This window comes from Macaca nemestrina, chromosome 19 (assembly GCF_043159975.1).
Source record: "Macaca nemestrina isolate mMacNem1 chromosome 19, mMacNem.hap1, whole genome shotgun sequence".
Lineage (NCBI taxonomy): Eukaryota > Metazoa > Chordata > Mammalia > Primates > Cercopithecidae > Macaca > Macaca nemestrina.
In genome coordinates this window covers 75,809,632-75,952,195 of record NC_092143.1, presented here as the reverse complement: position 1 = coordinate 75,952,195, position 142,564 = coordinate 75,809,632, and the positions used below count along the sequence as shown (strand labels likewise).

The window sequence follows — 142,564 nt, the reverse complement described above, 5'->3', positions numbered from 1 at the left end:
TTAGATCCAGTCCATAATTTCACATTGCAATTATTTCTTACGTTTCCTTAATTTTCTCCAATCTGAAAGTTCCTTATTCTCCCCATGTCTTTCATAGTCTGGATACTTTTTGGACAGTACTGGTAAGTTACATTTTAGACTGTCTCAATTTAGTTTGTCTGATACTTTCTCATATTACATTGAAATTATGCATTTTTTGGCAAGAAGACCACAGATGCAATGTGCCTTTCTCTTAATTTATCTTAACATTTTTGTGTATGCTCTCCAGATTTCTATGTATATATATATTTATTTTTATCATGCTTCTTTCGTTAAATGGCATAAAACAAAACACCTTTCAATAACAATATCCTTGCATAGTATGATTTTTATTTCTGCATAATATACCATTATTTGGAACTTGCCATAATTTATTTAAGCCTTTGTTTTAACTATTTTTATATGCTGAATGCTTTGTGTGTATAAAGCATACTACTATTATTAACTCTTTGTGCATATCTCTGTGAACAGTATATATCCTCGAGATAGATCTTAAGAAGTAGACTTAGTAGGTCAATATAGATTAAAAATTATAAGGCTTTGTTATCCACAGCCAAGTTGCCTTTAAAAGGTTATTATTTGTACTTCTTTCAGCTGTGTCATACTTTTTTTAAACATTTACACTAATGTGTATTCATACTAACATCTGTGAATACTATGGGAGACCAGAATATACCTTGTTAACATACAGAAGTTTGTTGAGCAGAAATCAAGAAGAGGCAGATAAGGAAAGCTCCCTGCCCTCCCTCTATTTGTTTAAAAGCAGAGCATAGATTTACAAAGACAAAAGGTATCCTGCTGCCCTTTCCTGCTGTTCTGCCAGGGAGAGCAAAGTTAACTACCGACAACTTTAGCCTCTTAGCCTGGTGATGGCACCAGAGGAATCTACATTAACAAGCTTTACTAACCAGACTTTATCTGCCAGTTATTTGCCTTCGCCCACACTGCTACCTCTAAAGATGCAAAGTTCTTTCCTTTTGACCTGTTACTTCGCTAAAAATGTATAGGTCTTTGTTGAAGATGCTACATAAGTTGGAATTCACAGCCACCTCTTTGAAAACTACTCATTTTCTGGGTGTCTCCCACGTCTATGTGAAATACGTATGTTAACAAACTTATGTTTTTCTCTTGTTAATCTTTGTGTACAGGGGTCTTTTCCAAGTAAGAACCTATGGAGGTCGAAGAAAAATTGCTCTTCCCCCACAATACATTTACATGTATTGTGCTTTTAACATTTTACATTATAGGAGGTATTAAAAACATCAGTTGTTAATGATAAAATGGAAGAGTCTAGGAATAATTTAATCCTTTTCTTTAAAGATAGAAATCTTCCATCTCCACCCTATCACTTTATCTGTCCCTAACTGACTAAAACTTTGTGAAAGTTAGTTAAACATGGTGGAATAGCTCTTTCAGTTGTTTCCTGGAGATATATCCAGTATATGTATATCCTAATATACTTTCTCATACAGACACATTCATTGGGGTGTATATATTTTCTACAAGAAATTTTAAATTCTATTTTTATAATAATAATGAAAAGTAATACCAAATATGTTTGGGAAGACCATCTTATAAACAAGAAATAACTGCCAATCACTTGCAAATCCCACATTTTTTGTGCTTAGGATTCTATAATGTCTTAGTCCTTTTGTACTGCTGTAACAGAATACCACACACTGCGTAATTTAAAAAGAGGAGAAAGTTACTTCCGTTTTGGTGGCTGGGAAGTGCAAGATCAAGGCATAGGCATTTGGTCTTGTGAGGGCCCTCTTGCTGCATCCTGTCATAGCAAAAGGCAGGAGGGCAAGCAAGCTAAATGACATGTGAAGCCTCTTTTATGAGGGTCTTAATCCCATTAATGAGGAGTGAGCCTTCATGACCGAATCCTCTCTTAAAGGCCCCATGTCCTAATGCCATCACAAAGGCAACACCTGAATTTAGGAGATTAAGCTTTAACATGAATTTTGGAGGAGACATACATATTCAAACCATAGCACATATACAACAAAGAAAGGTACTATCTATATTGTCATGGAATAATAAGAAAACATGATGGAGGTAGATTCCATATGTAGAGTTGCATTCTTGCAAATGGCACTGAACAAATGAAAGTTTGGTTGTGTTAATGAAAAACATTGACAAAGTAGCATCTATCTTAAGCATTTAAATGTAGGGCATTTAAATGTACCTTTATTTACCTGCATTTTGATACAGGGTCAAGGTCTTTTATGTGAGCCCAGTATCTAGATTCCATAATCTATTTTTTAAATAATTCATACTCATAATACTACTGCTTTTTTCAAATGGAGAGAGAACTTAAATCCATTGTGAAACAATTATTACATCTCAGATTTTTGAATTTTGGGGGGTCAATATTTTATATTTGTCTCATCTATACATAATATAACAATTTAACCATTCAGTTTTTTTCCAATGCATCCAACAGATTTTTAAAATGGAAGCAACCCTTCTCTTTCTTCTCATAATTATTTATCAGTTTGGGAAATATTTAATTAAATTTCATATTTAAATTAACAAGTACAACTGGCATAACATGTCTGGGGTGGAAATAGAGGAAGACAACAAACTCTTGGCAGGCATGCAATTCAATTTATAGAGGCAGACATATGTGAATGTTCTAGACAGTAGCCCACTAGCCATGAGCTTATTGTGGGCTATAGGTGTCAGACAAGGGAATATATAGTGTCATTTATATCAGAATCATGTCATATTGTGAAGAAGTAATCTATTTTCAGCAAAACACATCATAATTCAGCTTTAATTCATGTTCATTTGAATTTTGTTGGTTTCAAAATTTGGTTTGTTTTTAATTGGAAATTTTAGTACTTGCGTGTTACAAGCATAAGGATTTATAGTTGGTTTAAGTTGAATATGTTTAAGTAATGTTCTTTTCTGGGTGGTTGACAAACAGGTATTTTATCTTTTAAATTTTTTATTTTAATTTTTGTGGGTACTCAGGTGAATATATTTATGGGAGACATGAGATGTTTTGATACAGGTGTGCAAGGCATAATAAGCACATCATGGAGAATGGGGTATCTGTGCCCTCAAGCATTTATCCTTTGTGTTAAAAACAATCCCATTATACTCTTTTAGTTATTTTTAAATGTACAATTAAATTATTATTGACTATAGTTACCCTGTTGTGCTATCAAATGCCAGGTCTTAGTCATTCTTTCTAACTATTTTTGTACCCATTAACCATCCCCGCCTCTACTCATGGCCCCCACTACCCTTCCCAGCCTCTGGTAACCATGCTTCTATTCTTTATATCCATGAGTTCAATTGTTTTGATTTTTAGATCTCACAAATACATAAGAACATACGATGTTTGTCTTTCTGTGCATGGCTAATTTCACTTAGCATGACTACCAGTTCCATCTATGTTGTTGCAAATGACAGGATCTCATTCTTTTTTATGGCTGGATAGTATTAATACTTCATTATGTATAGGTAACACATTTTTGTATCCATTCATATGTTGATGGACACTTAGGTTGCTTCCAAATTTTGGTAATTGTGAACAGTGCTGCAACAAACATGGCAGTGCAGATATCTCTTTGATATACTAATTTTCTTTTTTTGTGGGTGTATACCCAGCAGTGGGATTGCTGTGTTATATGGTAGCTCTATGTTTAGTTTTTTGAGGAATCGCCAAACTTCTCTCCATAGTAGTTGTACTAATTTACATTCTCACCAACAGTGTACAAGGGTTCCCTTTTCTCCACATCCTTGACAGCATTTGTTATTGCCTGTCTTTTGAATATAAGCCATTTTAACTGGGGTAAGATGATATCTCATTGTAGTTTTGATTTGCACTTCTCTGATGATCAGTGATGTAAAACACCTTTTCATATGCCTGTTTGCCACTTGTTATGACTTCTTTTGAGAAATCTTTGTTCAGATCTTTTGCCTATTTTTTCATCTTGTGATTAGATTTTTTTTCCTATAGAGTTGTTTGAACTCCTTATATATTCTGTTTTTTAATCCCCTGTCAGGTGGGTAGTTTGCAAATATTTTCTTCCATTTTGTGAGTTATCTGTTCACTTTTTTGATTGCTTCCTTTGCTATGCAGAAGTTTTTAACTTGATGTGATCCCATTTGTTCATTTTTGCTTTGGTTGCCCATGCTTGCAGGGTATTAAGAAATTTTTGTCCATCTCAATGTCCTGAAGAGTTTCACCAAAGTTTCCTTGTGGTACTTTCATAGTTTGAAGTCTTAGATTTAAGTCTTTAATTCATTTTGATTTGATTTTTGTATATAGCGTGAGATAGGGGTTTAGTTTCATTCTTCTGCATGTGGATATTCAGTTTTCCCGGCACCATTTATTGAAGACACTGTCTTTTCCCCAGTGTACGTTCTTGATACCTTTGTTGAAAATGAGTTCATTGTAGATATGTGAATTTGTTTCTGGGTTTTTTTATTCTGTTCCATATGTCTGTGTGTCTGTTTCTATGCCAGTACTATGCTGATTTGCTTACTACAGCTCTGTAATATAATTTGAAGTCAGGTAATGTGATTCCTCCAGTTTTGTTCTTTTTGCTTAGGATAGCTTTTGTTATTCTGGAACTTTTGTGGTTCTATATAATTGCTAGGATTTTTTTTTCTATTTCTGTGAAGAATGTCGTTGGTATTTTGATAGAGATTACATTGAATCTATGGATTGCTTTGTGTAATATGGACATTTAAAAAATATTGATTCTTCCAATCCATGAATATGGGATATATTTTTATTTTTTGTGTGTCTTCTTCAGTTTCTTGCATCAGTGTTTTATAGTTTTCATTATAGAGACCTTTCACTGCTTTGGTTAATTCCTAGGTACTCAATTTTAATTTCTGGTTATTGTAAATGGGATTACTTTTTAAATTTCTTTTTCAGATTGTTCACTGTTGGCATATAGAAATGCTACTTATTTTTATGTGTTGATTTTGCATCCTGCAACTTTACTGAATTAGTTTATCAGTTCTAATAGCTTTTTGGTGGATTATTCAGGATTTTACAAAAAGAAAATCATATCATCTGCAAACAAGGATAATTTGACTTCTTCCTCCAATTTGGATACCCTTTATATCTTTCTCTTGTCTGATTGCTCTCGTTAGGCCTTCCAGTACTATGTTGAATAACAGTGGTGAAAGTGAACATTCTTGTCATGTTTCAGATCTTATAGGAAAGTCTTTCAGTTTTTCCCCATTCAGCATGATACTAGCTGTAGATCTGTCATTTATGGCTCTTATTATGTTGAGGTATGTTCCTTCTATACCCAGTTTTTGACGGTTTTTATCATGAAGAGATGTTGAATTTTATCAAATGCTTTTTCAGCATCTGTTGAAGTGATAATGTTTTTTGTCTTCACTCTGTTTTATCATATTGATTTATTTGTGAATGTTGAACCATCCTTGCATCCCAATATGGTTTGGCTCTCTGTCCCCACCCAAATCTCATCTTGTAGCTCCCACAATTCCCATGTGTTGTGGGAGGGACCTGGTGGAAAATGATTGAATCATGGCGGTGGGTCTTTCTCATGCTGTTCACATGATAGTGAATGGGTCTCATGAGATCTGATGGTTTTAAAAAGGAGAGTTTCCCTGCATAAGCTCTCTTTTTGCTTGCTGCCATCCACGTAAGATGTGACTTGCTCTTCCTTGCCTTCTGCCATGATTGTGAGGCCTCCCCAGCCATGTGGAACTGTAAGTTGGTAAGTCCAGTAAACCTCTTTCTTTTATAAATTGCCCAGTCTCAGGTATGTCTTTATCAGCAGTGTGAAAATGGTCTAATACAGTAAATCAGTACCAGTAGAGTGGGGCAATGCTGAAGAGATACCCAAAAATGTGAAAGAGACTTTGGAACTGGGTAATAGGCAGAGGTTGAAACAGTTTGGAGGGCTCAGAAGAAGATAGGAAAATGTGGGAAAGTTCGAAACTTCCTATAGACTTGTTGAGTGGCTTTGCCTAAAATGCTGATAGTGATACAAACAATAAGGTCCAGGCTGAGGTGGTCTCAGATGGAGATGAGGAACTTATTGGGAACTGGAGCAAAGGTGACTCTTGTTATGTTTTAGCAAAGAGACTGACAGCATTTTGCCCCTGTCCTAGAGATTTGTGGAACTTCTAACTTGAGAGAGATGATTTCGGGTATCTGGTGGAAGAAATTTCTAAGCAGCAAAGCATTCAAGAAGTCAGTTGAGTGCTGTTAAAGGCATTCAGTTTTATAAGGGAAACAGAGCATAAAAGTTTAGAGAATTTGCAACCTGACAATGCGATAGAAAAGAAAATCCCATTTTCTGAGGAGAAATTCAAACTGGCTGCATAAATTTGCCTAAGTAATGAGAAGCCAAATGTTAATCACCAGGACAATGGGGAAAATGTCTCCAGGGCATGTCAGAGACATTTGCGGCAGTCCCTCCCACCACAAACCCAGACACCTAGGAAAAATAATGTTTTTTTGGGCCGGGCCCAAGGTCCCTCTGCTGTGTGCAGTCTAGGGACTTGGTGCCCTCTGTCCCAGCTGTTTCAGCCATGACTAAAAGGGGCCAAGATACAGCTTGGGCTATTGCTTCAGAGGGTGGAAGCCCCAAGCCTTGGCAGCTTCCATGTGGTGTTGAGGCTACAGGTGCACAGAAGTCAATAATTGAAGTTTGGGAACTTCTGCCTAGATTTGGAATGTATGGAAACACCTGGATGCCTGGGCAGAAGTTTGCTGCAGGGGTGGGGCCCTCATGGTGAACCTCTACTAGGGCAGCGTGGAAGGGAAATGTGGAGTCAGAGCCCCCACATGGAGTCCCTATGGGGGTGCCACCTAGTAGAGCTGTGAGAAGAGGGCCACCGTCCTCCAGACCCCAGAATGGTAGATCCACCTACAGCTTGCACTGTGTTCCTGGAAAAGCTGCAGACACTTAATGCCAGCCCATGAAAGCAGCCAAGAGGGGAGCTATACCCTGCAAAGCCACAGGGATGGAGCAGCCTAAAACCATGGGAACCCACCTCTTGCATCAGTGTAACCTGGATGTGAGACATGGAGTCAAAGGGGATCATTTTGGAGCTTTAAGATTTGACTGCCCTGCTGGATTTCAGACTTGCGTGGGGTCTGTAGTCCTTTTGTTTTAGCCAATTTCTCCCATTTGGAACAGCTATATTTACCCAATGTCTGTGCCCGCATTGTATCTAAGAAGTAACTAACTTGCTTTTGAATTTACAGGTTCATAGGCAGAAGGGACTTGCCTTGTCTTCAATGAGACTTTGGACTGTGGAATTTGAGTTAATGCTGAAATGAGGTGAGACTCTGGAGACTGTTGGGAAGGCATAACTTGTTTTGAAATGTGAAGATATGAAATTTGAGAGGGGTCAGGAGTGGCATGATATGGTTTGGCTCAGTGTCACCACCCAAATCTCATCTTGTAGCTCCCATAGTTCCCATGTTTTGTGGGAGGGTCCTGGTGGAAAATGATTGAATCACGGGGGTGAGTCTTTCCCATGCTGTTCTCATGATAGTGAATGGGTCTCATGAGATCTGATGGTTTTAAAAATGGGAGTTTCCATGCACAAGCTCTCTTTTTGCTTGCTGCTATCCATGTAAGATGTGACTTGCTCCTCCTCGCCTTTTGCCAAGATTGTGAGGCCTCCCCATCCATGTGGAACTGTAAGTCCAATAAAACTCTTTCTTTTATAAATTGCCCAGTCTCGGGTGTGTCTTTATCAGCAGCATGAAAACAGACTAATACACATTCTAAAGATAAATTGCACTTGGTCGTGATTAATGATTTTTTTTTTTCACATATTGTTGAATCTAGTTTGCTGGTATTTTGTTGAGGATTTTTTTTTTTATCAATATTCATCAGATATATTGGCCTATAATTTTATTTCTTCTTCTTCTTCTTTTTTTTTTTTTTTTTTGTTGTGTTTTGTTTGGTTTTGGTATCATGGTAATACTGGCCTCGCTCATACAATGTTTGGAGGTATTTCCTCCTCCTCTATTTGTCAGAGTAATTTCAAGAGGATTGGTATTAGTTCTTTAAATGTTTCATAGAATTCAGCAGTGAAGCCATTGGGTCCTGAGCTTTTTTCCACTGGGAGATTTTGTTTACGGCTTCAATCTTTTTACTTGTAATTGGTCTGTTCGGGTTTTGGATTTCTTCCTGGTTCAATGTTGGTAGGTTGTATATGTCTAGGAATTCTTCCATTTCTTCTACATTTTCCAACTTATTGACATATGGTTGCTCATGTACCCATCAGTGATTCTTTGAATTTCTGTGGTATCAGTTTTAGTCCTTTTCACCTCTGATTTTGTTTATTTGAATCTTCTTTCTTTTTTTTAGTCTGGCTAAAAATTTATTAATTTTGTTTAACTTTTCAAAAATCAACTTTTTGTTTCGTTGATCTTTTTTATTTTCTTCATTTTACTTATTTCTGCTCAACTTTTATTATTTCTTCTATTAATTTTGGTTTGGTTTCCTCTTGTTTTTCGAGTCCTTTAAGATGCATCTTTAGGTTGTTTATTTGAAGTTTTTCTTATTTATTAATGCAGGCACTTATATCCCTCTTAGTACTGTTTTGCTGTATCCCATAGGTTTTGGTATGTTTTGTTTCCATTATCATTTGTTTACAAAAATATTCAATTTTCCTCTTAATTTCTTCCTTGACCTACTGGTCATTCAGACACATATTGTTTAATTTTCATGTATTTGTAGTTTTAAAAATTCCCCCCTTGTTATTAGTGTCTTGCTTTATTCCATTGTGTTCAGAGAAGATCCTTGACAGTACTTCAATTTTAAAAAAATGTATTCAGTCTTGTTTTGTGACCTAACACATGGTCTATCCTTGAGAATGATCAATGTGCTGAGGAAAATAATATGTATTCTTCAGCCTTTGGATGAAATGTTCTGTAAATCTCTATTAGGTCCCTTTTTTCTACAGTGCAGATTAAGTCCAGTGTTGCTTTGTTGACTTTTCCATCTGGAAGATCTGTCCAATGCTGAAATTTAAGTGTTGGAATCTCTAGCTATTATTGTATTGGGGGTCTCTCTCTCTGTTTAGCTCTAATAATACTTGCTTTATATATCTAGGTGCTCCAGTGTTTTGTCCATAAATGTTTACTATCATTATATCCTCTTGCTGTATTGACCCCCTTTTCATTATATAGTGACTTTCTTTGTCTCTTCTTATAGTTTGTCTTGAAATTTATTTTATCTGATGTAAGTATAGGTATTCCTGCTCTTTTTTGCTTTCCATTAGCATGAAATATCTTTTTCCATCTCTTTGTTTTCAGCCTATATGTTTCCTTATAGGCGAAATGTCTTTTTGTGTAGGCAGAAGATCAATGGGTCTTGTTTTTTATTCATTCCGCCACTCTATATCTTTTGATTGGAGAGTTTAGTCCATTTACATTTAATGTTATTATTGATAAGAAAGAACTTACTCCTGCGATTTTGTTATTTGTTTTCTGGCTGTTTTGTGGGTTTCTCTCCCTTCTTTTTTTCCTTTCTGTCTTGCTTTTAGTGTAGGTGATTTTCTCTGGTGATATGATTTAGTTTCTTGCTTTTTATTTTTTGTGTACCTGTTGTATGTTTTTTGGTTTGAGGTTACAACGAGGCTTGCAAATTCTATCTTATAACTCATTCTCTTAACCTGATAACAACTTAACACTATTTGTATAAACAAACAAGCAAAAAGAAAACTAGTAAAAACTCTATACCATAACTTTGTCCCCCTGCTTTTAAACATCTTTTTTGTTTCTATTTATATCTTATTGTACTGACTGTATCTTGAAAAGTTGTTGTAGTTATTATTTTTGATTGGTTCATTGTTTAGCCTTTCTACTTAGGATAAGAGTACTTCACACATCATAGTTACAATGCTATAATACTCCATGATTTCCTGTGTACTTGCTAGTACCAATACATTTTGTACTTTCAGGTGATTATTTATTGTTCATTAATTTCTTTCTTTCTGGTTGAAATACTCCTTTTAACATTTCTTGAAGGACAGGTCTGGTGTTGATAAAATCCCTCGACTTTTTCTTTTTCTTGAAAAGGTTTTTTTATTAAGTTCTGGGGTACATGTGCAGGATGTGCAGGTTTGTTACATAGGAAAACGTGTGTCATGGTGGTTTGCTGTACCTATCGACCCATCACCTAGGTATTAAGCTTAGCATGCATCAGCTCTTTTCCCTAATACTCTCCCCCTCCTCACCTGGCAGGCCTTTAAGTTCAGGGATACATGTGCATGTTTGTTACATAGGTAAACTTATTTGGTTTGTTATACCGATTATTTCATCACTCAGGTATTAAGCCTAGTATCCATTAGTTATTTTTCCTGATTATCTCCCTTCTCCCAGCCTTTACCTTCGGAGAGACCCCAATGTGTGTTGTTCCCCTCTAGGTGTCCATATGTTCTCATCATTTAGCTCCCACTTATAAGTGAGAATATGCAGTATTTGATTTTCTGTTTCTGTGTTAGTTTGCTAAGGATAATGGCCTCTAGCTCCATCCAGATCATTGTGAGGAACATGCTCTCATTCTTTTTTATGACTGCGTAGTATTCCATCGTGTATATGTTCCACATTTTCTTTATCCAGTCTATCATTCTATCATTGATGTGCATTTAGGTTTATTCCTTGTCTTTGCTATTGTGAGTAGCACTGTGATCAACATACACATGCATGTGCCTTTATAATAGAATAATTTAAATTTCTTTTGGTATATTCTCAGTAACAGGATTGCTGGGTTGAGTGATATTTCTGTCTTTACATCTTTACGGACTTGCCATAACTTATACTCCCACCAACAGTGTATTACCATTCCCTTTTCTCCACAACCTTGTAAGCATTTTTTTTTTTTTTTTTAATGATAGCCATTCTGACTGGTGTGAGGTGGTATCTCATTGTGGTTTTGATGTGCATTTCTCTAGTGATCAGTGATGCTGAGCTTTTAAAAATATGTTTGTTGGCTGCAAGTATGCTTCTTTTGAAAAGTTCTCCATGTCCTTTGCCCACTTTTAAATGGGGTTGTTTCTTTTTTTCTTGTAAATTTAAGTTCCTTGTAGATGCTGGATATTAGACCTTTGTCAGATGCATAGTCAGCAAAAGTTTTCTTCCATTCTGTAGGTTTTTCTGTTTGCTTTGTTGCTAGTTTCTTTTGCTGTGCAGAAACTCTTTAATTATATCCCATTTGTCAATTTTTGCTTTTGTTGCAATTGCTTCATCAGGAAATGTTTGCTGATGTCTATGTCCTGAATGGTATTGTCTAGGTTGTTTTCCAGGCTTTTTGTAGGTTTGGGTTTTACTTTTAAGTCTTTACTCTATCTTGACTTAATTTTTATATATGGTGTAAGAAAGAGGTACAGTTTCAATCTTCTACATATGGCTAGCCAGTTATCGCAGCACCATTTATTGAATAAGGAATCCCTTCCCCATTGCTTGTTTTTTTCAGCTGCATCAAAGATCAGATAGTTGTAGGTGTATGGCCTTATTTCTGGGTACTCTATTCTGTTCTATTGGTCTATGTGTCTGTTTTTGTACCAGTACCATGTTGTTTTGGTTATTGTAGCCCTATAATATGGTTTGAAGTTGTGTAGCATGATGCCTCCATCTTTTTTTTTTTTTTTTTTTTTCTTTTTATTAGGGCTCTTGGATATTTGGGCTCTTTTATGGTTCTATACGAATTTTAAAATAGTTTTTTTTTCTAGTTCTGTGAAGAATCTTAGTGGTAGTTAAATAGGAATAGCATTGAATTTGTAAATTACTTTGGGCAGTATGACCATTTCAGTGATATTGCTTCTTCCTAACCATGAGCATGTAATGTTTTTCCAATTGTTTGTGTCATCTCTGATTTATTTGAGCAGTGTTTTGTAGTTCTCCTTGTAGAGATCTTTCACCTCCCTACTTAGCTGTATTTGTAGGTATTTTATTCTTTTGGTGGTCATTGTGAATGCGATTATGTTCCTGATTTGGATCTCAGCTTGACTGTTGTTGGTTTATAGGAATGCTAGTGAGTTTTGCACACTGATTTTGTTTCCCGAGACTTTTCTGAAGTAGTTTAGTAGCTTAATAAGCTTTTGGGCTGAGATTAGGGGGTTTTCTATATATAGGATCATGTCATCTGCAAACATGGTTGCTTTTACTTTCTCTCTTCCTATTTTGATGTCCTTTATTTCTTTATTGTGCGTCATTTCCCTGGCCAGGATTCCAATTCTATGTTGAATAGGAGTGGTGAGAGAGAGCATCCTTGTCTTGTGCCAGTTTTCAAAGGGAATGCTTGAAAACTTTTGCCAGCTGTTGCCCATTCACAATGATGTTGGCTATGGATTGGTCATATATGGCTCTTATTAATATGAGGTATGTGCCTTCAATATGCAGTTTATTGAGCGTTTTTAACATGAAAAATGTTGAATTTTATCAAAAGCTTTTTCTGCATCTATTGAGATTATCATGTGTTTTTTTGTCTTTAGTTCTGTTTATATGTTGAATTACCTTTATTGATTTGTGTATGTTGAACCAACCCTGCATCCCAGGGATAAAGCCTACTTGATTGAAGTGGATGAGCTTTTCGATGTGCTGTTGCATGTGGTTTGCCAGTATTTTGTTGAGTTTTTTTTTTTTTTTCAAGAATGTTCATCAATGATATTGCTCTGAAGTTTTCTTTTTTTGTTGTTGTTGTATCTCTGCCAGGTTTTAGTATCAGGATAATGCTGATCTCATAGAATAAATTAGAGAGGAGTCCCTCCTTCTTAATTTTTTAGACTAGTTCCAATAAGAATGATACCAGATTGCCTCTGTACATCTGTTAGAATTCAGTTGTAAATCCTGGGTTTTGTTTTGGTTTGTAGGCTCTTTTATTACTGCCTCAATTTCAGAGCTTGTTATGATCTGTTCAGGGATTTAATTTCTTCCTGGTTTGGTCTTGACAAGTGTATGTGTCCAGGAATGTATCCATTTTGTCTAGATTTTCTAGTTTATGTGCATAGAGATATTCATAATATTCTCTGATTGTTGTTTGTATCTCTGTGGGTCAGTGGTCATATCCCGCTATTGTTTCTGATTGTGTTTATTTGAATTTTTTCTTTTCTTCTTTATTAGTCTAGCTAGTGATCTATTTTATTATTTTTTTCAAAAAACCAGCCTCTGGATTCACTGATCTTTTGATTTTTTGTATGTGTCTTCTTCTTTCATGCAGCTCTGATTTTGGTCATTTCTTGTCTTCTGCTGGCTTTGGGTTTTTTTTTTACTCTTGGTTCTCTAATTCTTTTAGTTGTAATGTTAGGTTAATATGACATATTTCTAACTTTTTGATGTGGCCATTTAGTGCTATAAATGTCCCTCTTAACACTGCCTTAGCTGTGTTCCAGAGATTCTGGTATGTTGTATCTTGTTCTCATTAGTTTCAAAGAACTACTCAATTTCTGCCTTAATATCGTTATTTACCCAGAAGTCATTCAGGAGCAGGTTTTTCAATTTCCATGTAGTTGTGTGATTTTGAGTGAATTTCTTAATATTGAGTTCTAACTTGATTGTGCTGTGGTCTGAGAGCTTTTTATGATTTCAGATCCTTTTCATTTGCTCAGGGTGTTCTACCACTGATTGTGAGTTATTTTAGACTATGTGCTATATGATGATGAGAAGAAGGTATGTTCTGTTGTTTTTGGGTAGAGAGTTCTGTAGATATCTATCAGGTCCCTTTGATCCAGTTCTGTGTTCAGGGCCTGAATATCTTTGTTAATTTTCTGTCTCGATGATCTGTCTAATAGTGTCAGTGGGGTGTTTAAATCTCCCACTATTATTGTGTGGAAATCTAAGTCTCTTTCAAGGTCTCTAAGAACTTGCTTTATGAATTTGGGTGCTCCTGTGTTGGGGTGGATGTATATTTAGGCTAGTTCGATTTTCTTTTTGAATTGAATGCTTTACCATTATGTACTATCTTTCTTTGTCTTTTTTGATCGTTGTTGGTTTAAAGTCTGTTTTGTTAAGAACTAGGACTGCAACCCTTGCTCTTCCATTTTCCATTTGCTTGGTAAATTTTTCTTCATCCCTTTATTTTGAGCCTACGTGTCATTGCATGTGAGATGGGTCTCTTGAAGACAGCATACTAATGGGTCTGGGTTCTTTATCCAATTGGCCACTCTATGTCTTTTAATTGGGGCATTTAACCCATTTACATTTAAGGTTAATACTGATATGTGCGGATTTGATCCCGTCATAATGATGTTAGCTGGTTATTCTGAAGGCTTCTTTATGTGGTTGCTTTATAATGTCACTGGTCTGTGTACTTTAGTGTTTTTGTAGTGGCTGGTAATGGTCTTTCCATATTTAGTGCTTCTTTCAGGAGCTCTTGTAAGGCACATCTGATACTAACAAATTCCCTCAGCATTTGCTTGTGTGAAAAGGATCTTCTTTTTCTTTCACTTATGAATCTTAGTTTGGCTGTATATAAAATTTTGGTTTGGAATTTCTTTCTTTAAAAAGAATTTTGAATACTGGCTCCCAGTCTCTTCTGGCTTAAAGGGTTTCAGCTGAGAATTCCATTGTTAGTGTAATAGGATTCTCTTTGTAGGTGATCTGACCTTTCTCTCTAGAGCTGCCTTTAAGAGTTTTCCTTTCATTTTGACCTTGGAGAATCTGACGGTTATGTGTCTTGGGGATGATCTTCTTGTGAAGTATCTCACTGGGGTTCTCTACATTTCCTGAATTTGAATGTTAGCCTTTCTAGCTAGGCTGGGGAAGTTCTCCTGGATGATATCCTGAAATATGTTTTCCACTTGGTTCTATTTTTCCCATCTCTTTCAGGGAAATCAATCAATTGTAGATTTGGTCTCTATATATAATCCCATATTTCTTGGAGGTTTATTCATTCCTTTTCATTCTTTTCTCTCTATTTTTGCCTGCTTGTCTTATCTCAGGAAGATAGTCTTTAAGCTCTGAGATTCTTTCCCCTACTTGGTCTATTCTGTTATTAATACTTGTGCTTGCATTATAAAATTCTTTTAGTGTTTTTTTTTTTTTTAGGTCTATCAGTTCAGTTATTTTCTATACTGGCTATTTTGTCTGTCAGCTCCTGCATTGTTTTATCCTAATTGTTAGCTTCCTTGTATTGGGTTTCAATGTACTCCTGTAGCTCAATGATATTCATTCCCATCCATATTCTGCATTCTATTGCTGTCATTTTGGCCATCTCAGCCTAGTTCCAAACTCTTGCTGAAGAGGTGATATGGTCATTTGGAGAAAAGAAGGCACCGTGGCTTTTTGAATTTTCAGTATTCTTGTGCTGATTCTTTCTCATCTTGTGGGCTTCTCTACCTTCAATCTTTGAGGTTGCTGACTTTTGGATGTCTTTTTTTATTTTATCCTCTGTGATGACCTTGAATGTTTGTGGTATAAAGTGGATTCAGCTGACTGGTTTCATTTCTGGGAGTTCCCAACTCTAAGACTGCATGCTCTAACTCTGGAGGACTTGTATTAGGCATTGACTTTGTATTCTGGCTCCTCGAGGTTTGGAGTCCACTGTGCTGGGAGAGCCAAGGTGTGGCAGCTTCAGCAGAGTGCTAGTGGATGCAGGGGTTCCTTCCTCACTATGGGCATTCACCACAGTGGTGGAGGCAATGCAGCTGGTGGGGGGTCCTGCTGGAGACAGTGTGCACAGTTGTACTGGAGGTAGTGTTGGTTTAGGGGTCGGGGGCTGGCCAGCACAGGTCTGGGTGTCTTCTCTGTGCCCTGTAAGCAGGAATGATCACTTAGGGTGTGGGAAGATTCACTGTTCTTTGTGTTGTGTTAGTGCAAAGGCAGGGTGCTGGTGGTAGTGGGGCTTACTGGCCCTGTGCCTGCAAGGATCCATCTGCAGTGGTCGTTGGCAGGGAGAGGGAGGCAGACTGAATTCCCATATGCTGGCAGGGCAAGTAAAGCAAAACCTGCCTGTACAGACGTGCACCAGAAAAGTGATGTGGGGAGTTGCTGTGAGTCTAAAGGAAGCTGCAGTATGAGGGGGGAGCATGTGGGCTGTTGCAGGGCTGTAGTAGCTGCCTAGATGGACCTCTGCACTGGTCAGGCATGGTCCTCTGGTGCAGAAGCTATGGTGTGGGCCCCCAGGGACCCAAAACTGTCCTGTAAGCAGGTGTGGCCAGGCTGGGGACCCAGGAGAATCCAGCAGACCACTGAGTGCTCAGGTTGGGCAAGCCCCATCTGATGTGCAAGACCACCGTGCAGAGATTAGGTCTGACAGTTCACCTAGGGCTAAAGTCTCTTATGGAAACAAATCAAACCTAAGAGGATGGCCATCCCTGGCCATGCTCCACTACATATACTCCCATACCAAACTCTCTGGATTCCACATCAGCCGACTTGCTGCTCCAACCACTTCCCTAAGCAGCTGTCTCTGACACCTCAAGTGTCCATGGTGGCAGAAGGGGTCCCCTCCTGCCAGGATCCCATAGACATGTGGCAAGAGCAGGTTGCTCCTTGCCAGTTTATCTCACCAATTTCCCCAGAGCTATTGTGGTTCAGAAAAGAGTCCCAGTGTGTGGGTTCCCAGCTTTCTCTCCCTTCACCCAGCTTCTCTGTCTTTCCTCCATCTACCCTCAGTGCCTTCCCTCTGAAGATCTGTTAAAAGCATGCCAGTTGTCTCAGCCCCTCCATGGAAGTTGTTCCACTAGTCTGCGTCTAGTCAGTCATCTTGTCCTCTGTATTCTGGAAAGTCTTTATTTCTCCTTCATGCTTAAAGGATATTTTCACCAGATATACTATTTTAGGATAACTTTTTGTACCCTAGAATAGTATATATTTAAAGTATGGCATATTTAAAGTCATATCACTCCCACCTGGCCTATAATGTTTCAGCTGAAAATCTTCTGCCAGACATATTGGAGCTCCATTGTATGTTATTTATTTCTTTACTCTTGCTACTCTTAAGAGCCTTTCTTTATCTTTCACCTTTTGGAGTTTGATTATTAAATGCCTTAAGGTAGTCTTCCTTGGGTTAAATTTGCTTGGTGTTCTATAACCTTTTGGTACTTCAATATTGATATCTTCCTCTAGGTTTGGGGAGCTCTTTGTTATTATCCCTTTAATAAACTTTCTACCCCTATCTCTTTCTCTACCTCCTCTTTAAAGTGAACAACCCTTAGATTTGCCTCTTTGAGGCTATTTTCTTGATCTTGTAGGCATGCTTTTTTTTTAAATTCTTTATTCTTGTTTCTTTTGTCTCCTCTGACTGTATTTTCAAATTGCCTATCTTCAAACTCACTAATTGTTTCTTCTGGTTGATTAATTCTGCAATTTAAAGACTGATGCATTCTTCAGTATGGCAGTTACACTTTTCAGCTTCAGAATTTCGGCTTGATTCTTTTCAGTAATTTCAATCTCTCTGTTTAGTTTGTATGATTGAATTCTGAATTGCTTCTCTATATTATCTGAATTTCTTTGAGTTTCCTCAAAACAGCTATTTTGAATTCTCTGCCTGAAAGATCATATATCTATATTTCTCCAGGACTTGCCCCTCGTGTCTTATTTTACTTCATTTGGGGAGGTCATGTTTTCCTGAATGGTCTTGATACTTGCAGATGTTCATTTGTATCTGGGCATTGAAAAGTTGGGTATTTATTGTAGTATTCTCAGCCTGGACTTTTTTGTACCTGTCCTTCTTGAGAAGGCTTTCCAGGTATTCAGAAGGACTTGGGTGCTGTGATCTAAGTTGTATCTCTTTTAGGAGGCATTCCAAGCCCAGCAATGCTGTGGTTCCTGCAGACACATAGAGATCCCACCTTGACGGTCTTGGACAAGATATAGAAGGATTCCCTGGAGTACCAGGCAGAGACTTTTGTTCTCTTCCCTTACCTTCTCCCAAATGGAGTCTCTCTGTTCTGAGTCACTTGGGGCTAGAGGTGGAGTGACACAAGCACTCCTGTAGCCACGACTAGTAGGACTGTGGTAGGTCAGTCTTGAAGCCGGCACACACTGGGTCTCACCCAAGGCCTGCTGTGACAACTCCCTGGCTATGGCCTATATTCACTCCAGGCCATTGGGCTCTATAATCAGCAGGTGGCAAAGCCAACCAGGCCTGTGTTCTTCTCTTCAGAGTAGAAGTCCCCAGGCCCTGAGTAGGTCCAGAGGTGCTGTCCAGAAACCAGAGACTAGAGTCAAAAACCTTAGAAATCTACCTGGTGTTCTACTCTACTGTGGCTGAGCTGGCACTCAAATCACAAGACACAGTCCTTCCCACTGTTCTTTTCCCAAAGGCAGAGGAGCCTCACCCTGTGGCCACTGCTGCCACAGGCCCATGGGGAGTATTGCCACACTACTATCAATGTTCCCTTCAGGCCCAAGAGCTCCTCAACCAGCTTGTAGTGAATGCTGTCTGGCCTGGGACTCACCTTTCAGGGTAACGGGCTCCCATCTGACCCAGGGCAGGTCCAGAAATGCCATTCAAGAACCAAGTCCTGGAATTAGGAACTTCAAGAGTCGTCTTCAGTTAGCAAGTGATGAATCCTGACAGGACTGGGTCCTTCCCTTCAAGGCAAGGAGTTCCCTTCTGTCCCAGGGTATATCTAGAAATGCCACCCAGAGCTAGAGCCTGGAACCGAACTCTGATCAGTTCCCTTTTCCGCTCTACTGAGCTGGTATCCAAGATGCAAGACAAAGTCCTTCCTTATCTCCTCAAGTGGAGGGTAGGGGTCTCTTTTGTGACTGTGAGCTGTGTGGCCTGGGTTAGAGGAGTGGTGATAGCAGCACTCTCTTAGCCACCCGGCCTGGTGTCTCAGTAGCCCTCCTAGTGCACTGTTTCTGGGCTCAGTTCAACACTAGGATTTGGATAGGTGTTGCAGTTCTTGTGGCCTACATTGCCTTTCAAGTATATTTAAGGCCCCAGAGAACCTTAGCCTGTGGTGGGGAGGCTTGCAGGAACTCAAGTTTAGAGACCATTGGGATCAGCAATTCCCCAGTGGCTAGGCCTGGTTTAAATGCTCCCTCTGTGGGTGGGCGTCAGCTAAATTTTGTTCAGTTTTGTTTTCAGATCTAATAGGGCAGCTCTGAGTTCAATGCGTAACAACTGCTGCTCTCTCTCTCTCTCTCCCCAGTGCACAGAAATGCTCTCTATACCACACCACTGCTGCTGGAGGATGGGGGAAGATGGCTTTGGCAATTCAAGACTGGCTTTCCTAGGTCTTCAGTGCCTCTTTCAGCAAAATGATGTTAAAATCAGGTACTGTGAGTGCTCACCTGATGTTTGGTTCTTATGAAGGTGCTTTTTTGGGTGTAACTAGTTAAAAGGGCATCATTGCAGTGGAGATGATCAGTGGAGCCTTCTATTCTGCCATCTTGCTTTGCCCCAAGTTCTGAGTAACAGTCTAATAAAAAGTATTGAAATTAGCATCAGGGATAGATGATGACTTTTTTAAAAGTTTTATAAAGGGGTTGTATAATACTTAGATACTTGAATAAGAAACACTTTCATATGAACTAGGAAGAAACTTGTAAGAACTAATGTAAAAATAACACATATCCATGCGTAACAGATACATGTATTTACATTTACTGCTGCACTTGTATCCCCTGGCTCTCCTTCCATTGCTCAATGGAGCATTCAGCCATCAAGCTAACAATCTGAACTCTAAACTAGGCTGGGAGGGCAGGGGCACAGTGGATACAAAGTTGGGTTGTTCTTTGCTCTCAATAAGTAATATACAAAGGGAGAAAAAGTATATAACTACTAATTCAGACAAAAATTACTATTTAACAAGGCAAAAAGATAACTGCCATGAAAGAAGCAGACATGATTACTGTGGGAGTCCAGAACATGGTCTGATCCTGCTGCTACTTAGTTTTTGCACAATGAGTTGCCACAGTAAAATTTGTGATTTGTAGTCTTAAGGGTTCTTTGTTCTGAATTTGCCTCTCTATGAATTAAAACCATTATAATGGTGATGTAGGGGCCAAGGGATTTCTCCCTCCCTCTCTGAGGGTTTGAGTCATTAAGTCTGCTGAAATAAACTGGCAACAGACAGATTAGGAGGACTAATTTAGTAATCTGCATATATGCACAGAAGCCACATGAAATATGACACTCCAAAAAGGGGCCACATGATTGAAGGTTTTACACCATACAGAAAAGAATAGAGGCTTGGAACTCCTTGGTGGAGATGGTGACAGGCTATGGGAGGTGTAGGGGAAGAAAGGTGTGTCGAACAAAGGCTGTCTTGTTGTACAGATAAAGACTAGCATGTAGCAGCCCTTGAAAGAATAGGTGGTAGCCTATGGTACTAGTGTCTCTGTCAATTCTGTAAAAGTGTCAGGACTTTAGTCTCCTTTTCCTGTGAGTCAATGTTTCCTAGATTTGGGTAAGGCAGATAAGGAGGCCCTCAAGAAAGCCTGTTTGCATCTGCTGTTTACTTCACTAATATAGATTTCCTCTACAGATGCAAATCTCCTCCACAAAAGGACAGCTTTTCAGAGCTACTCCTGTGTCTGCAGCCCCTTTAAATAACCATACTGAAATATGCCAAAGAAACATATTTTAGGGTGGCATATTTTGGTGTCCCAGTGACAAACTGTTCAATTCTCAGCTGCTATTACTGCTAACATTAGCCTTTATTATACCATATTGCTTGCAAGTATATTCTTTTAGGCCCACATAAGTGTGTTAAAAGGAAGTGTGCATGTTTGTGTGTGTGTGTGTGTGTGTGTGTGTGTATTTAGTCCCTTTAAGTATGAGAGTTATATTTCTCCTGAGGAACTGAGATTAAATCATAATCTAAATATGAAATTGATAGTTAAACCATTAGTAATGAAGGATATAAGTTTTAAATTTAGGTTTTTATAGTTTTGATAGATGTTCATGTGATAGATGTTCATGTTAACAGATTTTCCTACAGTACTTATTTGCTGTAGTCAAGGAAATAATGTATGTAGTGTAGTCCTGACAAAAGTCAACAACACTAACTTCTCTTCACCAGCATCAGGAAAGAATCTGTCAATTATCCATGTATTTAACCAGAACTCATTGTCTCACAACAGAAAGAAGACTTAGTCTGAGAGGTTGATTTGGGAAATAAGCAGGGTAATCAGATAAATGGAACAATGAGTCTGGTCTTAAAGACCAACTCAGAGATAAGGAATTAGAAACTTGGTGGCTGGGCTGTTAAGAGGCTCTTGATATAAAATCTCCTGTGTTCATGCATGGGTCAGAGATAGGCAAACCAGGCCAGTAGGGGGCGCTCTTTAGGGTATTCAGTCTTAGGAGTTTAGGAAGACAGAAATACAGATAGTTCTGTCTGATAAGCCTTAACATGTCAAAGAAAAGGCAAAGCTGGACAGTAGTAAAAGTGTTAAAAATATCTTTTATTCAAGACTATTGCACTACGGGGAAAGAGACCTCAGTATAAAACTGGGCTCACAACCACGTAAACCATGAGCAAGTGGGAATTTATAGCCAAGGAGCAGGGAGGGTTGGTGGAAAGAAAGCAGGAGAAAATTACTGAGAGGAAACATCAGAAACAAGGGAGATTCTGGCTACACCAACCGAGCAGGATTCTTGCTGAAGACAGGCCAGGATGACGGAACATCACCTCAGAGATGGTAAAAGATGAATGCTGTGATTCGAATGTGTCTCTCAAAGCCCATGTGTTGGAAATTTAACTCCCAATGCAACAGTGTTGGGAGGTGGGAATTTTAAGATGTGATTTGGTCATGAGAGCTCTGCCTTCATGAGTAGATTCATATCATTATTGTGGGAATAGATTAGTTGTCGTCTGAGTGGGTTTGTTATAAAAATGAGTTTTACCCCCCTCTTGTTCTCTTTTGCCCTTCTGCTTTCTGCTATGGGACAACATGGCAAGAAGACCCTCACCAGATGCCTCTGGGTCTTGGACTTCCCAGACTCCAGAACAGTAAGAAATAAATCTCTATTATTTAAAAATTAGTCTGTGGTATTCTGTCATAGCAGCTCAAAACAAACTAACACAATGAGAAACTCAATTATATATTTATTGTCTTAGTCTGTTTTATGCTGCTGTAACAGAGCTATATTTATCAATCAGATAGTGAAGGTGATCAAATAAAGAGGATGGGGGATGTTTGCTAAACTGACTGAGCAATGTTCTTGCTAAAACTGGGTTGTTACACGGAAGTACACAGGTGGACCTAGAAGAAGGTTCAGCAACATGACTGAAGTTTGGCCAAGCAAAGAATCTTTATCAAATGAAAGAACAAAGTGTGACAGAATTTGGCAATTAGTTCTTAAGGATGGTCAGATTAGTTTATTGAATTTGCAAGGGGAGGTGAGAGAACTACAACTTTAATCATACTGGCAAGTTCCTCAGCACCTAAGAGATGGAGAGGAGTGATAATATTTTTTTCCTCTTCATTTTCCTTTATTTTATATAGGAAGTATAAAATATAAGAAAATTGTTCATAGTAAGCATGTTTCATTTTTTAATAAAAAACTAAGTTTTCTGTGAAATATTTAAGTGCTGTGTTATACAATTAAGCACAAAATGTAAGCAAAATATCATATACTATATTTGAACATCATCTAAATACTGTTATTTTTGGAAAAACCTTTAGAAATAAACCAATCTAAACTCTTACCCAATAAAGAGGAAACCACAAACCTAGACAGTTTATATTTCTCACATAGTCACTGACACATCTAGAACTAAGTATTTTTTTTGCTCTTATTCTAGTGCTCTTTCCCACATATTGTCAAAATTATATTTCTCTGAGATAGAGTTTTATATAAATAATTCCATTTGGAATCATTAAATTATGTTCAAAACTAATCTAATACCATTTTATCCTAAAAGATATTTCTGGAAAAGTGAAATTGATACATATCCTTGAAAGAGAATAAGGCAGTAATTTGCCATTACAATATTAGGAAGGAGTCTGCTATTGCTATATTCCTAAGCATTTTGGGGGAAAAGTGACTAAAATTAAAATAAATTGGTCTAAATATTATTGTCAGTTTGGAAATTAATGATAAAGGATCATCTAACAAAATCTTCTGATTGGTGAATAATAGAAATAGGTTTTAGCACTTTCCTTGGTTTTGTTTTGTTTTGTTTTGTTTGAACAGAATCTTACTCTGTCGCCCAGGCTGGAGTACAGTGGCATGATCTCAGCTCACTGCAACCTCCACCTCCTGGGTTCAAGCGATTCTCCCACCTCAGTCTCCCAACTGACTGGAATTATAGGTAACTGCCACCATACCTGGCTATTTTTTTTTTTTTTTTTTTGTATTTTTCGTAGAGATGGGGTTTCATCATATTGGCCAGGCTGGTCTCAAACTCCTGAACTCAAGTGATTCACTTGCCTTGGCCTGTAAATCCCAAAGTGCTGGGAGAATTTTTAGGTTGAATGTTCAAGTTTACAAGGGGTTCAGAATCGTTAAGGAGACACTCAAAGTTAAGTTGTATGCAAAATAGTTTTGGAAGTGTTATTATTATTTGTAACTCAAATATCATTTTAGTTTGGCATTCAGAGGTATTGATTAAAACAAAAAATATCATTCACAATCTATAATATTTTTGTTAAAAGGTCCGTATTTTCATTTCAAAATTTTCTCTCAAATGTATCATATTTCTTTGTCCTGACCTAGTCTTTCATCTTCTTTCCTTTGGACTATTAAGTTTGTTTTGTCAACTGATCTGTCTTTAGTTTATACCCTGTGAAATCCATTCTCTAGACTGTTTCCAGTTTTATCTTTCTTTTTGACATGTTTGATACAATAATTTCCCTAAAACATGAATCTGATTATATCCTGTCTTCCTCACACACTGTTAATTTCTCACTGCCTGTGTCTCACGGTTCCCACTTCAGATGACTAGTGGCATAATCAGGGGAATTTGGATGCAGGCCTTGAAGGTGAAAGCACTGCCAGGGACTCAGTCTTGGGAGTTAGTCTGGGGCGAATCTGGGTCCAGGATTGAGCCTTTGCCATTAGTTGGTAGGGAGGTGGGCACAAAAATGGTGTCACCTAAGGTACACTTTTATTTATTTTTTTAGTTTTAAAAACCATCAGGCCAATGTATTACCTAAGACATTATGGAGGATGATCTTACTTGGAATGACTCAGAAGGAGCAGTTTCTTCATTCTCACCCCTCCTCCCCACCACAAGCTACCTCTCCTTGAAGGCCATGATGAAAGATCTTTGTCTATATCCTAACAGCAGTGAACACCCAGTAAGGGATTCTGAGAAAGCAATTGACAACAACAGAATATACACATCTATTTCTGATTGGAATAAGATAGATACCTGATCTTAATCATTTCCCTAGAACCCTCCCTAACCTGGGGTAGTTGCTATCATATCTCTGTTAAACTCAATTTCAAAAGATTTGGAATTTTTTTCTTCAGAGGCAGTCTGCCATCTTACTTTCTCCCATGGCCCCAAATTGTCACATTTTACTGGTCGGGTGATGTTTTGCCAGTTAATCATCAGTGTAACATTTTTTGCACCTTACTCCATTCGTAATCTGTTAATTTTGATGAACTTTTTCTACTGATCTTAGAGCAAGGCTTCTCTTGCCCTTTGAGAACAGAATGTTATTAAATATTCTTCTATAAATACCAACAGAATTATACACATTTTCTTCTTTAGCTTTTTGATGTGATGCATTATGTCAGTAGATTTTTCTAATGTTGAACTATCCTCATATTCCTGGAATAAGGAAGTCCACGCAGATTATGAAGCGGTATTTTAGTTTTTTTAACATGTTGCTCAATTTTATTTGTTAGTATTTTACTTATGATTTTTGTATTTGCTTTGAGTGAGATTGGTCACTAATTTCAGTTTCTTGTATTGTTTGTGCACTGTTTTGTTATCACAGTTATCTAACTCTAATAAATAGTTGGGCAACTATCTCTTTTTCTCATAGGTTTCAAATTTTGTGTCAGGTTGAATATTGCAATAGACAGACTGTTTATGTCCCCTCAAAATTTATGCATTGAAATGCTAACCCCCAAGATAATGGTATTAGGAGGTGGGACATTTGGAAGGTGATTAACTCATCAAGGCAAAGCCCTTGAGAATGAGATTAATTCCCTGGAGAAATCCCTCAACCCTTCTATCACATGAGGACACAGCATGAAGGCATCATCTGTAAGCCAGAAAACGAGTTTTTTTATCAGACACTAAAACAAGGTGTCAGTAGGGTCATGCTCCCTGTGTGAGGTTCTGGGAAGAATCTGTTCCATGCCTGTCTCCTAGCTTCTGGTGGTTCCTTGGCTTGAAGCTACATCCCTCAATCTTTACCTCTGCCATCACAGGTCTTTCTTCCCTGTGTGTCTCTCTGTCCTTTCCTTTGCTTAAAAGGTTATCGGTCATACTGGATTAGGACCTACCCTAATCTGTTATAACCTCACTTTAACTACATTTGCAAAGATATTATTTCTATATAAGTCCCTGCTATGGTTTGAATGTCCCCTTCAAAATTTATTTTGAAATTTAATTGCCATTTTAACAGTATTAAATGGTAGGACCTTTAAGAGGTGATTAGGCCCACGCCCATGGAACCTCACTCATTGCTAGCACAGCAGTCTGAGATCAAACTGCAAGGTGGCAGCGAGGCTGGGGAGGGGCACCTGCCATTGCTGAAGCTTGAATAGGTAAACAAAGCCACCTGGGAAGCTCGAACTGGGTGGAGCCCACTGCAGCTCAAGGAGGCCTGCCTGCCTCTGTAGACTCCACCTCTGGGGACAGGGTGTACCAAACAAAAAGCAGCAGAAACCTCTGCAGACTTAAATGCCCCTGTCTGATAGCTTTGAATAGAGTAGTGGTTCTGCCAGCACGGAGTTTGAGATCTGACAACGGACAGACTGCCTCCTCAAGTGGGTCAGGGACTTGACCTGAGTAGCCTAACTATGAGGCATCCTCCAGTAGGGGCAGACTGACACCTCACACAGCCGGGTACCCCTCTGGGACAAAACTTTCAGACGAACGATCATCAGCAATATTCGCTGTTCTGCAGCCTCCTCCGCTGATATCCAGGCAAACAGCATCTGGATTGAACCTCCAGCAAACTCCAACAGACCTGCAGCTGAGGGTCCTGACTGTTAGATGGAAAACTAACAAACACAAAGACATCCACACCAAAACCCCATCTGTACATCACCATCATCAAAGACCAAAGGTAGATAAAACCACAAAGATGGGGAAAAAACAGAGCAGAAAAGCTGAAAATTTTAAGAATCAGAGCACTTCTCCCCCTCCAAAGGAATGCAGCTCCTCGCTAGCAATGGAAAAAAGCTGGACAGAGAATGACTTTGACGAGTTGAGAGAAGAAGGCTTCAGACGATCAAACTTCTCTGAGCTAAAGGAGGAAGTTTGAACCCATCGCAAAGAAGCTAAAAACCTTGAAAAAAGATTAGACGAATATCTAACTAGAATAACCAGTGTAGAGAAGTCCTTAAGTGACCTGATGGAGCTGAAAACCATGGCACAAGAACTATGTGACAAATGCACAAGCTTCAGTAGCCAATTCGATCAACTGGAAGAAAGGGTATCAGTGATTGAAGATCAGATGAATTAACTGAAGTGAGAAGAGAAGTTTAGAGAAAAAAGAGTAGAAAGAAATGAACAAAGCCTCCAAGAAATATGGGACTGTGTGAAAAGACCAAATCTAATGTCTGATTAGTGTACCTGAAAGTGACGGGGAGAATGGAACCAAGTTGGAAAACACTCTGCAGCATATTATCCAGCAGAACTTCCCCAACCTAGCAAGGCAGGCCAACATTCAAATTCAGAAAATACAGAGAATGCCACAAAGCTACTCCTCGAGAAGAGCAACTCGAGAAGAGACAAATGGGATCTAATTAAACTAAAGAGCTTCTGCACAGCAAAAGAAACTACCGTCAGAGTGAACAGGCAACCTACAGAATGGGAAAACATTTTTGCAATCTACTCATCTGACAAAGGGCTAATATCCAGAACCTACAAAGAACTCAAACAAATTTACAAGAAAAAAACAAACAACCCCATCAAAAAGTGGGCAAAGGATATGAACAGACACTTCTCAAAAGAAGACATTTATGCAGCCAACAGACACATGAAAAAATGCTCATCATCACTAGCCATAGAGAAATGCAAATCAAAACCACAATGAGATACCATCTCACACCAGTTAGAATGGCGATCATTAAAAGTCAGGAAACAACAGGTGCTGGAGAAGATGCGGAGAAATAGGAACACTTTTACACTGTTGGTGGGACTGTATACTAGTTCAACCATTGTAGAAGATAGTGTGGCAATTCCTTAAGGATCTAGAACTAGAAATACAATTAGACCCAGCCATACCATTACTGGGTATATACCCAAAGGATTATAAATCATGCTACTATAAAGACACATGCACACGTATGTTTATTGCAGCACTGTTCACAATAGCAAAGACTTGGAACCAACCCAAATGTCCATCAATGATAGACTGGATTAAGAAAGTGTGGCACATATACGCCATGGAATACTATGCAGCCATAAAAAAGAATGAGTTCATGTCCTTTGTAGGGACATGGATGAAGCTGGAAACCATTATTCTCAGCAAACTATCACAAGGATAAAAAACCAAACACCACATGTTCTCCCTCATAGGTGGGAATTGAACAAAGAAAACACTTGGACACAGGAAGGGGAACATTAGACACTGGGGCCTGTTGTAGGGTGGGGGGAGGTGGGGATAGCATTAGAAGATACACCTAATGTAAATGATGAGTTAATGGGTGCAGCACACCAACATGGCACATGTATACATATATAACAAACCTGCACGTTGTGCACATGTACCTTAGAACTTAAAGTATAATAATTTTAAAAAATCATAAAAAAGAGGTGATTAGGCAATGAGGGATACACCACCATAAATGGATTAATGCTGATTATAAAAGGGCTTGAGGCTGTGAGTTTAATTTCTTGTTCTATCTCATCCTGTCTTTGCCCTTCTGCTATGGAGTGATGCAGTAAAAAGGCCCTGCCAGATGCCAGACCCTTGATCTTAGACTTCCCAGCTTCCAGCTGTGAGCCAATAGATTTCAGTTCACTATAAATTACTTAGTCTCAAGTTTCTGTAATGGTGGCACAAAATGGACTAAATCACATTATGAGTTTCTTAGCAAGAAACCCAGACATGTTTATTTTTGTGTACGTGAGTTTTAGGGGAACATTATTCAACTGAGCATAGACCTTTTTCTGTTTACTCCTTCTCTTTTTTTCCCCCGTTTACCTCCTTTCTTCTTAGGACTTTAATCAGTTACAAGACCGGCAGTGAACTGGTTGTGTGCCTACTTGCTATTGATGACCTTTTACAAATCATTCCTTGCTATGTTTTTCTCAGTACTCAAGAATTATAAGATCATCAATAACTCATGAAGATACATTATTTATTTTAAACATGCTCGCTAGACAAGCTTCATATATTTTCTCCGGCCTTTTACTTGTCATCTTTAATTATCTTGCATTATTTGGGCTTGCTTGAACTTCAAAGGTCAGTCAATACATTTTTCATAACTTTTAATGGATGTTTTTGGTTTCATTTTCAGTGTTTCAAAGATGGATAATATCGCCATCAACCTTTTCTCATGTTTAGAACAACTGGTACTTCTATGAGGCTTTATTTTTTGATGCAGATATTCATGGTCACCTGATGAAGGGGTAACTTTGAACAAAGTCCAGTGAGAGAAGTGTGAGATATACACAATATATTGTAAAAATAGTGATGCCATTTTTACATTGAAGTGAAGACGGAACTTCACTGGAAATGCTTCTTACCAATATCCTCATTGCTGTAGGCCAAAATTAGACTTTCAGGTCTCTTCAGGTAAATCAAATGAACTATTTCGGGATTTTTTTTTTTTTTTAAATAACCATGACCAGTATGAACAATGGACTAGAAGGGAGTAAGAACGGACATGATTAGGAGGACCCAGCACAGCACCCCAATGCAGAGTGAATAACTAACACCAGAGGGACAGCTGTACTTGCACCCAGGAAGTGCGTCCCCTTACCTCATCCAAAACAAAAAGAAGGTTCAAAGACTGTTGAGCCCTGACCAAGCACTTTATCCCCTTCCCCTTCCCTTAGGAAAGGCCATGAAAGGCGATGAAGAAAAATGGAAACGTACCCTCAATATTTCCGACTGGAGAGAGAAGAAACACTTCTCACATTCTGTTTATCTGTAAGGCCTGCCATTTCTATCCTCAAAATATACCACAAATCTACCCCCATATCTACCTCTGCCATCTCCACCTTAGGCCAAAACCCTTTCCTTTCTCATTTGGATTATTGTAATTCAGTCCTCAGCTGTCTAAAATTCAGAGAAGAGGGTGTATGAAGGCTTACGTAGTCTCCAAGTAGATTAGAAGCCCTATCCAGTAAAACATTTGCCTAGGACTTAAGAGAGAATGCTTCCTTATTTCCATTTGGCAATTTAACACGTCTGTGTGCCCCAACAGTCAGAACCCTGGAAGGAAGAGTTGAGTCATACTTTGAACCCCAGTCCAGCAGATGTTTGAATCTGAATTTCAGAGTACATGACTCTGAAAAGTGCTCCCTTTTTTCCTGTTATATGCAATAACTTAGTATTAAGTTGGAGCCCAGATGACATGTCCTGCAACTGACAAGCACCTTCTCATCTTATCACATCATTATAACTTTTTCCTCTACCCATAATATATCAGCTTGATAATGTATGTAGAGTTATCCACTGTTACATAAATAATTGCCCCAAAGCTTTGTGGATTAAAAAAATAAATATGTATGATTTTACAGTTTTTATAGCAGTAATTCAGGAACAGCTTAGCTAGCTGCCTCTGACGTAAGGGACTTTCATAAGGTTTTAGTCGGGATGTTGGCCTGGGGCCACTGTCATCTGAAGGCTTGACTGGGGCTTGAGGATCTTCTTCCAAAATGATGTCCTCACATGGCAAGTATATGCAGCCTGTTGAAGGGCTCAGTTTCTCACCACATACACTTCTTGCTAGGGATATTTGAGTGTCTACTCTATATAGCACCTGGCTTTATTTGAAGCTAATAATTCAAGGAAGATCAAGTGAAAGCCATAGTGTCTTTTATAACCTAGTCTTAGAACCCACACGCCATCACTCAGTCTATTTATTAATAGTAAATTACTCAGTCTGGCCCCTACATAAGGTGAGGAGAATTAGACTCCATCTTTTGAAGACAGGAGAGTTAAAATCTCCACCATGTCTCTTCTCTTTTTGAATTCTGGCCTCTATTCCCCAATTCAACCTTCTTGCCAATTCCAAATCTCTTCCCTTTTCTCATCTCCAAACATATGCACATATTAACTTTATTTAACAGATTTTTAAAATTTCTTTCTGGTATCAGAATCAGTTTTGGCTGTAGCAGCAGCAAACTACAAAATAGTGGTAGCTTAAATCACAGTAGAGGTTTATTTCTATCATGCATGGAAAACATTTGTAGGTAGGCAGTCCAAGGCTGGTCTGGTGAAACTGTTATAGTTTATGACCTTCATTCTCATGGTTCAAGATATCTGCTAGGGTTCTAGTTGCCAAAGGTGAAACCCAGGAAGCAGAGTAGAGAAATACAAAAAAAGTTAAAAGTGTGTGCTAGCAGTTGTTTAAGGTTTCCTAGAAACCTTACTGTACAACACATTGCCTCCCTCTCAGCAGTCAGCACTTAGTTACATGCAAATGTATGACAGGTAATATGGAAGCATAAGAGGTACAAGCTAACACGCTGAATGTTGTCTTCATTTGCAGGTATGTGATGGTTAATTTTAGGTATCAATTTGACTAGATTAATGGGTACTAGATAGCTAGGAAAGCATTAATTCCGAGTGAGGATGTGTCCAGAGCAAATTGGTGCATGAGTTGATAAACTGAGTGGGGAAGATTCGTCCTCAATGTGGGTAGGCACCATCAAATTGGCTGGGGGCCAAGATAGAACAAATAGAGGAAAGACAAATTAATGCTTTCTCTTCTGGAGCTGAGACACCCTTCTTCTCCTGCCCTTGGACATCAAAACTTCAGGTCCTCAGGCCTTTGACCTCAAACTGAGAGTTATACCACTGGCTTCCCTAGTTTGGAGGCTTTTGGACTTTTACTGGGTCGGCATCCCTTAGTCTCCAGCTTGCAGACAGCCTATTGTGGGACTTCTCTGCTACCATAATCATATGAGCCAATTTCCCTAATAAATCCCCTGTCATCTATCTATAATCTGTCTATCTCTATTATTATTTCTGTCTCTCTAGAGAACCCTAATAAAAAGTGATTATATGCCCAGCTAAAAATCAGGGGGTTTCTTGTTAAGGAAGAAGTGGAGAATAAATATTGGCCATGGCTACGTATATATTTTTGGCTACCTGGACATATCAGCACCTTTTTCCTATATAGGGTGCTGTGTGTTCTCACTATATGGAAGTTGGCTTTCCTCAGAGCTGATGATCCAAGAAAAGCCAAGAACATGTTTGCAGAGAACACATTTACTCTTTCTCCAAGGAAAAAAACTTCAAGATCTTCCTGAATTCCTGCTCCATGTTCAGGATCTCTCCATCATATGCAGTCCCTTCCTTGGGGTCATGTGTACCTTCTTGTGGTCTGTCTGCAGATACATTAAAAAACATACATGGATATGGAAACAGGACACCATAGTAAAAACTCCTATTTGAGAAAGGGGAGAAGGAGAAACTAGTAGTGGTCACTGGTCCATATCAATGATCAAATACCTCTGAGCAGAAAGTACAAGCTTCCTCTTCTAGTAAAGGAGTGCATTCTTTGCTTAGCTATTTGGTAGTCCTCAGTTAAGCTCTTGCCCATTGTACTTTGTGGTTCTTATCTCTGGTTTCTAGGACGTGCATTATATTACATGGCTGCATGAGAAGGGGCCATGGGGCAGAAGCCCATTTGTGGTGGTTGCCATTGCAGAAGCTCTCTTCCTGCTAGGGTGAATATGGGGACCCAGAAATTGTTTTAGGAGCTTGATGGTCACAGGCAAGGATTGAAATTTCTTTTGAAGAACAATTTCCTTAAAATTTAGTAATCTTCTGGTCTATTTGCTTTCAGTTAGTTCTGCATATATTAATAGCCAGAGATCATGATGTTTAGACAATTTTTAAGCCTGAGACATTTTAGTGTGATGTACTTCTTGGGAGAAAAGCTGAGTGTTGGGAGAGAAGCTGAGGCAGGGCTTGCATGTCTGACATAATGTAAAGTCTTGGAACATGTCTGGGGTCCAGGGCCTAAAACCCTTTGTGGCCTTTGGAACACCAAGCTCTGCTAAAGTGTAGAAGGCTACCCTGACACACCATAATCTAAGCCCAGGGCATAAAACTCCTCATGGCTTGGATAGAATCCAGGGCTTATGGCTTCTGGAATGTGTCTAGACTTGCTGGCTCTTTGCTCCTTGATCTCCCAGGATTGATTGTATCTTAAGTTGAAAGAACCTGCTCTCCATTATCTCAAGTAGTAGAGCAGATGCTAAACCATCACAGCTGTAAATCATGTGCTTAATGCAATGCTCCCTTTCAACCCCACATCCTCACCACCTGTTTCTTTGTTTGATCACCAATCAATAGTCTGGGCTTCCAGAGCTTGAAGCCTTTGCAGCCTCCATACTTAGCGTTGGCCCCCTGGACCCACTTTCTCTCTCAAACTGTCTTTTCTCATTCCTTTGACTCTGCTGGACTTCGTCACCCCTACGACCTGGTGTTGGGTCCAATCACCCCAACAGTATTGGCATCTAGGTTCTGCCTATTCTTCCCTATACCAAGCTCAAACACCCTATCCCTCCAAAAAGTGTTGGCTATCTTGAGACATTTAAAAATAATAGACAAAAATCACAATCTGATCTTTGTCGGTGGACTAAGTTCTATTGACTGACAGTTGCTTAATGGAAAGTATTTCAGAAAGACTAGGGGCCTAGGGCACTTTAATTGGATAAGTGACCCAATTTTTGCCCCTCTCTCTAAGTATACTCTTTGCCCTAACATGTTGCAGTGCCCTCCTACTCTTGAGGGAGCATTCTGCCCAATAGCATACTGGTAAATGTTTCTTTAAAAACTACTTTGTATATTATGTTATAAATTTTATTGAAAATATGTGTAGCACACATTGACAAGTAAGAAAATATGCAATACTCTTTACTGTAAGTTCTATATAGCCAATTGATTCTTATCGAATGTTTTATTTGACTGTCACTAAATTTTCTTATCCATAGCCAATCTACAGTTGTAGTTCATGAGCAAGTGTAGTTCTGACATGAATGTTCATTGATATTCTCATAGTAAGAGGAAAGTGAAACAATAAAGAGGTAGTTGAAACTTCAGTTGTTTGTAAATGAGGTGACATCTTTGCAGAATTAGATAATAGTTTTCAAAAAACATTTCCTCATTTTTTTTGTATTTGCAATGTAATGGCCGCAGATACAACATGCTTTTAAGTTTAATCTGCATTAATGTTTTCTCTACCACTTTCTTAAGCCAGACAATTAACAAATCAACAAGCAACACTTCATTTGTAGCTTCTATCAATTTCTATGGTACAAACACTCCAACAGTGACTGATTTCAAGCTGCTGGTTTGACACAACTGAAGCATGCGGTAGTGTTTCTACCAGAGACACTAGAAACAAACACCTTAAGAGGACAGACGATAGTAAAATGTAATAAAATAACTAGAAAGTCATGAGTTTTGAGTACCTATTATCTTTGTTTTAATGTACATTATTTGATTGCAAGTACATAATTTAATATTAAACAATGGCTGTGTTAGCAATCAGCTTGCCAAATTCCTGAAAATTAAAGAGTAGACCCGTGGGCTGGTATGAGTTGCTTCCTAACACCACAGGTTCTGCCCACCCCTTCACCTTAGGCTTGGAAAAGTGGTTGCATATTATTCTTTCTGGCTTGCTCTTACGCTGTAAACATGGGAACATTTCTGGGCTGGCCAGCTGAAGGATGAGACAGTGGAGAGCTGAGTAGTCCACCTGTCTCAATCAAGACCATCCTAGATTAGTAGAGCAGCTGATCCTAGACATGTGCGAGATCCCAGCCAGGATAAGAAGAGCTAGACCCTGCAGCTGACTGGGTACAGGTGGCCCAGCCAAGACCAGTAGAAATACTCACCTAACCCGCAGATTCATGAGCTAAACAAATGTTTATTTTTTGAAATCACTGGGTTGTAGGGTGTGTGTACATGTGTGTATATACACACATATATAAATATATACACATATATATACACATACATACACACATATATATGCTATATATGATGGTTAATATAGTTTCATCCCATAAGATTACCTCCTTGCAGTCACTGCTGGTAACTACTTCAGGGGTATATGAGCACTTGTATTCTTTATTCTTTCAAAGCTCAAATACAGGACCTAGTCAAACTTGACTGCAGGCCACAGACAGAGTACTTCCTTAGTACAGCTGTGTTTCCTTCCAAGTGTACCTGTAGACTTGCTTAATCTAGCCTCAGTTTGTCCTTCTTTTAAGATTGGCAAGAAGGGGTTACAAAACATGAACATTTCGGATTTTCCTTACTATTTCCCCAATCCTACATTCTCATCATTTGCCTCCCAAGACACAGCACATGAAAATGTGATCCATTGTTTTGCCATCACCTAATAAAGACCAACAGCTTTCTAGCCTCAACAAAGCCTGCAGCACCTACTGCTTGACTGTCTTCAACAAAGCAATGCCACATTTAAAATGTTTAAACGTTTACCTTCCCAGTCCAAGTACCATGCTTTGTGTTACTTGTAGTATCTCTCTCTCTCTCTCTCTCTCTCTCTCTCTCACACACACACACACACACACACACACACACACACGTAGGTAGTCCAGGGCTGGTATTGTCGTTCCACATCTAGAATCCCGCTTTCAGGTCCACCATCCCTGAGGAGTGGCTCTCATCTTCATAAACTAAAATGGCTGCTAGGGTGTTAGCCATCACATTTGCATTCCAGGCAGAAAAATGGAGAAAGAGGAAAAAGAAGGCAAAAGGCAATGTTCTTACTATCTTTAATAGAATAGCTTCCTAACACTGCCACAGAAGATACCTGCTTGTATCTCACTCTTGAAAGTTCAGTCATATGGCCACAATCTCAAGGAAAATTGGGGTACTTTAATCTTTATTGAGGGCAGTCATGTGCTCAGCTAAAAACCAGGGGTTCTATTACTAAGAAAGAGAGAATACAACTGCCCCCACCCCAAAACAATTCAATACAAATACAAATAAACAATATAGTGTAACAACTATTTTCATAGCATTTACACTACACTCATTATTATAAGTAATCTAGAGATGATTTGAAGTATATGGGAAGATGTGCAAAGGTTATATGCAAATACCGTAACAGTTTATATAAATGACCTGAACACCTGCAGATTTTGGTATCCCTGAGAGTTCTTGGAACCAATCCCCCTCAGATATTTGGTAGAGAACTAGTTGTCTCTGCCTAGTCTCCATTCTGGTCACTTCTTTAGTTTCCTAATTTCAGAGTAAGGCCAGTGTCCTTCTGTGATGGTTGTGTCAACTTGAGTGAACTAAGGGATGCACAGATACCTGGTAAAATGTTATTTCCACATGTGTTGGTGAGGGTGTTTCTGGAAGTGATTGACATTTCTGTTGGTAGACTGAGTAAAGAAGATCTACCCTCACCAATGTGGATGGGCATCAGTCCATTCAGTGCCCCACATGAAACACAAAGGCAGAGGAAGGACAAAATCAGTCTCTGTGCTTATTCTGGGACATCTATTTTCTCCTGCTCTTGGATATTAGTACACTCGGTTCTCTGGCCATTGGACTTGACTGAATTACACCTCCAGCTTTCCTGATTCTCCAGCTTGCAGATGGCAGATCGTGGGACTTCTCAGCCTCCATAATCATATGAGCCAATTCCTACAATAAATCTCTCTGTCTCTCTCATTCTGTTTCTCTGGCAAACTCCAATATTCCCTCCTAGGGACAGGAATTTTATTACTCTGATACCTTATGTCTACTATTCATGGATATTTCTTATAGCTTTGATTTTCTTGCAGTGTATATCCCAGGTAAATACCTTTCTCTGCTATTGGAGTCCCCTTTCCTCCCCTTATTCTTGTTAACTTTTGGCTTGGATTGCATTTTATATGAAGTAGGCCTTACCAAAAAATTTGAAAAATGTCTGTCAGTGAGGAAAGGATAGGTCCAGTGTATAACCTAACAGATGCTATAAGGCAGAATTCTTTTTTTTTTTTTTTTTTTGAGACAGAGTCTCGCTTCATTGTCCAGGCTGGAATGCAGTGGCACCTCCTTGTTTCACTGCAACTTCTGCCTCCCGGGTTCAGGCGATTCTCTTGCCTCAGTCTCCCGAGTAGCTGGGATTGCAGGTGCGTACCACCATGCCTGGCTAATTTTGGTATTTTTAGTAGAGATGGGGTTTTTGCCATGTTGGCCAGGCTGGTCTTGAACTCCTGGCCTCGTGTGATCTGCCCACCTTGGCCTCCCAAAGTACTGGGATGTCAGGTGTGAGCCACTGTGCTCAGTCAGAATTCTTTTTTATTTTGATAGCTTTGACTGCTTTGATAGTTCTTCATCAAGGAAACTGTTCAAAATGAAAAACAGAACATGTCTTATAGGAGGAATCTAAGTCCAATATTAGTGAAGACGATAAGGAGAATTTCTTCCTAGAAATAATGTATTTCTATCTTCAGCACAAGAGGAATGAATTCCACAGTGCTAATAGAAACTGTTAATAGTGTAATATAAATTACAAACAATACAACAAAAATGAAAGCAAAACAGACTCCACAGGAGTATGTCAGAAATAAAAAAGAAATTCCTTAAATCCTCAAGCCACCATGCTTGATACAAATTTATACTTTTTATTTTTATTTTTATTTATTTTTTTTGAGATGGAGTTTTGCTCTTGTTGCCCAGGCTAGAGTGCAATGGCACAATCTCGGCTGACTGCACCCTCTGCCTCTGGGGTTCAAGCAATTCTCCTGCCTCAGCCTCCTGAATAGCTGGGATTACAGGCGTGCTCCACCATGCCCAGCTAATTTTGTATTTTTAGTAGAGATGGGTTTATACATTTTTAAAAGATACTGATGCAGATGATTTGTGAGCATTTTGATGAGAAAGTGGTGATTAGAAGGATACAGCATAAATTTAATTGTAAATATGCTTATCTAGCTAACCTAATCTGTTTCTGTAGAATTAGTGGCATGGGAGATTGGATAGATGCCTAATGTATCTCAATTTTAAGTAATGTGAGCAAGTCTTTAAGGTATAACCAATGATAAAATGGAGAAACATGACCACATGATGATTAATTAGATGGATTTGTAGGTGGTTGAAATTGTATCCAAGCATAGCAATCTGGCCTCTGTCTACTCTTCAACAGCATCAATAATCATTCCACATCCCTCTGCTCCAACCATACTGAATTATTTGCAGTTCTCTAAAAACATCATATTCTTAAACCCCAGGGCTTTTGTACATACTGTTCCTTTGCCTGAAGCAATGTTTTCCTCCTCCTTTACCTCATTCTTACTCATCCTTTGGATATCATCTTAAATTTCGTAAGTTGAAAATGCACTTAATACACCTACCCCACTGAACATTAGAGCTTAGTCTAACCAACTTCAACCTGTTCAGAACACTTACATTAGCCTACAGTTAGTTGGGCAAAATTATATAACACAAAGTCTATAATAAAGAATAAGATATTGAATATCTTATATTCACTATGTAATTTCCTGAATATTATACTGAAAGTGAAAAGCAATGGTTTTGCACCATCATGAAGTAAAAAAATCATGTCATGGACTTGCTGTAGTTCTCAAGAGAAATTGGCAGCACCATTTGTCACACAGAGTTCACCCTAAATTTACCTGGTAATTTTGGTGACCCTCTGCTAGTTAGTTGCTTTGTCCAAGAGAAAAATAAATTTCTTGTATCTTTATGACAGAAGGTAGCTTTGTAATGGAGCAAGGTGCCTACTAAAGTTAGGCTTTTATGTTTCCAGGAAGCTGAAAGATAGGGGTACTATTTTTCTCAATGATTAAATTTCAGTGAGATAGCTCCCAGGTCCTTGAGGAATTCACATTCTTAGGTTGTAAAATTGGCAAAAGCCTAATTTAGTTTTTGGGAAGATTACAGACATTTCAAAGAGGCACAGAAAAAGCTTACAATTAAGTTTCCTAAAGTAAATGACCAAAGAAAAGGATGTGGAGGGTAGAAGTCTCTTTCTCTCTTCTTTGCACCAGGCAGAATTAAATAGTTTTGTTTCTAATTTTTACTCACCGTTACACCAACAGTGTCAGCATCACCTAGGAACTTTTGTTAGAGATGCAAATCCTCAGATCACAATGTAGACTTACTCGATAAGAAACTCTGGGGACAGGGCTCAGAAATTTGAGTTTTTACATAAGCTCCCTAGGTGATGCTGAGAATCACTGTAGAGGATTTTTGATAGTAGGCCATGTGCAAAGCATCTGGGGAAGGCAAAGGAGTTAATTTTGCTTTTTTTTTTTTTGGTAGTTTTTCAAATTTGTTTTTTAATTTGTAGTTATCTGAGGTTTGCATAAGTAGTTATCTGGTCTGCTAGTATGTTACCTTCAATTAATTGGCAAGAAATTAGGATATCAAAAATAAAGATATTAGATGAGCCTTAGTTTAGCCAAGACAGTCAAACCTCAATCATTTACACAATAGAGAACTAAAACAAAATGATTATTTTTAAACTGTGCTAATTTGGCTCTAGAGTTCATTCCCTAATTTACAAAGAGTCACCTGATCAAAATCATTAGAAAATCATTTGATTACTAAATCAAGTAAAGCCATAAAAGCCAAACCCAAGTGAAACTAGATAATTGTGCAATTTTCTTAGATGGACTCCTTAAGTTCATCTGGCTCTCTACTGGGGACCAAATCTTGTATTTCTCAATTATGTATGCAAACTGGAATCACCTGAAGATATGTTTAAAGACAAAAATTGCAGCAGAGAAGCTGAGAGCAGCCAGGGAAGGGGTACAGTGGATTCTTCCAGCGCATGAGTTCACATGACTGCTTCCCCTTCTCAATAGGGGCCAGAGCCTGCCAGGACCTCAAAGAGGAGAGCTTCAGAGGCCCAGCTGACATACTAAACATAGGGGCCAAAGGGTCTACCTTGAGAAAGGTTTTTATATCTCAAATGTGACCCACTCTTGAATGACAGCTCTAAGAAATTGATTTCTCAGGCAACTGAGACAAACAGCATTTGTGATGCTACCACGCCTTCCTTAGGAAGTTGGCTTGAAGCAAAGCTGGTGGAATCTGATTTCAAGCGACTCCAGGTGTTCCTGTGATAGGACCTCCCTCATGTGTCCATTGGCCCCATTGTGGATATGCTGCAGTTTGGCCAGAAAGACCTGGATGTGGAGGTTAAAGTCACACAAATGGATAATCTGGAATTAAAAAGCATGGGGAGCTTTCCATGAAAAATGCCTGGAGATGGGGAAAATCATGAATGGGACTGTACCCCAGGTGATGGAGGTGGCTCAGAAACAGAGGAAGCTTGCCAAAGCTGAAATCCAGAAGGTTTTGAAAAAAAAAAAATCACGATCAACTTACTAGACATGAACTCCATGAAAAAAAAAATCTCATCTTTTCAAGGGATTTGAGAAGCAGGAAGCTAGTGAAGGCTACTGCAAAAATGAATAACGGCTAAAATTATTATGCTGAGCATTACATATTAAGAATTAAAAAGGAAGACCAGAGATACCAAGCATTAAAAGCCCACACATTAAAATATAAACAGGTATGGATCCGTTCCCTTGAGAGCATTCAGCAGAAAATAAAAGACTAAAGGAAATGATAAACTGATCAAAATCTGTAATTACCTGTTTTCAGAAGTATAAAAACCTAAAATCACTGACCGGTGACCTTCTGTCCCTCCATGTAACTCCGTATCTATAAGCAAGCCTTGTGTACCTTCTCAAAAAAACAAACAAAAGACATCTCTATGAGATACTGACTTTCATGTTCTTACTTATAAAATGGTGAAGATCTTTCATTAGAAAATCCTTGTATTCTACCAAATGTATGCTCTTGTGAGGTTTACTGAAAATTTTTTTTTTTTTTTTTTTTTTGGTGGTGGTATCCTGTAGGGTTTTTTACTATGGGGAAAAAAAAACGCTGCTTTGAAACTGTCAGCAAATAGGATCAAGACTTAATTTAAAAACAGGACTCAAGTGTTGTCCATATAAGGTCAAGTTAATGGGGAGTTCCTCAGGAACTTTTGTAATACTAACTGGCAATACCATAACTGCTACAACATGTCTTTATTTCGTCTTTGAAAAAGTGTTTTTCCCCATCGTCTTTAGGTAGATAAACTGTCCACGAAGGGAAGAGTGATCAGTTTATCTTAACATAAAGATTTCTAACTAGGAATTCAAGAAGATATTTCAGTGGGACGATATCGATCATCAGAATGACAAACCCATGAACATTTTAGGAAAGGAGGTTTCAGATTTTTCTCTTTCGAGGGTTTCAAGAAACCCCTTGAGAGGAGGGCACATATCCTCTTCTTACCTTCTTTGTTCCCATGAGAGACTGAAAGAATTGTGAACCAAACTTTAGTAATATAATGTCTCTAATTACGAGAAAACTGCAGCCCAAAAATGTAAAGTGGCTTACCCAAAGCGAGGAAGTTAATAGTATTCCTTTTAGTACAAGAGAATAATGCCAACTAGACATAGCTCAAAGACTGCACCATTCCCATTATTTTTTGCCATTAGTTATGTTTAATTTTAAATATACCAACTTTGGCAGCGAACATCAAAACTGCTCAAGCTGGGCTTTCTGTCTCCTTTCTAAATTGCATATATTAACATATATTAATACTTTAAAACTGTGGGGTGGAAAGTTTAAAATGCCGTAAGAATCATACATGCATTCTTTACACTCTAAAGCATTTTACATTAGAATCTGTATTCAGAATTCTTTCTCAGAACGTAAGTGTTCTTGAAGACATACATATTTCTCTTAATCTGTTTCTTCCAAGGACTACTGTATTGGGCATATGGTAAAGATACAGATTCAAGTTTTAAAAGTACTTTTTCCTGGTAGTGGCTAGGGCCTGGGTTCCTCAGACCAAAAGGCGCAAACTGACACTGCTGTGATTTCAGGAGAGATGTGAAATGTATAAAACGTAGTCGTTTTGGGGAAGGAAAATGTCACAATTTTTCATCAGTGTTCTCTGGAACACTAACCCAGAAGCTGTCTCTGGGCCTAAACTATCCAAATCAGTGTCCCAGCTGTGCCAAATGCAAGCCCTTCCAAGTTTGACCCTGATTCTCAAAGGTGGTCAAAAGCCGTCTCTAGAAACGGCGGTGGCAGGAGCGTGATTCTGGGAGGTCCATTCCATTTTTAACAGGTCCTGGGCAGTGGCCGGGTTGCTGGGCAGTGCAAAGGCATAGAGACTGGCGAGAACAGGCGGCGATCAAGCTTCCCAGCGAGGGTCAGAGTCCAGCAGCTTGGAACTGGTGAGCTGGACTTGTGGGAGTGAAGTGGCTCGCGAGGGCCCGGGCCGTGGCCGCTCCCCGGACCCTGGGGATCCAGCCCGACTCTTTCCTACCTATAACGGCCAGGGCCCGCTACAGCGCGTCCCCGAAGCCCTCGTACTGAGCCAGGAGGGGGCTCTCCCTCTCGATGTACGGGACTACCCACTGCTCCGCCAGCCGGTGAGGCAGCCAATTAACAAAGCCGCCTTCAGGATGTCTAGCCTCGAAGAAAGTCATGTAAGAGAACGCCTGCATCAAAAAGTTGGGAGGCAGGGCAGAGTCGCCGTTAAACGTCTCGGGAAAGCCCCCAGGTGGGCCGGCGAACGTCCCCGGCCCAGCAGGTAGACTTTCTCGCACAGCAGCCGCCGGACCCGGTCCGCGAGCTCGTTGTTCTCCCTGCGCTGGGCACGGTTCTGGGTCAGCAGGTCCCGCATCATGACAGCCAACGCGTCCATCCCGCCCCGCACCGCACCGCAGGCCTCGCTCCCCGGCCGCGGTGTTGCCGGAAGTGCCTGTCAGCGCGGGGGCGGATCCCGGTGGCGGCGAGGGACCGACTCTGCGGACAAGGCCAGGCCTAGCTTCGAGCGCCGTCGGGCGGGTGTGCCGGGATTGGATTAGTGGCCAGGAGAGCGAGAGCCCAGCGGGCTGGAGTCGGCGAGCGGGAGTGAAAGGAGAAAAGCTGGGGAGCGAAGGCAAAGCCGGAAGAGAGAGGGCCGCGCTCGGCGTAGGAATCTGCCTTTGCGGTTGCGTGCGCTCACTTCCGGAGGGCTCCCTCCGCGGGGCGGGCCCGCAGGTGGTTAAAGGCAAAGCGTTCCCCTGCGCTGTGCATGAAGTTGGCTTTCTCCCCGCTAGGCCCCGCTCTCTTCCCCAAAGTACCTCCTAGTCGTATGTTTCCATAGCCCCAGTTCTTATCTGTTTTGCCCAAGGTCTCATAGCTACAAGAAGGCAATTTCTAACGAAGCCCTCCGTGCCTTCCAAATGGATTATTTTGGCCGCCTTCCACCCGGACAGGATGCCAACCGAATGGCTGGACCAGTGCACGGGAGCGGCTGTCATTTGCGGAGTGCCCCCTTGCGAGCTAGGCGCCTCACGGCGCAGATTTTCCAGTAATTTGTCTGAAATCGATGCTGGTTTGTTTTCCGAAGGCAAATCAGCAGCTTATACAGACACTGGGGCCAGCAAGCCGGTGGAACAATGGGAGACAGCTTGCTGAGTGTCAGGTCTTCCAAGATGAGCTTAAACTTCGGGTGGTGGGCAGGCTCGGTAGGTGGGAAAGTCCCGTGTCCAGATGAATGCAGTCCATGTTTATATTGATGAAAGGCACGCATACCATTTGGTCCAGCTCAGCCACTCTTACAGGTGCTGGCTGTGAGCATTGGTGTGTGTGTGCCTGCGTGCAACCAGCAATGTGAGTGATGACCAACTGCATGATACCTTAATATGAGTGGACAAAGTCTGTCAAGAACCACTTTCAGGCTTCTGGGTCTCCAAGTCTTTGTCTCCCTGTATCCAAACGAGGCATTCAGAGGTTGACAACATGGATCATTGCATGTCAGAAATACCCATGATGAAACTGGGTAAGAAGCTTAAGGAGGTGACATTGATGTGTACAGTTTAGGAAATAAAACCCAACATTTACTTCAAAGAATGTAATTTATGGCTTTTTAGAGATAAGGATACTTTGACAGAAGTTTTCATTTGTCGTTTACGTGTATATGGTACGTTTCATTCTGACTTAATTAATTTGTTATTTTACTATGGAAACAACTTTATATTAATAATGTATTTCCAATGTTATAAATTGTGTTATAACAGTTTCAAAAGCCCAATAAACAAGATGCATTTTGGTATTAATTATTTAAAACGTGTATGTTGAAAAAGAACAAAGTCATACGCAAAAAAGTAGTTATCTTTGGATGGGGGATTGTGGAAAATTTTACCTTTACACATTTCTAGGTTTTTGAAGTGACTGTATTCATTTTATAATTATAGAAACAAGACATTAAATCCAGAAAACAAAACTTAAGCTTAACCAACTAGAAACTGTCAACCAGCTTCTCACTAGGGACTTTCCAATTTAACCAAATATTTTATTTGTTTTGTGTCTGCAAACACCTTAGAAAAGTTGTCCCTTTTTGCCTCCACAGTGGAGCACTGAACTGCTTGTGGTGTAGTGCTGACTGATTCATGAATCACTAGATGCTCAAATAAACTCTTTAAATTAAAAAAGACATTAAATGAAAGAAAAACTTAAGAAAATAGAAATGCTTTCAATTTTTTAACAAATGTTTAAATGGAAGAAAGGATACATGCAGAGGTTAAATAAGACTGCGCTTCAGATCCGAGGCTCAATCTGAAGAACATGTAGTATATGCTTGTTCCTTTATAGCTAGATGTTATTTTCTTTGCTGAGGAAAAAGGAACATGTCATTACATTCAACTCTTCTAAAAAAGGAAAGCCATCTACCGAGTCAGTATAATTTATGGAATTTATCTCGAGCTAAAGGTAGTATCAAAATGCCATTTAAAGTTTCAAAGCCAAAATGAACTCTTACTTTGTCCTTTATAATTTATATGAATTTTATGAACCCAAATACAAGACTAGGCAGTCGTGCTCAAAACACTCAGGATGTGCCTGCCGTTGACTAATGATAGCTACATATATTATTTTGTAGGTATATATTAGAAAATAAAATTTTAAAACAACATGTTGCCAGATATATGACAGATCTTCAATAGATATGAAATGTCTGTTTTTAAGTAATGAAACATAATCAAACACTCCTGAATCTATGACCTATATGAAGACCTAGATTGTTGAACTTACTGTTATTCCCTTATCCCATCTTTACAGAGTTAACCACTAACCTGAGATTTGGGTTAATCATTATCATGTCTGTTTTATTAAGTATAGTTTTATATCTGTTGATCAAGATACATACTTTTAAAAGTATGGTTTACATATAAATATAGCACATACACATATGTGTGCTTAATGTTGCTTATTTCTAGCTTTATAAAACTATGACTTTAAGATTTCCGCAGCTTGCTTCACTAATTCAAGATTGTTTCTATCATTCCTCCAAGTTATGCCATGTAGAATTAGTTCATTTCTTCTCACTGATATAATACTACTATGAATATACCATAGTTTATGTGCCTATTTTCCTGGTGTTTGTACTGTCTTTAACCTTTTGCTATTACAATGATATGATTATTCTTTATATGTCTCCTGGTGCACGTGTTAAGAATTTCTGTAGGGCATATATTTAGGAGTGGAATTGCTGAGTTAGAGGGCATGTGGCGATGCTACAGTGTTGTCTAAAATAGTTGTAGGAGTTTATACTTTTACCAACACTTGGTATTTTCAGAACTCTTAAATTTGCCAATCTAGTGGGAATAAAGCTATATCTAATGAGTTGTTTTAATTTGTACTTTCTTGATTATTAGTGTGGCTGAGCAGCTTTTCATATGTCTTCATGTACTTCTTTTTTGTGCCATGCTTGTTCATGCATTTTATCTGTTTCATGGAGGTTTTTTGCCCCTAATCCATTTTCAAGAGTTCTTGGACATATCTTGGACATGAGACTTTTGTCAGTTTTATGGATTAAATGTATGTTCTCCAGGGTTGTGGCTTTCCTTTCATATCTTTTGATGAGTAGAAATTACTTTGATTTAGTTGTATTTATCTATCTTCTCTTGTGTTTACCATTTTTAAAATGCCTTTAAACTCTTCCAACCTCAAAGTAAAAAAAAAAAAAAAATTCTGCATTTTTTAAAAGTTTTGAGATATTGCCTTTTTAAGTCTTGGAATTAACATTTTGTGAGATCAGATCCAATTTTTTTTTCTTCTTCTTGTTTATTTTTGGAGACAGGGTCTCACTCTGTCACCTAGGCTGGAGGGCAATGGTGTGACCATGGCTTAATGCAGCCTTGACCTCTCAAGCTCAAATGATCCTGCCACCTCAGCCTCCCAAGTAGCTGGGACTACAAGCACATGCCACCACATCCAGATAATTTTTTCATTTGTGGAGACAGGGGTCTCACTATGTTGCCACGGCTGGTCTTGAATTCCTGGGTTCAAGTAATCCTCCCACCTTTGTCTTCCAAAGTGTTGGGATTACAAGCATAAACCACCATGCCCCACCCAATTATTTTTTCCTTATGACTGAACATTTGTTCCAAGAATACTTACTAAATAGTCTCTTCTTTACTCATTGATTGCTATGCCATCTTTCTCATGTATCAAGTTTCTATGTGTGTGTGAGTCTGAGGTTTTTATTCTGTTCTATTTATTTGCTTGTATTTCTATAAATACCAGGTTGTGTTAATTTATAGAGCTTTATGATAAATTAAGCAGAACAGTCTTCTGTCTTATTTGTCTCTTCGGGAGTGTCTTGGCTATTCTCAGGTCTTTGTTCTTCCATATACATTTTAGAATCAACTTGTTGAACTATTAGTCTAATTGTTTTATCCTCTTGCCTTTAAAAATATATTTTCCTTGCCTTTGGGCTAAGTTTCACTACAAAGTGTCTAGAAGAGGATTTATTTGTATTTAGCTTGTTTAGTACATTTGCGTTTCCTGTATCTGTGGGTTTATGACTTTGCTTCTGAAAATATCCCAGCTGTTATATCTTCAAACGTAGCTTCTCTTTCATTCTTTCTATTTTCTCTGGCTGAAGCTCATATTAGCAGTACATTAGATCTTATTATTCCAGTCTGTCTTTCTGTTAATCTCCCACAGTTACTAGATCCTTATCTCTCTGCTGCTTTTGGGTAAATTATTTGAGCTATCTTTCATTTCGGTGATATTATCTACAGTTGCTTTAAATTTGCTGTTTGACCTATACATTGCATTCTTAATTTCAATAGTTATGTCTTTTATTTCTAGAAGCTTATGTATTTATTTTTAAAGTAAGTATCTGTTTTGTTAATCCTATGTCTCTTGCTCATTTATTTTTTCATTTTATTAAACTTTTCACAGATAGTTATTTTATATTCTGCATCTGATCATTCTGAATCCTTGAGAATCAAAATCTATTGTTTCTGATGGCTCTCATAATGGCATGTTTCTTTGTGTGTATCACGAGTTTATATATATGAACAATTGTCTACTAAGTCTTTCACTAATATGGTATACACAAGTTATAATGATCAGCCATCCTCAGTTGCCTGGTCCATGTCACAGTTATTAAGTGGTAGAGCTCAGAATTAAATTCAGGTCCATCTGACTTCAAAAACAATTTTTACTCTCTTGGCCTTAGCACCATCTCCTTGAAAACCTCTGCACCATGAGAGCCAAGTGGAGAAAAAAGTGAATGCACAGGCTGAAACACAAAAGAAGAAAGGTGAGGCAGAGGTCCAAGTAAACTGCTAGCTTGTGTACCCATGGAGGCCACAGCAGCAGAAACATGGAATGCCAGAGGCTGGGGATGCTGGCACAAGTTGTTGGACTGCATGCTATTGTCTAGAGCTTGTCTCAATGGATCTAGAACTTTCATTGCCATCTGATTGCTGAGACCACCTCTGAGACCCACCTTGCTCATAATCAAAACTGTCCGTCTTGGTCCTTTGCCCTGAACTGTGACATTCGGTACTACTTCTGTATTCACTTGTGGCCGAGTGTAACAACCATACAATAAATCACCTCTTCTGCTGCGTTAGCTGAAGAATTAGAAAAAAAAAAGAATACTTACCCAGGTGTCCCAAGGGCAAGTTTGCAACCTCCTTATAGGGCCACGCTGATGTACTCCTGAAAGCACTACCTCCCGGCTGGAGGCCAACCAACACAAAACCAGTGCACTCAACGAAATCACAACCAAAGACCCTCATGGAGTCCACCTCACTCCCCTCTTACCTCTACCAGAGCAGGTGCTGGCATCCACAGCTGCAGGACCTGAAATTGGATCACATCACAGGCCTCTGCAGCCATTCCCCAGTACCAGCCTGGAGCCTGGTAGCTCTGCTGGGTGGCTAGACCCAGAAGAGAAAAAAAACAGTCACTGCAATTCGACTCTCAGGAAGTCCATTTCTAGGGGAAGCAGGAGAATACCATATCAAGGGAGCTCTTCATGGGACAAAAGAATCTGAATCAGCCCTGAAGCCCAGATCTTCCCTCTAACATAGTCTGCCCAAATGAGAAGGAACCAGAAAAACAATTATGGTAATGTGACAAAACAAGGGTTTTTTTTTGTTGTTGTTTGTTTTTTTACCACCCCCAAAACATAATACCAACTCACCAGCGTGGATCCAAACCAAGACTAAACCTCTTAATTGCCAGAAAAAGAATTCAGAGGGTCGATTATTAAGCTAATTAAGGAGGCACCAAAGGGTGAAGTCCAACTTAGGGTAATCAAAAACATGATACAGGATACGAAAGGAAAATTCTTTAGTGAAACAGTGAAACATAATTCTCAGTGAAACAGTGAAACATAAAAAACAATCACAACTTCTGGAAATCAAGGACACACTTAGGGAAATGCAAAATGCAATGGAAAGTCTCAGCAATCAAATTGAACAAGCAGAAGAAAACTTCAGAACTCGAAAACAAGCCTTTTGAATTAACCCAATCCAAGACAAAGAGGAAAGAATTTATAAAAAGGAACAAAGCCTCCAAGAAGTTTGAGACTATGTTAAACATCCAAACCTAAGAATAATTGGTGTTCCCAAGGAAGAAGAGAAATCTCAAAGTTTGGAAAACATATTTGAGGGAATAATTGAGGAAAACTTCTCCAGCTTTGTTGAAGATCTACACATCCAAATACAAAAAGCTCAAAGAACACCTGGGAAATTCATCACAAAAAGATCATTGCCTAAGCAAATAGTCATCACGTTATCTAAAGTCAAGACAAAAGAAAGAATCTTAAGAGCTGTGAGGCAAAAACATCAAGTAACCTATAAAGGAAAACCTATCAGATTAAGAGCAGATTCCTCAGCAGAAAACCTACAAGCTAGAGGGGATTGGGTACATATTTTTAGACTCCTTAAACAAATTAGTGAAGAATTTTCTATCCAGTGAAACTAAGCTTCATAAATGAAGGGAAGATACAGTATTTTCCAGACAAAGAAATGATGAGAGAATTTACCACACTGAGCCAGCACTACAAGAACTGCTAAAAGGAGATCTAAATCTTGAAACAAATCTTTGGAATACACCAAAATATAAACTCCTTAAAGTAGAAATCTCATAGGACCTATATAAAAATAACATGATGGAAAAACCCCAAGGTATTTGGGCAACAAGTAGCATGATGAATAGAATAGTACTTCACCTCTCAATATTAACATTGAGTGTAAATGGACTAAATGCTCCACTTAAAAGATACAGAATGACAGAACAGACAAGAATTAACAAACCAAGTTTCTGCTGTCTTCAGGAGACTTCCCTAACACATAAGGACTCACGTAAACTTAAGATAAAGGGCTGGAAAAACATATCCCATGCAAATGCACACCAAAAGCAGTAAGCATGAGTAGTTATTCTTCTATCAGACAAAACAAACTTTAAAGCTACAACAGTTAAAATAGACAAAGAGGGACATTATATAATGGTAAAAGGGGGCTGGGCGCGGTGGCTTACGCCTATAATCCCAGCACTTTGGGAGGCTGAGGCGGGTGGATCACAAGGTCAGGAGATCGAGACCATCCTGGCAAACATGGTGAAACCCTGTCTCTACTAAAAATACAAAAAAATTAGCTGGGCGTGGTGGTGGGCACCTGTAGTCCCAGCTTCTTGGGAGACTGAGGCAGGAGAATGGTGTGAACCCGGGAGGCAGTGCTTGCAGTGAGCGGAGATTGCGCCACTGCACTCCAACCTGGGTGACAGAGCAAGACTCTGTCTCAAAAAAAAAAAAAAAAAAAAAAAAAAAAAAAAAAAAAAGGTAAAAGGACTAGTCCAGGCCGGGAAGGCACATTTCTTTCTGAAGTCTTCAATTTCTCTGAGAAGAAGGCAAGACCATTTGAGAGTGAGGAAGGCTTCTAGAACTCAAAGCAGTTAGAAGAACGTGAAAGTCGCTGACTAAAGAAACAATGGTGAGGGTTCTTTTGAGGTTAGCTATTATGAATCATCAGTAGACATTTCTTCAGTTACCCAGGTAATTTCAGGAAGTAATAGGCTTTTTCTTTGATCAAGTAAAAATCACTGAGCAAAAGGTATTTAAGAGTGGCATTAGTCAAGTGGCTAAATATCCAGTTCTCTCTTTTTCTTTTTTTCTTTTTTCTTTTTCTTTTCTTTTCTTTTCTTTTTGTTTTTGTTTTTTCTTTTCTTGTTTTCTTTTTTTTTTTTTTTGCTATATAATGGGTCAACAGATGCATGTGAAGAAAACAGAGGGGATAGTTTGGAGACAAACACTCTGGAAGACAGCTTAATGCTTTGTTTTGTTTCTTTTTCAGGAATGGATGAGACTGAATACCTTCTTCTCATAGATAAAGTCCTTCTTTGACTGCATGGGAATCAAGAGATCTCAGTCATAGTTCTGGTTCTGCCACTTGTTAGGTTTCTTTCTCTGGGTCTTAGTTTCCTCTTCACAAAGCTGTGAACAGATGGTCTTATTCTTCTTCCACTTTTAACGTCTCTGAGTCGATGGCATTCCGTCTCTTTTTGGCTTCTGAGTGACAGGCAGGAATGTAAATCATGGACTTCTTTTTAAAGTTGAAAGTATTCTTGCAGACCACAGGTGTCTGAATTCATGCTCTAATATACTGGGTTTTGAGGCAGCTTGATGAACTGTTGTCCTTGCTGGCCAGAGTTTTGAGCCAATCAGGAGATAAGGCAAAGGAGTCAGGCAGACAGGTGAAAACACTGTCTTTACTACTGGTAAATCTGATATTGGCAAATTTGTCTTAGAGCTGCAGACAAATGGGCTTTATAATACTGAATTCCAGAATGAGGCAGACTTACCCAGCAGAGTCACAGGCAGCACAGAAAATCAGAGGATTTGTTGCGCTCTCTCTGGTAACTTTCACATAGGGAAGCAGAGCAGAACACAGGCTTTCTGTAGGCAGCCATCTCCCTAAAGGCAAGGAGAGAAGAAGGAGTGGGGCAATCCATGATCAGGTTTTCCTCAAAACTTATCAGTGAATTAAGTTACTCCTTCTCAGGGCAGAAATAAGAAAGAAGCAGAGAGACAGAGAAATAAAAAAGAGACAGTAGTATTAAGCTACTTCATTGACTGCTTCTCCTGTCTCCTTTATTGGTTTCTCCTCATCTTCCTAATTTTCAAACACTGGAATATTTCAGATTCAATCCTTAAAACTCTTATTTGTCTTATTCTCTTCCCATTTGCTCTCCTACAGTCTCATGGCCTTGTCTGTGATGATCCTCAAAGTTATATCTCCAGACTGAAATACTTCTTTGAACTCCAGAACTTCATATTCTTTTAGTTCTTTGCTCAAATGTCCTTTTCTCAGCTTTCCCTAACTATCTTATATAAAATATCTGGAACCCTCTACCCAGCACAGTGTATCTCTTTACTCTATTTTCCTCCATTGTACTCTTCACCCCCTGCCATAATATATGCCTACTACTTATTTATCCTCCATAGACAATGTCTGTATAATGAAAGTTTCATGAAAACAGGGTGTAGAATGTGCCTGGCATATGGTAGTCATTCAATTAATATTGTTTGGTTGACTAAATTAGTAAATGAAAGCTATGGTGCTTCTCCAACTATGAAGGAAACATTAAGATTAGGGAAGATGCATCCTCCCTCCCAACATCATACCCACAGGAGCCTAGGCTGCAAGGAAGTGACTGGGGTCCGGTTTGAATTGGGCATTGGGCTGGGGGAGAGACTTGTCCCAGGGGGAAGACAGCTGAGCACCAAGTGTTCAGGGGTGAGACTGAAGTTGAAAATCAGGTAATGGAAGGAGACTTCCGCTCAGGCTGGATCCAGGTACAAGGAAACAAAACACAGAGGTGCCTCTAGACACTATGCTCAAAGACCACCAGCTAAGACATTTTGGAGAGTTTTCCTTTTTCCTCCTTTTTTGCTTGAAGGAAAAAAAAGAAAAAGAAAGAGTGGAACTATCCATGCTCAGGTCCTCGCCTAAATTTACGACTCAACAAGTAAGTCGTCCCTTCTCATTGTGATGCCTCTGCCTTTGGGCATAGTAAATTATTTCACCACTTTATTGTGCTTATTATGCTGACATCATTATTCCCTTAAAGTCGCTCTCCTCCACCATGGGGTGAACTTCTTGAGTGCAGAGACTGCCTTATTTGCATTATTATTTCCAGGATTTCGCACAGAGATATTCACAAATATTTAAATGAATGAATTTTGGGGATTGTATGCTGGAGGGAGAAAAGGAAGGTAAAGGGCAGGAATAGCTCAATCTTAGGCTCAAAGCCTCTATGTGGAAATTCCCAAGAACACAATAGACCTTTGATTTCCCTAACAGCTTGGCTTGCAGTTTAAGACTTAGTTAAATTGAAGCATGGGACTGTTTACACAGACAGAGGGCCTGCAGAAGAGATGAGATGCGAAGTCCTATTTTAAAGACAGAATCTCGTTGGTCTTTGAAAAGAATTATTATTAATATTGTTCCTTATTATTTTACCTCAATACAGATTGATTATCCCTTGTTCAGAATGCTTGGAACCATAACTGTTTCCGATTTTGGAATATTTTCATGAAAAATAATGCAATATCTTTTCATGTACATAATGAGATATTTTCATGTACATAATGAGATATCTTGAGATATTTTCATGTACATAATGAGATATCATTGGTGATATAAGACCCCAATGTAAACACCAAATTCATTTGTATTTCATATATATCTTATTTATATACACCATTAAGGTAATTTTTATGCAATGTTTTGAATAATTTCATGCATGAATCAAAGTTTGTGCTAATTCTACTTATGTGGAATTTTCTACTTGTGATGTCATGTGATATGGTTTGGCTGTGTCCCCACCAAATCTCAACTTGAATTGTATCTCAACAGAATTCTCAACCAAATATCTCAAGAATATCTCAACCAAATCTCAACAGAATTCCCACATGTTGTGGGAGGGAGCCAGGGGGAGGTACTTGAATCATGGGGGCCGGTCTTTCCTGTGCTATTTTCTTGATAGTGAATAAGTCTCATGAGATCTTATGGGTTTATCAGGGGTTTCTGCTTTTGTGTATTCCTCATTTTCTCTTGCTGCCACCATGTAAGAAGACCCTTTCACCCCCCGCCCCCCGCACCATGATTCTGAGGCCTCCCCAGCCATATGGAACTGTAAGTCCCATTTAACATCTTTTTCTTCTCAGTCTCAAGTATGTCTTTATCAGCAGCATGAAAATGGACTAACACCTCATGTTAGTGCTCCGAAAGTTTCCATTTTAGAGCATTTTGGATTTTGAATTTTTGGATTAGGGATCATCAACCAGTAGTAGTTTTGGTAAATAGAGAATCTCCTTGATTGGGGGCTAGGATATGTTGTAGCTACAATAAGACATTGCTTGTAACGAGAATTTATTATCTCAAGAGTTCCAGTTGGGGGCCGGGGAGTGGATAATCAATGATGTACATAAGTCTAACTCCAGGGATCCAGAGAGGTAGAAGACATTTAAAAGTTCTGTTATCAAAACACAGTGTCATCACAGCAAGATTATGGGAATGGACACTATCCTTTCCAAGATGGGCTAAAGATGAAGGTTGTGGTGGTGTAAATGTGAACTCCAAGCAATTGCTGTTCTCTGCCTGGCATCGCAAGACAGTCTTAAAAATATAACATATATTCATATAAGTATGTGTAGACCTGTGAGTTACAATATAGACTCAGTAGACAATAAAATTATGTTGTTCAAAACAAATACATGAAAAAGTTGGTGGTGTTCAGCTTTTCCTCTATGTTGGGCCGCTGTTCATTCAAAATCTTGAATATCAGGACCAGAGTCAAATCAAAAATTTTCCATGGACAAAGGCACATGTATCTATGGATATTTGTCTATTAAAGTAAACCTCTACACTTTTTTTTTTGCCTGTGATTCTCTAACTTAACTTATGTAAAACTCATTTGCATAAAATTGAAAGTAACCTGTCCATTGTTTGAATTCTATGGTCTTTCTTTACATGGTTATATGGCGTTTAATTCTATTCTGCCCTGCAACGTAGTGATTTATATGTATTTCTCTCTCCTTTATTAGATTTTAGTAGCCTTGAGGTCAGGCATCCTGTGATCCTGTGTTATTTTTGTATCTCATACAGCAATTAATCTTCTGCCTTGTATATAATAAATATTCAGTAAAGATGTATCAAGTGAGTATTTAATGAATAATCCTAGACATCATTTATCCATACAATTTTAAAGTGATTACATATTCATTTAGGTTCAACTTATTTTTGTAAGAAGCAGAAAAAAACATTGCATAGATTTTTGGACTTAAGCCTGGTCATAAAACTTGATATTAAATAACAAAAACCACTACTATCTCTGCTATGCTACTAGTACTGCTGCCCCTAAGTGCTGTTCATTGAGTAAACACTGTATTTTGTCATTTATTGCATCTTTTAATTTTCTTACAAACTCTATGTGTTGGCTATTAATTTCCCAACTTTAGCATGTAGAAAATGGGGGCTCAGGAATATGCATTCATTCTCATAGCTAGATATTTAACCCTGTCTTACTCCAAAGTTCTCATTCTTCTATACTACATTGGCCTTTTCTAGTTTGTCATAAAACTAAAATTGTATTTTCAATGTGTGACTTCATGATGTGATAAATAATCAACAAATGCTCATTCAAAATGGAAATAAGGATAGTATCCTAAAGATAGGATAAAGTTCAGACCATAAGTATTGCTTTTCTTAAGCACAAAAACTATACTTATTAATATAAAAATATATATGTTATATTAAAATTTAGTTGAAACATATTTTAGGAAGGTACACAAAAACTTTGGTTTGGCATTTAAATGCTTAGATTAAAACCTGATCTTTGTTATACATTATATTAATTCAAAAGTAAACAAGTATTTCCTCATTGCCTAGAATGGTCTTGGAACCATGGCATCTGAGGAACATGAAAGAATGTTCGTCAGATACTTTCTAGGAATTTATGATCTTGCCAAGGAGATGGGATTCAGACCCAAAAGCATGAGACAAGGAAGCATGAGACAAGGAATGGTGGTGTGATGGTTAGTTTCATGTGTCAGCTTGACTGGGTTAAGGGATGCCTGGATAGCTGATGAAACATTGTTTCTGGGTGTGTCTGTGAGGGTGTTTCTGAAAGAGATGAGCATTTGAATCAGTGGACTGAGTAAAGCAGATCCACCCTCACCAGTGTGGATGGGCATCATCCAGTCCACTGAATTCCCAATAAAACAAAAAGGCAGAGGAAGGGAACACTGGTGCTCTGTATTTGAGCTGGGACATTCATCCACTGTTGCTTTTGGACATTGGCATTTCTGGTTCTCAGGCCCTGGAACTTGGACCAAGGCTTCACCATTGGCTGCCCTGGTTCTCAGGTCTTTGGGGCTGGACTGAATTATACCACCAGCTCTCCTGGGCCTCCAGCTCGCAGATAATACATTGCAGGACTTCTCAACCTCCATAAGCATGTGAGAAAATTCCCAGAATAAACCTCTTTACATATATGTGTGTGTGTGTGTGTGTGTGTGTGTGTGTGTGTGTGTGTATAATTTTTCTTTTTCTCTGGAGAACCCTAATACATGGGGAGTAGTTAATCAAGTGCCCCAATGAGCCAATGTTCACAGGGCAATTACATTCTGGTCCCTGTTGGCAGGCAGCAATGTGGTCTGGAGTGTCTGCAAAAGGAATCTGAAGAACAGGTAGGATTGTAGTCCACTGGCTACCATGACTACTATTCCAATTCCTCTTGTTAAACATTTATTGTGTTTATTATATATATGTTTATATATTTTAGCACCTCATCATTTGGAGAGTCAGGGATAAAAGAATAAATATTCTAGGTAGTTAATTCTTACTTATACTTCAGATTTCAGACAAATGTCAATTCTTCAGGTAAGACTTTTCAGTCCCATCTTTCTTTACCCTAGAACTAGGCCAGGTGTCTTGTAATAAGCTCTTATCAAATCCAGTGTATTTTCCTCCTACCACTTAATCATGATTTACATTGATATATCAAGATGTAAGCTCCCTTGATAGAATGCAAGTTCCACAAAGTCAGATATCTTTACTTTCACTGATGAATACTAGATCAGTGCATATTACACAATAGGCACTCAAAAATGTTTGTAGAATAGAAAGTAAACGTACCGCTTACCCTCCAGGTATCTTTCACCTTTGTATTGTTTTTATCTCAAATTGGCATGTTTTTATTAATAACTACTCACTCTGGGGTTTTCAGACCAAGAAGAAAAAGAGACAAAGACTCCTTTGGTACATGGGCCTTAAGCTAAGAAGTCACTCTTGGTTGTGTAAAAAGCCCTAGTAGTGAAGATGCTTTGTCCTGAGGCTTCATTCAGGACCAAGGCACTTTTCCTTCATCCCTTTCTTGTCCTCACTGTGAACCGAGGCCCCTTAAGCAACACACCGGGGAAAAGCAGATGAAACTAAGTGGCTGATGACTAAGGTAGGGCCAAGAAGTGGCAGGTCCTATTGAGAGACGAGGATACAATGTTCAGGACAGGAGTAACCCCTAAGTTGGAGATGAAAACTTTCAAAAGCAGGTGGTAAAAGGGTAATAGTATGGATAATCCATTCTCTTCACACTATTCAAGGTAGACACTGTATGGTTGCTAATAGGAAACTTGAACCTGAATTAACTGTTTTTCACATACTTCTGAATCATATGTGTGTAATAATCAGTCAGCTCACAGAAAACTTGTCCTCAGTAATAAATATGCCAACCAAACTTCTGAAATTAAAGGCAAGTTACAGGTGAAATCATACACTGTCTTAGCTTTAAGCATACACTTCAATCTCTTTGTGCACTTCTGTCTTCGTTTGTCCTATGTTAGAGCATTGCATTAAGCAGTGAACAGTTTCATGCTGAATAGTCACAGCAAAGGTGCCAGATGCTTTGTGTCAGGGAAATGTGCATAGTCAGGATTTCCTATACAAATCTGAGAAACAAAGACATTCCAAATGTAAAAGCGTCAGAAGGTTTAGGAACTGACCACTCTCAAACCATCCCCTATTTCTGCACATTACATGTGTGAATTGCTGACCAATCTGACATTTTTGGTTATTTTAGAGATAAAGAAGCAAGCATTAGAGGGTTGCACAAGCTGGCTCCCCAAGAGTCCCAGAGACAGCTCTTGAGGCCCATCCTTGTCTTCAAAGGGCCAGAATCCTATGACTGGTCTGCCAGCTCCTTGCACTATACACATTGTTCCCTGCATCAAGGGACCAGCCAGAGCTTTGAGCTTTTCTGGAGAGAAAACTCTCCTTAGGATGCAGGACAAAAAGGGGAGAGCATGTACAATTTTCTCTTTGACCACTGTATCCCTGGACATACACTTCTGTTTCAAAAGCCTGGCTACTCGAAGTGTTTAATTTAACCAGGTATGTCCAAATTAGGTAAGAAATGAGATCCCAGTGATTGTTGAGAAAGCTAAGATTTTATCTGCCTATTGGGCTTAGCCTGAGCCCATTCGGAGTGGAGAGAAGAATTCGTTCTACCTCTGCTGCTAGAGATGGCACGGATAGGAAGCGTTCTGTCGAGGTTATCTGCAGGGTTTTTTTCCCAGTGTAATCCATCCATGTCAAAAACTAAGAAACAGAGAAATGGTTAATGTATTAAGAAAAAATAACAACTCAATCTAGAAACCTGCTCAGTGAAAGATTTTTCAAGAACAGTGATGGAATAAAGACACTTTAGATAAACACAATCTAAGGATTTATTATGAAAGATCATACTGAAGGAATTGTAAACGTGAGCTAGCTATTTGTATATAGGTTAATAAGCAAATATTCTATAAAAACTAGAATAATAACATCTAATTTTGGGGGAGAATGGCTAGAACTAAAATATTGGATACTAATATATAAATGTTGAGAAGCGTGTGATCAGAGTTAAAGCATTTTGAGGACATGTTGTTGAGAAGAATAAAGACGCTAATGTTGATTACCTTTAGATACAGTTAAGAATAATTTTTAGAGGCATGATAGTAGTGTGATTATATTTAAATATTTAAATCCTTAATTTTTAGAGATATGTACTGAAATAGTTTCAAGTGAAGTGGTGTAATATCAGAGGTGCACTTCAAAATATCTGGGGGGGTGGCAAGATTGGGTGTGGGTATGGGTATGGATGAAACAAGATTTGCCATAAAGTAGTAAATATCACCATTGTATGAGTAGTAAATGGGGAGGGAGTTCATTATAATGTATTTTTTACTTTTGCTTACATTTGAAAATTTCCATAATAAAATTGTTTCCAATATACAATTTCTATAATACATTGAAATATCACACATGCATGCACACATTATATATATAGATAATAAAACATGTGTTTCACAGAGACAATGCTATGTATTCACCAAGTCCTGTTTCATTTATATAAACTATCTTAAAAATAACCGTATTTAAATGGATTCATTAGAACAGTCATGTATTCAATAAACATTTATTTTTAAAACATTTATAATTTTTATATGTGCTATAAAAAGTCCTGGGCATTGGATTGAAAAGACAAGACATAACAAACCTTTCCTTGAGGAACTCATAGTTTAATCAGGAAGGCAGCAGTTCATTATAGTCCAGTGCAGTATTCACATAGACACGAACACAGGGATTCTTGCAAGACAGGGGAGGGACAGTTAACCCTGCATGGACCATGGAAAGCTTCCAGAAGGAGGCCTGGATCTTGCCTGGAGGAATAAGTAGGAATTAGCCAAGTGAAGAGGAAATGTGAGTAGGGAATTCCAGGCAGGAGGAAGATCATGGTTAAAGATACCAGACCAGGAATATCAGGTGCTGTGGAAACAGTCAGTGTTAGAGGAATATGACATGCAAGCAGGGAGTGGTGAGATATAAAGTTAGACATGAGGCAGAGGCCAGATCAAATCTGTAGGGCATGTTTATGAGTCTGGATCTCTCATAGACAAGGATGGATATGACACTATAAATTTAGCAGGTGGTTTGGGCTTCCAGAAAAGGAGACTGTGGCTACATCCCAAACTTGGTCAGTTGCAAGAGAGGTGGGACCCTAAGGGGAAAATGACCAGAGACCCAGATGAATTTGGAGAAATCCCAAGACCTTCATCTCACTTCCAAGGATATATACAGCTCAGAAAGGCCTCTAACTTTTTGAAAAATGTCAAGTTGATGCTAGAGAGATAAAATGTCAGTAACAGAGTAGGATGTCTGGGCAGATGAACTGGAGGCCACCTTCTCGGTCCTTCTTAACTCCAGAGCAGAGCAAGAAGAGAATGCTCATAAACCTGTCAGGGCCTGGACTTGTGGCCAGTAGGGGTCTTGAGATCACAGTAGGAAGGGCTCTGAGGGATCAGGGACCAGGGTGAGATGTGGACATCTAAATGATAGAAAAGGAACCAAGTTCCACAAGCAAAGAACAGACAAAGTCCACAGTCATACTGCAGTGAATGCCAGAGGAGAAAAGTGTCTCCAAATTGGTTGCTTCACCCCCTTGAGTTTAAATATAACCTCTGGGGAAAGGCATAAAGTGAAAAAAGAAAAAGAAAAAAAATAACTCTTGCCCTGAAGTACAGAATGAGTTTTCCAGCAAAATAAAACAGCAACAAAACATTTCCTTCCTCTATGGTAGAAAAACTGGCAATGCTTTTGTGACTTTTATCCCTTCACCTCTGCTTCTCTTTGACACTTTATATTTTGAGCTCTTGAGGTTAGGAATTAAAAAAACTTACCCACTCCTCCTATGGTCACACCACCCCTCACTCTGACTATTATGAAAAGCTTGCTGTTCAAGATTTTAGTCTCTGCTCCCGACTTCAAGCTCCTATTTTAAAATTCAGAAGCCAAAAATTTGAGTGTTTATTTTCTAAATCAAGCTCAGTCTCTTCCTGAAACAGTGCATTTCAACCTAGAAGTCTACTTGTCTACTATTGCTGTGAAAACTGGTATGAAAAGGAGCTACTGACGATGAAAACCATCAATTTCAATTTCCAAACTTTATTGTGCTACATAAACATTGTTAGCTTATTCAAAACCCTTTTAACTATTTTTATCCTTAAATTTATCTGGCAGAAACTTAATATTTATAACTATCCTCCCCCACCTCCATTCATAGAAGAGGATGCTGTGTGTTTCACCATTCTCTCCTCCACCTCTGTGCCCACCCATTATTCGAGGTGACTCGACAGCTCCAACACTTCACTCTCATGGATCTTTTACTTCCAAGGCCACTCTCAAGACCTTATTGTCATCCAGAAGTGCTATGCATTGGAAACTTTAAACTCAGAAATCCTGCATGAAGTCCTGCCAGCCTTACTTCTTTGTTTTCAACAAGCTTAACTTTTGACATCACAACCTCTAGTCCAGAATGACCTTTTATTTTCTTCCTTTTTTAGAGCGTTCCTCTTGGCTGAATTTCCTTCTCTCCCCAGTCTGGATCTCTATTACACTTTTCTTGCATTGTTATAAAGAAATACCTGAGACTGGGTAGTTTGTAAAGAAAAAAGGTTTAATTGGCTCTCAGTTCTGCAGACTGTACAAGCATGGTGCCAGCATCTGCTGAGCTTCTGGGGAGGCCTCAGAGAGATGTTACTCATGGCAGAAGGTGAAACAGAAGCACCTCACATGGCAAAAGCAGGAGCAAGAGAGTTGGGGAGGTGCCGCACACGTTTAAATAACCAGACTTCCTGAAAACTCACTCACCACCTTGAGGACAATATCATGCCATGAGGGATCCATCCGCCCCGTTGAACCAAACACCTCCCTGCAGCCCCCATCTCCAACACTGGGGATGACAACTCAACATGAGCTTTGGAAGGGACACAGATCCAAACTATATCAGGATCTCATGGGTTTAGTGGCATTCTCATCTGTACCCTGATTTCATGTGACCATGCCACCTGCCACCTCCGTAGATAAATATTTGCTGGCCTTAGCTGGGTCTCAGTGTTCTTCCCTCTCTGCTCTTCTCTCCTACACTTTTTCCCCTGTCTGTTTTTTCCACTGGGCTTGAAGCTACTTGAAAGTACATCTGTGTCTTATTCCTCCAAATCTTCAGTATCTAATATTCTTTGTAGTATACAGTAGGGATCAATAAGTGCTTGCTGAATAAATTAATGAAGAAAATGGTAATCATTAAGTTGCAACATATTATATCTTTACTCATTTTTCAATCATCCATATTGGCTAAATACAATAATTCAAAATGTTGAAGAGAAAATGCGAAATTATTTTAGATTAAAAAAAATGTTTTTAATTAGGAAAAATCGAGTTAGCATACCTTTAGAATTAAGGTTAGCTCTCAAAATATTACATGTTTTGGATATTTTCACCCATATTTTTATTTCCAAAATATTATACTGTTATAAACTTATGTTTAGATCAAATTCTATAGCAGTGTATTATATAAAGTAAAATGCTTCCATTATAAGTGTACAGTTCTATGAATTTTGATATATTTATACTCCCATATAACCACTAGTACAGTCAAGATATAGTACATTGCCATTATCTCAAAATGCTCCTTTATGTCTCTTTTTAATCGGTTCCAATATACCTTTCCAAATTTCCAAGCCCCAAATAATCAATGATTTGCTTTCTGTCAACAACAAGTTAGTTTTTCCTTTTGTAGAATTTCACATAAATTGAATTGTAGAACATGGACTGTTGTGTCTGGCTTCTTTTGCTCAGCATGCTTTCAATATTTATCTGTGTTGTTGCACGTATATGCCACAATATGAGTATCCATACACAGATTGATGGACTTCCAAGTTGTTTTCACTTTTTGGCTCTGATGAATAGAGCTACTGTTACCCATTCATGTGTAAGTCTTTGTGTGGACATAGGTTTTCATTTCTCTTGGGTAACCACCTAGAATTGGAACTAATGAGTCTTATGGGAAGTGTATATATAATGTTACAAGAAACTATAAAACTGTTTTCCAAAGTGCATGTAAACATTTTACATTCCTACTAGCAACGTAATAGACTTCTAGTTGCTCCATATCTCATCAACGTGACATTGTTGGTCTTTTTAACTCTTGCCATTCTACTGGGTTACAGCCTTACTTCTACAGCCTTACTTCTTTGTTTTCGTCAAGCTTAACTTTTGACATCATTGATGTCAAAAAAGGTAATTAATACTTTACTGTGGCTTTAATTTATATTTCTCTGATGGTTTATGATGTTGAGAAGTCTTCATGTGCTTATAGGCCATTCATATTGTATTCCTCTTGTGAAGTGTTTGTTCAAATATTTTGGCAAGTTTTAATTTGGCTTGTCATCTTATTGAGTTGCAAGAGTTATAAATATGTATGTCAGATATATGTATTGTGAATATTTCCTCCTAGTCTGTAGCTTGCCTTTTCACTTTCTTAGCAGCATTTTTCAAATAGCAGAAATTTTTAATTTTGATGAGGTTCAGTTTATCTATTATTTTCTTTTATGACCCATGCTATTTGTGTCTTATTTAGGAAATCTTTGCCTACCCCAAGGTTGCAAAGACTTTCAATGTTATCAGTTGATTTTTAATAGAAGCTTAAAAGTAACCAGTTAGTCACTATTGCAATTATCTTAGCTATCATATTCTAAAGAACAATTCTTCTCCGACACCGAAATCCCTGTGTAGAGTGCCATGACTCTCACCAATTCTGAATGGAGCCCTTGAATAAAGATGAAGAGCTTTCAACAATTGCTTTAAAATTAATAAGTGTTTCCAAAGGCAGTGATTAAATTTACTCTCAAACATACAGCCTAAGTGAGCAGGATATAAGAAGAGCGTTCAGTTTCTCAATTTGGACTGTATTTAGGCTCTCCTCTTTGTGATATTTTAAAAAATTATCTTTTTTCTCTTTCTCCTATTTTTAAAAAATCTCTTCTGAGTGTCTCAATATGCATCTTTTCTGTCTTTTGTATATTTCTCTCTTATGTATGCTCTTCCTTTTTTTCTGTTTCCTGCCTCTTTTCATTCTCCTTTCCTTATTCCTTTTCCATCTTTTAATTTCTCTCTTCACTTCTTTTCTTTCCATTTTTCTCTTTCAGTTTTCCCATTGTTTCTTCTTAAATTGTCTTAGTATGGAGGCTATAAATAAACAGATTTATACATTCAGAATTTATTGGATAAAGTTTTATAATGTATATTCACAATTTTGAATGTGAGTTGAAAGCTAAGTTAGTTAAATGCTTTATGCTTCTCCTTATAAACTAACCAAATAGGTTTTATTTTGAATGTTGTCTTCAACTAATCTTCCATCTCCTGTCATCTAATAGAATAAATAATATCATTTGGTGATTTGGGAAAAACTTTTCTACAGAAATGAACATGGATACATAGCTCTTTGGTAGTGGAAAAGGTCTTCAAAGGCATTTTTTTTTCAAGAAAATATTCATTTTGTGTAAACATAATGCAAAATATTAACTACTCTAATGAAATTTTTTTCAATAAGAAAGTTTTGCTGATGTTTTACTTTCAGAAAATATAGCTGTTTTATATTCTCTTTTAAAGCATCCAGCAGGACTCATAAACTGCTTCATAAAATGCAAACCTACAGAGACATTGTCCTATACTCTTCAAGCCTGCAATATCCTTTAATATTTTCTATTTTTAATGTAGTAAGTTATTATTTTTATTCCCCATTCCTCTATATCCTACCTTCTATCTCTGTTTTTATTTTCTGTTCATGCCATTTCCCTCTCTCTATATATTTTTTACCTTACTTTCTTTAAGTCTTTATAGATTGAGTAGCACAAAGATTAGTTTTTCAATGTCTTCTTCCTTATTCAGTTTTTCTATTTCCATTTCTCTGTATACCACATTCTCTCATTTGTTTTTTTATATTTCTGTTTTACTTCACTTCTGTGTCCTCCTTAGGCCCAGTTCAACAACTTTCAGCAGCTTTTGGAAAAAGAAAATAGTTATTTTCGATCATTTTATTTCTGTAATCATTGAAACCTATAAGCCAAGACATTTTGGAAACAATTATAGTTTAATGCTTTATAATGAAAATGCCTCTTTTAAACCTATTTCAACTTCCTTAGGGATGCTAAAATTATTTTTAAATTTAGTAGATTGAATGATCTATTTAAAATAAGCATAAAGTGGAAAGTATCAGGGAATGGTTGGAGTCAAGTATACTAAAAATAACTGGGGCAATTGGAATGTTTCGGGATGTGTTTTCAACATTTTTTATTTGCTTAAGCTCTAAAGAGAGAGTATAATAAATGAATGTTAGAGTGAATGGATACAGACTTGGGGAAATCTGAGAGTTACAGCTCTAATCTGCCGATGGTGATTCCTTTAGGGTCTCCAATTTAATGTTTATATATCATATGAATTTTTATTCTATTTTATAATGTATGCATGCTCACTTTTTAATTAAAAATTTTCCCAAATTTCCAAGTAAAATCATTGGTTCTACAGGAAACTTTTTCCTCCTGTGCCTTCTCATTCATTCAGTGCCCTGTTAAGCATCTAGTGGATGCCCCAACTTTCTGTTTACTATCTTGCTTCCTATCACTATTCCCATAATTGACCAGATATGACAGTGCTAAAAGTCAGAATGGGGTACATGGTGATGGTAGCTGACTCTCTGACAAATGGCTGCCTTCAAATGCAATCAACTGTTTGAGTAGAGAGTGAGTCATTCTGAGTAGAGGTGTTTAAACAGAGAGCAAAATATTATTGAGAACCTCATTGTGGGGTAAAACTGGATAAATGGTCCATCAAAGAGAATCTGGTTCTTATACTAGTAGAATAAAAGGAGGCTTTCATTTTCCTATCAGGCATTCTATTGTTAAATTGATCATTTACATTAAGATGTAAAGACATAAGAAAAAATCTAAGGCCTGGGGCAGTGGCTCACACTTGTAATCCCAGCACTTTGGGAGGCTGAGGCAGGTGGATGGCTTGAGCTCAGAAGTTCAAGACCATCCTGGGCAACATGGCAAAAGCCCATCTCTAAAAAATGCAAAAATTAGCTGGGCATGGTGGTGTGCACTTGTAGTCTCAGCTACTTGGGAGGCTGAGGTGGGAGGATCTCTTGAGCCTGGGAGGTGGAGGTTGCAGTGAGCTGAGATGGCACCACTGCACTCCAGCCTGGGCAATAGAATAAGAGCTTGTTTCAAAAAAGGTCTACTAGCATTATTGGGGTGTTTCAATAAAGCTAACAGAATAATGAGCCAAGTAGTAGTAAACATCGGAGATAGTATTGTTGACTGTAAAATTTACTGGTGAAATAAATGACAGTGCAAAATAGAAAAATCATTGAAGTGCCTTGGTTTTATTGGAAATGAAACAAAGGCTCTGACTAAAATATATGCACACAAAAACTGGATTGGGAATATATCGTCCTCTGGCTAGTGGTGTTGGGTAGAAAAAAATGAAGGAATGATGGGAAGAAGAAGGGCAGAAAAGAGCTGAGCATGGGGCTGAGAAGAGTTGTGTTTTTTTTTCTCTGTTCTTGACCTCTTGAGCTGAATTCTTACTACCTCCTATTGCTGCTGAAGACTAATCACATAGCCCAAGGAGCCCCAGGACCATTTTCAGGCATTCTTTCTTTCTACTACCATCTTGGCTACTGTTTATCTTGGTAGTCTATGGGAATCCATCTGAGTTCCTTCTTTGTTTAAAACTCAAAAAGATAAGCTCTGAGGTTGGAAAGATACAAGTAATTTCCTTCCTTTTAAAAGACTGATGCCTCTGATACCTTGCTATCCAAGTTTACTCCATAGACCAGCAGCATGGACATTACCACGGAACTTGTTGGAAATTCAGAATCTCAGGACCTAACTGTTTGTATTAGTTTGTTTTCACTCTGCTGATAAAGACATACCTGAAACTGGAAACAAAATAAAGTTTAATTGGACTTACAGTTCCATATGGCTGAGGAGGACTCAGAATCATGGCTGGAGGCAAAAGGTTCTTCTTACATGGCAGCGGCAAGGGAAAATGAGAGAGAAGCAAATGCGGAAACCCCTGATACTGATAAACCATCGTATCTCATGAGACTTATTTACTGTCATGAGATTAGCACAGGAAAGATCAGCCCCCATGATTGAATTACTTCATCCTGGATTCCTCCCACAACACAGGGGAATTCTGGGAGATACAATTCAAGTTGAGATTTCATGAGGACACAGCCAAACCATATCACTGCTGAATCATAATCTTTTATTTTAAAAAGATCTCCATAGGATTCTTATGCACATTAATGTTTGAGAAACACTGATCTAACATATTTTGTTTGCTTTCCCATGGGGTGTACTCTACTCCCAGGGTGCCAGTGATTTCCTGGAATGAGTTTAATTGAGATTGTGCTCTCTCTTAATTAATCCATTAACCCATCTTACAGCTAATCCTTACAACAAATCTTCAAGATACCTTAATCCTTATATTGCAGATGAGATAGGACAGGTTAAGTAACTTATTTAACGTCACGCATCTAGTAAATGGTGAAGATGTGGTACCTGGGTCTCAGTCTGACTGATTCTCAAGTCTTTTGTTGTTGTTTTTCCTATACTATATTGCTTTTCCTTGAACTTGATCATGGGTAACTGTTTATGTATTGGGAGATGAAAGCCCATTTAAACATAAGGGCTAAAAGAGAGCACTTTTGAATGTGTTAAAAGAAAAACACCTTTCATCCAAAAATTATTTAAATACTGTTTTACACTTACCATGGGATGAAGAAGACAGAGTGAAGTATCACTGGAGAAACTTGGCAAAATGGGAGAACTCCATCCTGTCGTGCACACACTTCATCCTGCCCATCAGCTGACTTGCATCTTGTTGCTGCTGGGGTAGGACCCATATGTTCAAGCCTGTGTTGAGCCAGGTGCTAAGAGCAATACTGATTGTATTATGATGAGGCTGCCCATATGCCTCCATGCAAACTGTAGTTCAAAAGCTGTAAAACTATTTGCATTTTTAATCTATCAGATGACTTTGAACAAAACCAGTGCCAATAAGGTTATTTGGGTGCTTTACATTTGCCAAAAGACTCTAGAACTTATAGCCAACAGCCAATTATTAAGAGATACTTAATTTTCAGAATAGTTACATTTTCCAGGGATAGTTGCAAGTGAAGAAACCACATAAAACACTGGGGATGACCTTGATTACCTTTGTTCTTGGAAAACATTATTTAGCTGGAAAAATGGGGGAGAGGCTGGAGGATTCTGGGTGGCTTTAGCTTTGGGTTTGTAACCCACATGGACCTGTTTCAAGCTGGGTGATATCTAGTGTGGGCTGTTCACACTGCACAAACATTATTGGGGAATAGGTACCTAAAATGAGCAATGATTAGGAGCATGAAGTGAGCATAAGGCAGTCCCAGTACCTTTAAGGTAGAACTGGGTGTATGGAGGGGGGGGGATGCAGACACAATTTTCAGCTGGGTGAGGATAGGAGAAGAACTGATGTTTCTTGATTGATCTCAGGGCTGTTCTCACACTTGCAGGGGGCTCTGTTGGCTCATCCTTGTAAAGGGTGTATGAGTTCTCTTTCCAGTGCCCTGGCAGGCCTTGCTTTTTCTAAAGTGATGACCTTGAGGACCTTCAAGCTTAGGAATTTTCAGAGCCGGATTTGCCACCTGGGAGCGGAACCTGACAGTGGCGCCCTCCTCCAGCGCTCCATAGTCACTCTGTCCTTCCCTCCTGCTCTCTTCTGACGTTAGCAGAGGACTGGGACTCGCAAGAGAGGACTCACGGACCTCTAGGACCTATTAACTTGACAGACCCGCCCCTCTGTTCAAGCCCAACTCAGAGAACTCAGCGTCATCCTCAAGAGTAAAGAAAGCTCTTAGAAGTGTTTTTTTTTTTTCTTTTTTTTCTTTTGACAAACCTGTCTTAAATGTCAGTCCAATATCCACGGGGGCGAGCCACAGCAGGTAATTAAAAGCAATTAGCTGTCCCCCTGCCGGGAAGTTTACCTTTCCCTCTCTTCCTCTTCCGTCCTTCCTCGTCGCGTGAAAGCGGTGGAAGTGCTTTGCTCTCTGAGCAGCGGTGTGCGCCGCCGAGCTGGCACAGGAATGAGGGATGGACTGAGCGGGGATTCACTCTCCTCCTCCCGCCGCCGCGGTGGCCGCGGGCGCAGCGGTGCATTGTGGAGGGAGAGCGCGCCGCGGCGGTTGGAGCTTCGGCCCCAGGAGCTAACGGCGGGAGCTGTCCGTGGTGCTGACCGTCCCGCCCGCCGTCCGCCCAGGGCGCTCTCCTGCGCCGGACCCCGCCAAGTCCGGCCTTCTTCCCATCCTCCGTCTGCCTGTCTTTCTCTCTTAACCTAGGGGCGTAGCGGCTGGAGGAAATCATGGTGTTCGCTCCAGGTACACCGCACCTTGCTTTTTCACCAGGTATCTAGTAGGGAAGCGGGGTAGAGGACGGAGAGGAGAGGGAGAAAAGGCCTCTTTACCTTGCGGCCCATCTGCGCCTGTTGGAGTTAACTGTCTGCGCTCAGGGGCCAGGGGAGTGCCTCGGCGCGTCGCCTTCGCTCCTCTCGCCAGTCCCGCCCCATCTGTCCTCTAACAATCTCCAGCCTTTCCTCGCCCCAGTCCCGCCGCTCCTCTTCCCACCTAGCTCCTCCGCACCCATCCGAGCTCAGGCGCCTTAAGAACTGGGACTTTCGCCAGCAGCACCGGCACCTACACGGGCGAGAGTGGAGAGGTGTGGCGGAGAGTAGTGGGCTTCGGGCTACTTGCGTGGGAATCTCCTTCACTGCTACTTCCCCCTCCGCAGAATTGGCAAAGTGACCCGGGTCGTCCTGGCCTCCCGAGGAGAAAGAGGCAAAGTGGGCGAAGCCAAGGGGAGTAGGACGAAGGGCAGAGGAGCGATACTCCTTAAGGAATTAGACCTGAAACTCCGACCCGAGGCTGCAGCACAGAGGCAGCTACTGCGGCGCTGCTGGAGGTTGCAGTGTCTTTTTGGAGCAGGCGGTGAAGGACTTTGGTCCCTTTGCTGCTCTCCGTGGCTAATAGTTGGCGAAGAGTCAGATTTGTCTGCGGTTGACCGGCTTGCCGGCGTGTGCGTGCGTGTGCATTTGAGTCCGCCCCAGTGGAGCAAGTGAGGCCGGGCTAAGCGAGGAAGCGGGGAAAAGCGTGGTCATTGTGAACGTCCGACGCTGTCTCTAGGGGTAGATCCAAAGTATTTCTCTCTCACACATTTTAGGGTCTGATTTCTTTAGAGACGGCCGTAGAAAACAGGGAGTGGGGAAGACTGGAGGGGCCTAGAACTCTAGCTTTGTTCCGAGGGTCTTTAACTTGAAAGACTGGTATGCATTTGCTGTGGTCATGGCTTCAGATGGCTGGGGGAAAAAGGCATAATGCATTTTTTTAAGGGAAGAATTGAGTCTTTTCTTCAGAAAATTCAATTAGCAAAACTTGAGAAGAGGAAGTCAGTCCCTCCCCTTCCCCCTCAGAATGCTAGCTGGGAAGAGAGGGATGAGTTTATGTAGGTTCTGGCTTTACCACAGGCAGTGGTTCTTAGAGGAACGCCTTAAAGCAATGCCCAGGAGCTCTTCCCATGCCCATCCTAAATAACTCAAGGGAGGAAATTGTTCCACATAGTGAAGGACATTCAATCAACACTGGAGCAAGGAAGTTGGAAAACAGCTCTTTGCTGCATTTATACAGCACTTAACACTTTACAAAACAGTTTCATGCTGCTATCTCATTTGATCTCCTAATTACCCTGAGAGTTAAGGAATACTACTCTACCTACTCTACCATCCCCAGGGAGGCTGGTTCCAGATAATCTTGCTAGTCTCAAATGGAGTTTTCTGACCTCACAATCTGTCTTTTTCTCCCACAATCTTTCTTCCCGACAAAATGTCTCGCTGGCTCCAGGGGTAGATGATTTTTGGTCCAAGGTCAGCTGTAGCCAGAGACTCAGCATATCCTTTCCAAGGAGGGGAAGGACATGGTGTTGTCCAAGAGTTAGGGTTGTTGGATGATGTTAACTAGGCATTTTTCTAAAAGCAAGATCGTGAGTGATGGCTAGTGTAATGAACAGTGGGGAATTTCTGGAGTGGACTGGCTTGGTTTAAAGAGCCCACAATTTGGACAGAACTTTATTTTGCCATTTTGCTTTCAAGTTTTGTATTAGTGTTTTGTTCTGTGTGGAAAGTAGAAGTTATTCATAACTGTCCGAGATGGCATAAATTGACCTGGATAGGAGAGATACAAAAACCTCTGGGGAAATATTGTTTGTTTGTTTTGTATCACTTCTTCAATTTTGGGGTTCTCTTGAAAAATCATAAGCATTTGGGACAATGAGAACAGGGTGCTAAAAATGTCAACTTACCTTCTCATTTATGGATCATTTGTTTTCTAATTCATATAGTGATGTGTATTATTCTGAAAGAAAAGCAGAACAATGAATTGCTTTTGAACTCCACCAGATTTTCAGCACTGCAACCTAATTTCTTGCCTATTGCTTTTCTAAATCTCTATAATAATCTGGGAATCCAGATGTTTTGTACTAGTTAAAGAAAATACACTCCCATCCCTTTTTTCCAAGCTAACCTAACACTCAGAAAGGGAAGAAACAGGGTCATATGCTAAGATCACTCCAAAATTATTAAAAGCATGTTATGTAAGCCAAGATGAATATAACAATAAATTAACAAGGAGCTATTCATAAAATTGGGTCAGTGGGTACTGTGCCCTTCAAAGCACATTGTAGCTTTTTTGGATTTTAGCACAGGAGGGCAAAAGCCCTGAGGTATAGTTCTGAACTTGCCTCAGCTGACTGGTCTGCCTTTGAATGATTCCCCTGGCTCTTTACCTTAAAGGCAAAGGTGAAAAGTGACAGATATTTGTAGAACAAGTTCTAGTCCAGAAGTACAATGGAATGAGGGAGAACTAGAATGAGACTTTATTAACCCTATTTAGGGTTCAGTTTTATATGCCATAAAATATTGTTATATTTTCTTGTTTCAGTTAGTCTATAGATTATAAAGAGTATAGCTTAAGTTGAACAGGGTATTTGGGTTGTTTTTCACTTTGTGTGGGGCAGACAGTTCAATTCTATTTTATCCTCTCTCTCTTATTATTAATAGACTATCATTTAGGAGGGTTTTAATTTTGTGCATGTCAGTTTTCAAACCCCTTAAAGGTAAGGGGCATGACTACTAATTTTTTAAGGATTTAATTACTTGAAGCCCATCACTTATTTACGCTTCCCTCTAAAGGAAATATACAGAATTATTAGCAGTTAAATGAGGTATAAAGTATACATATAAATTTCTCTGTAAGTACCATATATACCTAAATAGAAGTTGAGCTAGGCTACATGACAGGCTAAAGACCAAAATGAGGCCTCTTGCTTCCTTTTCCTAAATTGCTTTATTGCTCCCTCTCTCATCCCCATAAACTGAAGGTAGAAAGTTTCAAGAGCAATATGAGAAAGCTAAGAAGCATACTACCAAGGCCAAAGGAAAGGGGATGACACAACCAATATGGAGAAATATATTTGTCCCATAATACTAAACTGATCCAGGTTATTTAGGCTGTGGCTATAGCAATATTTTACATTCGGGAGGAAAAACATTTATGGGAGGAGTTCTGTACTTCTAATACAGTGCTCTTCGTTTTGTGGGGAAATATCAAGGAATTATTACTAATCTGTAGACAAAGTCAAAGAGGAACAAGAAACAAAGACCACTGACCATTGGTATTAAATGTGACAAAGTACACAAGGGAATGTTAGGATTTTTCTTGGCCTAATTCCAGGAAGAGAAAGAGGGTATGTTCACAAATTCAAATGCCTTTTCAGTGCCATGGTTTCACCCAAAGATTTCCAGACTCTGAAAAATCAGATTTCTTTTCCTAAATTGCTTCCTCCTTGAGGAACAGCTAATAAGAAACAGAGGGTGAGGTAGAAAGTGAGGGCAGAAGTTACCTTATCCCCGGGCCATTCCCCACTTTCTTTCATGATTAGTATATAATTCAGGGATTAGTCTACCTTTCTTGTGAATAAGCCTAATATATATATACTTGATTTGCTTTGATTGCCTTCAAGTCAGGTGAATTGCCAACATAAAAATATTTCTTTTATTGCATAAAAAGTAGGCAAGGTTTGATAACAAGGATTTCATGGAGGAGTAAAAATGGTGTAATTGTAAGCAAAAAGACAGCCAGTCTCTTGCCATCTAAGCTCCATCTGAAAAATATTTGGCACCAATATTTCTAGAAAGAACTTCCAAAGACATATAAGGAAATATTTATTGCAAGGTATTTAACTTTTATTATTTTATATAAACCTCTTAACAAATTCCCGACACATTGATAAATAAATAAATTATATCTCTGACTGTCTTAACTGTGAGGCTTACAATCTGCCAACACAATAAATTCTTTTCTGTTAGCATAGTCTTTCAACTTCCATTTATGTATTATTTTAAAAATTTACATACAGTAAAACTGGCTTTTTTGGCATAGAGTTATATGAGTTTCGACATATGTATAGATTTATGTAATGACCACATAACAGTTTCATTGCACCTAGTTTTTTCTTGTGCTACCCCTTTGTAGTCAAATCATTCCCCCTTCCCCCTCACCCCACCTACCTCTGGTGACCACTGATCTCTTTTCTCTCCCCATGGATTTGCCTTCTCAGACTGTTGTATAAATGAAATCATACCAAGTTTTAGACCACTGGGACTGCTTCAACAAAATACCATAGACAGAATGGCTTATAAATGGCAGAAATTTATTTCTCACACTTCCAGAGGCTGGAAGTCCAAGTCCAAGATTCTGGCAGATTCGGCGTGTGGAGAAGGCCCACTTTCTCACAGACAGCGCCTTCTGTAACCCCAGTACTTTGGGAGGCCAAGGCAGGAGAATTGTTTGAGGCCAGGGGTTGAGACCAGCCTAGAAAATTTAGAACATAGTGAGACCTTGTCTCTACCAAAAAAAAAAAGAAAGAAAGAAAGAGAAGAAAAATTGGCTGTATGTGGTTGTACATGCCTGTAGTTCCAGCTACTAGGGAGAATGAAGTGGGAGGATCCTTTTTGAGCTACGATGGAGCCACTGCACTCCAGACTGGAAGATAGAACAAGATCCTGTTTCTAAAAACAAACAAAAACGAAACCTAATTGACTCTATTTATGAGCATCCATTTAAAAACCCTTTAGTCTGTTGAACTCATCCACATGTGTATCCTTTCATTAAGATCACGCTGTCTTTGTCACTATAGTTTTACACATTTGGAGCATGCCTAATCCAAAAATCTGAAATCCCAAATACTCCAAAATCTGAAACTTTTTGAGCACTGACATAATGCCACAGATAGAAAACTCTACACATACTTAACATAGATTTTGTTTCATGCACAAAATTATTTAAAATATCATTTAAAGTTACCTTGTATGTGTCTAAGATGTATATGAAATATATGCGTATAAGAAATATACATGTATAGGCTATGGGCATAAGATAGATATATATGAAATGTGAATGAATTTTGTATTTAGACATGAGTCCCATTCACAAGATAGCTCATTATGTATGTGGAAAGATTCCAAAATCTGAAAAAAATCCAAAATCTAAAACACTTCTTGCTCTGAGCATTTTGGATAAGGGATGCTCAACCTGCAGTAAGTCTTAAAACCAAATAGTGTAAATCCTCCAGCTTTTCTTTTTTTTCAACATTGTTTTGGCTACTGGAGTTCCTTTACCTTTTCATCTAAATTTTGGAGTCAAGTTGCCTATATCTACATAAAATCCTGCCTAAATTTAGAGGGAATTTCCGAAATCTATGGATCAGTGTATGGAGAATGAACTTCTTGATTACGTTGAGCCCCAATTCATAAACAGATACGTCTCTTAATTTATTTAGCTCTTCTTTATTTCATCAGAATTTTGTAGCTTTTAGCATATAGATCTTGCATATTTTGTTATATTATACCTAAATGTATCTTTTGGGGGGTGCTATTGTACATGTAATTAAAAAACAATTTGATTTCTGCACATTCTTTGCTAGTATAAAGGTATGGTTCAGTTTCTCATGTTGACCTTTTCTATGTTCTTGCTTCACTGTCTTATTAGTTGTAAGAGATAAGTTGTAGATTCCTTAGGATTTTTAAATGTAGGCAGGTACTTTGAAAAAAGTTTTATTTCTTCTTTTCTAATTTTATGCCTTTTTGTACAGACTAGTGCTTCTACTACAATATTAAATAGGAGTAATAAGAAGACATTCTTGCCTTGTTTACAATCTTAGGGGAAAGCAAATTGACTATATTTGTCTTTTACCATTAAGCATTATATTAGCTATAGTTTTGTTTGTTGTAGACACTTTTTATTAGGTTAGAGAAGTTTCCTTCTATTCCTAGTTTGCTGAGAGATTTTATCATCAATAGATGTTGAATATTTTCAAATGTTCCCTCATCAGCAGTTTACATATTGAAATCCTAACCTCCAATGTGATGGTAATTGCAATAGGGCCTTTGGAAGATAATTAGGGGTAAATGAGGTCATGGGGGTGGAACTCTCATAAATGGGACTAGTAACTTTATAGGAAGAAACATGAGAGATATTATCTCTTTCTCCACCATGTGGGAATACAGGAAGAAGGCATTCATATGCAAGTTAGGAAGACAGCCACACACCAGGAACTGAATTGGCTGGCACCTTGATCTTGGACTTCCTAGTTTCTAGAACTATGTAAAATAAATGTCTAAAGTTTAAGCTATCCAGTCTATGGTATTTTTGTTATAGTAGCACAGATTGGGCTACTATTCGAAAATGATGTGAATTTTTCAATTTTTTCTGCTCGTATAAGACAGATTGTATAATTTCTTCTTTAAATGTTTCCTTCACCAGTAAAACCATCTGGTTATAGAGTTTGGTTCATAGGGAGGTCATTAACCACGAATTCAATTTCTTTAATAGACATGGGACTATTTTGTTTATCTTGAGTGAACTTCAGTAGCTTTTTAGTAAATTGGCCTGTTTCATTTAATTTGTTGAATTTTCATGAATACAGTTGGTTGTAATGTTTTCTTATTTTCTATTTAATGTACGTGGGTTCTATAGTAACAGCCCCTGCTATGATTCGAATGTCTCCTCCAAAACTCATGTTGAAATTTAGTTGCCATTATAACAATATTAAGAAGTGGACCTTCAAGAAGTGATTAGGTCATGAGAATTCTCCCCGCGAGTGGAGTAATTCGTTATTGCAGAATTGAGCTGATGACAAAGGGATGACTGCAGCCCCATTACTCCCTCTGTCTCACATACTTACTTTTGCCTTCCACCATGGGGTGACCCTTGCCAAATGTAAGCACCATACTCATGGGACTCCCTGGCATCCAGAATTGGGAGCCAAATAAACTTCTTTTCTGTATAAATCACTAGGTCTGTTGGATTTTGTTATGGCAACACAAAATGAACTAAGACAGAAAATTGATACTGAGACGTCGGACTGTTGCTATAACAAATACCTGAAAATTTGGAAGCAACCTTGAAACTGAGTAATGAGTAGGAGCTTGGAGAATTTGGAGGAACAAACTAGAAAAGTCTCTATTGCTGTGAACAGAGCATTAAAGGTGATTCTTGTGGGGGCTCAGAAAAAAAAAGAGAGCTGTAGGAAAAGTCTGAAATTTCTGAGAAATTATTTAAGTGATTGTGACCAGAATGTTGGTAGAAATATGGATGAAACAGGATAAGGCCTCAGATGAAAATGAAGAACAAGGGGTTGAAAATTGGAGTAAAGGCTATCCTTGTTACAAAGTAGCAAGGACATTGACGAATTGTGTCCGTGCCTGAGGGCTTTACAGAATACAGAGTTTAAGAGTGATGAATTAGGGTATCTGGCATGGTTACTTTTAACGGCATGCAGTTAGACGTAAGAGGAAAGGAATGACTTAAAGATAGAATTTATAATTAAAAGGGAAGCAGAGCAGAAAATTTTTGAAAAATTAAGAGCCTGGCTATATAAAGAGTGAAAAAATGTGTTTGTTAGAGAATGCTGAGGGCAGAATGCTGTGGCCAAGTCATCATTTGCCAAGGAGATTACAATGGATAGAAGGAAACCAGGTGCTGTTCATAAAGACAATGGGAGAAAGATTATGAAGGCATTTCAAAGATCTTCCAAGTTGCCCCTCTTATCCCTGGCTCACAGCTTTAAGACGGCAGAATGGTTTTGGGGGATGGTAATGAGGTGCCCTCCAAAGGCTTGCTACCCAGAGTTGTCCTGGGTCTCTGCTCCCCGCATTTCAGCATAGCTCTCCTTGGCTGCTCCAGCCATGGCTCAAATGGGCTCAGGTGTAGCTCTACCTGCTGCTCTAAAAGGTATAAGTTGTAAGCCTTGGCGGCATCTACACGATGCTTATTCTGCGAGTGCCAGAATACAAAAGCTGTGAAGGCATGCCTTTTTCCACCTAGATTTCAAAGAAAGTCATAATTGTAAGGTCAGCCGAGAGAGAAAGGACAAGAGGGAGAGGAGACCCAAGTTCAGGCAAGCCTTTATTAAACTGCTGGCTGCCCTCTTAGTAGAGGAGCAGTTCTGAGCTTATAAAATGAGGGGTTTATATTGGGGAGGGGAGTTTAGGGGAGTTTTTGGGTATGGCCACATCCCGGGGTTGTTTGCTGGTTAATTTTGCCATGCATCAACTTGCAACATTTATGGTAGAATTTACAGGAGGCTGTAGGAAAAGTTTGTTTATGCTTCCCATGACATCCCCCTGTGCAGTGCTGATGGCTTGTAATTAGGGTTTGCTTATCGCAGCAAGCCCTGATAGGTAAAGTCTGCTGGCTTCACTGTGGCACCTACATCAGAGCTTAGAAATGTAAAGGGGCTCAGTGGGGAGAGTAGGTGGCACAGAGAAGAGGTGCAGAGCATAATGGGGAGGGGTGGGCAGCACGGAGAGGTTTGGGGGAAGTGTCAGCAGTACCAAGAAGCTTTGTTGGGGCGATTCGTCCCTAACAATAATCAGCCTTGGTGCCCAGGAAGAAACTTGCCTATGGGTGGAGCTACCATAGAATTCCTCAGTAGGGCAATGCCAAGTGGATCCATAGAAGTGAGGCCACCCCTGAGACCACAGAACTGCAGAATTACCAGCATAAAATGCCAGCCTGGGAAAGATGCAAGCAAAATACTTCAACCCAAGAGAGCTGAAGCATGAACTGAGCCCACCAAAGCCATGAAGGAAAGGTTGTCCAAAGCCTTGAGGTCCAACTCTTGTCCCAGGGTACCTAGGATTCAGGACATTGAGTCAAAGAATATTATTCTTCAGCTTTGACATTCAATGTTGTTTTCTGTTGGGTTTTGGACTTACATGGGGGTCAGTTACCCCTTTTTTTCTGGCCTATTTCTCCCTTTTGGAACGGGAATGCCTATCCTATGCATGTCCCACCATTGTATTTTAGAAGTAGGTAACTTGTTTTGATTTCACAGTTTCACAGCTAAAGGGAATTTGACTCAGGGTAAATCACACCTTGAATCTCAGCTGTCTTTGATTTAGATGAGACGCTGGACTTTGAACTTTTGAATTGATGCTGGAATAAGTTAAAACTTTTGGGACTATTGGGATAAAATGAATATACTTTGCATTGTGAGAAGAACATGAGTTTTGAGGGGCTAGGGGTGGGATCTGGTAGTTTGGATGTCCCTCCAAAACTCATGTTTAAATTTAATTGCCATTGTAACAACCACATTAAGAGGCAGGACCTTTAACAGGTAATTAAGTTGTGAGGTTTCTGTCCTCATCAATAGGTTAATGCCATTATTGTAGGAGTGGGTTAGTCATTGCAGGAGTGGGCTCCTGAGAAAAGAATAAGTTTGGCTCCATCTCTCTCTGTCTCATATGCTTGCTTCTGCCTTTCGCCTTCCCACCATGGGATGATCCTCACCAAATGCCAGTACCATGCTTTTGGGCTTCCCAGCATCCAGAACCATAAACCAAACAATCTTATGTTCTTTGTAAATTACCAAGTCTGTAGATATTATATTATAGCAGCAGAAAATGGACAAAGACATTTCTCTTTCATTCTGGATATTAGTAATTTGTGTCTTTTATTTGGTTTTGCTTGTCTGCTTGGCTACAGTTTTATTAGTTTTTAAAATCATTTCAAAGATACATCTTCTGGTTTCATTGATTTCTTTATTGTTTTTCCTGTTTTCAATTTTGTTTTTTCCTGCTCTTTATTATTTCCTTTTTTCTTCTTGCTTTGACTTTGTTTTGCTGTTGTTTTTCTTGACTTAAGATAAAACTTATATTGTTTATATTAGATCATTCTGTTTTCTAAAATAAACATTTAATGCTATAAATTTCCAGCTAAGCATTGCTTTAGAGTATTCTAAATATTTTGATGTTGTATTTTCATTTTCATTCATTCCAAAATATTTTCTAATTTCCTTTGAAACCTCATTATTGTCCTGTGGATTATTTAGAAGTGTGTTGTTTAGCCTACAATAATTTGGGAATTCTCTGGGTATATTTTTGTTATTGATTTCTAGTTTCATTCTATTATGATCGGATAATAGACTTGCAATTCTTTCAGTTGTTTTAAATTTGGTAAGGTATGTTTATAAGCCAGAATGTGGTCTGTCTTGGTGAATGTTTTACATGCCCTTTAAAACAATGTATATTTTACTCTTTCAGGTGGAATGCTCTATAAATGCCATTTTCATACAGTTAGTTGAAGGTGTTGTTTACTTCTTTTATATCCTTACTGATATTCAGCCTACTTGGCCTATTAATTACTAGGAGAGGAGTACTAATGCTTATAGAAAAAATTTGGGATTTTTCCATTCCTCATTTTTGTTTACCACTTTTAGCTTTATATATTTTGAAGCTCTCTCGTTAGATGTATGTACACTTGAGATTGTTATGTCTTCTTGGTGAATTGGCCATTTTATTGTTACAGAGTGTCCCTCTTTATTCCTAGTAACCTTATTCTGAAGGTTATTTAGACTGATAATAAATCCAGTGCTTTTTTTCAACTTTTATTTTAGGTTCAGGAGTACATGTTCAGGTTTGTTACATAGGTCAACTGCATTTCACGAGGCTTTGGTGTACAGATTATTTTGCCATCCAGGTAATAATCATAGTACTTGATAAACAGTTTTTTATACTCTCCCTCCTCCCACTCTCTACCGTCAAGTAGGCCCTGGTGTCTGTGGTTCCCTTCTTTGTGTCCATGTGTACTCAATGTTTAACTCCCACTTATAATTGAGAACATGCAGTATTTGGTTTTCTGTTTCTGTGTTAGTTTGCTTATGATAATGGTCTCCAGCTCCATCCATGCATCTACAGAGTTCCAGCTCCTACAGCTCCAGCTGTATCCATGTTGCTGCACAGGATATGATGACATTCTTTTTTATGGCTGTGTAGTATTCCATGGTGTATATATACCATATTTTGTTTATCCAGTCTACTGTTGATGGGCATTTAGGTTGATTCCATGTCTTAGCTACTGTGAATAGTGCTGTAATAAACATACACCTGCATGTGTCTTTATGGTAGAATGATTTATATTTCTTCGGGTATATACCCATCAATAGGATTGCTGGGTCGAATGGTAATTCTGTTTTAAGTTGTTTAAGAAATCACCAAACTACTTTCCACAATGGCTGAACTAATTTACACACCTACCAGGAGTGTATGAGCATTCCCTTTTCTCTGAAACCTCACCAACAACTGTTATTTTTGTCTTTTTAAGAATAGTCACTCTGATTGTTGTGACATGGTATCTCATTGGTGTTTTAATTTTCATTTCTCTAGTGATTAGTGATGTTGAGCATTTTTTAATATGCTTATTGCCTACATGTATGTCTTCTGAAAATTGTCTGTTCATGTCCTTTGCCCACTTTTTAATGGGGTTGTTTATTTTTTGCTTGTGAATTTATTTCAGTTCCTTGTAGATTCTGGATATTCAACCTTTTCATAGTCCGTAAGTATTTTTCTCCCATTTTGTAGGTTGTCTGTTTACTATGTTGATAGATTCTTTTGCTGTGTAGAAGATCTTTAGTTTAATTAGGTCCTATTTGTCAGTTTTTGTTTTTTTTGCAATTGCTTTTGGCATCTTTTTCATGAAATCTTTGCCAGGGCCTATGTCCTGAATGGTATTTCCTAGGTTATTTTCCAGGGTTTTTATAGTTTTAAGTCTTACATTTAAGTCTTTAATCCATTTTGGGTTGATTTTTTATATAACACAAGGAAAAGGTCTGGTTTCAGTCTTCCACATATGACTAGCCAACTATCACAGCACCATTTATTGAATATGAAGTACTTTCTCACTGCTTGTTCTTGTCAACTTTGTTGAAGATCAGGTGGTGGTGCTGGGTGTGCAGTGATATTTCCGGGCTCTCTATTCTATTCCATTGGTCTATGTGTCTGTTTTGGTACCAGTATAATGCTGCTTTGACTACTGCAGCCTTGTATAGTTTGAAGTTGAGTAACTATACCTCCTGCTTTGTTCTTTTTGCTGAGGATTACCTTGGCTATTCAGGACCATTTTTTGGTTCCATATGAGTTTTAAAATAGTTTTTTCTAATTCTGTGAAGAATGTCGTTGGTAGTTTGATAGGAGTAGCATTGAATCTGTAAATTGCTTTGGGCAATATGGCTATTTTAACAATATTGGTTCTTCCTATTCTTGAGCATGGAATGTTTTTCCATTTGTTTGTATCACCTTTGATTTCTTTGAGCAGTGTTTATGATTCTTATTGTAGAGATGTTTTATCTCCCTGGCTAGCTGTATTCCAAGGTATTTTATTCTTTTTTTGTGTCTATTGTGAATGGGATTGCATTCTGAATTTGGCTCTCGACTTCGAGGTTATTACTGTATAGAGATACTGCTGGTTTTCATACATGGATTTTGTATCCTGAACTTTGCTGAAGTTGTTTATCAGAACTAGAAGCATTTGGGCAGAGACTATGGGCTTTATAGGGATAGAATCATATTGTCTGCAAACAGAGAGAGTCCGACTTACTTTCCTCCTATTTGATGTCTTTTATTTCTTTCTCTTGCCTGACTGTTCTGGCTGGGACTTCTAGTACTATGTTGACTAGGAGCAGCTTTCTTTTGATTAGTGTTTGAATGATATTGTGGATCCTCATTATTTGTGAATATCATATTTGCAAATTTGCCTACCCCCTAAAATTTATTTGTAACCCCCAAATCAGTGCAGCACTTTTGCTGTTATTGTGGGACATGTGCAGAGTGGCAAAAAAATTGAGCCACCTAACAGATTCCCAGCTAAGGTTGAACACTCTCTCTTCGTTCCAGCTCTCTGATACTATGAACAAATGTTCTTATGTGTTCTATTAGTGCCATGTGTTTCATATTTTTGTGCTTTTTGTTAGCGATTTCACTGTTTAAAATGACTCTTGAATGTAGTGCTGAAGTGCTCTATAGTGTTTCCAAGCACAAGAAGGTTGTGATGTGTCTTATGGAGAAAATACATGTGTTAGGTCAGCTTGATTCAGCCGTGAGTTATAGTACTATTGGTTGTGAAATCAATGTTAATGAATCAACAGCATATGTTAAGTAAGGTATCTTTAAACAGAAACACACATTAAACAAGGTTGTGTATTTACTGCTTAATTGTAAAACATGTTGTGATAGAGGCTCACAGGAAACTAACCCTGTATTTTTCCTAAGAGCAATGGTTTCATATGATCTAATTAAGTGTTTGCAGTAACTTTATAGGAAATAACTACTGTGAATAACAGGAATCAACATTGTAGCATTTTCCTTTGTTTTTACTTTTAAACTACCTTTTGCATTATATTCAACATCGGGTTTTTTTTTTTTTAAATCTTGCTTTTTAAATCAACTGCATAGAGTTTTAAAGGTGGTTTAAGTTGGCTACTGACTGCCTACACGTCTTTCTTCTCTAATTACTATATTTTCTGATTTCCCATTACCATTTAAAATTGAATTATATTTCATCATTTGAAAATTTTTGTTTTTACAGTTTCAGAAATTTTAGAAAGCATAACTAACCAAATTAAAAGACAAAAATCACTCATAGTATCATTCAACTAATCATTATTGATATGTTGAATATAATTTCCTATCCTTTGTCTATATGAACATATCTTTCTCTTTTTGTAACAAAAATTTTATCCTGACATGCATATTATTTTTTGATGTGACTATTTACCCAATGTACTCTTATCATTTTTTCATGTCACTCAGTTGTCTTTTATATATCATTTTTTAAAAAGACATAGAGCAAAAGGTGCCATTATTTATATTTTTCCTTTCAGATGATCAAAGTGAAGCTCTAAATGCCTGACCTATTTTAGGTTGCAGAACCAGGATTTGAAAGTTGGGCCACTTTTTTTATTCTGTGTACAACGCAGTTATTAAATAGGAGGCAACAAACAATTTGCATAATAGAGTTAGGGACAAATAAAATATGTGCACTAGATAAAACTGGTCTCTTTAGAAAGAGTCTTCTGTATGTCCAGCACCTTTTCTTCAATGTTAGAGGATATAAGATGCTTTTCTCTCCTGCAGAGAAATGGACTCTGTCCTTGCACAGTTCCTAGGTTCTTCACGTACTCCTGGGTGCTGCTGTCAGGGATGGAGAGTAAAAGAATAGACAGCCAGGACTGCCAAAACTTGTCTGGAAGATTAAGAAGACCTAATAAATTCACATCATGCCTTGTAGTTTTCAAAGCATTTATATTAACTAAGTGCCACATGCATGAGCTTTCTTGAGGTGAAAATCAGTGGAATTTGGCTAATTATAGTCTCTCTTTCTCTATAAAACTGATCAGAATATTTCAGTTATTCCATAGCAATTCAAATATGAAGCAAAGTTGGTTGTTGCAGAAGCTTGGGTTTGGGGACAGATAGGTCAAGGTTCAAACAACTAATTTCTGTCACTTTCACATTTAGTGGCATTGGGTAAATTATTCAAGCTTGCTGATATGCCTATTTGAAAAACAAAGATGATAATATATGTTCTACAGAGCAGTAGTGAAAATAAAGATGAAATGCCTAGCCCACAGTAGGCTAAATGGAAGCTATTACTGATGTTATTGTTGTTTTAAAGAGGAATGACTAATAATGTACATTTTACATACATTTGCATGTGGACGATCTCAACATTGGGCCATCGGTTGGGAGCTAAACAGTTGATTCTTTCTGTGGAAAAAGACTGATTTACTGAATCACAATGTTACCTGTGCAGACATTAAAACTTTAAAGCAAAATGCTACAGTAAGCCAGGCTGATGATAAAGCAGATGTCTGAGTGCATCCTGAGATGAATAAGTTATGAATCATGGAAAGTTGCTGTTTAAAGGCTAGCAGCTGCATGCTTGAAAGCAGATGGCCATCTTGCTGATCTGAATAATTTTGATCTCGTCTATATTTAAAAGCTGAATACGTTTAGGTATGAGGACGAACATGTAAGTACACTTGGTGGCCCTGAATGATGATTTTCTGGTGAGGGTATAGTGCATTATTTTTTTAAATACTTAACTACTTAGGTAGGGTCAATTTGTATTGTGAGGTATTAAGACCTACATTACCATCTTGTGGTCTTATGTCAGAGCCAGACACATATATTCCTGGATACTATTCTTTGACCATTATCTTTGGTCTTGAATGTTCTTAGGAAGAAGCCACAAACCTTGTTGACGAAACAACCATGCAGTCACTAGCTAGGCATTAGGAGAGGGTTGGAGTTTTCTTCAAAAGCACTGACTTGCTATGTGACTTTGAGTAAGTTAATATAACTGCTGTGCCTCTTTTAAAATCTTGTTCCACATCATCATCCTTAGCATCCTTGGAGGTTCAGCATCTTACTCTCACTAATGACCTTTACTGGGCAGATGAGATGAATGTAAGAAAAGGCAAGGGAGCTAACATTTGTAGAAGACCTACTCTGTGCCACATGTATCACATGCACTTATCAGCAAGAAACATCTTTATACAAGTAAATGCCAAACTAGAACTGTCTTTCTTTAACCTGTGACTAAAATGCTGTTCCATATTCCAAATAGTCACAGCTGATGGATTTGCTGCAATGAGCAGACAAAAGTAAAATGACTTCTCTCAATTCCTTTAAAAATTTTATTTCTTTTATTTTCTTTTTGAGATGAGGTCTTACTTTGTCACCCAGGCTGGAGTGCAGTGGTGCAATCACAGTTTACTGCAGCCTCAACCTCCTAGTCTCAATCAGTCCTCTTACTTCAGTCTCCTGAGTAGCAGGGACTACAGCCACGTGCCACCATGCCTGGCTAAATTTTACTTTTTTTTTTTTAAGAGATGGGGTTTCACTCAGTGACCAGACTGGTCTTGAAGTCCTGGGCTTAAGGGATCCTCCCACTTCACCTTCCCAAATTGTTGCTATTATAGGCATGAGACACCGTACCTGGCTGTATTTTTTTTTTCAAACTTAGAGAAGTGTTGCTGTGGCACTCAAGAAATACAATGAAATTATGAATGTAGTATCTCTATTATGGACAAGTATGATGAGTTTGTTTGGCATTTAGACAGGAGGGCTCTATGGAAACCACATCTTGTGTTGCCTGAAAGAAGTTGTTAATTTTTATCTCCATGGAATTTATTTCTAACATTCTTGTGCACTTATTCCTGCCTTCCCATTTTATTTTTGCATTTTGGGGGGAATAAAAACTGAAATTATGTGTTTATTGCCATACCGTAGGTAAGATTTTAATCACTCTCCAACCAGGGAATTTAGAATAAAGTTCCCTACAGCCTTAATTGCAATCTGACTCATGCTTCAGAGTAGATTATTTCACCACCTACTTGATCAGGTCATGCTATACGAGTTAATAATTAATAGTTATTTTACTCTAAAAATAACTTACGTCAAGAAGGACAACATGTAAAGCTTCTCTTATCTTGCCATTCTTTGTTGTGCCTATAGGACAGTGCTAGTTGAGTGGAGCTGTTGGCCATCAGTAGAAAGAACCAGTATGACCACCCCTCCATGTACCTGCCTTAGACAGGGGCAGGTCTCTCCCCATGAATCTCTCAGTCACATGCACCTGGCCTGGGAAAAGAGAAAACAGCAGCCTTGGTGGGAATGGAGCTAAAGGTATCAGTTAAGGCCATAAATAGGTGGGCAGTATGGAGGATAAACACTTGTTATAATTTGATTCATTTATTTCACAAGCATTCGCTGCCTATCTTCTGTGAACTATGTGCTCTGCTAGGTAGTGGGCAGGACTTTAATATAAATAAGGACACTAAAGTGTCAGAGTGCTGTGATTGAAGGGCAGAGAGCAAAGCAGGTTGGAGAGGAAGATGGGTCAATTCTTTTGGGAAGAAAGTGATTGTCTTGCTCTGGGTCTGAGTCCTCCTAGGAAACCTGCACTCGGGGTGGCTAAAGCTGTGCTCCAGTAAAGAAACCCTCTTCAACCGATAGTCCCTTAGCACCACTGGGCCAAGCAGGGGGCTCCATTTGTGAGTGCTGGAGTGTGGGATGGGGATAGAGAAGCTACTGAGGGTGAAAGAGAGTCCTTTTGTCATGTACCTTATAAAGAAATGGTCTTTAGTGCCTTTAAACAATAAAGATGTCCTCGAGAGGAGAGAGCCTATTAAAGAACTGAAAAGAGACTTTCTAAGGGGAGCAGATGTATTTGATCTGGGTCCTAACTTGAGTCCATGAAGTTTATCTTCTACTTGACGTTATCTTCTTTCAATGACCACTGCCACCACCAGAACAGGATGAAGGTGTGCCAGGCTCCTGATTTCTCAAAGAACGAAAACTAGAACTACCATTAGTTCTAGCAATCCCACTACTGGGTATCTACCTAAAGGAAAATAAATCATTATAACAAAAAGATACCTGCATTCATATGTTTATTGCAGCACTATTCACAATAGCAAATATATGGAATCAACCCAAGTATCCATCAACAGATGATTGCATAAAGAAAATATGGTATACATATATATACACATATGTATACTCAACCATAAAAATGAATGAAATCATGTCTTTTGTGACAACGTGAATGGAACTAGAGGCCATTATCAAGTTAAACAACTCAGAAACAGAAAGTCAAATACCCCATGTTCTCACTTACAAATCAGAGCTAAATAATGTGTATGCATGGACACAAGGAGTGACGTAATAGATATTGGAGACTCACAAGGGTGGGAAGGCAGGAAGTGGGTGCAGGATAAGAAATTACTTAATGGGTACAATGTACTATTCAGGTGATGGCTACACTCAAACCCAAACGTCACCACTAATCAATATATTCATGTAACAAAATTGCACTCTTATCCCCTTAGTCTATTAAAAAGATGGTGCTTTGAGCATGGTTGGACATATTTTTTTCCTTAGCGTCTCTAAGCATAGCTGAGGTTGACTTTTATTAAACACGAAGTGAAAACCCAAAGAAAATTGGCATACCAATACCTTTAAAAGGTTAGGATTTTTATCTGATTGCAAATATATTTTACTTCTTAGTTCCTGTTCCAGCTCACCCCATTGCCATCTGTGCTTTGGCTCAGGGATTATCAGTGCTGGGTGCACCTGGGAAGCTCTGGGAAGCACCCAGGCTGGTCAAATAAAAATCTGTAGGAGAGTGTTCTAAGCATAAGGATTTTTAAAAGCTCTCCAGGCAGTTGATTGTGTGGTTGGGTTGAGAAGTTCAGATCTAACTTCTTAAGGACAGGCACAACAGGCAGGTGACTTGCCTGATTCTTTATTCTCCATCTCCTTGTGCATCTCCTCTTGGCACATACAAGTGCTCTGTACATGTGGTATAAATGAATGAGCAAATGATCATCTTTCTTTTTATCTCATAGTGTTCCCATTAAGTATAAACCAAGAGATGATTCTAACTCTGCTGCTCACACAGGGGTCTTTCCCCTCAAGCCTAGCCCTGGTTTGAAGAATACACATTTCCGGTCATTGGCAGCTCTGCAGGATTGTCACTCTTTAGATACTGAGAGTGATCTTGATCTTGTCCCACTTCCTTTTTTTTTTTTTTTGAGGTGGGGTCTTGCTATGTTGCCCAAGCTGGTATTGAACTCCTGGGCTTAAGGAATCCTCCTGCTTCAGCCTCCAGAATATTACAGGCTCCAGCCACCATCCATACCCGGGTTGACCCACTTCTTCATGGTGAAATCTTAATAATTCAATTACCATAGCATGCATATCAATAAGCAGGAGGGTCTGTCTGTCCTTAGGCAGATAAGCCCTACCATGGTTAGGCTAGGGGATGATGTACAGTTCTCCAAAACACAGGACAGAAAGCAGGAGCATGCAACCACCCAGAGCAACACCAACCTGGATGTGCACTGAGGACTTTAGGAACAGTCTTTCTTGCCTGGCTGTTTGCTTGCAGACGTGACTCTTAGATGGATAAAGAGTCACAGTTCAGGAAGGAATAAGACAGGGCCCACAACATTTGTGCTCAGGAATTCCTCAGGCAGTGTTGACACTATGTCTTCTCCAGTGACGTTCTAAGCAGCTTTTGATGTTCCTTCAGACAATCATCCAGGTCAAATGGAGAAATACGGGCAGTGTTCTTAGTGCCACATTTCAGAAAGGCATGCCACTGCAAATTTCAAACAGAGGAAATTATTGAGGTAAGTATATTATCAAATTAGGTTCAAGGCTTCTATTTTTGTTACATGACTTAACTTAGAAGCAATTTATATATGGAAAATAAAAACAGCATTTTTATTATTTATAGAGTATTTATATAGTGCATGAGTCTGAAAATAAATATTTAATGTTATTTAATGTGTTAAGTATCTTACTTTGTTTAGAGGGTTCTGGGATTGAATTGCCTAAATGTTTGTCAAACTTCTATAAAAGGTAATTATAGATATAGGTATATATATGTGTGTGTATATATATATATGGAAAATAGAAAATACATAGGTAAAATGTCTTCATCTCTTAAAAAATATGGTCAGTATACAGGAATCATGGCATAGGAAAACATTGCTTGACTTAAAATCAGAAACTTGGTTTTAATACAAGGTTTTTCTACTTACCTGCTATTTGATTTAAGGACAGTTACTTAGTCTTTCTGAATCTCAGTTTACTTAATTATAGAATAGTAATAATAATTTCTTTCTTATCATATAGGGTTACAATAATGATTTAAAGAGATACATTATAAAATCTGCTTAGTAGACGATACATCACATATAAATTTGAGTTAAAATTTGCATTTAAGATTTTTAACTTTAATTGAAGGCTCACCTTGCATAAATCTGTAAGAAAGAGAATTCCATGATATCCTTAGGCGTTTTAATGAGCACTCTTACTGAGCCCACTGCTACCACTGAGCTAGCTGAGGTTGTGATTCCACTGGTTACTGGCCTTTGGGAACTGCTGTATTTCATTGCATCCCGAGACCTACATACGCTGAAGCCACAGTGGGTGTCTGAGTTAAACTATATGTACCCTTGGAAGTACACGAAGACTTTCCAAGCCGTATATAGGTGCAGGTAGAATTTTAAGGGAATTAGTTTTTCTTAGAATTAGAATTTCTTAGAATTAGAATTAGTTATTAACATGTTTTTTCTTAAAGTTGCTTGAGAAACACATACAGTTTTTACTATCTAGCCATTACTTTTCGTAATTGCTCTTTTCTCTTTTTGTGAAAGAAAAAGATCATCCTTTTCTAATCTTACATTGTCCTAACAGAAAAACACCAAACACTGGGAGGCACCAAACATTCAGGAAATAATCTTAAATTTTGGCATTTTATCATAGAACTTGAATCCTACAGTGTCTACAGGATTTTAAATACTTGGGTTCCATAACACTTTTTCATTTGAAGTTCTGTCGGTCTTTATTTACCAGTCTTTTCTTTTTTCTTTTTTCTTTTTTTTTTTTTTTGAGACAGGGTCCCACTCTGTCACCCAGACTGGAGTGCAGTGTCACGATCTCAGCTCACTGCAATCTCCACCTCCTAGGCTCAAGCAATTCTCCTGCCTCAGCCTTCTGATTAGCTGGAATTACAGGCATGTACCACTACCACCTGGCTAGTTTTTGCATTTTTAGTAGAGATGGGGTTTCACCATGTTGGCCAGGTTGGTCTTGAACTCCTGACCTCAAATGGTCCACCTGCCTCGACCTCCCGAAGTTCTGGGATTACATGCGTGAGCCACCGTGCCCAACCTATTTACCAGTCTTTATTTGTCGGTTTGGTAAAGACTGTCTAGGGCAGTGGTTCTCAACCAGAGGTGATTTTGTTCCTCTCTCGCTTCCCCAGGGGACATTTGGCAATGCCATGACTAAGGAGTACTACTGGCAGGGCCAACTACATAATTTACAGGGCCCATTGCAAAATGGAAATGTGGGGCCTTTGTTCAAACAGCAGGACAAAATGTCATTAAATGCACTAAAATGTAAAGGTTTTCTTACTTCTGTTAATCTCTCTGTATCCTCTTATGGTGTTTTGAATTTGCTGTTTCATGTTTAACTAAGTTAAAAAAAAACTCTATCATTTAAAGTTATGAGCATGAATTTTATCATTCATTTTAATACTATGCAATGCTAGTTTCAAATATAAATTAAACTCATATGCTGAGTCAACAAAATTGTACAAGTTGAGTTTTATAGCTTGTACGTGATCACGTATTTCTTACCGGAACAGTGGAAATGCTGCATATACGTACTGAGCTGTTTTTATTTTATTTCTGATACGCATATGTTCTACCAACATGCTCTACCTTTGGCTTACTGATGAGTTAGGAAGGGCTGAAAGGAAAAGGAACTAAGCGCTTCTCTGTCTTTCCCTTGCCTTCTATGTCACTGTTTTCAGTGTAAATTGTTGGCCAATACAGGGAAGTAACAAGAGCAAGAAAGAACATGATAGGGTCCCTTGGTTGTTTATGTTTCCTAGGATGCCATGATCTCTTTATGTGTTCTAAGCAAGATATAGTTCTAATAGAAAGCATGGCCTCCCACTTACCCACAACTCAGTTGTCGATGTCCTGTGCTTACCTTCTACTAACTTTGAGGCTTTAAGTCTCACTGAACTCACGTGCGTCCTGAGCCACCGTAATTCTGTGCTTGTGGGGCATTGCTAAAGCATTATGGGTATACAAACGGGGAAGCAAGGAATGACAAATTGTACGCATCTCTCTACAGGTGGGGTTCCATTGTTCCACTGAATTTCACTTACCAAATGCAGGCCTTATGAAGATAAGATCATTAAGAATTTTAAGACAGCAATGGCAGAGCATTAAACCAAGCACAGAGTGCCTCTGAGTGTGAGGCCCTATGTGGCTACACTGGCTACCTACCCATGAAGCTGGCCCTGGCTATTGGTATCTAGTCAAAGGAGGCCAGGGATGCTGCTAAACCTCTTACAGCGCACAGGACAGTCCCTCAAATCAATGACAACCCTGGAAAGGTTAGTATTCTGTCTCTGGAGGGCATCTGAGGCCTGCACATGAGGCCAGTTTCCTCCTCATCAGTAGAGTTGTTTCCGTGGTGGAGTCTGCTCTGTTCTACAAATGTCATGGTCACTCCATCTGAGACAATTGCTTTCTGTCTTTTTTTTTTTTTTTTTTTTTAACAATCTCCCTCTGTTGCTCAGGCTGGAGTGGAGTAGCATAGTCTCAGTTTACCGCAAACTTCACCTCCAGGCTTTAAGTGATTCTCGCGCCTCAGCCTCCCAGGTAGCTGGGACGATAGGAGCACACCACCATGCTCGGCTAATTTTTGTATTTTTAGTACAGATAGAGTTTTGCCATGTTGGCCAGGTTGGTCTGGAACTCCTGGCCTCAAGTGATCCGCCCACCGCAGCCTCCCAAAGTTCTTGGATTACAGGGCTTTCTGCTCTTTGAGAGGCTGTTTACTCTGCAAAGTCAGGCCCATTCGGTGCTTTATACAAGTGGGCAATTTTGCTTATCACTTTTTGCCATCAATTTGCTGATAAGACCAGACAAGGTGGCCTAGCTTTCTAAGGTGGCCCTTGACTGCTCCTAGCTGAGGTAAGTGGTCCTCACAGTCCTTTAGGCACGTTTCCCTTGAAAGGGAATTCTGTGAGCACTGCTCTTCCACAGCACAGGACTTAGGGAGACGCAGCCCTCAAGAGCTTGGACCTCCCTAGGCAATGGTCCTCTGGATCGTTATCACCAGCCTGGGTCATCTCCAACATGAAGTCCATGGCATGACTGCAACTTCCCTGCAAGTTTGAAAGTCTTAAAAAAGAATGTTCATGGAAGAAAAGCTGGCATAGGAGAAAAGCTGGCATAGGAAACCCAGGGCAGGGAGCAAAGAGCAGGTATGGAATGAATCCAAGGGGAGAGCTCTGGGGCAAGGGCTCAGAGCATCTTCCTTAGATTTTTGTTGTTACAAGCCAGAAAGAGTGCTGGAGTGGGTGAGCAAAGAGCCCAGCCAGCCCAGAGTTAATCTTCCACCCACTTTTTGGGGCTTCAAATTCCATTTCTCGGTCTCTAGTCGCGCACAGCAGATGGCCGAGGGGGGATCATGCCAAAGATGGCTCAGAGACAAGCACTTCCATAGCACTTAATGCTACGGGTGCTATCAGTGCAATAGTGTTTAGAGATCACCAGCCCCACTGCGCTTCTGCACTCCTAGAGGTCAGGATGATGCTTTGAACGTCATCTCCAAATTCTCAGCACTGAAACAGCTTGGTTCATATTAATTATTCATTAGGTCACCATTATGTGCCACACCTAGGCTAGTGCTAAACAGAGAGGACCCCTGCCCTCTGAGGCGCTGAATGGATTCAGGCACAGACCCAAGAAAAACAACACCCCACCAGTTGTCTTGACTGTGTTTTTTCCTCCAAAGGAAAGCACATTATTTTATTCCAACTAGAATATAACAAAACTCAACCCCTGATTTCTGTTTTGGCTCCCGATAGAGCTGCCAGCTGTCTTTGTTGGGCTTTGAAGTCACTGATGGCTGTTCTTCTTTTTGGACATGGAGAAAGTGTCAGTTTCTTGAATCAATGATTTGGAAAAAAATTACAGGAATTTGGAAGGTTATAAGATGTAACACACACAAAAAAACACCAATAGTGGCCCATGATTTGATATTTTTAAAGTTTCGTTTAATTCTACAAAAAGCTTTCAGCAATTGTGTTCAGTTAGTCGCAAGGAAATCTGCATATATTATGTAGCTGTGTGATGGTCAGTAAAAGCAAGTTATCTCCTGAGAAAGGATCTGAGCATTTTCATGGCCATTAGTAATTAGTACCGTTCATTAAGTTCTTTATTTTGCACATTACAATATCAGCTTGTGGGACTGCAACGATTCAATAATTTTTAACCAACTGTGAAATGAAATATTTCCCATGTATTGTAACTGAAACAATGTTTAAATAGAACTTTTAACCAAATCATTTATCTTGCTTCAAAGTATCTAATTATGCTGCAAACTTTAAAACAAAAAGTGTGTGATTTGGATTCCACACCTATTTTCTTCCACAATAATTCTTTTCTTCATTGGCAGAATGGTAATATTAAGTCTTAAAATGTTCCTTAGAGGGGGTTTTATAAATATGGTATAAATTAATTGAGTTAGGCTCCTTAGAAATTGCTTCCCCTATTAGTAAAATTTCAATTTTTAAAATATTTTTAATAAATATAAATAGCAGAGATCAAGAAACAAGTTATTTTCTGATATAGAACTTTATTCTTCCCTAAAATATGTTGTTAGCAATCATTTAGCCTTTGGTAACATAATTTCTTAGAGACAAACACACAGTTACATAAAAATTATGTAAAAATATATTTTAAGTCATTTGACTAGATAAGATGCACATTGCAATGTCATAAGAAATCAATATGACTAATTATCAAAGATGAATCATTCTTTAAAATTTTTTAAAAATTTTTTAATTTTTGTGAGTACATAGCAGGTGCATATATTTATGGGGTACATGAGATATTTTGATACCAGCACACAATGGGTGATAATCACATCATGGGAAATGGGGTATCCATCCCTTAAGCATTTATCCTTTGTGTTAAAAAAATTCTAAGTATACTCTTATTTTAAAATGTACAGACAAATTATTGCTGACTACAGTCATCCTGTTTTAATTTTGTACCCATTAACCATCCCCACTTTCTCCCCACTCCCCACTCTCTTCCCAGCCTCTGGTAATGATCATTCTACTCTCTGTCTCCAAGAGTTCAACTGTTTTAATTTTTAGCTCTCCCAAATAAGTGAAAATACATGAAGTTTGTCTTTCTGCATCTGGCTTATTTCACTTAACACAATGTCCTCCAGTTCCATCCATGTTGTTGTAAATGACAGGATCTCATTCTTTTTTGTGGCTGAATAGTACTCCATTATGTATGTGTACCAGATTTTCTTTATCCATTCTTCTGTTGATGGACACTTAGGTTGCTTCCAAATCTTGGCTTTTGTGAATCATGCTGTAATAAACATGGGAGTGCAGATATCTCTTCGATATACTGATTTTCTTTCTTTTGGGTATATAACCAGCAGTGGCATTGCTAAATCATGTGATACCTCTGTTTTTAGTTTTTTGAGGAACCTCCAAACTATTCTCCATAGTGGTTGTACTAACTTACATCCCCACCAAATATGAGAACAAAGGTTCCCTCTCTCCACATCCTCCTAGCATTTGTTATTGCCTGTCTTTTGGATATAAACCATTTTAGCTTGGGTGAGATGATATTTCATTGTAGTTTTGATTTGCATTTCTCTGATGATCAGTGATATTGAGTACCTTTTCGTATGCCTGTTTGCAATTTGTATGTCTTCTTTTGAGAATTGTCTATTCAGATCTGTTGCCCATTTTTTATTGGATTATTAGATTTTTTTTCCAGTAGTGTTATTCGAGCTCCTTATATATTAGGTATTAATCCATTGTCAGATTGCAAACATTTTCTTCCATTCTGTGGGTTGTCTCTTCACTTTGTTGATTGTTTCCTTTGCTGTGCAGAAACTTTTTAACTTGATGTAATTCCATTTATCCATTTTTGTTTTGGTTGTCTGTGATTGTTGGGTATTACTCAAGAAATCCTTGCCCAGAATGTCTAATCACTCTTTTGATAATTACGTATTAAATGGAAGTATAGCATATTGTTTGAGAGTTCAGCCTGTGGACTTTCTTTGTCTCAGTTTTCTCATGTGTAAAATGAAGAGAAAATACTACCAGTCTTGTTCTGTTACTGTATAGCAACCCACCACAAAACGTTGTGGCTTAACAACATGACCTCATTCTTTTGGGGTCATGAATCTTCAATTTGGAGGGCAGGGCTGGACAGGGATAGCTTGGTTCTGCTTCACTTGGCATCAGCTGGGATGACATGAATGCTGTGGTCTGGAGTCATCTGGAGGCTTGTTCACTCCTGTGACTGGTGGTTGATGCTGTTCATGAACCAGGATCTTAGCTGGGTTCTGTTGATGGGCACACTTGCATGTGGCATCCCCGTGTGGCCTGGGTCTCCTTGCATCTGTTGTCTGGCTTCTAAGGTAAGCCTCCCAAGGGAGAAAAAGCCAGGTATTTCTTTTTATGACGGATCCTTGTCATTTTTCTTCTACCATATTCTATTGATTGAGGCAGTCACAAGTGCCCACACAGTTCAAGGCGAGGTGAAAGACATTTTGTTTCTTGATGAAGAATGGCAAGATTCTGAAGAAGATGGAGAAACAGACATATTTCTTTGGTCATTTTGAAAAACAATCTGCATACTATTGTTTTCATGAGAATTAAATGAGTCAACACACACATAAAATATAAGCGTCCTGTTGTTATCAATGCAGATGTACAATGTGGTAGGGGACTGTACAATGTCTTTGCTTAGCAGAGACTCAAAATTCTAGGGTTGCCCCTTTATTTAAACATAAGGAAGTTGGAATCCAGTGTTTAACTTGCTCAGTTATCCAATGAAAGAACTGGGGCCATGATATCAAAGTTGCGAATGCTTATTACAGGTCACATTATGGAATATGGAGGCATAGAGTTAGTGATCACATAAATAGACCCCTAAATAGTGAATTAAGACATGGAATGAAGGCCCTGTCTATGGAAATCCTTGGAACCTGATTCAAAGATAGATGTGAGTATAAAAGGATGAGTCTTTCCTCTTACTTGGAGTATATTTGTATTCTGTTGCAAAGTTGGCTTTTTGCCTTTATTTTGTGATTGATAGGATCTAATGAATTTCTGCCAAAATTTCTAGTGCCACATATTTTGCCACATCACAGATGATAGGCAGTATTTTTGTTAAAAATCAGAATATTTTTGAATATGCCAAATGTGTGAATTAGTAATACAGAAGGCATGCCAGTCTTACTGATAAGTATTATTGTACCCAGGGTAAAATTTCAAATGGTTATATTTATTAAAACTTTAGGCCATCACAGGCCTGAAAGGCTGCAGGTGAAGAGTAACTGCAACATACCAGGCATTAGCTATAATGTTAGGTGTTTTATATAAACAGGTTTTAATGAGATAAGCATCATTTTGTTCCTAGACAATTATGTATGTAGATTATTATGAAGTTTTATCTTTCTGCACAGAAATACGTTAATTGGGACAAAATGCTTTTCTTGCTTTTAGTATATCTAGATTTTCTAAAATCCATGTAAACCAGAAAACAGTAGTATTTTTTAAAATCCAAGTAAACTAAGAGAGACTTCAGAGGAGACACTAGTTGCTGGCCTCGTGAAACATGATAGGTGGTAATGGTACTGGACTACGTGGTCCAGACTATGGACAACTGGTAGATTTCAACTCCTCTTCCAGTTGTGCTTGGATTTTTGGAGCTGAGCTGTGTAGAACTCACTGGAGAAGTGGGTCTTAGCTGATGAATGATGTCTGTTATGGTCTCAGGCAGAGAGGATGGATACATGTGCACGTGGTGTATTTGCTGTCCTTGATGTGAATTTCACCTAACTTTCCTGTGATTGTGAATTTTGTGTCAACTTGGCTAGGCTCTGGTATCCAGTTGATTGGCCAAACACCTGTCTAGATGTTGCAGTAGGATATATATATATATTTTTTTTTTTTTTTGAGAGGGAGTCTCGCTCTGTCGCCCGGGCTGGAGTGCAGTGGCCGGATCTCAGCTCACTGCAAGCTCCGCCTCCCGGGTTCACGCCATTCTCCTGCCTCAGCCTCCGGAGCAGATGGGACTACAGGCGCCCGCCACCTCGCCCGGCTAGTTTTTTGTATTTTTTAGTAGAGACGGGGTTTCACTGTGTTAGCCAGGATGGTCTCGATCTTCTGACCTCGCGATCCGCCCGTCTCGGCCTCCCAAAGTGCTGGGATTACAGGCTTGAGCCACCGCGCCCGGCCGCAGTAGGATATTTTTAAAGATATAATTAACATTAAAATTATTAGATCTTGAGTAAAGCATATGACTCTCCATAATGTGGGTGGTCTTATCCAGCCAGTTGTAGGCTTTAAGAGCAAAGACCGAAGTTTCCCAATAAAGAAGATTCTTTTAAGGCTGCAACATAGACTCTCTGCCTGATTTCCCAGCATGCTTCCCCAAGGAATTCAGACTCAAGACTGCAACATTAACTCTTCCCTGGGTATCCAGATGGCCAGCTGGCCCTGCATGTTTTAGACTTGCCATCCTTCACAAACACATGAACCACTTCCATAAAACAAATATTTATCTCTTTATGCATTGATTCTGCTTTCCTGGTGAATCCTGACTAAAACACCTCCTTTAGGTCCCTTATGTAGCTCCCCCATCCCTTTTTGTTGTTGTTTTTGTTTGTTTGCTTGTTAGTTTTTTTTTAAGGAAATGCCTTATATGAGGAGACAAGCACCTGTTTATTATGCATGTCATCCAAATGCCCCCGTTTATTATTATATTATGACCACTGTTGGGTAATGGTTTATGGGAGTCTGCCCTGTAAAACATCACCTCTGTTATAAACTTAAATGTTTTAAGCTCTTGAAGGGATGATATTACCTGGTGTATCTGCAAAGTTAACATTTGTGAGTCAAGATTTGGTGGCAGGATCCATAAAGAAGGGTTCACACTAAGACAAAGTTACAAAAAATTTGTAGTAGGTTTGAAGGTAAAGCAACACTTTAAAACAGTATAAGGTATGGAAGTATAAAGACATTGTGGGGCTGAGGAGGAAGGGGCATGAGTTTTGGATCTGAACTGTAATATGCAAATTAACTGGATATGTGACCTTTGGAAAGGTGTTTAGCTTTTCTGAGCTCCAGCTTTCCCCTTCTACAAAACAGTGGAAATAACATCCAACTTCTTTACAGGTAGTAGACAGTGTAGGTGCTCAAGCAATGGTAATGACTTTGGCTGTCCTTGTTATTAAGAAAGCTTCCATTCAAGCCACGGCAAAATAATGAAGTAGTTATGTTTTTCTTTATTGCTTCCCTCTGCTGTGCTATAACTAGGTTTCCTTCAAGTTAACCTCCTCTCTTTACTTCACCCAATGCTGCTTGGAGACTATTCATTCACATCAAGATTTGTGATAAATAAAGTGTTCAGATGGGTTTGGGTGCAGGGAAAGGAAATGCTGGTTTCTTCCATAGCCAGCCCATGCACGTGTCTCATTCTACCACCTGCATGTAGGGGAAACAGCATGATTTCATAAGGCAATTTAGAGACATAGATGAGATAATTCATGAAAGAGTGTTAATCTGTGTCAGGAACATAGGAAGTGTTCAACAAAGGTTGCTTGGAAACATTAGCTCTTACGGCAGCAGCAAGGGCAGCACTAATTTTACTGCAAAGATTGGCATAGAGCACTGGAGGTGGGGTGAAAGTATGAAAAAAGGCTAGAGGAAAAAGTAAACATGGTGTCTATACTGGCACCAACTAGACTAGACTAGTGAAAAATAAACTATTTAAGATAGGGCCAGGATAATATCATAAAACTCAAAGCACTGTTACATAGCTATTATTACCATTGTTTGGTAATGGCTCATGAGAATCTGCCCTATTAAACATCACCTCTGTTATAAACTCAATTGTTTCAAGCTCTTGAGGGGATGATGTTACCCAGTATTTCTGCAAAGTTACCTGCACTGATGTGGCATACACTAATGCTTGCTTTAACAACAGTCACTCCTCCTTCATTCATGTAGAAGAGTCCTGATTTTGTTTCATATCTACCTTTTGCCTATGTGACTCAGGCAGATGCTCACAGTCTAGGTTATAATGATGGTTACATTTCCATTGCCAGTGATTGGTTCAAGGGTGGCCGTATGATGGAAGAGATATGAAAGGAAGCCTGCCGGCTGGGATGTGTATGTATTGGGGTCATTTCACATTTCACCATTCCCTGCTCCCTATCTGCAGTTAGAGATTTAACAATTTTTTAAAAATCTATCTGACTCTTTTACATTTCTCTGCTCACTTGAACTGCCATATTTACCATATATCAAGTATCAGGCTTTTAAACCTGTTCCATTTATCCATCTGTGTCTGTTTTGGTACTATCATCACACTGCTTTAATTATCATGTCATTTTTAACACGTTTTAGTATGAGGAGTGAAAAATCACGAGTAATGTCCTTCATGTATGATTTACTACTCTAAGGGAAGGGAGACCATTCTTTAATAATGTGTGCTGGCCTAGCGGATTGCTAGTGACTGTCACCTAAGTCAACTATATGCAATATTTTGCAGATGGTGAAAAATGTTACGGAAGATGTGATTTTAGGAGCAGAAACATGTTTTAAAAAGTGTGTACAACTGATTCAAAAGGAAACAGATGCTCACATGTTTTTGTGAACTCTCGTTTGGAGTTACTCAAGATGCTTACTGTGATTAACATTCTTGCAACCTTAAATCATGCTCTGCCAACTTCTAAGGAAACAGTTTCAAATGCCTTATTGAGTAATGGTGGAATAACAAGAACTAAATCAGGTTCTGACCTTCTTTTCCTGCATGTTGAGCAGACTGTCATATCTGAAATGGATTTTTATCAACAAACTTTGTTTTCTTCTGCATATTTATCATGAGATGTTCTTTAGAGATGGTTCTTATTTCATGAAGTATATAGAAGTATGGTGGCTCTGAGAATTGGATTTTCTTCTTTTGGACACAAAATGGGGCCTTGTTCTTTGAAAGAGCACTGGATGGTGGTCCATGTGCCTAAAAAGGGAGAGAGAGCACAGCAAAGACATTTTCTATGCCTCCTAAGGCAAAGTGAGAGGGGAAAAGTTGGTAACTCACTAGTGCCTGAAGAGTCAAATTTATTAATTCAGAAAATAAAAATCCAAACACTTTGTTGTGACAAAACAGAAAAAAAATGCATTGCTCTGTGACTTGAACCTCTTAATTCCTGCCAATAATTAGTAATATAATAATGAATTAGAAGAATACTTATACATAGATGATAATATGATATTTTAGGTAATTCTATATGTAATTTGGAGGACTTTCACACTAATAGATACTTATATTATTTCTGGATACATTGTAATTAATTTGGCAGACATCAGGTAGATATACCTAAGGTAAATGATGAGTTAATGGGTGCAGCACACCAACATGGCACATGTATACATGTGTAACAAACCTGCACGTTGTGCACACGTACCCTAGAAATTAAAGTATAATAAAAAAAGGAAGAAAGCCATGAAAATAATAGCTTTTCACAATCATGCATAGCACATTTTAGAACTTTGAATATTAGAGGAATTTTTGCTTCTCAGAAAAGCTTGAACCCAGACATGACAAGTGAATTGCTGAAGTCACTTAGTAGGTTAGTGTTGAGGCTGGCTGCAAGTCTATAACTTTATTCTCAGCCCAGTGTGGGTTCCACCATACTAGGAACTGTAAAATGCTTTTCACTATGATCAGTGGGCAAAGGCCATTTAGAGAACTGTGTGAAGGATCCTGAGCCAAGTTCACTTTTAACAAGCAACAGGATGGATTAATAGTGCTTGCCTTAGAAAGAGGAGTGGTGATACATGAGGCCAACACCTGCTATCCTGATATCATGCGTTCCTTTTATTTTGAGACACCAGTTTGTACCTATTCTTAGCTTGTCTGTTAAGGATTCTTTTAGGCCATATTTGACATTTGAGTCAAGCTCTCTATTAAATCTGATTTTAGGACCAGACATGAAGGTTGAACAAGTGATCATATTAGAATCCTGAGCATTTGCTTTGCAAGCTCCCATCTGTACTCTGAAAACTGAGTGTGGTACAAGAGTGTCATTTTCTTACTGAGTTTATGGGTTTGAGTTCATATTATAATTACAAGGAGGATATGAGTGTGGCGAGGAGATGTTGCTGTTGCTGTTCTTTCTTACACCTTACTCATTGCCTCCTACCCTCTTTGGAGTTTTGACAGGCAGACCTTGCCACTCTCCAATTACAAGTTAAGCATGGGATAGAGTCAGTAGCTGAGGGACCATTTTATCTGCTTTTATTAGCTACTAATTAAAGTCTTAAGTGATATCTCCCTTTGATAAGTAGAAGATACAGGTTGAAACATTCCAATAGAATGTTTGTCTGGGTTCATCTGTCTCTTTTAATGGGCCCTTGTACCAACCCATATTTCCTCAATTGGTTTTTATGTTCTACTACCTACTTGCCTGGCAGATTGGCATAAACAATAAGAGAGACACCAATTGTACACAGCAGGGAATAAAATAGAATGGAAAATTATTTATTTAATGGCCTAGGAAGGTAGCAGTAAATTCAAATCATAGAGGAAAATGTTATTTATACATTCAGTTACCTTTAGACATAATTGAATACACATTAGTGGCTTGTACTCCCAACTCTTTAATATTGATTTTAAAAGACCAGTGATGTGACAATTTTCCTTACCCATCATCACCAGAAATGCATTGTCTGCACCAATTTATTTTTACATTAAGTGGGGGTGATATAAATGTTATGAGCTGCCTTTGCATAGAGAATGACACTAGTGTAGTATGCATTACCTGTAAGGCAAGTACTGTAAATATTTTCAAATGTCGTGATAAAATTTTGTTAAGCTACTCAATCAACTTCAACCACCCCTTCTCCCATGACCATAGGGGGATACACTGAGGACAGTTTGTGTGACAGAGATGTTATCTGTCTTCCTGGGAGGGACTCAGATTTCTGGCTCATTCTAGATTGTAGAAATGACCTTGACATTCTTAGCCCTATAAAAAACAGATGAGTTCATTGGTTAGAGATAATAGAGTAGAAATTACAACACATTTTTTACTTGCTTTTCTAGAGGTAAATTTAGTTTTCAGTGAATGAAACATTCTATTGGTAAAATAAATACAAAATTGTGATATATCTTCAATCCACCTGTGGTGCTAAGTTGTGTTAACCTTACCACAAGTCACAAGAAATGAATTGCTTACTCTTCTACTTTGCTGAATTCTGGCCTGTTAAGGCAAAAGAACTCTGTAATAAGTGAAGGGACTAATCTGTTTATTTTTCCTCCTTTTCCATCTTTGTATCAATTTATCTATTCCCCTGGGGTAACATGATTTTATACAAAATCATTTCTACATGCATTTTAAATTCAAATATCACGTGGGTTTTTTCACCGTACTTTTTTCATCTTGCTCTAGATTTTTTGCACATGGTTAGAGAATATTTTCCACATACAGGTGTAATATCTACCTATGATATATATTCAAAAGAGTAATGGTCATTTCTATTCATCTGATAGTTAGAATTACACCCTTTCCCCAGTTTTCTACAAAGACATAATAGTTGTATTATTCAATTTTTAAAATAAACTGCCCAGTACATGATGTGATTCACATAAGTATACCAGATGGATTCAAAAGATATTGAGTCATATTGTTCAGACTTCTGAACACACATATTGATAATATTATTTGCCAGCATTTCCTTTTTGTCATTTGCAAATGTTCTACATTGATTCACCTGTTAATGCTTCATAAGGCTTGGAAGTGTATCTTCTGATTTTCTTACTTCTTGGAAGTCATTTCAATTCAGTCCTATTAACTCCAATTAAGTATTGAAATATATTGCTTGAAGGCTGCCAAGAGGACAACATGACTTTAACATACAAAGAATTTAAAGCATATATGGGAGGAAATGTTTCCATAGATAAGTGTTTGTAATTTGACAGTGTTTCTGACCAGAAATTTTTTGGCTTCATGATAAAGTAGAATTTGAACATTTTCCACTTGGTTTATTTCTCTCTCTCAACAAGCCAAAAATTATCAGAATAGCAGTTCCATTTCCCTTTAACAAAAAGGTATTTCTTATATTGCACACGAATCTGGGTGCTTCGTTACATTTAATATAATTAAAGAGGAAACCCCTGGAAACGATACTAATCTTCATAATCCTGGTTTGAGGCCTGGAGAGGGGATAGATATGTAATACCCAGAATTTTCAAACTAATGTTTAAAAGCTTTTTGAAGACTAGTGCTTGACTCTTGTTTCTCCAAATGCAGTGCAGATTTGGCAATTAGCTGGTTAAGTACATGGAAAAGGCAGAACTTGCACTTTGGGACTTGAATCATCTGCTGGGTTGTGCCCATAATTAAATAGACCATAAAATAGTCACTTAGCTACCAAATTTCCTCACAGTCTGAGGGCATAGGCTGAAGTTAGCATTGAAGAACAGGGTGGCTGCCTGAAACCTGCCCCAGAATTACCTGCAGTCATGGCTAAATACGCACATTCCTGAGCCGAATCCCAAACCTACTGAATTGGAATCTCTGTGGGTGGAGGCTGAGAATCTTCATTGTAACTATCAGTCCTAGGTGCTTCTTGTGGAAACTAGATTTTGAGAGTCACAAACCAACAAGAAGCTCCATGACCTGCCTGAGGCTGTCACTTAGACCTGACCTTTCCTGTAACTGGTCACCCTCTTTATCACTTTTCTCTTTGTTCTCTGCTTTCCAATGCCTATCCCGGGGCTGGGTGAGCCCTTTCCTCTTCACACTTCTGGCATTGCTTATTTATTTATTTATTTTTTATAAAGAGAAATATGCAAAATGAGCATTTGTAACTCACGGTAGATTTGAAATCAGCCCAGCAGCTACACACATACACATCACATTGAACTCTTCATAGAGTTTGAATATGTACTACATATTTTAATCCTTATATTCATCCTAGGCATTTCTATTGTGATTGAAAGATGAGTTAAACTAGGCTGGGGAATTGAGATTTGCTCATAGTTCCCAGATATTCTGTGCCTTTGGGGAACATTTTGAGGACAAGGAAATGTGGATTTTCTCAATATCCCTAATGCTTCATGATAAAGTACAGGCCACTTTGCCTGGCCTGTAGTAGAAGGTGAATAGAAGTTGAAATGACTCCATGTATTATTTACCGCCTCTGGCAGATCCAACCCTCCAGGACATGGGCCAAGAAAGCAGTCAGAGCAGCAGGATGCCTAGCTTGCTCAGAATCCTTTCCTAGGGGACCAGAAGAGTGAGATCCACCTTTCCCAACTCTGGCTTCCTGATTTCTGGAGTTTTCTTTCTAAAAGAAGATTCTAGTAAATAGGCCAGGTGAGAAAATGTGGCCATGCAACTGTATCATTTGTTATTTTCACTGATTTTGACCTAAGTCCTTATAATCTCTTTAACAGTACACAGACTCAAGTTAGCCCTTTTATACATAAATCCTTCTTTTATCAGTATCCATTACAGTATCAGTTGTTTTTGGTCTGTGGTACATTCCCCTCTCAGATTTCCCAAAAACCTTGAAGAGCTCCATCTTTTATTACTGTTTCCTTCATTTTCACGTGGCTATTAGCAAACAAATCCAGCAATCTATGAAAAGAGTAATACATCACACCTGAGTGAATTGATCCAAAGAATTAAAGATTTGTTAGCATTAGAAAATTTGCCGGTGTGCTTTGCAATATTAATAAATTCAGTGAGATTAAATAACACATTTATCTCAGTGGATGTGAGGAAATACTTGACAAAATTTGATAGGCATTTCTAATTAAAAAATAATTCTTAGGCAGCAAGAAATAAAAGGGAAATTCTTACACTGATGGAACCTACCAAAAGCTCCAGAAAATATCACACGTAATATTGGGATAGCAAAATCTTTTCCTTTGAGATTAAGAACAATATAGGAATTACCACGTTTTTTCAGTCTTTTACTAGAGGCTCCAACCAGCATAGAAAGGTGAATAAGTAAGTAAATACATAAATAGAGCTTAGAGAAATTAAAAGGAAGACAGCAAGTTGTCATCATTGGGAGATGCCATCATTGTATATGGAAGTTTCAACAGATTATTAGAATTAAGAGAAGTTGGCCGGACTCGGTGGCTCATGTCTGTAATCCCAGCAGTTTGGGAGGCGGAGGCGGGCGGATCCCGAGGTCAGGAGATCGAGACCATCCTGGCTAACACGGTGAAACCCTGACTCTACTAAAACTACGAAAAATTAGTCAGGCATGGTGGTGGGCGCCTGTGGTCCCACCTACTCGGGAGACTGAGGCAGGAGAATGGCTGAACCCGGGAGGCGGAGCTTGCCGTGAGCCGAGATGGCGCCGCTGCACTCCCGCCTGGGCGACAGAACCAGACTCGGTCTCAAAAAAAAAAAAGTATATATATATATATGAATTAAGAGAAGTTGGTGAGTTTTCTGAATTTAAAATCAATAATTAACCTAAAAGATTTATTTCATTTCTATACATTAACAATAAACACTTAGAAAATACAATTTTAAAAATATATAATTTACTATGATGTGAAGTACCTTGGAATAAATTTAACAAAAGATGTACAATACCTTTGTAAACATGATTTTTTTAAATTAAAGGAGACCTAAATAAATAGAGAGGTACACTATGGACATGGAGCAGAAATACAAAATATGGAAAGATCTAATTTTCCCAAGTGAAGCCAGTGAAACTCCATGCAACTATGGAGTCCCAGCAACAATCCCAACAGACTTTTAAAGTTTTTGAACCTAATAAATTTTGATTGCCAAATTTACATAGGAATTTGAAGGGCCAAGATTAGCTAAGATATTATTCAATAAAAATAATAAGATGGAGACTTTTTGTTCCAGATATTAAGGCTTATATAGTAGTAGTATTTAAGACAGAGAAATGGGTGCAAGTCAAGTAGTTCAATGGAAAAGAGTAAATAATTTAAAAACAGCCCCCAACATATATGGATACTTGGTTTATAATGAAGGAGCCATGGCAGGTCAGTAGGGAAAGGCCAAACGTCTCAAAACATTATTCTGTGGCAATTCACTATCCATATGAAAATACAGGAAATCAGGTTCTTACTTCACACCATGCACAAAAATCAATTCCAACTGGATTAAAGTCCCAAATGTAAAATCAAAATTGCAAAGTTTTCAAAAGACAATAGAAGAGAACAACTTCAAGAGCTCAGGATAGAGAGTTCAAGACCACAACAAACTGTTAACCAGAAACGAATTTAAAAAAATAGATTTGATTACATTAAAATAAACTTCTGTTCATTAAGAGAAACACAGAGGTTCCTTTTTTTAAGCCACAAAGAGGGCCATAGAAGTATCTGCTGCACATACATACCAATGTGTGCAGGGGTCAGGAAGTTTATAAGCTGGAGGAGAATGTTGTCATGGCAAATGGTTGACCAACAGGAACAAAATCATCTGGGAACATCACTGGACCCAACTGAAAAGAGCTTATTCCTTGTTCTGTAGTGTTTGAAACCAAATGGAGGGAGTGGAGAACTGACCCCCTTAGAAGTTTATAGGCATGCAAAGGGAAGAGGAGGGAGAAAACAAGAATATAAAAAAGTAAGAAAAAGGAAAACAACTCAGTAGAAAAATGGGCAAATAACTTAAATGGGTACCTCATAAAAAGAGGAATCGTCATCATAAATCAATCTCTGAATAGATGTTCAACCTCATTAGTTATCTGGGAAATGCAAATAAAATCCATGAAATACAGTTGCATACTTACCAGGTTAAAACTTTTAAAATGATGACACACACTAGGTATTGGTTAGAATTTTGAACGATGAGAGGGTTTCTTGCTGATGAGAATGCAAATTTGCAGACCTCCTTTGGATAACAGGTTGGCAATAGTTAGCAAATTTGAGCATGCTTATTATTCTCTACAATACAGAAGACTACTCCTACTTCTAGATTCTGGAAGTTCCTGCACATGTGTAGGCAAGGACAAGAATGTTAGAATTATTAATAATAGCTAAAAAACTGGAATCAAACCAAATTCTATTACTGGTGGAATGGAAATATTTTGGTCTATTCATTAAACGGGACACTATATAGAAGTAAAAACGATCAAACCACAGATACAGACACCAATATAAATTTGTGACAGAATATTAAAGAAAAACACAGAAATGATTGTGAGAAAATTCTGGAGATGATTTATCTTTCGCAGGATTAAGGGGACACGACTGGAGAGCAGCACTCAGATGGTGTCTAGGATCTGGCCAATGCCTAGTTCTTACATTGAGTGGTGGCTAAACAGACAAACCAACTAACAAATTATGTTAGAAGAGTGTGTGGCTGAAGAACTTAATGTTTCATGAAAAAATAAGATGAATAATTGAAAAAACGCAGATGTTTTCACTAAATAAGGCAAAAATGACAGCACAATGACAGTGTTGTCATTGTAAGTTCTTGCATCTTAAACTAGTCAGTTATTATGTCTTCTATAATTAATTTCTATTTACCATAGTTTGCTTGCTAGAAACTTTTAAGCCACTATCTACGATTTCAATTAGATAAAATGTAATTTAATTGTATTTGAAGGTAGCTAATTTGCATCCTCAAAGGTACTGTTTCACTTTTCCTCCCTTCCTCTAACTCTTCTTACCTCCCTTTCTTCTTGTCTCCATTTCTGGTTCTCAGACCAAAAGCTCAATACATTTGACTTGGAGTTTTTGAATGTGGCAACCAAGGTTCCCTGAGACACAGGGTGAAACACGTGACATTAATTTCCTGTCACACAGTTCTAACAAAAACTTCTGAAGTCTGGGTTTATTTTTCTTCAGCTTATTTTTTTCTTCTGAAATATCACTGGAAAAAAAAAGGACGTAAAACATCTGATCTTGTTCTTCACTTCCTTTTCTATTTCCAGCCACCTGTTCTCTCTTTCTAATTAACCCCAACACAGTAAAAAGAGCCAAGATTCTCATTCTCATGGTTATAGAAAAAAAGGTATAATAAAAGAAAAGCCACATATACTAGGATAAGGGAAACTCATGGCTGGAGGAAGAGTTTTGTATTTCTTTATCCTATTTGTAGGTGAAGCAATGGTGACTCATATTCTCATTTATCTGCTTCAAAAATTAATCAGAAGTTTTCACCTGTATTTTGTAGTTTAGATGTGAGAAAACCAAGGCTTGTTCAGGTGAACTCATAAAGACCCTGAAATGGGATTCAAACCCAGTGCCTCTAAGACAAGGGTTTTCTCAGCACAGGCTCATGACTGCAGAGCCTTAGAGTGTTGGCAGGACTTGGTTCATTACACACCAATGTGTGCAGGGGTCAGGAAGTTTATAAGCTTGAGGAGAATGTTGTCATGGCAAATGGTTGACCAACAGGAACAAAATCATCTGGGAACATCACTGGACCCAACTGAAAAGAGCTTATTCCTTGTTCTGTAGTGTTTGAAACCAAATGGAGGGAGTGGAGAACTGACCCCCTTAGAAGTTTATAGGCATGCAAAGGGAAGAGGAGGGAGAAAACAAGAAGCTAAGAGATGGCAGAGGTGAGCTGGGTATAAGATTTCGAAACTGCTCATTGGCCTAGCCATATGTGGCCCGGAAATTGGAGCAGCATTTCTAATATTCACGCTCTAGTGTGTTTTCTGCAGCGTCTCTCATGCAGAGGGGCTGAGCTGGCACCAAAGGAGTGTCTCCTCAGCTGCTTCCTCCTGTGCCTTAACTCTCACTGCAGCGAATCAGCAAAACATAGCAAACCAGGCCAAGAGCAGAACATTAATGGGAGCAGAGAAAGTGGGGGAAGAAAGAACAGACTGGAAAACCGTGACTTTCACAGCCACTCATTGAACCATACTTACTGATTGTGCACTGGGCACACGGGGACAATGTTGAGTGAGAACAAAGGGGGTCATCCCTTTGAGAGCAGATGCTCCAGGGGACGCAGGCTGCAACAACCTTGTGAGGGCGTGCCATTATTGTGCCCATTTTAGAGGTGAGGAAGCTGACTTGTTGAAGGTCCCACAGTAAGTTGTAACAGCGGGGCATGGTGTCTCACACCTGTAATCCCAGTGCTTTGGGAAGTGGAAGGAGGAGGATCACTTGAGGCCAGGAGTTTGAGACCAGCCTGGGCAACATATGAGACCCCACCTTTGCAAAAAGATTAAAACTTAAAAAAATTAGCTGGTGGTAGTAGCATGCACCTGGAGTCCCAGCTACTCAGGAGTCTGAGGTGGCAGTTCAAGGCTGCAGTGAGCCGTTATCATGCTACTGCACTCCAGCCTGCATGACAGAGTGAGGCACCATCTTTGAAAAAATTTTAATAATTAAAAAAGTTTCTATGTCAAAACGTTTTTAAGAAAATAAAGTAAGTGGTAATGAGACATGCATACATGCACGACTAGATTTTATCTTTGATGAACTGAGCACAGAGTCATAGGAAAGTCCGTGTCCGCTAAGTGAGAGGAGGGGTGAGGGCATGAGGCTGCACAAGAGACAGGGACTGGTCACGCAGGGCCCTGAGGCCCATGGCGAGAGGCTGAGCTTTCTTTCCAAATGCAATGGAAGGCCAAGGAAGAGTCTGTGCAGGTGCATGACAGATTGGATTTGCATTTTTTAAAAGTTACTCCAGCTGCTGTTTGAGACAATGGAGCAAATGGAAGCACACAGAGAAGTGAGGGGATACATTTATGTATTTTCCATTTTATGCAGAGAAGGAAATAATCATTGGGCTCTGTGTCTGGACACCGGCTCCTTGCTTTCCTTCCTTATCCTGCAGACGGAAGCCGCAGCAGGAAGGTGTCATGGAAGGGACTCTGGCCCAGGGTGTGCAGCACACAGATCTAACCCCGTGTGTGACTCCAAAGAATATCCTGAGCCTCCGGTTTTCCACTTAAACAATAGAATTGATACTTCATTTTGGTTAATCATTTCACATCTTAAAATATTTCACGATACTTAAAAATTGTAAAAAATCTTAGTTATCACATTGTTCCTGAAGGCGAAAACTCAGCCTGCCTTATGGAAACCTAGTGATGTTGGACATTTAATTAATGTTTGTGAGTGACTATTTAGGAGAGGCCAGACATTGAGGAGACCTGGAGGAAGGCTTCTAGTTTCACACCATCCCCTGTCCCCTACCCCCATTACAGCCTTGAAAATTCATCATTAGGAATTAGTTTACAACATCTGCCTGCTTTTTATTGCTTCTTCTAACGCCTCCAGCCTGGTGTGAGAGCAAGAAAGACACCGAGGCCATGGAGCTGCTTTAAAGCACAGCTATGCCTTATTTGCCTCTCAGAGTTTCTGCAGTCGGAATACACTGTCTCACAGAACTCCTGCCATTTTTCAAATGTACTGAATATGGAGGCTGTTGTAATTAATACTATTAATCATCTAAAAGCATGACTGAATTCATAGCCTCCTCTTGTCATTGTGTCATGAAGGGATATGGGAAATATTTTGACATTACAAAGCAATCATCTTCAAAAGGTTGGGAGCTGTTCTTTCAAGGAGAGTAGAAAGGATTTTACTTTACGGCAGAGGAGAATCTTCCTCTGGTTAGCCCCCTGAGATTCTTGCTCTATACTCACTTCCTCCAGGGACTAAATATTACTTTTGAGAGATTATTTAGTTAACTTCTAGACTTGCACTTTCTGATGACTTGTCACATCTGGGAATTTGATTCCTTCTTTGGCAGAGAAATGGCGATTGTGAAGATTGCGTTGTTTATTTCAGGGAGGACAGTGGCATAGGGTGGGGGTGACTTTTGTTTTTGAAGATTCCTTTAAAATCACTCATAGTGCTCATATTGCTTCCCTCCCTCCTTCCTTCCCAGGAAAGGAGAGCATGTCCTCACCATGCCTGGGAACTGAGAATCTTTTTTAAAATATTTAAGAGATCTGGTAATACGGTCCAGTAATTCTTATCTGAATGGGGACAAGAAACCTCTGGACTCCATTTCCAGCTGCTTCAGAACTCTCGGGAGGAGGAATCTATAAATGGCCCAGTAAGAGTTTTTGTTGTCCGAAAGTGCTGTGGATGTACTAGTTATTCTAAGTATGTTTGATAAAATAAAACCAGCCCTTGTCTCGTGAGTCAAGGATTTTCCCTATCTTCTTACCTCCAATGTCCTGGTCCCCCAGGAGGCCACCACTAGGACAAGGCAGAGGCTATGGAAGGTCCTGCAGTGGGGAAGAAAGTATGCGAGCCTCTGGCTTCCAAAATTTGCCTCCTGTTCTATTAGGACCTTGGTGCTGTGGCTTCCTTTAGCACATGAGATCACAGTGTCTACTTTGGCTGCCCCTATAAATAGCAGGCTCCTACATCTGGAAGTCCTGAGTTCGGGCCAGCTTGGTGGTTTGGTGGTTCTGGATTGCTTTTCCTGAACTTTCTGTTTGTCAGCTGAAGAATGACGCGGTTCATACATTTGGAAAGGAGAGCTTGTTTCTCACAGAGGGCTGCAGCCTGCAGGGCGGCCGTTCTGACCGGCTGGGCCGCGCAGCCGCGGATCACAGGTCAAACACAGACACTTCTGCGGAGGGCCACAGGGAACAGGAATTCTGGCTGAGCAGACCAGATATCCATATTCAATAAGCTACAGGAGGAGTCATGAATAGTTATGAAAAGAGAAACCTACGCATGAGCAATTGAGGTTCATACCTCCCCCTGGGTCCCGAGTTCAAAATACTGCCCAGGATGGAGTTTTCAGGCCCCTGACATCAAAAGATGAAGCAGAGGATGCAAAACCCTCACTGCACAGCCTGCATAGACTCACGGGAGCCACTCCATGGTCAATGGTCTCTTATCCCAAAGGAAGGCTGCTGGCCTGTGCAGTGGCTCGCTCCTGTAATCTCAATACTTTGGGAGGCTGAGGTGGGCGGATCGCTTGAGCCCAGGAGTTCGAGACTAGCCCGAGCAATGATGGGATGGGAGGTGGGAGAGACCTTGTTATACCTCCTCCTTCGCCAACCCCGTTAGGCTTTCTTCCCTAAGGGTTAAACAGAAACCAGCCCTGTGGTGCGATAAGACACCATCTCTACAAAAAATACAAAAAATTAGCTGGGCGAGGCGGTGGGCGCCTGTAGTCCCAGCTAGTTGGGAGGCTGAGGCAGGAGAATCGCTTGAGCCCAGGAGGTTGAGGCTGCAGTGAGTAGAGCTAGCGCCACTGAACTCCAGCTTGGATGACAGGAGGAATGCTGGTTGGTTGTTTTGTTGAAAAGTAAAAGGGAGGGACAGCCTCAGGTGATTGATTGACATCAGTGTGGAGTCTCTTGAGAAGGCTAGTTTTTGTTTCACCCTCAGGGTTGGCGAGGGAGGAGAGAGAACAAGGCGTGTCCCACCTCCCATCCCGTCAGGGCTCAGAACTGTTTCCCAGGTTACTCTGGGGTCCCCTTGGCCAAGAAGGGGTCTGTTCAGTTGGGTGGGGCGCTTAGGATTTCATTCTTATTTCTCATTTCATAGATTTTCTAGAATTCCTAGTGACTCCAAGAAAGGAGACACCCTTGGGAGGAGTTTGATTTCTGAGTCTCTTGGGGGTGAAAGGAGGAAAACCTACATTTCTGCTGAATTTTGCAGACATTTATGTGGTGGTCAGAACAGCCTTTTAAGTCTCTCTGAACTCATAACACAGTCTTGGTTGTTATCTAAGTGCTCAGAAAAAGGAAATATTTAAAGGATTTCCAAGACGGTATTTTCATAAGCCTTCTCTGTGCCTCTACCTCCAGTGAAAAGTCTTTTTTCCAAGCGTGTATTTCCCTGGTCAAAACCACTTATTTTAATGTAGCCCAATTTGTCCAAGTTTTTCTTTATGGTTGTTACTTTTTGTGTCCTGTTTAAAAAATCGTTGTCCACTTCCAGGTCGCAAAGATATTCTTCTAACAGCTTGATTGTTTACTTTTTATAAATTTATTTTTTTAATTTTCCATAGAGATGGGGGTCTCACAATGTTACTTAGGCTGGTCTCAAACTCCCAGACTCAAGTGATCCTCCCATCCCAGCCTCCCAAAGTGCTAGGCTTGCAGGTGTGAAGCAGTTTTAAGTTTATAGCAAAACTAAGCAGAAGGTACAGAGATTTCTTTTACGTCCCCTTCCCCTACACACGCACAGCCTCCTCCTTTCTGCATCCCCCACAGAGTGGTGCATTTGTTACACTTAAACCTACACTGACGTATCATAATTACCCAAACTCCACAGTTCATATTAGGGTTTACTCTTGGTGTTGTACATTCTATGGGTTTGGACAAATGTGCAATGACGTGTCCGTCGTTATAGTGTCTATCACACAGAGTCGTTTCACTGTCCTAAAAATCCTCTGTGCTCCAATTATTTTACTTTTCAGATTTAGATATGAAATCCATTTGGAATTTTTTTGTGTATAGTATGAAGTAGTCACTTTCATTATTTTTCTATATGAGTAACTACTTGGCCCAGCCCTAAAGATTGAAAATACTGTCCTTTTCCTACCATACAACAGTGTCGTGTTTTCCATAAATCCAATGTTCCATATATCTGTGCGGTTGTTTCTGGACTCTTTAATGTACTGGTCAATTTTTGTATCCCTGTACTATTATCACACTTTCTTAATTGACTTAGCTTTGTAACTGGTATTAACAGCTGGTAAATTAGGTCCTTCTTATTCCTTGTTTTGTTGTTTTTCTTTCCTTCAAAATTAACTTTGCTTTTTCTTGGCCAAAATAACTCAATAAGCATCTTGATTCCTAGAGTAAAATTGTCTTTTCCTTTTCAAGTTTTATTGGCACCATTTTTATAGCTTCCCTAAGGAATTACAATCCAGTAATATTGTATCATTTAAATTATGTTCTAAAATAATTCAGCAGCTCTGCACGTAAAAGCTTTCCATGACCCTGTTAGCCAGCCACTTGTCTGCCCTGCCCTTTAAGGCCAGGGAAAGAATTTGCTTCCTTTTCCCCTTGGCCTTTCCAAAGTCCATCTATGTTTCAAGGCCTTCTCCAAATCTTGCATATTTTTGCCTTAATTATGGAACTCTCCTCAGACTTCTGAAGCTACACTGGGTGGCACAGATATGAGGATACATGGCTGCTTTACTCTCAACAAAAGGCCCTGATACCTCCCCAGGACCCCAGGCCCAGGCTGGCCTCCTTTCTTCAACGTCATCGTCTCCCTCCCTCCCTGGTGGGCACCAGCCGCTCAGGCTGCCTTCAGTTCCTCTCCGGCCTTGCTCTTGTTACACACATCAGGGACTTGCCACTCAGGGGTGGATCTTTTTGCCTGGAGTGTTCTTCCCTTCCTGCTCCCAGCACCTTCCTTTTACCAGTTAATGTTCATTAATCCTTAAGTCCCCTCTCTGGACATCTTTCCCTGACCCCTAAACTAGATGAGTTCCCTTTGTGGTATTGCAATCATAACAGGTTCATTGTCTGATGCACACAGCAAGTCAATACGTGGAGACACTGCGTTGCAACAGAGAAACAGGTTTAATCGTGCAGTAGCTGATGAGGAGATGGGAGGAAACCTCAAATCCATCTACCCAAGGAGATTGGGGCTATGGATTTTAAGGGTTTGGAGTGGGCTGAAGTGTGTGGAGATAGTTGATTGGTCGAAGAGTGCAGGGTGAAGTCCTGGGACAGCAGGATGAAGATGTTGCATTTTCATACTGATCCTGTTCTTCTGTGGGGTTTGGCATCCGCTGTTTTGCTGGAATTTGGGTTCTGAAAAACTTCTTAAGTGATCCTTAAACAAAAACCTCATGATTGTAATGTCAGCTATCCTGTCTATAGGAACAATGGGATGCACTGGCAGTATCTAGTGTTGAGTGACTTTCAGCAACAAGTAAGCGGGCCAGAGCGCAGCCTGACTGATGCTTAATTATAACTATATTTCTGTTCAGAGTGTGGCATTCAATTCCTGTCAACCCTGTGGGGATGGTTTCAGTATGCTCCCTATGCTCCCTTCAAGCACATGTCATAGCTCCCAATTATAAACCTATTTGATTAGCTGGTGAACATCTGACTCTTCTAGATTGTAAGCTCACACAGGGCAGGGGCTATGACTGTTCTGCTCAACATTTTAGTCTCCAATACCTAGTCTACTGTTTGTCATGTAGTAAGGGCTTTGTAATTCTTTTATGAATGAATGTATGTATGAACGAATGTATGTATGAATGAAACATTTTGGCCTAGTGGCCTATGTTATTCTCCATAGTACCATGCATGTAGGTCCTCCATAAATATCCTTCTGATTCATGTATCTTGTTGTCTAGGACATTTTAATAAAGAACTCCACATTATTTATGGAGTTATATACTCTTATATACTCTTATATAACTCCATAAATATGTAAGTTATATAAGAGTAGCTGGCTACAATCTGAAATAACGTGACTGGCCATTGTAGGTAGAGTCAGGGGTAATTCTTAATTCCCTGCATCTGATTTGATAAGGGTGGTGGTGGTAATAGGCAGTATCACTCAAATATGACTTAGAAATGTCCTATGGCTGCTGATAGCTGTCTTGCTTTCTGCATCTCAAATCTACCTAAAATGCTTCTGATTTGGTTATGGTGCATAGGGGAATAGCATGCTCAGTTGGGCTAGCAGCAAGTTGGAAACCCAGAGGCTGTGGCTTTTCATTGCTGGGAACTCATGTAACTTTAGCTTATTTGGTAGCAAAGCAGGGCTCCTGGGTTTGCTTTATTTGCAGTTGGTGTAGATGAGTGAGATTTAACATCTGGTCCTTCATGGAAAATTCCTGTAGTTCCAGAGATGGGAGGAAAAAAACTATCATTCTATTATTAAAGGGCCCAGAATTAGCTCTTGTTCTCTGTGTTCCATATGCTTGTCATTGATAAATGACCATACTGTCTTTGCAGTCTCAAGCAATCAGAAGGGGAGATAAAATATCTGATCCCTGGTTACCAGCAGCAGCCCTGTGTTTTAGAGTGTGTGCAGGGAGTGGTGCTGGAGTCCTGTCTTGCTCTGGTAGGGACTTCTGTAATTTGCATATTTAGTGAGTCAGTGGGGAGAGATGAGAGATAGAGATGCCATTTGTGATACAACCTCTGGTGCCCTATCTGTGCAAAAAATCACTAACCAGATTCTGTCTCAAAATGGAACACTGACCTTTTCCAAAACCCGCCTCACTGGAATATAACAGGGCTAATGTAATAGAAGTAAATGACACTTAGGTTCCAGGGGGAAAATTGATGTAAGTTTTTATCAGGAGGGTCATCCAATGGTTGTTAGAAGCACAATTTTAATGACAATACATAAGAAATTAAGATCAATTATTAAAGAGATTGCAATTGAGTTGAGTTCCTTAGACACCTTCCACTGGGGAGGCATGAATGGGATATGGGGCAGAAAGTTCTGAGGGGCGTGGTGGGGAGCTGTAGAGCTCGCAGTGGTCTGTGGAAGGCTGGACCCCCCATGGGGGAGCACTCAGTGATCACAGATAAGCAGGACCATGTGGATGCCTGGGGTTGGGGAAAGGCGAGTAACAATAAGAGGTGGAAAGACACTGAAGACAAATTCAGTTACACCACATTCTTGATTTTGGTTTATTTATATTGGGCATTTAAGAGTTTATAGCCAATTAAATCAACTCCTCAATTGTTTTGTGGAACACAAAAATGTTGTTGTAAATGCTAATTAGGCTAGAAGATGTTTGCATCATTTAAAACTAGACAACAGTCTGCCTACGACGCTAAGTGATTCATTACATTGAAGGGAATTCAGCGCACGTAAGTCATTGGCGAGACTCGGAGGGTTTGGGTGGCTGGCCCTGCCTTCTGTTGGTTGTAATGTACTTCCTCACATGGTACTTGTATTATTATAAGAGTCTCCATCAGGAGTTTCCCAAATACCTTGCCCTTACAAGTGAATGCCATAGGAATGCCAGGAGGCATGAGTGTGATGCTGCACCAAGACTAACCTGTGAACACCTGCTCTCCAGGATGCTTTGCCAAGACAATGGGGTTAAGTGGTTCCTTCCTTCTAAGTAGCTGTGTTCTCACCTCTTGATCCGAATTTTTGGGCACAGCAGATTGGGCCAGAATAAACCTTGTTATTCAACCTATGGCTGGCTTAAGAAGTGGCCTGGAGCCTGATGTGGTGGAGTGTGCCTGTAGTCCCAGGTCTGGGAGTCTGAGGCTGAAGGATTGCTTGAGCCCAGAAGTTTGAGACCAGGCTGGTCAACATAGTGAGACCCCATCAGAAAAGAAAACAACAACAACAAAAAAACAAAAAAAAACCACTACCTGGTATAAAAGTGCTGCTTTATAAGGATAATGGTGATATGGAGAGTCTGTTGGGCTCTCTCTCACAGGAATTTCAACTGAAGATATGGCAAAGGTCAGTCAGTTGCAAGAACATGAGCCAGGACCTTAGCTGGAATGCCCTCAGAGGGAAGGAGACATGTCCAGCCATGAAGCACTGCACGTTGTGAATGTGCAGAAATAAGAGTGAGTGAATGCATAAAGTCAGAGAGACTCCAGAAGAAGCGAAGAGGTGCTTGGCTGGTCGCAGCAGATGGAGAGGTGAGGCTGACTCATGGCAGAGGATAACCTACGTGGTGCAATAACTGGAGCTATATTGGATTTTTCCAGTTTCCGAGTTGTAATGTGAAGCTCAGCTAAACAGTTCCTGGACACTTGGTTATGACATTTGTATCTCTATTTTCATGGTCCTCTCCCCTCTACCATAGCTTAAGGTAATGGAAGAGAATATTATTCCTCGCATACCAAAGAGTCTAACCCACAAGTAGTATATGTGCTTTCTGCACCTTTTTATTTTGCATGTATTGTCTGTTAAGTGCTCTGGGTGGCTTTTCTCCCCACCTTAATCCTTCTTTCTCTGCTCCAGCCTTCGCTGCTGTCTTTGTCCCACAACCTCCACTGCAGGTAGATATGTATGACCCGAAATGAAGTGGTAATGAGGGCAGTGAGAGTTAACATGCATCTAGTTTGACTAAGATACTCTTTCTAGGAGCAAGCCTAAATCTTTTGAAATTGTTTTTGTTTGTCCTCACACTTATGCACTGTATAGTGGTAGTAGACAGAGCAACCTGGGTTTCACATTTGTCCTGCTGCCAGTATATACTGTATTCTCCCTTTTCAATGTAGCCTTGGCTTTGCTTGGAAGTAATTTTTTTAAATCCTTAATGGCTTCTTTGTTTTAGCATTAGAACCTTCTTGAGTTTTATTTGTATTTCTTTTATTTTATTTTACTTTTTTTTTTTTTTGAGACAGAGTCTTACTCGTCACCAGGCTGGAGTGCAGTGTCATGATCTCAGCTCACTGCAACCTCTGCCTCCCAGGTTCAAGCAACTGGGACTACAGGTGCTCACCACCATGCCAGACTAATTTTTTTTGTATTTTAGTAGAGACAGGGTTTTGCCATGTTGGCCAGGCTGGTCTCAAACTTCTGAGCTCAAATGATTCACCCACGTCGGCCTCCCAAAGTGCTGGGATTACAGCTGTGAGTCACTGCGCCTGGCCCCTCCTTGAATTTCAGAAAGACATATGATTGCCTGGCCTATGAATATATTTCCTAGCCTCCCACATAGCTAGGTGTGGCCATGTAATTAAGTTTCCCTGGGTAGAATGTCAGTAGAGTGATATTTGCAACCTTTATGACAATTCTTTAAAAGCAAATTGCTTGCCCTCCATTTTTTTTCGTTTTTGCTTTCTTTTGGTCCCACATGGGATATTGGTTAACCAGCTTCACTCAGGTAAATGAGGGCAATATTGTTAGAAAGGTTAAAGCAGTAAGATGTAAGGAAGTTAGAGTCCTTAGATAACCCATGCAGCAGAGCTACTGACACACTGGAGTACTTCTGAGCTTTACACGAGAGAGCAATGAATATCTCTTGTTTGAGGTGTCCTCTTTTTGAGTTTCTCAGTTACAACAGCTTAGTCTGTTCCCTGATGAACACACAATGGTGGACACTTACAGATGCTTACTATGTGTTAGGGACCACACTGAGTGCTGAATACGCTTTGTGTTGGTTAACTCTCCAACAACCACCCTAAATTAATGCCACTTGCCCATTTTACAGATGTGCAAACAGGCTTACAGAGGTGAAGTATCTTGGCCAAGATTGCATGAATGCAAGTGGCAGAAAGGACCTGAGATCTCTGAAGTGATTCAAAACACATATTCTTGATAGCTATACCCTCATGACTCTTCATATAGAAAAATTTCTATTCTTCTTGGCCACTTCACAGCTTCAGTCTATTGCAATTCGTGTGTCTAGACTCGTCTGCTCAGTTTGGTGTACATTGATGGTTTTATCCTGTTTTTAAAAATATTGTTCTTTGCTCTGAATAGGTTTATCTCGCTTTGTTCACTAGATTGTAAATCCCTCAATGGATGGATAAAAATGCTCCATAAATGACGATTATATGACTAAATGAATAAGAACTGTCTGGTCTTCCAGAATTACTCAATATTATCTTTTGTGATGTTTCCTCATAGGTGTATAAATTCTGTTGTTAATTAATCAACCCCAGTGAACGTCATCCCTCCAATTTTAAATACATCTTCTTGGTAGTGAGCATATTTGTGTAGAGGAAATATCCAAAAAGATGATTTTAAATAAGAAATTATGTCCATTCTGTTTACCACTATAAATATAAATAGGTGGGATTTAGCGTTTTCCAGATTGCACTTCAAACAAATGGTAGATTTATGATCAGTCTACCATGTATGAATTAGTATTACGTCTGCTGCACAATAGAAACAAATACAGAATAGCAGTTGCCTTAAACAAAGTATATTATTTTATTCTAACATAAAAAGAGGCCTGGAGGTGGGGATCTGAGAACTGGTATGGTGGCTTCTTGGTCATTGTATCCCAAGCTCCTTCTTTTTCTTCTGAAATCCCTGAAAACAGTTTCTATTCTAATGGTTCTAATGGCTCGTCCCTTGTAATAACTATCAGGCCAGAGTTGCAGGCAATAGGATGGGTAGAGGATAAAAGGCCTTTATCTGACTTTACTCTTCTACATCCCTTTTCCAGGATTTTTATTAAATGAACTTCTACTTCCACCAAGAATTTAGCTATACCTAGTTACGTAACTACTCAAATAAAATTAAAATTGTGTTTTTACCTAAGAAAGAAAGTAGAGAATCAGCGCTGGGTAGACTGCCTAGCCTTCTAATTAGGAGGTTCCCACCATTCCAGATTAGGGGTTGACAAACTGGTCCACAGGCCAGTTCTGGCCTGTGGCCTGTTTTTTTGTAAATGAAGTTTTATTGAATGAAAGCCCTATGCACTCATCGATAGCTGATTTCATGCTACAAGAGCAGAGTTGAGTAGTTGTTCCAGAAATTGTATGACCCATGAACTTAGACTATCTCCTAACTGGTTCTTTAAAGGAAAAGTTTGCCAATCCCTGCTCTAGATCCCAGGGGGCGAGAGCAGGGGGCAGGTTCTGATGAAAAAGTTTGCCAATGCCTGCTCTAGATCGCAGCGGGCAGCTTCTGATAGTTTCACTGGTTGTGATCCTATTATAGGAGCAAAGTTGATCTTGATATGGATTCAGTCATCATCTATTCTCCAGCCCCAGTGAGGTTATATACGCTATGCATGCGTTTGGGTGCAAGTAACATGAAACCTGAATAATATTCGATTAAACAGAAAGGAATTATTTTCATCACATACATGAATGCCCAGAAGGACGTGGCCCAGGGCTGGTACAGATGCTCAGTGCTGCCTTCAAAATTAGGCTGCTGCTTTCTCCCCAGCCATGCCCAGAATGCTGACTTTCATCTTCACGCTTACTGGAAGATGATTGCAACACCTGAAGGCTTCTGTCTGCATTTCCTGAAGGAAGTGGGGAAGGTGCAAAAGGGCAAGGGTCTGTTCTTTTCTAGAAACTTTCCCAGAGGCCCTCATTGGCCAAAACTGTCTCTCTAGCAGCTGAGGATCCTAGGATTCAAACAACCGTGGAAGAAAAATATTGGGAAAAAACCCAGTAAAGGAAATAACAGTACAGCAGTGAAAAATAATATAATTTTTAAAATATAGTATAACAACTATTTACATTACATTTACATTATATTAGGTATTATAAGTAACTACAGATGACTTAAAGTGTATGGGAGGATGTGTGTAGATTATATGCAAACACTAGGTCATTTTATATCAAGGACTTTGGTATCCACAGCATATCCTGAGACCAGTCCCCCAGTCATAACTTCTCATAGTTAACTGGTCCACTCCAGTGTGTTCTTATAGTCTCACTCTTCCCTCCTCTTTCTCCCCTACCCTTCCCTCTCACATTCCTGAAATTAATTTCTCTCCTTCTTCCCTCCTTTTCATGTTGTTGGCTAGGTGAGAAACCTGGAAATGAGCCTGAAGAGGTGAAGCTGCAGAATGCCAGCAAACAGATTGTGCAGAACGCAATCCTGCGAGCTGTGCAGCAAGTCTCCCAGGAGAGCCAGCGCAGGGAAGAGAGAATCAGTGATAACCAGGGCCACATCCAACTGGGCGTTGGGGAGTTAACCAAGAAGCACGAAAAGAAGTAACATGGTGGATTTTGCTCTTGACATGTGCTTGGTTTCTAGCCTTCCTCTTAGCATAGGACGCATCATCAAAATGTTGCCAATAAAGCCAACCGAAGTGTCACCGGCACCTAGCTGTGGAATGAATTCGCACAAGCCCCTGGCTGAGAAGCACTGTTGTGAAAAAGTGCATTAGGCCATTCTGTTCCTATTTATGCAGTGCCTCTGAGACACAGTGGGGCCATATATGACACTGTAATTGCAAAGTCATTTTGCAGGCCAATTTATTTTTAAAGTTCTTTTATTTGAAAACAAGAATTCTATGTCTCGTTTATTTACTTCTGCCTTTTATGCATTCCTTCTGTGAATTTAACAAGCAGTCTTTTTGCTGAAATACTGAGTACAGTACTGAGTGCTTTCTAATATATTAAAAAGACATGCTAGAAAGGTGAGGGAATGGAGTTTTAGTTACCTTCAAATGTGAAATTGAGGCTTTTATAAGGTGGGTTCAGGTCTAAGATCAAATTAAGCAAAGGGAAATTCTAAGGCTGAGTCCCTCGGGATCATACCAAGGCATTTATTAATATTTATGTTATTTTAAGAAAGGGAGGAGTTTAAGCTTCTCAAGAACTCAGTATTTTAGTCTCAATTCTCTGAATATTTCATAATTGGTGTTTATACTCTGTGTAGAAATATTTTGGGAATATTATGGATTTCTTGTCTGATCTCAAGATTAAATAATTAAGACAAGTGATTCTACACATGTGAGTTGCCAATGACTCAATTCCTTAGCAGCCTCGTGGAGAATGGCTAGAATTGTAGATTTCTTCAACAGCTGCCTATCATTAAGAGACTTACACTTGGGGCTGACTATGGGGTGTAACATCCTTGGAAGGGATTCTGGGGTCCTTACAAATGCTGTTTTGCCACCAGGCTATGCATTTGCATTAGGACCTTACTAACTTTTCCCATCCACACATTAAAATTATTTTTTTGAGATTATGAAAATCACACAGTTCAGGAATACATGAGAATACGATAGGGACAGTAAAGTGACAGTGTTTTGAATGCAGTGACAGAGATATGTGTGTGTACATGTGTAATAAAGGTGTCTGTGCAGCAACAGGATTGATCCCTGCTCCACTTCTGTGAGAATAATGCACGTGTTTCTGGAGTATCTAGAGTCCCATTTCCTGGGCTTCACAAAGGTTATTGAATTGGTGCTATTGGGGACAGAGGAATAATTTGACCTTGGTTAAAAACCTTCTGGTTTCAGAGTATCAATATCTACGTTTGATTTTTTTTAAAGCAAAGTATTATGGTATAAAGTGTGACTGATATTAAGATATACTTCTAAAATTCCAATATGCTACAGTTTCTAGAATAAATCTTTGGATAATAGACAATGAATGAAAAAATATCTTATCAGTTTTGTTATGCTGTCCCCACAGTGCACAGGTGGAATAAATTCACAGGAAACATGGATGGAGAAGGAAGCAGAAGGGCTTACAATTTAAAGATTGTTTACTCACAGGTGTTTCTTTTAGCAGAATTCATGCTAAGTGAAGAGTGAGTTTAAGTTGACCAAAGTTCATATAACTGATGTGATATAATTGCATAGCATACATAATGAGAATGAAAGTATTCAGGGAAATTATTCAGGAGTGCCACAAATAAAATAAATAAATAAATCTAATGCTTGTAGTTTGTAAGTGATCGGTACTATGTCTACTCAGATATTTGGATATGACCAGCCTTTGTTTTTGCTGTCAAGTGACAGAAACATATAAATATACTATTTTTCCTCTCTGATGTGTCTGTATTAAAAAATTGGGAATTTTTGGAACATCTTATTGACCTCTGTATCTAAATGTTATTTATAAATAAAACATATACAGCTTTGAAATACTTTAGGCAAAGTTTTCTAGACTCTGCTGTTTGGCTCATTTTGTACGTGGATCTTACCATTATTTGGCACCACGAGGCTTCCAAGGCTATTTTCAAACCCCTAGATATCATGACCAGGGGAAGTGCTTCTTTAATGGGCCCTTCACTGTGACTGCGTGAGGACAGCCATGGGGTGGTGGGTCCTGAGGCTTGAAGAGAAAAGGATGTATGCTAAGAAGTGGGCTTTTGATCTCAAGAATTCAAGGTAAGTGGGTCTGGAAGGTAGAGTGTCTGCCATAATCTTGGAGATGGAAAATCAACAGCAAGGAACAGAGATATGACTAAGTTGTAGGGAGGACAAAAGGAAGTTTGGCAACCCCTGTGCTCAATAGGTAGGTGCCATACTGGCAAAATTCTAAGAAAGCTCAGTCATAAAAATAAATGAGTTAAAGACCTATAAACTCTTACAGATCTTTCAGTCTGAAGACAAAGTTACTAGATTTTACAAGGGGCCTATAGAACTTCATTTGACATAGGATTAAGGTGGATTTCCACTTGATTATTATTGTAAACCAGATCACAGCTTTTAGTTTCAGAAATGAGTAGGAACATTTACTTAGTGTCCTTTATCTTTCTGATTTACTACATACACAGGCTTCCCATCTCTGTGTGTTCAGCTGTTCGTCTTTTCCGTTGCCTGCCCCTAGGGTGGAACTAAAGAAAGAAATCCTTTCATGTTACTTTGCTCTGCTGTAATCATCTGTTTAGTGCAAACAGTATTGTAAATTGATACAAAATGACTAACTGGTTCCCTTCATTTCTTATTTATTTTTTAGCTGTTTAGGTTTCCTTTATGGTGGAATTTCAGGTTACAAAGAAATGAATCTATCATTTAAAAATAATCATTGAATTTATGCCATTCAGAGATGAGTAACTGGCTGTTTTCAAGGCTGTTTTGAGGTTTCTATGATAAAACAATACAAAAGAGAGGAACCTTTAATTTATCCACTGTAATAGCTCACTGTAGTAAAATACAGTAAAAAATATATATATATGAAAAATCTGAAACTAATTTAGCCCCTATAATACCAAAACAGATGTAGAGACAGGAAAGTGGAAATTACAGTAATAATATCTTTCTTGAGTGTGTGAAAGTTTTCAAAAGATATTAGTACACATTCCCTCATTTATTTCATTGCCACAACCTCAAAATAAGGTGTAACCTGAGAAAATCTTAATATGGTTTGGCTGTGTCTCCACCCAAAATTTCACCTTGAATTGTAATCCCAACTATCCCCACATGTCAAGGGTGAGACCAGGTGGAGGTAATCGGATCGTGGGGGCGGTTTCTCCATGCTGTTCTCATCAAAGTGAATGAGTCTCACGAGATCTGAAGGTTTTATAAGCGTCTGGCATTTCCCCTGATTGCACTCGCTCCGTCTTGCTGCCCTGTGGCAAAGGTGACTGCTTCTTCTTTGCCTTCGGCCATGATTGTAAGTTTCCTGAGCCCTCCCCAGCAATGTGGAACCGTGAGTCAATTAAACCTCTTTCCTTTATAAATTACCCAGGCTCTGACAGTTCTTTACAGCAGTGCAAGAATGAACTAATACAGGTCTTACTCTCCTTTTGCAGATAAAGTCACATTGAGGCTCAGGGAAGATAAATATAACCTAGATGGAGAAAGTGAGCACAAAAATACATGAAATCAGTAATCTCAAACTCTGTGAGCATCGGAAAACAAAATTTAAGAGTATAAATTGTAGGGATTTTAAGAATATGAATTCTAGATATATCAGTGTTAAGATGTAAGAATGCAACTGCTTTAGATAAAACATTTCTGCATAAGAAATTTAACAAAAATAGTAAAGAGTCAGTGAAAATATTCAATAGAAAAAACTCAATGCCATTCAATTAAAACGTGGTAGCTAAGGAAGGAAACAAGAGACTTCAGAGGGAAAGAAATAGAAGACCACAGTATGGTATGAGAAGACTACTAATCTTTCCTCCATTCCTCAGAAACCATATTAGTAAGTGCACAAAATCCTTATCCAGGTGTGAGAAAAACAAAGTGAGGGACTTTGTCCTTTGTCTTCTGGTTACAGTGTAGTGGAAATGGCTGTTGGGAAGAAATAGGTGAGATAGGAGACAGGACTCTCAGATGAAAGTGGTAACTTTGGCTAGGTGCAGTGGCTCATGCCTGTAATGCCAGCATTTTGGGAGGTGGAGGCGGGTGGATTACCTGAGGCCGGGAGTTCAAGACCAGCCTGACCAACATAGAGAAACCCCGTCTCTACTAAAAATACAAAATCAGCCAGGCATGGTGGCACATGCCTGTAATCTCAGCTACTCAGGAGGATGAGGCAGGAGAATCCCTTGAACCTGTGAGGTAGAGGTTGCAGTGAGCCGAGATCACACCACTGCACTCCAGCCTGGGCAATAAGAGCAAAACTCCATCTCAAAAACAAAAACAAAAAAAAAGTGGAAAACTTTCCCTTACAGAAATTAAGAAAAAGGAAGAAAATAGGGGAAGGAAGGAAGGGAGGAAAGAAGATAAATCCCCACAGCATATTCTAGGAAAATAGATATAAAATGCTCAGCAACAATACTAGCAGAATAAAAGAAAAGTTTTTAAGTTCTGGGCTGCGAGCAAGTCATTTAGGATGGTAAATTTTCATGCTGGCATCAGATTACTTCATAGCAACATTGAATACTCTAATACAAGGGAGAAATGGCTATAAAGGAGCACTGAAGTAAGGAAAGTATGAGGGAAGGATATTATTCCCAGCCAAGGTGTCAATTAAGAATAAAGGTAAAAATTAAAACAAAACAAAACTTAAGCATTACTAGTACTCAAGATTTCTTTGTGAAAAATCTGCTTGACCATGAATTTCAGCTAACTAAAAAATGAATAAAAATAAAGACTTCAGAAAGGGAGAGGCTGCAACAAAAGGATTAGTGAAGAGCAGTATCTTCACCTAAATATAAAGTGAAGAATACATAATTGTGAAAATTGTGGCCGAAAAGAAGCACGTAAATTGTTATATCTTGCTAGCATGAAATATGACCAAAAAAATCAGGATGTAGGCAGGGAAAATGACGTCAACCTAATGACTTTATCTGTCAGAGAGGAAAGATAATTTATATGATCTCAAGTTGAATGCTTTAGTTAATGAACTCCGAGGATGCCAATCCCTTATTAGATTTTATAATTCCTCTTTTTAACCTTTGAGGAATATTTTAGAAACTAATATGACACAGAGTTATTTAAAGTTTAGCATTTTCTTTAGTTTCCACTTAGTATTTTTTTCTTTCATTAAATTAAAAAGAAATTAAGTATTCTACTGGTATCCTTTTTTTATTTTTATTTTTTTGAGACAGTGTTGCCCAGGCTGGAGTGCAGTGGCTTGATCTCAGCTCACTGCAACCTCCCCATCCCGGGTTCAAGCAATGCTCCTGCCTCAGCCTCCTGAATAGCTGGGATTACAGGCACGCACCACCATATGCGGCTGATTTTTGTATATTTGTAGAGACGGGGTTTACCATGTTGGCCAGGCTGGTCCCGACCTCCTGACCTCAAGCGATCCCCCCATCTTGGCCTCCCAAAGTACTGGGATTACAGGCATGAGCCACCACAGCTGGCCTTTTATCTATATATTTTTACTGTGTCCTTTTCCCCTGGAATAATCCCTTGACACCATATGTGTCCCACTGTTAGCTTATTCTTCCACTGAAGCTGACCAGGAGGACTCCTGCTGCATGTGAAGACCTAGAGTGACTTTCTTACTCAGAAAAGTAATTCCTTTGATCATTCAACTTAGGCCACAGGTTGTACATAGTCTAAGTAAAAAGAGAACAAAAGAATCACTTTATTCCTATGGTGTTTTTCCATTTTTAAAGCAAGTTACTATTCTTTTCTTAGCTGATTTCTACTTAATCCATTAACCAGTGCTTTCACCACATGCCTGACACTTGTGCCTAAGAATTGATGCTCTTGCATGAATGCTCCACTAGTTGAGTTATATGTGCAAACCAGTGTTGTTGCCGCCCATCTGTATGCCCTCAGCAAGCATCATTTCCCTATTCACAGATGGCTTCTGGCTACAAATAGCTGTCACTTTTTGCCTGTGGGCCTTTTCTAGGTATATCTGTGTGCTCAGCCTATACAAGGGGCTGGCCAGAAGTACTGGGTAGCTAAGGGCCCAGGGCAGCCTTCCAACAATAATGGATAGGAGATGGCCTGTAAATACTTCAGCCTTCTCACTGCCCAGGTGGGCCAACTCTGAGGTGTGTCCCATGGTCTCCCATTGGTTGAAACCTGATGAAGTCCCTGGTGTGCAGCCCCTTCTCTCTCATTTCTCCACTTTCCTATTGATGCTTTCTATGAGCTAATTTCACTGAAATTCTTGTCTCAGGATCTATTTCTAAAGGGACCAAAGTTAAGACAATGGTGTTACAGTGCTTCCTATCAAAGAAAACTGAGGTTACTAATTATTTGTATCTTGTTGCAGAAAAATTGGACCAGGCTTTCTGAAGAGACAATCTGCCTCAACCAGGTATGTCTTTCAAAATAAATGCCAAAGTAATTGACTGTGAGTTGGTTAAGAAATCAGATGTGTTGTGTATTTTAATTTTATTATGGCTATGGTAGCTGGCTTGCGATTGATTTAATCTCAGTTCTGTTCCCCATTTCTTGTTTTTCTCAGGTTTGTCAAAGATCAGATGGCTGTAGATGTGTGGTATTATTTCTGAGGACTCTGTTCTGTTCCATTGGTCTATATCTCTGTTTTGGTACCAGTACCATGCTGTTTTGGTTACTGTAGCCTTGTAGTATAGTTTGAAGTCAGGTAGCGTGATGCCTCCAGCTTTGTTCTTTTGACTTAGGATTGTCTTGGCAATGCGGGCTCTTTTTCGGTTCCATATGAACTTTAAAGTAGTTTTTTCCAATTCTGTGAAGAAACTCATTGGTAGCTTGATGGGGATGGCATTGAATCTATATATTACCTTGGGCAGTATGGCCATGTTCACGATATTGATTCTTCCTATCCATGAGCATGGTATGTTCTTCCATTTGTTTGTGTCCTCTTTTATTTCACTGAGCAGTGGTTTGTAGTTCTCCTTGAAGAGGTCCTTCACATCCCTTGTAAGTTGGATTCCTAGGTATTTTATTCTCTTTGAAGCTATTGTGAATGGGAGTTCATTCATGATTTGGCTCTCTGTTTGTCTGTTACTGGTGTATAAGAATGCTTGTGATTTTTGCATGTTGATTTTGTATCCTGAGACTGCTGAAGTTGCTTATCAGCTTCAGGAGATTTTGGGCTGAGACAATGGGGTTTTCTAAATATACAATCATGTCATCTGCAAACAGGGACAATTTGACTTCTTCTTTTCCTAACTGAATACCCTTGATTTCTTTCTCTTGCCTGATTTCCCTGGCCAGAACTTCCAACACTATGTTGAATAGGAGTGGTGAGAGAGGGCATCCGTGTCTTCAAAGGGAATGCTTCCAGCTTTTCCCCATTCGGTATGATATTGGCTGTGGGTTTGTCATAAATAGCTCTTATTATTTTGAGATACGTTCCATCAGTACTGAATTTATTGAGAATTTTTAGCATGAAGGGCTGTTGAATTTTGTCAGAGGCCTCTTCTGCATCTATTGAGATAGTCATGTGGTTTTTCTCTTTTGTTCTGTATATATGCTGGATTACGTTTATTGATTTGCGTATGTTGAACCAGCCTTGCATCCCAGGGATGAAGCCTACTTGATCATGGTGGATAAGCTTTTTGCTGTGCTGCTGGATTTGGTTTGCCAGTATTTTATTGAGGATTTTTGCATCGATGTTCATCAGGGATATTGGTCTAAAATTCTTTTTGTTGTTGTGTCTCTGCCAGGCTTTGGTATCAGGATGATGTTGGCCTCATAAAATGAGTTAGGGAGGATTCCCTCTTTTTCTATTGATTGGAAGAGTTTCAGAAGGAATGGTACTGGCTTCTGCTTGTACCTGTGGTAGAGTTTGGCTGTGAATTCGTCTGGTCCTGGACTTTTTTTGGTTGGTAGGCTATTAATTATTGCCTCAATTTCAGAGCCTGCTATTTGTCTATTCAGGGATTCACTTCTTCCTGGTTTAGTCTTGGGAGAGTGTAAGTGTCCAGGGAATTATCCATTTCTTCTAGATTTTCTAGTTTATAGGTGTAGAGGTGTTAATAGTATTCTCTGATGGTAGTTGTATTTCTGTGGGGTCAGTGGTGATATCCCCTTTATCATTTTTTATTGCGTCTCTTTGATTCTTCTCTCTTTTCTTCTTTATTAGTCTTGCTAGCAGTCTATCAATTTTGTTGATCTTTTCAAAAAAGCAGCTCCTGGATTCATCGATATTTTGGGTTTGGGGTTTTTTGTGTCTCTATCTCCTTCAGTTCTGCTCTGATCTTAGTTATTTCTTGCCTTCTGCTAGCTTTTGAATATATTTGCTCTTACTTTTCTAGTTCTTTTAATTGTGATGTTAGGGTGTCAATTTTAGATCTTTTCTGTTTTCTCTTGTGGACATTTAGTGCTATAAATATCCCTCTACACACTGCTTTAAATGTGTTCCAGAGACTCTGGTATGTTGTATCTTTGTTCTCATTGGTTTCAAAGAACATCTTTATTTCCATCTTCATTTTGTTATGGACCCAGTAGTCATTCAGGAGCAGGTTGTTCAATTGCCATATAGTTGAGCGGTTTTGATTGAATTTCTTAGTCCTGAGTTCTAGTTTGATTGCCCTGTGGTCTGACAGACAGTTTGTTATAATTTCTGTTCTTTTACATTTACTGAAGAGTGCTTTACTTCCAACTATGCGGTCAATTTTGCAATAAGTGCGATGTGGTGCTGAGAAGAATGTATATTCTGTTGAATTGGAGTGGAGAGTTCTGTAGATGTCTATTAGATCTGCTTGGTGCAGAGTTGAGTTCAATTCCTGGATATCCTTGTTAACTTCCTGTCTCGTTGATCTGTCTAATGTTGACAGTGGGCTGTTAAAGTCTCCCATTATTATTGTAAGGGAGTCTAAGTCTCTTTGTAAGTCTCTAGGGACTTGTTTTATGAATCTGGGTGCTCCTGTATTGGGTGCATATATATTTATGATAGTTAGCAGTCTGTGTCTTTTAATTGAACCATTTAGTCCATTTACATTTAAGGTTAATATTGTTATGTGTGAACTTGATCCTGTCATTGTGATATTAGTTGGTTATTTTGCTCGTTAGTTCATGCAGTTTCTTCCTAGCATTGATGGTCTTTACATTTTGGCATGTTTTTTCAATGGCTGGTACCTGTTGTTCCTTTCCATGTTTAGTGCTTCCTTCAGGATCTCTTGTAGGGCAGGCCTGGTGGTGACAAAATCTCTCAGGATTTGCTTTTCTGTAAAGGATTTTATTTTTCCTTCACTTATGAAACTTAGTTTGGCTGGATATGAAATTTTGAGTTGAAAATTCTTTTGAGATTGTTGAATATTGGCCCCCACTCTCTTCTGGCTTGTAGAGTTTCTGCCGAGAGATCTGCTGTTAGTCTGATGGGCTTCCCTTTGTGGGTAAACTGCCTTTCCCTCTGGCTGCCCTTAATATTTTTTCCCTCATTTCAACTTTGGTGAATCTGACAATTAGGTGTCTTGGAGTTGCTCTTCTCAAGGAGTGTCTTTGTGGCATTCTCTGTATTTCCTGAATTTGAATGTTGGCCTGCCTTTCTAGGTTTGGGAAGTTCTCCTGGATGATATCCTGCAGAGTGTTTTTCAACTTGGTTCCATTTTCCCTGTCACTTTCAGGCACACCAATCAGAGGTAGATTTGGTCTTTTCACATAATCCCACATTTCCCGGAGGCTTTGTTCATTTCTTTTTACTCTTTTTTCTGTACACTTCTCTTCTCACTTCATTTCATTCATTTGATCTTCAATCACTGATACTCTTTCTTCTAGCTGAAGTTTGTGCATTTGTCACGTAGTTCTTGTGTCATGGTTTTCATCTCGATCAGTCCTTTTATGGTCTTCTCTGCATTGATTATTCTCATTATCCATTCATCCATTCTTTTTTCAAGGTTTTTAGTTTCTTTGCGCTGGTTACGTAGTTCCTCCTTTAGCTCTGAGAAGTTTGATCAACTGAAGCCTTCTTCTCTCAACTCATCAAAGTCATTCTCCATCCAGCTTTGTTCCATTACTGGCGATGAGCTGCGTTCCTTTGGAGGGGGAGATGTGCTCTGACTTTTTGAATTTCCAACTTTTCTGCACTGCTTCTTCCCCGTCTTTGTAGTTTTATCTGCCTTTGGTCTTTGGTGATGGTGATGTACTGATGGTGTTTTGGTGTCGGTGTCCTTTCTGTTTGTAAGTTTTCCTTCTAACAGTCAGGACCCTCAGCTGCAGTCTGTTGGAGTTTGCTGGAGGTCCACTCCAGACCCTGTTTGCCTGGGTATCAGCAGCGGAGGCTGCAGAAGATAGAATATTGCTGAACAGTGAGTGTTGCTGTCTGATTCTTGCTCTGGAAGCTTCGTCTCAGAGGTGTACCCAGCCGTGTGACGTGTGATGTGTGAGGTGTTGGTCTGCACCTAGTGGGGGATATCTCCCAGTTAGGCTACTCAGGGGTCAGGGACCCACTTGAGTAGGCAGTCTGTCGGTTCTCAGATCTCAACCTCCATGCTGGGAGAACCACTGCTCTCTTTAAAGCTGTCAGACAGGGACATTTAGATCTGCAGAGGTTTCTGCTGCTTTTTGTTTAGCTATGCCCTGTCCCCAGAGGTGGAGTCTACAGAGGCAGGCAGGCCTCCTTGAGCTGCGGTGGGTTTCACCCAGTTTGAGCTTCCAGGAGGCTTTGTTTACCTTCTTAAGCCTCAGCAATGGTGGGCACCCCTCCCCCAGCCTCGCTGCTGCCTTGCAGTTAGATCTCAGACTGCTGTGCTAGCAATGAGGGAGGCTCCGTGGGCGTGGGACCCTCCGGTCCAGGTGTGGGATATAATCTCCTGGTGTGCTGTTTGCTAAGACCCTTGGTAAAGTGCAGTATTAGGGTGGGAGTTACCTGATTTTCCAGGTGTTGTGTGTTTCAGTTTACCTCGGCTAGGAAAAGAAATTCCGTTCCCCCTTGTGCTTCCCAGGTGAGGCAATGCCTCGCCCTGCTTCAGTTCTCACTGGTTGGGCTGCACCTGCTGACCAGCAGCGGCTGTCCGACATGCACCAGTGACATGAACCCTCAGTTGAAAATGCAGAAATCACCCATCTTCTGTGTCACTCATGCTGGGAGGTGGAGGCTGGAGCTGTTCCTATTCAGCCATCTTGGGTGCTCCCGGTGAAAGGGGAAATCTTATCCACTGTCGGAGGGAATGTAAATTGGTACAACTACTGTTAGTTGAAGTATGGAGGTTCCTCAAAAAACTAAAAACAGAGCTACCATATGATCCAGCAATCTAACTGCTTGATATATATCCAAAAGAATGGAAATCAGCATATTTGAAGCACTATCTGCACTCTCATGTTTATTGCAGCACTATTCACAATAGCCAAGACATGCAGTCAACCTAAGTGTCCATCAGTGGATAAATGAATAAAGAAAATGTGGTGTATGTACGCAGTGAAATGTTATTCAGTGATACAAATAATAAAATTTTGCTATTTAGAGCAAGATTGTTGGAACTGGAAGGTATTATGTTAAACAAAATTAGCTAGGCACAGAAAAACACATATTACATGTTTTTACTCATATGTGGGAGCTTTTATAGTTTATACGCTGTCGGAGGGAATGTGGGAGCTTTTATAGCTCTCACATAAGAGTGAAAAAAGTTGAAAAGTTGAAAAAAAAAGTTGATCTTATAGAGGTAGAGAGTAGAATGACGGTTACCAGTGGCTGGGAAGGTTAGAAGGAGTGCAGGGGTGAAGAAAAGTTGGTTAATGTGTATAAAAACATAGTTAGAAGTAATTTCTAGTGTTCAATGGCATAGTAGAGTGACTATAGTTCACAATAATTTAATGTATATTTCAAAGTAGCTAGAAGAGAAGAGTTGGAATATTCCCAAGATAAAGTAATTTCAATGTTTGAGGTTATGGATACCACAATTATTCTGATTTGATAATTATTTTATCCATGTATCAAAATGTCACATGAAATCCAGAAATAATATGTACAATCATTATGTATTAATCAAAACATGTATTTATTGGATGAGTAAATGCATTAACTAATATAATCTTTAATTCATTTATTTATTCACATTAAATTAATCCCCAAAACCCAAGGTTAGATGCACTAACCAGTTTAATTCATATTTCTTTATAAAGCATGTACCACAGTGGGCCTATTTTACAGTTTTGAAAATTGAGATGTACAGAAGTTAAGTCACTTGCCCAAAGTCATCCCTCTAACAAACAGTGATATCAGAATATAAGGAAAGCGTTCTGTGGCTTGCAGTCTGTGACCACAGCTTTATTGTGGCGCTGTGGGGGTAGGGGAGTCTGGGCAGGGGAGTAGGAGGCACCAGGAGGGTGGCTAGAAAGCAAAGTCCTAATTATTCCCTTCACAGGACTTTTGACCTTTCCCTGCCTTAGAGTCCTCACTTGTCCATGTGGACAACATTCTCCCTGTCTATATGCTGGGTTATGGTGAGGATTGGATTTAGAAGTCAAATAGAAATCTCTCAAGTTCTATACAAAACATACGTGAAATTAGCATTTAGAGGAATGTGATTATAAATTGGCCAAAAAGAAAGTATTTTTGAAATGCTGGGTAAATGCAGATGCAGAAGGTTTGGATGGAGAGGTTACCTTGTCTCAGTAAATGGAACTGAGGAACTCAAGGGCTTCAGGGAGCTTCAGATTTCTCTAGAAATCTTGGTCAGAGTCAGGGGAACTGGAAGTAAGATGTGGGAGGAAGAGCAATTATAAAAAACAACAGATGTATTGGCATTTGCAAAACCTATATATGTACATAGAGATCATAAATGTTAATTGGCCTTAGGAAAACTTGATCAATGTTATTTTGTATTTTTCTAATAAGCTTTAAAGCACATATTAGTAATTTAAATACTTATTGGAGGATGTTTATAGTTACAGAACAATATTTTCTGTTTGCTATTCCTTTTGCCATGTCTCTGGAATATATCTCAGTGTTCCTTTCAAATATAAGATAAAGTTAAAAGGTTTTTTTAATCATCTAATTAAGAACGAAAGATTACTAACTGAATTATAAAGGGGCTGATCTCTCTCCATTCCCCACCCCATCCTCCTGCTTCTTTTATAAGTGAATTAACATGCAATTTAAATTGAATGAATTATAGCCTATCAGGAGATATACTTTAATAGCTCCTGGAACAAAAACCAGTAGGGAAATAAGCTTAACTGAAGTTAAAGTTGCCTTAAAATGTAGCTTGAAATTGGATTTTGAGTTACTTAATATATAAATTCCAGAGTTCTGAAGCATGACGTATTTTGGTTCTTATTGTTTTTATGTTCTTCATGTGAAAATTTGACACAACATTTCTAAACTGTATACTTTGATTGTAACAATAATTGTCTTGATTTTAATAGTTTATAATTAACCATCTATAGGTATAAAATGCTAGAGCTGAGGGGGCTTTCAGCATAGTATTTCTGAGAGTTCTTCAGAAGCCTAGTCTTGTAAGATGCACTGAAATCAAAATTATTCTTCAGGCAATCAAGTTGAAAAATACTGCACACAGTGGCCCACTCTCAGAAACTTGCAATGGGCATGAACTTATTAAAGACTGATAAGTTTTCAATAACAAAAGCCTATCAGGTTTTGTTCAACTGTTTTCCCAACATACTTCACCATAGATCCCTTCTGGACAAACAGCTATTAGTGACTTTGTAATATTTAGTCCTAGGTCAAGTGACTTGCCCACGGATACACAAACGCAAAAATCCTGATTCTACAGCTAGCTGATGTCCTTTCCCCAAAGAAAAAATATATATCATTATTATAGCCTATTTTCAGAGAACACATGCTTATTACTAGTGATTGTTTTAAAAATGTTCATAATCATCTCTTTAATAACCTGTTCTAAATGTTGCTGGTTATTAATATCAAGTTCATCAATCTGTAGTTACTACTTTTTGAAACTGAAGACATTTGCCAATCTTTAATTCTTTGATTTAAAAAGAATTTGTCTTGGTTTCCCAAATATTATTGATGATGGTTTTATAAACATGTATTCAAGGTTCGTATGATATAATTGTTCTGATTTGGATATTTGAAATTCTTGAAAGCAACAAGTTATTCTCTTACAATTACCTCATATATCTTAAGTTTACTTTTCCCTTTAACCATTATTTTGACTTTTTAATTCTTCTCCTTCTTAAAGTAAAATAAATGGAATATTACTTTAACTTTTGCTTATGGCCAGCTCTATATAACATTAGTGGTATGTAATTTAATCCAATATATAATACTTATATATTGACTTTTGGAGCTTTAGATTTAATATATTAAATCTAGGAACTTTTTAGGAAATTTTCCTCATCATATGCCCATAATTTAAATTTAATCCTGGAGTATTTCTAGAATTTTCTCTGAAAATTAACTCATGTATTTGGATTAATTTCTGATTAATTAAAATATTGCTGCCTGTACCCACTGACAAAGAGGAAAACTGATATAATACTGAATGTCACCACCTGGGTCAAAAACAGGAACTATCTTTTCTATAAGTAGTAGTTGGTCCATATCCAATGATACTCATGAAATTCTTAAGAAAAAACTTCCCTAAAGGCATACCAGGGTGTAGTTTACAGGCTTGACAATATAAAATAAGAGAGTTTGAAGGAACCAGCCTCAAATGACATTTACTAGAGTGAATTTATGAAGGGAGGGAAATACAATGTAAAATTCTGCGACTTGGAGGGGGCAAGTATGTATAATAGGTTCAGAATATTCCCCCTGTGTAGGGACTACCATGGGAACAGTTACTATACTTTTTATTGATTGATGGTCAACCAGTGGGTAAACTTTTCCTACAGAAAAGTTAAGAGCTTGACATCATGGAGGGCTCCATTTCATGTGAAGTGATGAGGCAAGGAAGTGAGGGAGACTGTTAAACCCACAACACAAGCTGGTGGAAGAGTGGGGAAGACAATGGGTGTAGGATGTAGACTCAGCTTTCAACTAGCAATTGCTTGAGATCTATGGACTCTGAGATATGATGCAAAGCACAACACCAGCTCCAAGTAACACAACTACACAGTGATAAATAACATTTCCTGAGCTTCTGCTCTGTCCAGGTATTTTCAATTAGAATTTAGTTTGATTCTCAGTACAGCCGCAATCAATATTATAATTACTGTCTTGTGTAAATGTGAAAACTAAGGCTTAAGGAGTAAAGAAATTTGTTGAAGTTCCTAGAAAGTGTCAGGGCCAGACTTTACGTCTGAGTCTGTTGAGTTATCAGTTCAGGACCTTGGCCAAGTCCTGGCTATACTGTCTACCAATAGAAGTGTCCAGGCAAGCAGTTGACCCTGATGTCCAGGATATCTGAACAGAAAATTAGTACATCAGGATAAACATTTGGCAAAACACTTACTCGGCCCCACGTTCTGACCTTTAAGGTTTGGTGTGAAGCACCATGGCTATAATGAATTAAATATAACCCTTGTTTTAGGGAGGTCTCAGTCTAGTGTGTTTAAGACAAGTCTTTCCAAAGCGTTTTGATAGCTGCAGAGAGGACATGAAGCACTGGAATTTGAATGCTTTCTGCCAGGTGTGTACTTCTCAGATCCCCACAGCCTTCACTGCTTCCTACTGTTATTTGATTCACCCATTTTCAATATGTTCTGAACCCCTAAGATGTTTGAGTTGATAACTTTGCTTCAGAATTTGTTGCACAGGGGAGGGAGGGGGGCAGTGTTCAAGTAGATGTACTTTTAGTGAGGCAATGAGTACATAAAGAAACAAACACCGGCCGGGCGCGGTGGCTCAAGCCTGTAATCCCAGCACTTTGGGAGGCCGAGACGGGTGGATCACGAGATCAGGAGATCAAGACCATCCTGGCTAACACGGTGAAACCCCGTCTCTACTAAGAAATACAAAAAAAAAACTAGCCGGGCGAGGTGGCGGGCGCCTGTAGTCCCAGCTACTCTGGAGGCTGAGGCAGGAGAATGGCGTAAACCCGGGAGGCGGAGCTTGCAGTGAGCTGAGATCCGGCCACTGCACTCCAGCCTGGGCGACAGAGCGAGACTCTGTCTCAAAAAAAAAAAAAAAAAAAAAAAAAGAAACAAACACCAAAAACGTAACATCCTTTATAAATTTGATATTTAGAAATTTCTTTCTACCTAATTATGTATAATTTTCCTCTTTGTTTTAGCAAAACCCAGTCATGCTTTCTTTTATTTATTTAAGTTATGTCCACGTGATACTACAATGTCTTATTTATATATTTGCTTTTGGCTAAAAAGTTCGTAATTGTGTCTTTATTGAAAAAGTGTTTCATACTTACAAAAAGAGAAAAGGAAAAAAATTACCCTTAATCCTATTGCTACAGGGAAACACTGTTCCTGTTAACTTCTGGGGTTTTATGTACAAGTATACACATTTCTAAATTTTTTCACAAAATGAGACATTCTATATATGCTATTTGTAACTTATTTTTTCCACTTAGCAGTATTTCATAAATGTTTTTTATATCATTAAACATACTAATATTTGACTTACATAGACTTTGTTGAAAGGATATGTCATAATTTATTTAATTAATTTTCCATTGAAGGACATTTATTGACCTTTATATTAATATTTTTTAATTTACTTTTAAGTTGAAATTTATAAGTAAATACCCAATGTTCATTTTCTGATTGTTAAGAAAGAGTTAAGTTTCTCCATGATTCTTAATGTTGTCAGTGCTTGTGACTTGAATAGAGCCACTTACAACTTCCTGTTAATGTTTCTGAGATGAGAGACAGCAAAGAAGGTCCATTTTAACTAACCCTTGGCAGAAGGATGCAAAGTAAATGAAGAAACGATTCATGTGACTCTAAACTTGAGACCTGATTTGCTTCTCTTGCTTGGCACTAGGTGGCACTTTAGCTGTTGAAAATAAATGTCAGTTAATCTTTAGAAATGGAAGTTATTTGGGCTTGATTTCTGCCTAACTTTTCCAGTGATGATTACTTAGGTTCTTTCTGCTTTTTGAAATGTTCCTCCTGTATGATTACCCTTTTTGCAGTACCATTTGGTAGGGTTCATCAGACAGGAACAGTTCTGCCTTATTTTGTCCACTTTTAGACCTTCAAAATATTAGTTTTCCTCTCCCTCTTACTGGTTAGTCTGAAGTAAAATGCGAAATCAAAACCAAAAATAAACAAATGGAAACTAATCAACTAACTAACCAAACAAACAACCTGGATTAAAAGTGCAATAGGATCTTAACTTTGAGGAGTCTCACTTCAGTTATAGCTCCCAGCATAAATAAATAAAATTTTTAGTTTTTTATGAAATAATGGAACATAAACTTTCAAAAACCATGCTTATAACTTGCTCAAGTGATGATGTGTGGGAAAGTGTTGAATCCTGGCTGAATTTTTTTCTACCATCATGTTAAGTGCCATACTCCCAGAATATGTTTGCATATATAAAGACGAAAGTTTATATTAAGAACACAATAAAAAGGCACAAGCTACATTAAATTCATTTGATTGCCACAACCGATTAATTTCTTGAATTATTAGATGATTAGAATTATGATGTTGAGTCTTCTTTTCAAAAGGGCAGATCATTAGGAGTTCACCCATGCATTAGTAGGTCAATTTTGATTTTGATAGACACAACAGTTCCCCAAACAGCCTGCTTGCTTCTCTTGTTAACACAACTAGATTAATTCTACTTTTTTAGGAAAATGAGTGTCTTTGTACTTAAAATTTTATTATTTTTTCAAATTCAGCTTATTTCCCAGGGATAAAGCCCCATAAATGAAATTACCAGTTCAAAAGGCATGCACATTTTAAAAGATATTAGTACATATCACCAAATTGATTTTGAAACAGATCAACAGGCTGTTAATATAGAAGGGCCACAAATTTGTTCTCCCATGATAAATTCTTACTTTAATTATGTTTTAATTACTCACATCACCATTTTAGAGATGCTTGAAGATTTTTCTCTTTTAATACTAATTTATGAGATAGACTCCTTTCTTTTAAAGAAAATTAAACCTCTTTACTCTGTGCAACTTGTAACTTTTAATGTGACTGTTTGAAATAAATTACAAGGCTTTGCTAGCCCCAGTTGCTAGTTTTCTTGCTATCTTAGGATATGTGCCACATGGACCCACTGGTTTTAAAGTGTATGATATTTTGCAAACATCCATGAAGACATTTTTGCAAGTATTTTCCTAACGTTGTCTCCTATGAGTTAAAGAGCAGACTTGGAATAATATTGAGATCAGCTTTTTAAATGGATTTAGTCTGTTTTTATTTCTTATTTAATTTAAGAAGTTGAGAGTCAGACATTATTCTTGGTTTTCTAATAATCTTTCTGGATGAGCTCTGAAGTTGGCATCTATGATACCTAATTAAAAATCTGGCTTATTCTTTTGATGCTTTTGAAGCATTTCTAAAAGATATCCTAACAGGATGCTACATACGGAAAATAAGAAAAGATGCAGGCTAGTTAGAATATTTATTTATTTATTTATTGAGAAGGAGTTTCACTCTCGTCACACAAGATAGAGTGCAATGGTGTAATCTTGGCTCACTGCAACCTCCACAATTCTGTCTCAGCCTCCTGAGTAGCTGGGATTACAGACACCCGCCACCACGTCCGTCTAATTTTCGTATTTTCAGTAGAGACAGGATTTCACCATGTTGGCCAGGCTGGCCTTGAACTCCTGACCTCAGGTGATCTGCCTGCCTCAGCCTCCCAGTGTGCTGGGATTACAGTCATGAGCCACCGTGCCCAGTCTAGAATTCTTTAATAGTACTACTCTAACCAGAACTTAGATCTGCCTATGTAATTATTTTAAGAATAGCTATTCTTATTCAATTACTGAAACAATATGTATTTATAACAAAGTGTTGAGAAATAAAAAGTACAAAAAGATGTATTAGTCAGGAATCTTTTGCTATTAGGTCATGAAAACCCATCCCAACTAATATGAACCAAGGAAAAATTTGTTTGCTTACCTAAATAGAAAGTCAAGAGATTAGTGAAGTTCTAGGCAAATCTGGATCTAGCGGTTGTAGGGTTAGAGAGGCAAACCCTTCTCCTCTGTCCTCTGAAGGTTTGATGAAAATGAACGGGCAAAATCAGATTAGTAGGAGAGAATGGCATACAAAATTCAGGGGAATTGCAGAAGAATGATTACCTAATAACCCAATGAGGTTCGGATGTTTACATACCCTTCTTCAAAGGAGAAGAAAAGATGGGGTTGTGAGAGTAAATAATTAAGGGGAAAAGACTGAGCCCAAAGAACAATGGCCTGGGACAAAATTCCTATAAGCTCTGGGGAAGGTGGTAGGAAGGTGAGGGGAGGAACTTCACTGTGAACAAAGGTTGTCTTGTTAGGCAGATAAAGCCTCTTAGGTAATCTCTCAGAGCAGCCCTCAGAAGAATAAAAGAAAACTGTGTCTGGGTGTGGTGATGACTTCCAGTTTCTTCTCTTCTCTGGTGTTTCACCTTTTGTGGTTAATTGATGAGATTCTTAGGGAGGAGGTCTTAAGAAAACTATATTTCTGTTGGAAAATTTTCTTAGACAGTTCATCAGGTGCTTTGAGGGGAAAAAAGAGGATTAGAGAGACAGTGGAAGAGACAGGGGAAGGTCAGAGAAATAACTTGGTTCTGATGTTGATTTCTGAGACTTTTCAACTTTCTTTAATTTAAAGCACTCAGCATGCCAAACTGTCATTTTTAAGAGTATCATTTTCTTTGCTCCAACATGACAAAGCTATATCTAATGATAAACTTATCTCTAGAGAGAATATTGATGGAGAAAATCTCTCCCTCCACCTCCATTTTATTTCTGCTTTCTTGTGTCTTGGTTTTGTGTCAAAAGGCTGTCTCCGTGAGGTGGCATAACTACAATAAGGAGTCACACTGGAAGCCCCAAGTTAAGAACGGCTTGTCAGCTGATATGATCCCTGCAGGGGAGTGAAAAAACCTCTTTCCCTCTCTATTTCTAGGTTCTCTAGCTGGGGTCCTCATTTATAGACAGACAAAGGTATTAGTACAAGAAACACAAACAGAATTCTATTAACATGTACATAATGCATACAGATGTAAGTGCTCAGTGATAAGTAATTCAAAGTAGTGGCTTTGGCCTTTATAGCATCTAAGCAAAAGAGCAATACATTTTGAGAGAAGTGACAAGACAAAGGAAAAAGACTTTGAGTTTCCAGGACAGCAAGTTGTGGAAATATATGGAGGAACAAATGAAAGATAAGGGTTAGTAAGGTTTGTTATACAGATGCCTCTGGTGCCATCTCCAGGCTGGTAAATGTTTAGAGTTGTCTCTGGTGATTAACTGTGGTTCTTTCTGTTGGGGGCAGGGGACATCTTTCCAAATTTATTTCCTGCTTTTAGGCAAATAGGGGGAGATTAGAGAGCTTTTATTGTATCTGTTTCTTCTCAATTGGCTTCAGCTCAAAATAATCAATATATCAAAGTGGCATATTTTGGAGTGGCGTATTCTGCTACCCTTAATCCTTAGATCTCTCTTTTTTTTTTTTTTTTTTTTTTTTTGCTGTTTCCAGGGAATATGCTAGTGGGCCAAGCTCCAGTTCTGAATGAATTACTGTGGCCAGAAGTTTACCAGAGCCTTCTGGCTGGGCCTAGGTCACATGCCCTTCTCATCACTCAGTGTTGAGAGGAGTCCAATTATCCAAAGGTCAGAGTAGGTTACCCATAAAGAAAAGGTTCTGTGTTACACAGAAAAGTAGAAAAAGGATTGTGTTCTGAGTAGAGAGAACCATAGGTGCTTCATTTATCTACAGAAGAAAATAAAATCTCCTAGAATGATACTGCTTGGAGATAATCACCAGTCACAGTTTTAGGTGTATCCTTCCAATCCTAAAATAAATACTTTTTTAAAAAATTAAGCTCATCCTGTATTGCACGTGATGGTTTCCTACGTTTTCTTTTCATTTAACAATTTATTATCAACTTTGTTAGCATCATCTACTTGTACCTTTCAAATGCTGTTGATACCAACTAATTCATCCAAGACTACATTTTACATCTTAAAGTGAAGATGTTGTTTTATCCCCAGTCGAAATTTTAATACTCAATGTAGCTATCTATTTTGGGCTTCAAAACTTATTTTTCCCATACCTGCTTAAATCAGAGTTCTCCAACATTGTCTCCTGTTTTCCCTGCATCATATTATAATCATCATTATGCCTGGCTTGTGTGTTCATTGGTGGGGTCTTTCTCAGAGCTCTCTGGTTTCTTGACCAGTCCCAAACACCTCTCTCCCCCTCCAAGATGAGGTCCAGGGCAGGACTGAGGTGAGGCTAGAGCGGTTCTTGTCTTGTCCACCAAATCTAAAAGGGATGCCAAAAAACCTCAGTAGTCAAAAGATATAATATTTTAATGAAATAGTTTAAAAATCCAAATTAATGGCCAGGCATGGTGACTCACACCTGTAATCCCAGCACTTTGGGCGACCGAGGTGGGTGGATCACGAGGTCAGGAAATCGAGACCATCCTGGCCAACATGGTGAAACCGTGTCTCTACCACTAATACAAAAATTAGCTGGGCATGGTGGCATATGCCTGTAGTCCCAGCTACTTGGGAGGCTGAGGCAGAAGAATCGCTTGAACCAGGGAGGTGGAGGTTGCAGTGAGTTGAGATAGTGCCACTGCACTCCAGCCTGGTGACAGAGTGAGACTCTGCCTCAAAAAAATGCAAATTAATGCAAAAATTGATGATGAATTTTCAAGACTCTCTCCTTTGACTAAAACTTAAGTTGGGCTCCTCTGAGTCATTTTTGGCTATGTTCAACCTTGGGCTTCCATTTCTATCCTTGTAGAATCCAGTTTGAGCAAGAGTCTTCCTAAGCCAGTTTTGTGAAAAGCCCCCACCATTGGTAATGACCACCTTAGATGGCTTATCCCACTAGCCTGCCTTCAGTAATAATCCTATCAAGCCAGTTTAGTCGGAAACCCTGTGATTCTTGATGTTTCCTCTTAGTAATTTTTTTTATCTCCCCACCCTGCTCCTTTGTTATAAATCCCCACTTATCTTTCTTGGAGTTGAACTGAGCCTGGTCTCTGTCCCCAGTGCAAGACCTCATTGCAATGGTTCCTATACCTATCACCATGACCCCCTTGGATATCTGCCTTACATTCTTTAATAAGTGATCATTAAATATTTTTTTCTTTAACATAAATAAAATAGCAAAATTTTACTTATTTATTTATTTATTTATTTATTTATTTATTTTTTGAGACGGAGTCTCGCGCTGTGTCACCCAGGCTGGAGTGCAGTGGCGCGATCTCGGCTCACTGCAAGCTCCGCCTCCCAGGTTCACGCCATTCTCCCGCCTCAGCCTCCGAGTAGCTGGGACTACAGGCGCCCGCCACCACGCCCGGCTAGTTTTTTGTATTTTTAGTAGAGACGGGGTTTCA

At 39.0% G+C, this 142,564-nt stretch overlaps 2 protein-coding genes and 1 long non-coding RNA gene across 13 annotated transcripts; 2 read left to right on the top strand and 1 right to left on the bottom strand.

Annotated features, from left to right (window-relative positions):
- Positions 1-21,440: 21,440 nt before the first annotated feature.
- Positions 21,441-26,931, top strand: LOC139360065 (uncharacterized). Its single transcript, XR_011617076.1, has 3 exons — positions 21,441-21,921; positions 23,109-23,226; positions 24,038-26,931. It is a non-coding gene; the product is annotated as an uncharacterized lncRNA (long non-coding RNA).
- A 16,869-nt stretch (positions 26,932-43,800) lies between these two features.
- On the bottom strand, positions 43,801-67,925 carry LOC105478836 (uncharacterized). 9 transcript variants are annotated; one of them, XR_011617070.1, is made up of 6 exons: positions 67,550-67,925; positions 66,297-66,414; positions 63,334-63,516; positions 57,148-57,237; positions 50,441-50,552; positions 43,801-43,949 (listed from the first exon to the last, which is right to left on the bottom strand). XR_011617070.1 is itself a non-coding variant. In XM_011736495.2 (4 exons), the coding sequence occupies exons 1-3, from the start codon at positions 67,923-67,925 to the stop codon at positions 50,450-50,452; spliced, it is 597 nt and encodes a 198-aa protein (XP_011734797.2). In that variant the 3' UTR covers positions 43,801-43,949; positions 50,441-50,449. The 9 variants fall into 9 exon arrangements, 2 of the variants coding, with proteins under 2 accessions (XP_011734797.2, XP_070941704.1); XR_011617067.1 differs by lacking the exon at positions 63,334-63,516 and adding an exon at positions 58,178-58,340; XR_011617072.1 differs by having other exon boundaries at positions 66,297-66,411.
- LOC105478838 (A-kinase anchor inhibitor 1) lies at positions 67,255-120,234 on the top strand. Of its 3 annotated transcripts, none has more exons than XM_011736499.3 (2): positions 67,255-67,507; positions 119,935-120,234. In XM_011736499.3, exons 1-2 carry the CDS (start codon positions 67,471-67,473, stop codon positions 120,126-120,128), a joined length of 231 nt encoding a protein of 76 aa, XP_011734801.1. In that variant the 5' UTR covers positions 67,255-67,470; the 3' UTR covers positions 120,129-120,234. The 3 variants fall into 3 exon arrangements, with proteins under 3 accessions (XP_011734801.1, XP_011734802.1, XP_011734800.1); XM_011736500.2 differs by lacking the exon at positions 67,255-67,507 and adding an exon at positions 67,802-67,939; XM_011736498.2 differs by lacking the exon at positions 67,255-67,507 and adding an exon at positions 67,831-67,966.
- Positions 120,235-142,564: the final 22,330 nt, after the last annotated feature.

Bases quoted from the DNA above. Each gene is read 5' to 3' on its own strand.
- LOC105478838 (XM_011736498.2), top strand. From the start codon at position 67,924: ATGGTGTTCGCTCCAGGTACACCGCACCTTGCTTTTTCACCAG. The intron at 67,967-119,934 runs GTATCTAGTAGG...GTTGTTGGCTAG, and splicing joins GCACCTTGCTTTTTCACCAG to GTGAGAAACCTGGAAATGAG.
- LOC105478836 (XM_011736495.2), bottom strand. From the start codon at position 67,925: ATGATTTCCTCCAGCCGCTACGCCCCTAGGTTAAGAGAGAAAGACAGG. The intron at 66,415-67,549 runs GTAAACTTCCCG...GTCCTACCCCAG, and splicing joins GAAGAGGAAGAGAGGGAAAG to CAGCAACAAGATGCAAGTCA. The intron at 50,553-66,296 runs GTAAGTGTAAAA...CCTTGCCTTTAG, and splicing joins TCTGTCTTCTTCATCCCATG to GGAGATGGCTGCCTACAGAA.